This window comes from Pleurodeles waltl, chromosome 5 (genome assembly GCF_031143425.1).
Source record: "Pleurodeles waltl isolate 20211129_DDA chromosome 5, aPleWal1.hap1.20221129, whole genome shotgun sequence".
NCBI classification, from domain to species: domain Eukaryota; kingdom Metazoa; phylum Chordata; class Amphibia; order Caudata; family Salamandridae; genus Pleurodeles; species Pleurodeles waltl.
The window spans coordinates 1,285,481,164-1,285,625,342 of record NC_090444.1 but is presented as its reverse complement, the minus strand read 5'-3'; positions in this window follow the sequence as shown (position 1 = coordinate 1,285,625,342).

Sequence of the window (144,179 nt, the reverse complement as noted above, 5' to 3'; positions counted from 1 at the left end):
CCAGAATGAATGCCCTCCAGGAATGCATTACCGTGTTGCAACTCCCTTTCTACACCCTGGATGGCATTCACAATGGTAGACTGCCCAACAGTGAGTGACCTGAGGAGGTCAATGGCCTCCTCACTGAGGGCAGCAGGGGTGACTGGGTGAGCGGGCACGGGGCGAACGCTGAGGGGCTGCTGGGAGGGCGGTGCTGGTAGGGGAGGTGGCGGCTGTACCTGTAGAAGTGGGGCGCACAGATGGTGCCGCCACCACAAGGGAGCTCCCATCGGCAGACGAGTCTGTGTCGCTGGTTGGTGATCTGGTGGCCGACGTGAAGCTCCCGTCGCCCTCCGTCTTACTGGTGCATTCAGAGTCCGTGGTGTGGCCCTCCATGGCCATGTGGGATGCAGCTCCCTCGTGCTCCGGTGCCACTGTACCGCCGCCTGATGATGCTGATGCACAAAAGAACAGGGAAAGCACAAAAAGGAGGGGGGGAGACAGAAGAAAGACAGGTTGAGTGCATGGCATACCGCTACCGTTGGCGGACAATACAGACACAGCAGCCCCCTGCACTACGCCGTGCTCCTGGCCACTGCAGATGCAATTTCTGGGATCTGGCCTACATGCCTATGGTGGATATCTGCACACATGGATACCACAGGGGCATCTATACCTGTACTTGGCACTCTACTGCGATGGGGTAGAGTGCCACATGGCCTGCATTACGGAGGGGCCTAGTCTACATATTTCTGCCTGGCCTAGGTACACCCACAGGTCTCCTCCCCCACCCAGACCCCTACACTGCCCGCAAAGTCCTTAGAATGAGAGAGTACTCACCCCCTTGTGTCGGCTGTGATGCCCTCAAGCGCCCATCCAACTCAGGGTAGGCCACCGCCAGGATCCGGAACATAAGGGGGTCATGGTGCGACGGGCACCCCTCCCACGTTGGGAGGCCATCCCCAGCTGAGCTTCCACCGTCTTCTTGCTCCAGCGGCGAATGTCGTCCCATCTCTTCCAGCAGTGGGTGCCCCGTCTCTGGTGGACCCCCAGGGTCCGGACATCCTTGGCGATGGCACGCCAAATGTCCTTCTTCTGGTGGGCGCTGACCTAGATGACATGCACAAGGGAAGAAGCAAAGTCATTACCAACTGCCCCGTCGATGTGAGTGGCCCCCCTCCCTACCCTAGCCATGTGGCACATTCATTCACATGCATTCATGTTCCATGAACTCTGCCCCCTTCCCTCTTACAACCAGCCCTCTCCACCCAGGCCTAGCCCATACAACGTGCTACCTGTGTACTTACCTGTTGGCCTGGAGGACCGTAGAGTAGCGTGTACTGGGGGAGGACCCCGTCTACCAGTTTCTCCAACTCCTGAGCAGTGAAGGCAGGGGCCCTTTCCCCAGACGCAGCAGCCATCGTCGCTTCCAGACCGAGGTCACAGCAGCACTTGCAGTGTAGGTCCTCTCCTGTCGAAGATCAGGTATCTAGTGATTCAACAGATAGAAAATGGTGGTGACGTCCGCATCGGTGACATCCGCGGCGGTGCGTATCATCACCGCCAGCGCACTTGTTCATTGGCTCCTGTGACCCACAGGGTCCAATGTTAACCAATGCAGCATTGCGCCGCGGTCTACGACCGCCTACCGCAACAGTGTGCAATGGCAACGCAGTTACCCCACAATCCATTGTCCCAGTTTAGAGGTCAGGCAGCCGCCATTTCAGGGGCCCACATGGCTTCATTTACCTCTGCGTCACACATAGCTAGGCCTACACTCAACACACATACAGGAAGGGTTTTGTGTTTGGTGTCGTCTTCTGTGTAACTGTGGGTACATACCTTGAAGAAAATTGACTCGGTCGTCGCTGTTGTCCTTCCTAGGCGCCGTCAGCTGGGACATTTGAGAGGATGGTGGAATCCTCCGGTGTACCGACCGCTGGTGGACCTGTTGACAATAGAGGAGCGACATTTAATCGTCAACTACAGGTTTGACCGTGCCACAATCCAGGAACTATGTACCCAGTTGGAGCCAGACCTGATGTCACCAATCCGCCATCCCACTGGAATCCCCCCTGACGTGCAGGTGCTGTCACTGCTCCATTTCCTTGCAAGTGGCTCTTTTCAGACAACAGTGGCCATGGCATCAGGGATGTCCCAGCCTATGTTTTCCAACGTGCTGTCCAGAGTGTTGTCTGCCCTGCTGAAACACGTAAGGAGATACATCATTTTCCCTGAGGTGGAAGATTTGGCTACAGTGAAAGGTGACTTCTATGCCCTTGGACATATCCCAAACATCATAGGTGATATTGATGGGACCCATGTAGCTCTGGTTCCCCCCCCCACATGAGTGAACAGGTGTACAGGAACAGGAAGAGTTATCATTCTATGAATGTACAGATGGTATGTTTTGCAGACCAGTACATCTCCCAGGTTAATGCTATGTTCCCTGTCTCAGTGCATGACGCCTACATCCTGCGGAATAGCAGCATCCCTGATATGATGGGTCAACTCCAGAGGCACCGGGTGTGGCTATTAGGAGACTCTGGTTACCCCAACCTGTCCTGGCTATTGACCCCAGTGAGGAATCCCAGGACCAGGGCAGAGGAACTCTACAATGAGGCCCATGGGCGGACTAGGAGGGTGATCGAACGCACCTTCGGCCTCCTTAAGGCCAGGTTCAGGTGCCTCCACATGACAGGTGGTTCCCTATTCTACTCACCGAAGAAGGTGTGCCAGATCATCATCGCCTGCTAGATGCTTCACAATCTTGCTTTGCGACGCCAGGTTCCTTTTCTGCAGGAGGATGGTCCAGATGACGGTGTTGTGGCAGCTGTGGAGCCTGTGGAGCCTGTGGACAGTGATGAGGAGGAAGCTGAGGAAGAAGACATTGACAAGAGGGAGTCAGTCATACAGCAATATTTCCAGTGACACACAGGTGAGAACATTTTCTTTTTTACCCTTACATTCACTGTCACACGTCTTCCTCTATCCTGTGTGTATTTTAATGGGATTATTTGGTAACTGAGTTGTTCCCTTCCATTACGGTTTCACAGGTGTTGTTACCAACGTGTGTCATCTGCATGCATCCTTCAAGGATTTGTGATGTGTGACATAGGTATGTTGCCTTTACAACTAGAAACGCATTTTGACACTGTCATTGATAATACATTTTACCAAATCATAGACTGACTCCAGATTGTTTTGTGGTTCAAGGGAGTTTATTTAAGTGCTCAAAAATGGAGGGGGGTTGTAAAATGAGGATGGGTGATGGTGGAGGAATGTCCATGGCAGAGTCCAGTCTATTAGTCTCACAGGTGCACTGCCCATATGGGCATAGGAAGTGGAGCTGGGGCAGTTTAAGTATGGACAGGGTAACAAAGTGGGACAGTGGGGGGACAATCAGGGTGGTCTAATTTCCTGGCGGGGGTCTTGCCATTTTGCTCTGTCCTGTTCCTGGATCTCAGGGACCGCTTGCGTGGTGGTTGTCCGTCTGCAGGGGGTGGGGTGCTGGTGTGGTGGTCCTGTGGCGGGGTGTCCTGTCCACTAGTGCCGGCGGAGGTGGTGGGCAGTTCATCGTCCATGCTAGTGTCAGGGGCCCCTTGGAGTGCCATGGTGTCCCTCATGGTCTGCTGTATGTCCTTCAGCACCCCTACGATGGTGCCCAAGGTGGAGCTGATGGTCCTGAGCTCTTCCCTGAACCCCAAATACTGTTCCTCATGCAGGCGCTGGGTCTCCTGAAACTTGACCAGGACCGTCGCCATCGTCTCCTGGGAGTGGTGGTATGCTCCCATGATGGAGGATAGGGCCTCGTGGAGAGTGGGTTGCCTTGGCCTGTTCGCCCTCTGTCGGACAGCAGCCCTGCCAGTTCCCCTGTGTTCCTGTGCCTCCGTCCCCTGGACCGTGTGCCCACTACCACTGCCCCCAGGTCCCTGTTGTTGGGGTGGTGGGTTATCCTGGGTTCCCTGTAGTGGTGGACACACAGCTGATTGACATGTCCTGGGTACGGAAGTTTGGGCCCACTGGGTGGGTGCTGTACTGGTGTTACCAGAGGGTGGAAGGTCAGGGTTGGGCTGTGCCTGTGCAAGGGGAACCGACTGTCCCGAGGCCCACGATGGTCCGGGCTGGTCATCAGGCTCCAGTAGGGCAGAGCTGCTATCGTCACTGTGGGCCTCTTCTGTGGGTTGAGTGGTGATGTCTGGACCCTCCGGTGTGGTGACGGTCCTTTGTGATCCTGCAGGGGCATAAGAGCATGATTATTGCATGTGTGTGTGTGATGGTGTGCAATGGGTGGGTGTGCGTGTGCCCCAGTGCAAGCATTCCTGTGTGGGGGCTTGTGTGATGATGGTTGGGGGTTGTTATGGGTATGTGCAGTGGGCATGCTTTAGTGAGGGGTGACCATGCTTAGTTGTGTCATGCAGGGCTTGGTGTTGGGATGGGTGGTTTGTGTTGTTAGTACATTAGTGAGGAGTTGGAGTGATAGGGGAGGGGGTGAGGGTGGGGGTGTGTGATAGCATGCAGGTAGGGTGGGGGATATGATATTTAAGATTTGACTTACCAGTGTCCATTCCTCCACAGACTCCTCTGAGGCCCCCAGGATGCATGATGGTCAAGACTTGCTCCTCCCATGTTGTTAGTTGTGGGGGAGGAGGTGGGGGTCCGCCGCCAGTCCGCTGAACCGCAATGTTGTGCCTGGAGACGGTTGAACGCACCTTCCCCCGTAGGTCGTTCCACCTCTTCCTGATGTCCTCCCGATTTCTTGGGTGCTGTCCCACAGCGTTGACGCTGTTGACTATTCTTCGCCATAGCTCCATCTTCCTGGCTATGGAGGTGTGCTGCACCTGTGAGGCAAATAGCTGTGGCTCTACCCGTAGGATTTCCTCCACCATGACCCTGAGCTCCTCCTCGGAAAACCGGGGGTGTCTTTGGCGTGACATGGGGTGGTGTGGGTGATGTGTGTGGTGGTGTATGTGGTGATGAGTGTGGTGATGTGTAGTGGTGTGTGGTGTTTTGTGCGTGGATGTTGTGTGGGTGATGGTGTTGTGTGCCTCTGTGTGGTGGGATTGTCTAATCTGTGCAGTCTCTCTGGCCTTCGTGACTAATTTTTGGTTGTAGGGGTTTGTGGGTGATGTGGGTGTGTGTTTTATATTGTGTTGGGTGTGTGGGAGTGGTGTTTGTATGTGTATCAGGTGTGTGTATTTGGAATTGTCCAATGTGGCGGTGTTTTGGAGATGTGTGTGTATTTTAAGCGCGGCGGTGTGTACCGCCAATGGAATACCGCGGTTGAAAGACCGCCGCGTGGATTCGTGGGTCGTCATAGCATGGGCTTGTTTCTGTTGGCGTGGAGAAGGAGGTTTTGTTTTCGCCAGTTTATCACTGACCTTTGGTGTGGCGGACTTGTGTGGGTGTCTGAATTTCGGTGGATTCCGAGATGTGTGTCATAATAGCTGTGGTGGAATTCCGGGGCTGCGGCGGTGTATTGGCGGTCTTCTGCACGGCGGAAAGCGGCTTTTACTGCCAATGTTGTAATGACCACCTTAGACACCTAGGCATAGACGGACACATACACTGACACACCCAGGCACATACCAATGCAGATGCCGACATAGCCAGCAAAATAATCATGCATCCAATCATACACCCAGGAACACACTGACCCATACACTGATATACCCAGGCACACAGTGATGTATGCACTAACACACCCAGGCACTCACTGATACATACACTAACATGCCCAGGCACATGCTCATGCATTCACTAACACACTCAGGCAGAGACTGATGCATGTACTAACATACCCAGCCTTACACTAACACATACACCCACACACCCAGGCACACATAGATACATACACTGTCACACCCAGGTACACACTCATCTGTGCACTAACACACCCAGGCATACACTGATACATACACTGATATACCCAGGCACACATTGATACACACACTGACACAGCCATGCACACACTTACAGGGAGTGCAGAATTATTAGGCAAGTTGTATTTTTGAGGATTAATTTTATTATTGAACAACAACCATGTTCTCAATGAACCCAAAAAACTAATTAATATCAAAGCTGAATATTTTTGGAAGTAGTTTTTAGTTTGTTTTTAGTTTTAGCTATGTTAGGGGGATATCTGTGTGTGCAGGTGACTATTACTGTGCATAATTATTAGGCAACTTAACAAAAAAAAAATATATACCCATTTCAATTATTTATTATTACCAGTGAAACCAATATAACATCTCAACATTCACAAATATACATTTCTGACATTCAAAAACAAAACAAAAACAAATCAGTGACCAATATAGCCACCTTTCTTTGCAAGGACACTCAAAAGCCTGCCATCCATGGATTCTGTCAGTGTTTTGATCTGTTCACCATCAACATTGCGTGCAGCAGCAACCACAGCCTCCCAGACACTGTTCAGAGAGGTATACTGTTTTCCCTCCTTGTAAATCTCACATTTGATGATGGACCACAGGTTCTCAATGGGGTTCAGATCAGGTGAACAAGGAGGCCATGTCATTAGATTTCCTTCTTTTATACCCTTTCTTGCCAGCCACGCTGTGGAGTACTTGGACGCGTGTGATGGAGCATTGTCCTGCATGAAAATCATGTTTTTCTTGAAGGATGCAGACTTCTTCCTGTACCACTGCTTGAAGAAGGTGTCTTCCAGGAACTGGCAGTAGGACTGGGAGTTGAGCTTGACTCCATCCTCAACCCGAAAAGGCCCCACAAGCTCATCTTTGATGATACCAGCCCAAACCAGTACTCCACCTCCACCTTGCTGGCGTCTGAGTCGGACTGGAGCTCTCTGCCCTTTACCAATCCAGCCACGGGCCCATCCATCTGGCCCATCAAGACTCACTCTCATTTCATCAGTCCATAAAACCTTAGAAAAATCAGTCTTAAGATATTTATTGGCCCAGTCTTGACGTTTCAGCTTGTGTGTCTTGTTCAGTGGTGGTCGTCTTTCAGCCTTTCTTACCTTGGCCATGTCTCTGAGTATTGCACACCTTGTGCTTTTGGGCACTCCAGTGATGTTGCAGCTCTGAAATATGGCCAAACTGGTGGCAAGTGGCATCGTGGCAGCTGCACGCTTGACTTTTCTCAGTTCATGGGCAGTTATTTTGCGCCTTGGTTTTTCCACACGCTTCTTGCGACCCTGTTGACTATTTTGAATGAAACGCTTGATTGTTCGATGATCACGCTTCAGAAGCTTTGCAATTTTAAGAGTGCTGCATCCCTCTGCAAGATATCTCACTATTTTTGACTTTTCGGAGCCTGTCAAGTCCTTCTTTTGACCCATTTTGCCAAAGGAAAGGAAGTTGCCTAATAATTATGCACACCTGATATAGGGTGTTGATGTCATTAGACCACACCCCTTCTCATTACAGAGATGCACATCACCTAATATGCTTAATTGGTAGTAGGCTTTCGAGCCTATACAGCTTGGAGTAAGACAACATGCATAAAGAGGATGATGTGGTCAAAATACTCATTTGCCTAATAATTCTGCACTCCCTGTATATATGTTAGCACACCCAGACACATACACTAACACACCCAGGCGCACACTGATGTATGCATTAACACACCCAGGCACACATTGATACATACACTGACATACCCAGGCACATGCTCATGCATTCACTAACACACTCAGGCAGAGACCGATGCATGTACTAACATACTCAGCCTTACACTAACACATACACCCACACACCCAGGCACACATTGATACACACACTGTCACACCCAGGTATATACTCATCTGTGCACTAACACACCCAGGCATACACTGATACATACACTGACATACCCAGGCACACACTGATACACACACTGACACAGCCATGCACACACTGATATATGTTTGCACACCCAGACACATACACTAACGCACCCAGGCACATACTGATGTATGAATTAACACACCCAGGCACACATTGATGCATACACTGACATACCCAGGCACACACTAATGCATACACTAACACACCCAGGTGCACACTAATACATAGACTTACACACACAGGCACACACCGATGTATACACTAATACACTCAGACACACACTGTCACACCCAGGTATATACTCATCTGTGCACTAACACACCCAGGCATACACTGATACATACACTGACATACCCAGGCACACACTGATACACACACTGACACAGCCATGCACACACTGATATATGTTTGCACACCCAGACACATACACTAACGCACCCAGGCACATACTGATGTATGAATTAACACACCCAGGCACACATTGATGCATACACTGACATACCCAGGCACACACTAATGCATACACTAACACACCCAGGTGCACACTAATACATAGACTTACACACACAGGCACACACCAATGTATGCATTAAAACTCCCAGGCACACGTTGATACATAAACTTGCATACACACAGTAATGCATACACTAACACACCCATGCGCACACTGATACATAGACTGACACACTCAGGCACACACTGATGTATGCACTAATACACCCAGGCACACACTCATACATAAACTAACATACCAAGGCACACATAGATGTATGTACTAGCACACCCAGACACACACTGACACACTCACTAACATACCTAGGCACACGCTGATGTATGCACTAACACACCCGGGAAAACATTGATACATACACTAACATACCCAGGCACACACTGATGTATGTACTAGCACACCCAGACACACATTGACACATACACTAACGAACCCAGGCACACACTGATGTATGCATTAACATACCCATGCACACACTGATAGATACACTGACATACCCAGGCTGACACTAATGCATAAACTAACACACCCAGGCACACACTGATACATACACTGATGTACCCAGGCACACAATGATGTATGAAAAAGGGGGGGAAATTATAAGGATAGGCGTTAACAGAATAGCACCAAAACATTTCTTAACAATAGATAGTAAATACGGTGCTCCCGAACGGAGGGTCCTCCAAGCACCTCCAGTGTTTCTTCAATAGGAAAAACCAAACTGATTCAAAAAGCCAGGGAACTCGTATGAAATAAGATAAGAGTCTGTGCAGTTAGGTTCTTGGTCTTCAGAGAATCAATATATAATCCAAACAGAGTTAAAGTTCAGTGTCTTTATTCTTGTGCGAGGTTTTCATACATGTTCATCACATCAGAAAGATTCCATATGTGGTCATCACAACATCCAACAGCCTACACGTGTTTCGTCTCCGAGAAATTAATCTCATTGACTTCCTCAGGGCTGTAAGAAACATAATAATGAGCTTGGTCATAATCTGTAGTTATACATGATTATGGAAAATTAATACCTGGCACTAAAATCGTGGCCAAGTCCTTCACCAGTACCCCGTGAGTGTCTAAAATCATCAATTGACATTACCAAACGGAGCCACAGAGAGAAAACTGTGATTACAGTCTACCACAAGTGATACAATTGTTATAATTATAAATATCACCAAAAGTTTGATGTGCACGTGAAACGAAGTAGAAATTGAGAATTAGAAATAGGGATAAAGACTCCCACTAGACATGTGGCGATGAGAAACGGAAACTAAGGTTGAGAAATATACTCTTAATGACAGGGTGTCAGGAAAAAGGGACCAGAAATGCGTCATAACACCTAGGAAATTGGTGAGTGAGTGTGCTAAATTAAGCATTCGCAAGTGTGTCTGAATAAAGAAAAACGTACCAAATTATAAGTAAGGTGTTAACATGAATAAATGGCTTATCCTAATCAAGTAAAAACTCTTCAAGATAATGCACGATCTAAAAATAAAAGGATTGTAAGTCATTAGGAGGAAGATAATGAGTAAGCTGAATTTAAAAGGAACTAACAAAAGGACTATCACGTACCAATAGAGAAAGTGTAGTGAGAATCACGTGACAGGGACAAAACACTCTTATCCCCGAGTCTTCGTGAGGGAGTACTCATAAATCAGCAAGTATGGATCCAAAATCTTTTACGGTGCGATCTAGAACAGAAGATTGCTATGCTTAGGAAGTAGTGACAAGCATAAGCAATATGGCATAATTCTAAAAGTAAACGGTCACGTACCTATAAACAAAACAGTTCCTTTGGGTCATTTCTTGTGTTGGGGGCGCTCCGTCTCATCCAAAACCGATGTAACAAAGATTAAAATCTTATGTTGCTTCTAAGTTGAGCAACCCGACTCGGGCCCCTCAGAATAAAGTGCAAATACATAAGTTAACATTAATGTCACCTACCTAGAGGTATAAGGTATAGAAGAGACACAGAGTAAGGTCTCAGGAGTGTGTGTGAAACTCCTCGGCATGACGGGCAGTATGTTTGTTTGGTCCTTCTTTTATTCAATGATGAGAATCATTGACTGGTCCGAAATAGAAAAAGGACAGAGTGTTGAAAGAAAGACTTCCCTCTACACTAGCATTAGACACACCTTAGGACTACAGGCTGTACGTCATTTTCTTAATAACAGATCAGCTAGCCTATATAACCACACCATGATGCTGCTAAATATGATTGACATTATTTTGAACAATAACTTCTTCCTATTTAAAAAAGAATGGTTTTGTCAGAAACGTGGAGTTGCTATGGGATCCAGATTTTCACCAGCTTACGCCAACCTCTTCATGGGGTATTTTGAACATAACGTGATCTGGAGTTCGAAAGGGAACACATGGAACATGGACATATTATTTTGGGGTCGCTACATTGATGATTGTATTATGATCTGGATGGGGGACATACCCAAACTGAACAGTATTATAGAATACCTTAACTCTAATGACCTCAACATTGCTTTTACTTGGGAGCACAGTAATAAGAGTATTCCCTTTCTTGATGTTGAATTATTCATCCACAGTAGCAAGATCGAAAACCGTCTTTATAGAAAAAGCACGGCATGCAATGCAATACTACATGCAACAAGCTCACATCCCAGGCATCAGATTTACGCAATTCCGTTTGGTGAAATGGTCCGAGCTAGACGCAACTGTAGCTTGGACACTGATTTCTTTGAATGCTTCAATGATATGGAGCACAGATTTAAGCAACGGGGATACAAACCATGTATTCTTAGGCAAGCCCGTAATAGGATTTTAAACATTTCAAGAAGTGACACTCTCAAACAAAAATCTAGAACATTTAATAGTAACATTCGTTGTGTAGCTGACTATTCACAAGCCACCTCAATACTACGCAAATGTATGACAAGGCATTGGCCGATATTACGAGCGGATACAACTCTAAGAAGTTTTATTTCAGATACTCCACTTCTTACATTCCGTCGTGGCAGAACTCTTAAGAATACATTATGTCCTAGCTACCCTAGTAAACAACACCATGAAGATTGGCTCACTAGCCGCACCAAGGGATTCTATAAATGTGGGCAATGTGGAATGTGTAGATGGGCAAGAACGGGGATCTCGACCTTCCACAATCAGATTGGTGATTGATTTCCCATCACCTCTCACATTACATGTAACAGCAATTACATAATTTACATGATCATTTGCAAGTGCAGCAAATACTACGTAGGAAGCACTTTCAGATCCCTCAAAATAAGAATGAGCGAACACTATCGAGCAGTGAGACAAAATGACAGTCGGTATCCGGTGGCAAAACACATCAATCAATGCCCGGCCCAGGGCCTAACCAAAAGCTTTGAATTTTATGGGTTTGAGAATATATCCAAAGACCCACGAGGAGGGAATAGAGAATTACACCTTAGAAGACGTGAATGTACTTGGATCCTCAAATTAAGAGCAGTGGAGGAAGGTCTTAACACAAATTATGAAATGGAGTACTTCATAGGTGATTAATCTTACTATCATAATAACGTATAATTTGTACACTGTATGTCCAAGTATGAATTTAATCATTACTGTCAAACTCTCTCAACATAGTATACAACACTACTTATATGGAAGAATGAGCCCAGCTTAATTTTGGTGTTAAGGTGGTGAACTCTGTTCAAATGTGAAGTGTTACTATTATTACAGTATTTACATTATATATGAATTCCCACTTTTTTTTAATATCAATTGGTAAGTATTACCAATCTTTGATGTTCACGTAAAACAAATAATTAGGACGATGACTACTGAGAATTATTTGGCTGATTACACTTTGTTTTACTAGTTTGTATCATCTCTTATTCTCGGGACCCTTCGAACAAATGACTTCTAAGTTACATTATTCTCTTCATCGATTAAAAGAAGGACCAAATAAACATACTGCCCGTCATGCCGAAGAATTCTATACACACTCCTGAGACCTTACTCTGTGTCGTGTGACACCTCATTCGGTGTCTTTCTATCAATTTGTGTAAGTGCTTAAGGCTGTTCGCATTAAATAATGCATAGCATTTTCAAGATGGCGCCCACTTTTTCCTTTAACACTCTGTCCTTTTTCTGTTTCGGGCCAGCTGATGAGTCTCATCAACGATTAAAAGAAGGACCAAACAAACATACTGCCCGTCATGCCGAAGAATTTTATACACACTCCTGAGACCTTACTCTGTGTTGTGTAAGACCTGATTCGGTGTCTTTCTATCAATTTCTGTAAGCGCCTAAGATTATTCACATTAGATAATGCTTAGCAATTTCATTTACCCAGTTGGACACTGTCTTTTAGTTGTGTCTTTCACACTCCAAGATGGCGCCCACTTTTTCTTTCAACATTGTGTTTTTTTTCTATTTCGGACCAGTCGATGATTCTCATCATCGAATAAAAGAAGGACCAAGCAAACATACTGCCCGTCTTGCCGAGGAGTTTCACACACACTCCTGAGGCCTTACTCTGTGTCTCTTCTAACCTTATACCTCTAGGTAGGTGACATTAATGTTAACTTATGTATTTGCACTTTATTCTGAGGGGGCCGAGTCGGGTTGCTCAACTGAGAAGCAACATAGGATTTTAATCTTTGTTACATCGGTTTTGGATGAGACGGAGGGCTTACACGTCCCTTTTCTCCACATACACACCAGCTTAATTATTGGGGAGCAAGACATAGCGCCCCCAACACAAGAAATTACCCAAAAGAACTGTTTTGTTTATAGGTACGTGACCTTTTACTTTTAGAATTATGCCATATTGCTTATGCTTGTCACTACTTCCTAAGCGTAGCGATCTTTTCTTCTAGATCGCACTGTAAAAGATTTTGGATCCATACTTGCTGATTTATGAGTACTTCCTCACGAAGACTCGGTGATAAGAGTGTTTTGCCCCCGTCATGTGATTCTCACTACTCTTTCTCTATTGCCACGTGATAGTCCTTTTGTTAGTTCCTTTTAAATTCAGCTTACTCATTATCTTCCTCCTAATGACTTACAATCATTTTGTTTCAGATCGTACATTATCTTGAAGAGTTTTTACTTGATTAGGATAAGCCATTTATTCATGTTAACACCTTACTTATGATTTGTTACGTTTTTCTTTATTCAGACACACTTGCGAATGCTTAATTTAGCACACTCACTCACCAATTTCCTAGGTGTTATGACGCCTTTCTGTTCCCTTTTTCCTAATGACACCCTGTCATTAAGAGTATATTTCTCAACCTTAGTTTCCGTTTCTCATCGCCACATGTCTAGTGGGAGTCTTTATCCGTATTTCTAATTCTCAATTTCTACTTCGTTTCACATGCACATCAAACTTTTGGTGATATTTATAATTATAACAATTTTATCACTTGTGGTAGACTGTAATCACAGTTTTCTCTCTGTGGCTCCGTTTGGTAATGTCACTTAATGATTTTAGACACTCACACAGTACTGGTGAAGGACTTGGCCACGATTTTAGTGCCAGGTATTAATTTTCCATAATCATGTATAACTACAGATTATGACCCAGCTCCTTATTATGTTTCTTACAGCCCTGAGGAAGTCAATGAGATAAATTTCTCGGAGACGAAACACGTGTTGGCTGTTGGATGTTGTTATGATGACCACAAATGGAATCTTTCTGATGTGATGAACATGTATGAAAACCTCTCACAAGAATAAAGACACTGAAATTTAACTCTGTTTGGATTATATATTGATTCTCTGAAGACCAAGAACCTAACTGCACAGACTCTTATCTTATTTCATACGAGTGCCCTGGCTTTTTGAAACACAATGATGTATGCACTAATACACCCAGGCACACACTGATGTATTCACTAACACACTCAGGCATACACTGATACATACACTAACATACCCAGGCACACACTGAAGCATACACTAACATACCTAGGCAGAGACTAATACATGCACTAACATACCCAGCCATACACTAATACATACTCACACAACCACCCAAACACACACTAATACATGCACTTACAAACACAGTCACACACAAATACGTACCCTTTCATACTCGGGCAAACACTCATGGATTCTCTAACACACCCAGGCACACAATGATTCATACAATGACACTCTCAGGCACACACTGATGTCTGCACTAATACACACCGGAACACAACGTTACATACACTAACCTGCCTAGGCACACAGTATTGCATACACTAACACACCCAGGCAGAGACTAATGCATGCACTAACATGCCCAGCTACACACTGATACATGCACTCACAGACCCAGGCAAACACTAGTGCATGCACCAACAAACACAGAAACACATGGATGCATCCCATTTCATACCCTGGCACACAATAATACATACTCTAACACACCCAGGCACACACTGATACATACACGGACTTACTCAGGCATGCATTAATGCATACACTAACACACCCAGGCACACACTGATACATTAACTGACACACCCAGGCACACAGTTATGTATGCACTAATAAACCCAGGCACACATTGATACATACACTAATGTACTCAGGTATACACTGATGTATGCACTAACAAACCCAAGCACAGACTGATACATACAATAACATACCCAAGCACACACTAGAGCATACACTATCACACCCAGGAAGAGACTAATACATGCACTAACACACCCAGCCATACACTGACACTTACACTGACATACCCAGTCACACACTAATACATGAACTAAGAAACACATGCACAAATGGATACATACTCTTTCATACCCTGGCACACATTCATTCATACACTAACACACCCTAGCACACACTGATGTATAGGCTGACACACCCAGGCACACACTGATGTATGCACTAACACACCCAGGTATACACTGATACATACACTAACATACCCAGGCACAGACTGATACACACTAACATACCCAGGCACACACTATTGCATACACTAACACACCCAGGCAGACTGATAAGCACACTAACACACCCATGCACACACTAATGCATACAATGACACACCCAGTCAGGTTAATGCATGCACTAACATACCCAGCCATACACCGATACCTGCACTCACCATCCCAGGCACACACTAATAAAAGCACTGACAAGCACAGGAGCACATGTATACATACCTTTTAATATCCTGGCACACATTCATTTATACACAAACACATCCAGGCACACACTTATACATATACTGACACACCCAGTCACACACTGATGTATGCATTAACACACCCAGGCATAGACTGATACATACACTGAGACACCCGGGCACACACTTAGGCTTACACCAACACACTCAGGCATATACTATGACATGCAATGACATATCCAGACATACACTGATACATACACTAGGATACCCAGATAGACTGAACCACACACTAACACACCAAGAGATACATATGATCTTGCTTAAACATATGAAACTATACAGTCATACATCTAATAACATGCAAACAATCAGCTACAATAATAAGGAGACAGACGCAGCTGTTTGATAGATTAAATGGTGATTCTAATAAGAACCGTTTTTCTTTCAATTTTTTTTTCAACCAAGTAGAAACTACTATGAATGGAAAAGTTGCAAATGAACAAATTCCATGCAAAACTGTTTCATGGTGAAAAATTACAGAGTGTTGCATGTTGCAACACTAACAGCAAAATAAAAATTAACAACAGTGCTTTTTGACTCTCTCAAAAAACATCACATCTGAAATTTTGAATGAGACGAGTTGGTGACACTTCGCACAGTGAGTTATCATGCCTCCTAACTCAACACAGGTAGCTTCCTTGGTGATTTGGGCAAGAAGTTAAGCTGTTCCAGATGTTAAAACACTTGCACCATTCCCAGATGTTGCTTTCTCTCATCATCCTGATATATGCATGCTCATGAACTGTTTTAACATGCTTCTACATAGACAAAGTACCATTACTGTATTTTTTTGAGTGGCTTTTGACAGTTGCTTACCACACATTTTGCACTCCACAAACCATGCAGACACCTTCTTCTCTCCCATGGTATAGAAAACCACTGCCACGCATAACTCTCTTTCATCAATATACATGGCTCTTCCTGAACTACAGATTCTTCCTCTGGTTCCACAGAAGGAGGTGGAGGATTGCCTCCTGACATCTTTCCTCTGGAGCAAAAGACTTTCAGTCTTTTCCCAACAAGAAATAGGAGAGAAATAATTGCTTTGGGTGTGGTTTTATCAAAGAGTTGAGTGTGGTTAAACATTAACCAGTAGTAAGTAAGCTTTTATTTTTTACATTAAGCGAATTCGGGGATCTCACTGCAGATCCACAGATTCTGCAGAATTGTAAAACAACTGATTTCTGTATGACAAAAATAAAGAGGATAGTTAGTAGGTCTTCACATTTGATCACCCTTATGGTATATTTCAATGGACTCCTATATACTAAAAATACGTTTTTAAAAATTAACCAGATCCGTGAATTTGGATCTGCGGATCCCTCCTGTTCACATAATCAGAACAAAAACCATAGAGTATGTCCCTTCCACATTCTGCAGGACCACAGAGGATTCGCTGATATGCAAAAAAAAAAAAAAAACTAAATAATAGAGTGAATATAGTTTTACTTTTAAATTATCAATACTTTCTTACTGTTTTCTCCCAGTGTTAGACCTGGCATCATTGGTGTAGTCCCCCCTGTCTTTTTGCATCTGCTTCATGTGTTTTTGACTGTGTGCTGGACTCTGTTTATGCTGGTTTTGCTACTCTGGGAACATTACCACTGCTGACCAGTGGTAAAGTACAGGTGCTCTCTGTATAAACTGTATGTGTAATTGGCTTTTCCTTGATTGATTTACTATGATACATAAGTAGCCCTGTAAACATGGCTCAGACCTGCCACTGCCTGTGTGTGCAGTTTTAAACTGCCAATTCGACCTGGCAAGTGTACCTACTTGCCAGGCCCAAACCTTCCCCTTTGTACATGTAAGGCACCCCTAAGGTAGGCCCTAGGTAGCCCCATGGGCAAGGTGCAGTGTATCTTAAGGGCAGGACATGTACTGATGTGTTTTACATGTCCTGACAGTGAAATACTGCCAAATCCAGTTTTCACTCCTGCAAGGCCTATCTCTCTCATAGGTTAGAATGGGGCCTCCCTTTAAATATCTAAATATAAGGCGTCTACCTTGCACCTCATTGAGGCAAGGTAGTTTTCAGCAGGCAAAAAATGACTTTAACTCCAATATTTTGGCACTAGACGTATCTAGTGCCAAAATATGAATATGGAGTTAAGTTTGCGTTGGATTTGCGTAAAAGAATGACATAAATCTGGTGCAAACAGAGTATAAATATGGGCCTTAGTGTCAATTTACAGAATCTTTGCTCTCAATTTAGCTTCTTGAGCACCTTCCATAACCTCTATGGGAAAATCATGAGAAAACTGTTTTTTCTCAAATATTATTCCTGAAATTCCAGAAGAAGGTTTTTTCACATGGTAAACTCATCTTAGCAACAAATTATTTATATTTTTAACTAAAATCTGTTATCACCCTTTATATGTTTTCCTTTTTGTGACCCTTGAAACCTGCCATTCACTACAATGTTTTTCAATGGGGTGCTATCATGTATGTTGGTCCCAAGATGGTTGTTATCACATTCTGGATGAAGTACTGATAGCCAATCAGATCTCACCATGGCTCTGCCCAGATATACAAATTTGGATTTTGCTTAATATTTCAAAAATGACTGAACAAATTTACACCAAATAACAAAAAGTGTGCTTTCTGGAACAAGAGCTACCTTCCTGCCAAATTTGGAGTTATTCCGTTCAGTGGTTTGGTCTGCAGTCATCTCTAAAATCTCTATGGGAATGAACGTGAGAAACATGCCTTTTTTGGCACCCTTTTTTCTTGGCGCCTGCTTGACTGATCTTCCTGAAACTTTCCATGCACAACAAGACCGGACTTGACACTTTTTTCGAAAAAGTTTATGGAGATTTGTCAAATGACGCCAAAGAATTAGCCAAGTGAAACAAATGCTTATTTCATGGAAACCAGGTCCTAACTATAACTACCTACTTGCAACCAGCAGTTTTATATATGTATCAGCTCTTGGTATGGTTTCTCCTGTCTTTTTGGCTTCCGGCCTCCTGTTATGATTCTGTGTTATACATCATTTTTGCTGGATTTAGGACTCTGGGCACTTTACCACTGCTAACCAGTGTTAAAGTGCAAATGCTCTATGTCTGAATTGGGTTGGTTATTGGTTTGCTCCATGATTGGCATAGTTTATTTAATGGTAAGTCCCTAGTATAGTGCACTATGTGTGCCCAGGGCCTGTAAATCAAATGCTACTAGTGGTCCTGCAGCACTGATTGTACCAAACACATGAGTAGCCCGGTAAACCTGTCTCAGACCTGCCACTGCAGTGTCTGTGTGTGCAGTTTTAATCTGCCATGTCGTGTGGGTGCACTTGCCAGGCCCTAGCCTTCCCTTTTAGATTTTTGTACATTGCCCCTAAGGTAGGCCCAAGGTAGCCCCATGAGCAGGGTGCAGTGTAGTTAAAAGGTAGGACATATACTAGTGTGTTTTATATGTCCTGATAGTAAAATACCGCTACTTTCATTTTTCACCATTGCAAAGCCTATACCTCCCATAGGATAACATGGCCTTTAAGTGTAATTTTCCATTAGAAGCAGCTAGAGATATGGAGTTTGAGGTCTCTGAACTCATAACTTAAAAGTACATCTTTTGGTAAAGTTGTTTTTTAGACTGTATGTTTGAAAATGTCACATTTAGAAAGTGGTCATTTTCTTGCTTAACCATTCTGTGCCTCTGCCTGGTTGCTGAATACATGTCTGGGTCAGACTGACAGGTGGGCTGTTTGTGAATTCACTCTAGACAGTCACACAAAGGGGGCTAATGTGTGTCCTTCATATCCTGATGGGTCTTCTTGGGCTAGAGTGATGGAGGGAGCTGATACTTGCACCTGAATATGGCTGTGCCTGCCCTCACACAATACTGTCTCTAACACCCTGGAGTGTGTCTGGGGCCAGGACAGGGAGAGCCAGGGTCTTGTGCACTACTAAAACTTCCCTTTGATGTTTGCCTACTTCAAAGGCAGAAATGTGAATAACAATTGGACGGCTTACCCCACAACCTCAGAACACTTCTGGACTGAGGACATTCTGCCAAGGAGAAAAGCTGGATGCTTGAGGAGACCCCGCCACTCTGCCTGTTGCTTTGCTGTTCTGGCCTGCTGCTGCTACTTCTGCCCGGGGAGTTAAAGGACTGGACTTTGCTTTCTACATCCTGCTGTCAAAGGTTCTCCAAGGGCTTGAACTGAGGTTGCCCCCAGTTAGGAGTCTCATGGACATCAAAGACTTCATCTGATGCACCTGGGCTTTCTTGCTGAGAGCCCTGACTTGCCAAGTAGCGCCAACCCCAGTTCTTGTGCCCTTGGAAGTGAATTATGCTGAAAAACAAGACAAACCAGACACATTGACTCTGGACTACTCCAGAATCAGTGCCTCTGCTCGACTCTGCACTGCTCCCTGCACCAAAACCGTGGTCCACATTGGAGTGTGATGGCCTCGACAAACCTCACAGGCATGATGCAGCTGCAGTGCCTATGAAATCCAGCAACATTGTAAGTCCCAAGTGCCGTGTCACTGACATCCGTGTCACCAGACTCTGCTATGGCACCTGTGGCTCTTAATGTGACCGTGACCCTGAGAGGTCTCCCCCTCACGTCTTGGCCCGCCAGCTTCATCAACCCTGCTGGATTGGAAGGAACCGTCGCCTTGCCACCAACGCCGCATCAACTCCGCTGCAACCGTAAGGAACCGGTGCCTCACCTCCACTGCCTCGCAGTAAGGAACCAATGCCTCACCTCCCTGGTAGCAGTATTGAACAAATGCTGCACCGGCTCCAGCGACAGTTCACGTCCCTGACTCTGTGCATCATCTTTGTTTTCATCATTTTCATACTGCTGCGGCGCATTTGGGTTGGGATTGGGCAAAGATCAGGGCTATAGGGAGATGGAATTCTAGATGCTGCAAGCACTATGTGAGGCCGTAAAAGGGCTTGTTGGTTTGAAACTGTGTTGGCTATTCAAGTTTAGCACACGGTTGGGGTGTGGGTGTAAAATTTTGAGACCACTGTTACAGTTCTTTTTCTTTGCAGGGTGTGTGTCCAGCCCACGGAAGGACAAGATGGTCACATGGCTGTAGTCCATTCCTTTATCCACTGAACTGCTCTGCCTCCTAGTAGCTCCACTGTCAAGTAGAGCCCTTCGTTCCTCTGAACTCTGACCTGTCAGGAGTTCAAGGCCCTCCTCCACCCACAGGCTCCTGCCTGCGCCTCATCCTTGGTGTCTAGTGGGAGAGCTCTGCTCTTCTACTAGGCTGCCCTCTGCCTCTCTTCTCCTTTTTTCCTCTTTTGCCTCTGTTTCACTCTCTGTGTGCTTGTCCTTCCATGTTCTGTCCCTTTTGTGTTACTTTTGTCTATTGCTTTCTGTGTTTCACTCTCTCCTCCCCGTTCTTTCTCCTCTCACTCTGCTCTCTCTCTCTCACTCTCTTCCCTCTCTCTCTCTCCCACCGCTGCTGCCCCTGCATCCCCGCACCCTTCTCTCTCTTGCGCTGTATCCCCGCTGCTGCTGCCCCGCAGCTTGCCCCTTTTTTCGCACCGTTTTCCGCATCCTCGCCAACCTGTCCTCTCCTCCCCCCTCCCTACTTAATGGTGGCCACGCTGCTGGCACGCCAAAGGCACACCTAAAGCAAGCCCATTTGTGCCCGTCTGCACCTGGACCATGCCCAGCGCTAAAACCCCTAGTTCTCGCTCCCCCATCGCCGTGACGCACAACACTCCTACACGCCATCACCCTTCACGCACTCACCGCCGGCCTCTTATCCACCTGCCACCAGGCCACCCCGAGGCTTACCCATGGACCCTTCTCCTGCAGAGCTGCACCTTCACCAGTCTACATGCGAGTGACCTGCCAGGACAGGACGTAACCATCTCAGATATATCGTACTCAACACCCACTCAGTCCACAAACACACCATCGAACTCTGGAACCTACTTCCCTCAGCCTCCCTGGATGTCACCTTCCTGACTGAGACCTGGATGAACCGCTCCTCAGCGCCTGACATCTCCATAGTCATCCCAGACAGCTACAAGATCACCCGTAGGAACCACACCAACAGACCAGGAGGAGGCATCGCCATTGTACACAGGAATACTATCAGAATCACAACCAGCACTGAAAAAAATCTCAGCACCGCCAGACACCTACACTTTCAGATTCACACTGATCCAAACACCACCCTCAGAGGGTCCCTTGTCACAGAGCCCCTGGACCCGGACAGCAGTTCAGTGACTCCATCACCGACATCGTCAGCATGCGCTCCCTTGTATCCACAGAGTACCTACTCCTTGGGGACCTGAACTTCTACCTCGAGAACACCAATGATAACAACACCACCACCCTCCTTGCCAACCTCGCCAGCCTTGGACTCAAGCAGCTTGTCACGACACCCACCCACTCCGCAGGACACACACTCGAACCTATCTTCTACGCCAGCAAACATGTCTCCTTCAGCCACACCACCGAAATCCACTTGACCGACCACTGCTGCATCCACTTCACCTTTGAGAAACCCACAAAGCACCACCACCCGCAGCGGATTCCCCGTCGCAGCTGGAACGAGGTCACTGAAGACTAGCTGATTACCACCCTCTCCCAGAACCCACCAATCAACACCACCAACACCGACACAGCCGTCCGCAACCTCAGGCAATTGATCGACGACTGTGCCAACACTCTCGCCCTGATCAAGAAACCTTCAAACAGACACACCAACAGAAAGGCCATGTGGTTCACCGTCGAACTCCAAGAATCCAAGCAAACATGCTGAAGACTCAAGAAGAAGTGGCGCCAAGAAGAGACACTGGACAATCACACAGCCCTCAAGAACGCCATCCACAGACACCACCAACTCATCTGAACCTCCAAAAGAACCTCCTTCAAAGAACGCATCGATAACAATGCACGCAGCTATAAGGAGCTCTTCAACATGATGAAGGAACTTTCCAACTCTGTTCCAACGTCAACGACATCCCGCCATTGCACGACCTCTGCGACTCCCTAGCCACCTTCTTCTACCGCAAGATCGCAGACATCCATGACAGCTTAAATCTTAAATACCCAGACCCCCCATCAACCACCGACACCACAGACTCACCGTCCCCCAGCCACACCAACCTCCTGCTCTCCTGGACCCACGTCAACGACGACAACACCATCACAATCATGAACACCATTCGTCCCAGGCCCTTGCCACATCTTCAACAAAGCAAGCTCCGTCATCACACCCCAACTATGGAAGATAATCAACAGCTCCTTCGAGACCGCCACCTTCCCAGACAGCTGGTAACACGCTGAGATCAACGCCCTCCTCAAGAAACCCAAGGCGGACCCGAAGGACCTCAAGAACTTCCAGGCCATCTCCCTGCTCCACTTCTCAGCAAAAGTCATCGAAAAAGATTGTCAACAGACAACTGACCCACTTCCTGGAGGAGAACAACACTCTAGAATCCTACCAATCCAGATTCTGCAGCAACCACAGCACTGAAACCGCCCTCATCGTCGCCACCGACAACATCAGGACCCTACTTGACAACGGCGAAACCGCAGCCCTCATCTTCCTGGACCTCTCAGCCACCTTCGACACCTTCTGCCACCACACCCTACGCACATGCCTCAATGACGCAGGGATCCTGGACTTGATCACCTCCTTCCTCACCGGCACAGAACCCAGAGAGTTTGCCTCCCTCCATTCCGCTCTGAAGCCACCAAGATCATCTGCGGCGTACCCCAAGGATCATCCCTCAGCCCGACCCTCTTTAACGTTTACATGACACTGATCACAAACATCAGCCGATCACACGACCTCAACATCATCTCATACGCCAATGACACTCAGCTGATCCTCTCCCTCACCAAGGACGCCGTCACTGCCAAAACCAACCTCCACAATGGAATGAAGGCCATCACTGAATGGATGAAGAACAGCTGCCTGAAATTGAACTCTGACAAGACTGAGGTCCTCATCCTCGGCACCACCCCCTCTGCCTGGGATGACTGCTGGTGGCCTGTCACACTGGGAACCACACTGACACCCACCAACCATGCACGCAACCTGGGGTTCATTCTGGACTTATCGCTATCAATGACCCAGCAAGTCAACGCCGTCTGTTCCTCCTGCTTCAACACCCTCCGCATGCTTTGGAAGATCTACAGATGGATCCCCAACGGAACCAGAAGGATGGTCATTGAAGCCCTCATAAGCAGCAGTCTGGACAACAGCAACGCCCTCTATGCAGGTACCACGGCCAAGCTCCAGAAAAGACTGCAACGCATCTAGAACGCCTCTGCACACCTCATCCTGGACAACCACAGTCACATTACAGCCCACCTGAGTGACCTGCACTGGCTCCCCGTTAACAAGAGAATCACGTTCAAGCTCCTCACCCACACTCACAAAGCAAAATACCTTAACAGACGACTCACCTTCTACATCGCGACCCACCAACTTTGCTCTGCTGACCTTGCACTCGCCACCGTTCCATGCATCCATAGAAGGACTGGCGGTGGCAGATCGTTCTCCCACCTTGCCGCCAAGATGTAGAACACCCTTCCTATCCACCTGCGACAGACACTGGACCTGCTATCCTTCAGGAGACACCTCAAGACCTGGCTGTTCGAGCAGTTGCAGCCCCCCCCATCCCCAGGTGTAGCACCTTGAGACCCTCACAGGTGAGTAGTACGCTTTACAAATTCTATGATTGATTGATTGAATAACATTCACAAGGAAAAGCTCCTGGTTACACCAGTCTGTGCCACATGGACAGTTTCTCTTTAGTTCTGGACTTAAGACCATGACAGTTTTCTGACAGTAGGAAATGTGCCTTCTTCACCTAACCACTGTTGAATTGTCTACTATGTGTTGTCATTGTCTCTTCCATACCAATTGACAATTTTATACACTCCTCACTAATGCACTCTACTCCTAACCAAGTCTCATGACATGTCCCTCAACCCTGGACTCTCATTGTGCTACATATGGCCCTCATGGAGTCTGTGAAATGGATATTGTATAGAAATCACAATCACAATTGCAATTGCACTTGTATATAAAACACCTTGAGCACGTTAACATTTCTACGTTTACTGTGATCCATCTACTCCATCTACTCAGCTAAAAGATTACATTGTGTCAATACATGTCAATGTGTACAGAATATCAGTACATGAGTGCAAGACTGTCAGACACTAAGCCACACACTAGGATCCAAACAAGAGAAAGCTAATTTATAGGATTATAAGCTACAACCAACTTACTGTGCATACTAAATTATTTTGAACCCATATCCTTTGAAGTAGGCATACGGCATGTCTGGTTCTGAACCCAATCAATGGTAATTTATCCAGATGGCAGTACCAGGACAACTTGTTTGTGTTGAACAGGAAAAGCCAATTTTAACGTTGATCGTCACCTGTCAGTGTTGCAGGATACAGTTCCAAATTTGCCTGTTGTCAGATTTACCACACTTGCCAACAATGAAATTGCAGGACCCCACCAATGGCAGGTGAAGTGCCATATTTAGATAGTCACGATAAAGAATTAAAGCATACATACACATTGTGAATGGCTGGAACACTGGATGGAAAATGTATGCAGTAGTACACAGTATGAAGCAGCCATTCTGACAGCTCCTTGGTCATAGGGGATGCACATGGGAAACCTCCTAATGGCGCCGGCTGCAATGTGGTGATGTGGCAGGTGCAGCAGCACCTATTGCACATTCCACTGGCCATAATTCGGGCAGTGAAATGCGCGATTGGGCTGTTCATGGGGGCCCCTGCACTGCCCATGCCAGGAGCATGGGCAGTGCAGGGGCCCTCATGTGCCCCCAGGGCCCTGGGAGTTCCCCATTCCGCCAGGCTTTCCATGGTGGTGTAAACATCATATTCCCCAGAGCTTGCAGTCCTGCCCAGGCGGATTACAACCACCAGGACCGCCAGGCTGCAGGCTGGCAGCACCCTGGCAGTGTCTGTGGTTAGACCGCCGCGGCTCCCCCACGGTCATGATGTTGCGGTCGGACCACCACTTTGGCGACGGTCTGATGGTGTCATAATGAGGTCCATGGTGGTGTTAGGGGGCACTAGGGGCGCATGTGAGGTGGCACTGGAGTAGGTGCTGCCTCATTTCTCATGATTCTGCCATATGGTCTTTAATGGCAGATAATTTTCTATAAGTATGTGTGCAACACAATTCAGCAGACAGGTGTATGTGCACACTACAAGTATGTCAGGTATGTGTACATGATATATAGTTGGTTAAGGCACCACTTGGGTGGCATTTGATTTAGGTTCTGCCAGAGGCTTGCATACCATGATTTACGTGGGACTGTTCCTATGTGTGACTTTCTCAAAATGACCATGGCCTATGCCACTGACATACCTGGGCGCTTCTTTGGTGTAATGTGTGTGTGTGATATGTATTTAGGTGTCAAACTGTGGACACTTGTAGTGGTTTGTGAGCAGCTTCTGTATGCAAAGTGGACTTGGCTCCACCTGTCCACACGTGGTGTGCCAGTCAGGATGTGGCTATGTTATGTACATGTGGGTGTATGTTTGTGAAGTGTAATGTATGCAGTGTAGTATTGCATGTTGCATATGTGTTGTTGCCTATACATCTATGTGGCCCTGCCCATGTGCATTTAGTGTGGTTTTTGTCTTGTCTGTCCTAGATGGTTGGTACGTTGTGCATTTTGATTGGTATGGTGGCTTTCCTATGAGTAGACCATTGCCATATTTGCCATCCTGGAATAGCTTGTTGATGGCGCACTGGCGTCATATGTGTGCAGCAAGGGCGCTGCAGGGATATTTACCAAGGATGTTTGTGAATAGCCCATGGGGCTCCACGATGCCCTGCACATTGATAGAATGTGTGTGCTTCTGGTTCCTATACAGGTGTTCCATTGCTGCAGGTGGCACCAGTTGCAATTGGGTGCAATCCAATGCACCCAGCACATACAGAAACCCAGCAATTTGATAGAAACCTTGCTTAGTCTCCTGCTGCAGATGGTTTGTGTTTGGGATGCAAATGTGGTGGGGTGTGAGGTGTAGGATAGCGTCTAGGACCATAGGAAGAAGGACTGAGAAGAATGAATGGGAGATACCAGCCACTTGTTCACCCATTATCTGAAATGATCCAGACGCCAGAGTATGGAGGACAGTGAGGAGTTTGGTCATGGGCAGAATGTTAGTGGGAGTTTGCACCCTTGCTGTGATGTGTAGTGCAATATGGTGCAGCAGATATACAAGGGACTCCTGGTTCAACAAAAGTGGAATATAAATTGAATTAATGATGAAAACAGGAGGGATTCAATGCAATTGTATGGATGACTGTAAGAATATGATGTCTTTTGCAGACAGTGACCCTTTTAGGGGAACAAACTGTGCTATCTTAGCAGATATAGTAGAATCAAAATAAATCCTACACTTTCTGTTTGCAGCTATAAAAATAAAATCAAGGGATATCAAATGCAAAAATGCAGACACCATAAAGGGCTGTAACAGACAGGGAGGTACTTGATGAGGACGTTTTCCCTGAGCATACCTTCCACAACTGGCTTAGTAGACAAATTAATCTACAAAACATTCTACATTCTGAGCTATAGATGGCCACCAAAAATAATATTTTTAAAGTTTCGATGTTTTCCTCCTGATGTGATTCCTTACTAAAGGTGAAGTGTACCACCATAATACAGCCAGATTTTGTATATCTAATGTAGATAGGAGATGAACCTGCTTCTTGAACCCAGAACCACCAGAGTGACTCCAAGGGCTAGCTGACTGTTGTGCCCTGTTGTGAGCTACAGGGATATAACAAGCTGCAGAGACCTGTCCTGCATCAGCCCAACTTCCCAGTCTCAACAGACCCTGCCTGTGCCCTGCCACTGGCCACTAGTGAAGTGAGTCCTGATCCCCTAGATATCCCCCTCCAGCTCCTGGATTCTTGGCTGGCATCAAAATGTATTCCTCATGGCCGAACTGTGGGTTCCCTCAGAACCGACACAGCTTAACACATCTCAATGATTTCTTTACTGTGGCCGCTACTTTCTTTTTCTGACTGTGACAAAAACCCAACGTAGCCTGGTTATGGCCCTCGTGATGTCAATGCTGAACAGCCCACATGCACCTGGCCCATGTGGAAGTTGGAATTGCCTTCTTCGGACTCACTGAGGTGAGGAGCCTTTGAGTACATAGGATTGTCAGGGGAGCGTAGTGTGCACCCTGGTACCCACCTGGCCTTGGAGGTACCTGGGGAGCTCCCTCTATCTTTCACCCACACGAAGGAACCTGGTGTCACCTTCTCACTGCTCCTGATCATGGGATCCCTGTGGCTTCCCCTGTGAGCCTCACACTGTGTGGGGTGTCTTACAACTTTTCATCTTCAAAGGGGCAGAGCTCATTTGCCTATAGGCCAGAATCTTGGGAGTAGGGCCCCCTTGCCTTCTTTGTGCCTCTCCCCTTGGGAGCTGCAGGGCAGAACCACCAGAGGGCTTCTCCAGGACTCCTGAGGGGCCACGTATGGGGTTCCACATACTGGCGTCCCCCAGCCCACACCATTCCTGGGCCTTAAACCTTCAGTGTCAGCCAGCCTCATTTGTCCCCATGATGGCTAACCTGCCCACCTGTTGGAATTCTTACCAGATGTCCTGAGGGGATGTGTGTCTTTTTTGCCTACTGGTGGCATTGGTATGCATTACTAGTATGCTAAGATAAATATACAATAAAGAGCAATTACAAAAAAATATTGGAAAGCCTACAGAGATCTTGTATGCGAATTATTAGTTTTATCAATGGTTTTTAGCTATTCCGTACAGCAGAAGGGTTACTGTGCAGCATGGGTGAAAGGAAAAAAAAAGTGCATCAGTACTGGTCATTGGTAGCACTTTTATTTTTTTATTCCTGGCAGGAGGGATGGAGGGAGAGGGAATGCAGCATAGAGGGCAGAGGGTTTGGGGGGTGGGGCAAAAAACAAGGAATTGCAGGAGGGAAATCTCATTATGGGTAGGGTATGTTGGTAAACAAAGCAATGTTTCTGTTTCTGTTTCTCACTCTCTGTCTGCTCCCTCTCTCCTTGTCAATGATATTGTGCCTTCTGCCTATGTTAATTCAAAAATTGATTTAGTGTTGAAAGTTACTTATGCAAAAACGTAGGTGTGATATTGTTGCCATCTGTTGTTTAATAGCTATAGAACAAGAGGAACAGAATAGGTATGTAATTGGAAATTGTTTACAAATACTCTTCCAAAGTTTGTTAGTTTAAAGTGCCACATCGACAGCTAAGATATTTCTATTGTTCAAGTTTTTTTTCTGTTTTAATCACTTCTTTTGACTGGTAGTTTGCCATTCTGGCTTTTTAGGAATCCAGCATTATTGCATTTCTGAATATGCTGCGTGTTACAAGGATGTATTTGATGCAAGGTTATCCGAATATGTGGTCCAGGAACCCTGAGGAGGTGGAATTTTGCATGTGTGTTTGCTATTTGTTAATCTTTAAATACGCCCACTTACTTTTAAATGTGTATTCAATACTACAATGCATTATACAGACAAATAAACATAAGCTTATTTTGACTAATTCTTCTGTTTTTCTTGTTTATATATAATATTGTGTAACCTCCTGGGAAGTGTCTGTAATACTGACCTTTTTTCCAGAATGTTTGTCCTGAATTTTGACCTTTTGTCCTGAATTTTTACACTCACTGGATGTACAGAATTGGGGACAATGCCAGGTGGTCACCATACCTAAGGCATCTTGTAAGGCATCTACTTTCACCAAAATGGTGCTTGGTCATCGTCCTGTAAAATGGGAGCTGAAATACATTTTCCTTATATGGTTTGAAGAGCTTGGTCGGCCTTGAGGGGTATTGCAGAGGCCCCGGAATGCCAGGGGTGCCGGGAAGTCCTCAGGTTTACCCATGTTGGAGAAGGGCCCCTTATCATCTACTGATGTGAGTGGGGAGGGCCCCTTCAGTATATCTTGCAGGGGGGCCTCCTCACGATTTGTTACGCCACTGGTCAGCCTTTTGGGTCTACTTGAATTGGGCCCCTTATGTGAGTAATCAAGTGATTTGGGTCATAAATTCTGAGAAATGATCTATGAATCTTCTATAAATATTTGTGAACTTCAGAAACACTGGCCCTCCTGCCTGTCTTAGGAGTAGATTCGAATAAGTCAGCCGCCTCAATTTTCCTAGGACCCATTTCCATACCCTGGGGAGAAATAGTACACCCCAAAAACCTAACTCACGTGCTGTGAAACACACAGCTTTCAAGTTAAGTGTTTAAGTAATGTTCTTATAGACACTGCAAAACTGCATGCCATGCTGAACACAGCAGCAAACACATCAAAATACCTTCTTTAATTGTAATAAAATATTGAAATGGGTTTTTAACACTGTTTTTCATTAGTCACCCTCTTATACTCTTACCAGGTGGTACGCTCCTCACAGGTCAGGTTTTGCAAAAAAAGTGTCACATTTTGATTTGTTCCAATAGAGTGGAAAGAAGCAAGAATGAATACATATTTTCAATTGTGACCTTGGTTAAAGCACAAATGCTGACCTTTGAAGTCACTTCTGAGGTCCTGGGTTCAAGGCAAGCAGGTCTAGTTTTCCTTCCACTGTTCAGATAGCAGGATAGTCCTTCTGATCTTCCCAGTTCTGGGAGTATTTGGGGGAAGTTACTGGGGTTGTCCCATTTATGCCCAGTACCAGCCTCTGCATGGGGGAAATTCCTGACTCTCCCCTAACCAATGAGGTAAAATTTCCCAGAGGTAACTCTACCCACGTTTGCAGTACTTTCAGTGTGGTTTACTGTAAGGTTCCCACAGTACTCATCTTTCCCTAAGACCAATATGAGAGAACCTTTCTTTGCCTGGTCAGATCACTCAGAAGTGTGACTATGGAAATTGGCAAACATTTCCTTGTGATCATTTTAAAACAGTTCAGGGGAAGCTGCCCTCCCACTGTGTTTGTAGCTAAGCTCTCTGGGAAGACAAAGGGAGGCAGACCTAGGTGTGAGCTACATCTTCCAGTGAGAGTGCAGGCATCCTTTGAAAATCAGGAAGGGGCTGGGCACATCTCCAAGGCCACCCTGCTCAAGCTGGAAGCAATCCACATCTCACTACAGGGGAGCCATTCAACCGTCAGGTGACATTGAATATTGGCAGAAAGGCACATTTGGATCAGGCAAAAAATTACAACGTTCTAAAAGTATCATAAAATAGTAGTATAAAATCTGACTTGATTATTAAGTTGGATTTTATATTATTATTAAAATGAGTCCTTGAATCATTTTTCTAACAGCCCCAAGCCAAAATTAAGATTTGTAAATTGTTATAATGTCGCACAGTGTTTTCCTATGGATGAGCCGTTCCATTCACTACCAGGACATGTCCTACTTTTTAAATACCATGCACCCTGCCCAATGGGCATATAGGGCATACGTTAGGGGTGACTTAAAAGTACTAAAAAGGAACATTTAAGTGGGTCTAAAGGTTTATTATGCTGGGTAGAAATGGCAGTTAAAGACTGCACTTAAAGCCTTCAAGTGCAGGCCTGAAGACTGTTTACAGTGCTACTTTAGTGTGTGGCAGAATGAGTACTGCAGCCCACTTGTAGCATAACGTACAGGCACTAGTATCATTCAGTACCATATCCTAGGACTTATAAGTAAATTAAATGTGCCTATTGGAGGCATACCAATTTTACCATGTTAGAAGGATAGTATAAGCGCTTTCACACTGGTTAGCAGAAGTAAAGTCCTATGGCCAACAAAAACGGGTTCAGTTAAAGAAGACAAAAAACTGGGGGACTAGCACACAAAAAGTTTGCAATAACCAATGCTTGTTAAATGTCTCATTTATTATAACCAATGCTTGATGATTATGCACATTGAATTCCACCTGCTCTTCACAATGTGATCTGTATTGAACATACACAATCAGGAAGATAATTGCTCATTTCCTTAACAAGCAATCAACTTCCAAAAGGCACATGTGCACATTTTATTATTTAAGGATGCTTGTGAGTCTGAGGCTTTGCTTGGCTTCTTACCATATCGCTCTGCTTACCTGTTTCCCGTCAAGTTGAGTTCCTTGTCCTCCAGCATACCTCCAGTCGAGTTCCAGTGCAAGTCAAGTTCCTTGTTCTTTAGCCTATCTCCAGTCGAGTTCCAGTGTTACTCGTTCTCCAACCAGCTTCCAGTCGAGTTCCAGCATTTCAGGTTCTCCGTATAGCCTCCAGTCGAGTTTGGCGATTCTCACCCTCCGTTCTGCTTCCTGCAGAGTCCTGGCTCTCATCTTCCATCTTCTGCTGAGGAACCTATATTTCCTGTAAAAGAGAGTATAAGAGAGGTGAAAAAACCCAGTTTGGGTTCTTCTGAAATTTTCAAGGTAAAGAAAGGTGAATTGCTTAAATGAAACAAAACAGGGCTCTGTCTTTTAAATATTTTATGACAATAAGAACTAGCATGATTTATCATTTGGGTGGGAATCCAAGATACCATTAAACAGATATTGAGGAAAGATGTATTTCCTGTAACAAGCGCTCCCCTGAGAATTAGGAGATTGGAAATAGAGCAAGTTTTATTAGAACTAATATTGGCAAGAGGTTACGCCAGGACACAAGGAAGCCCTTTAGTCAAGTTGATTGTTTTTGAGTTTTGACATTACTTCAGGGACTCAGAAAGTATTGTAAAAAGAGGAAGAGACGTGTTGAGCCTTACAGAAATGCATGCACAATGTGTCAACAATCACTGACATTATGGAATGTACAATAGTTTCTGCAAGTTCAATGTATTAATGAAGTCGTTCCCTTGCAGCCCAGAATCCTAATAAACAAAAACCCAGTATTTTCAGAAATCAAAAGTCCTAACGCCCAACACAACACACAATCCACAGTCCAGCAGTCCAATCCTGCAGTCCATGAAGCAGAAGCTGGTATTTTCTCTTTTTCTCTTCCCAAAACCCCCTTCCCCTTGAGGACTGCGAGAGTGCAATGTACTCTTCATCACGGTCACGTTAGTCCTCACCAGGATTGAGGAATTGCCATTGCCCCATCAGAATGCCTGGAATTCAGGTGAGTGGCTCACTCAGAACACTAATACAGCGCAGATTCCGGAGACCTTTAAGGCCCATCGTTATACTTTTTTAGCGCTGCAGTTGCATAATTTTTTGACGCAAAAGCGGCGCAAGCTTACAAAATATAATTACACATTGTTAGTTTGCGCCGCTTTTGCATAAAAAAATTACGCAACTGCAGCACTAAAAAAGTATAAATATGGGTCTAAGTGCACATATTGGGCTGGACAGAACAAGACAACTATCCAACTTAACATGCGCACTTAAGACTTTAATGCGAGTAATGACTCTCACTGTCTTTCTGCCAAGGATTGGCCACATCCTCTGAGACACCAGACACTCGCAGCAGCACAATGGAAAGAGCGCTGCAATCGGGCATAGGGGTTTGGAGGTAGGGCAAGTCATTTTATTTAAACTATGTCCTTTAACCCCTCCCATGGCGTGGACGAGCTGGTCTCGTCCAGGCACACGGTTGCCATGTGCCCTGCACAAGACCAGCTCGTCCTGCACCCGGCCCACACCCCCAGTCGAAGATGGAAGGGGAATCGCTTCCCCTTCCACCCCCAACCCCCTCCTTGGCAATCTGATGATGTCAGCGCACTCACAGCTCACCAACATCATCAGAAGCTGCTGAGGACGCACTGAAAGCCATTTGCTTGCTCCCACCCACACCCCTAGTCGAGGATGGAAGGGGAATCCCCACTAGGCAACAGGGAATTTAATTTACCTTTATTTCAGGGAGTGACCCTTTGGGCAAGGGTCTCTCTCCTGGTGGGCAATTTCAAATCCTGTTTCGCCCCCCCCCCCTCCCCTCTGGAGGCAGATCGGCCGTTTTTTCAGCCGATCTGCGCCCAGGGGGGTCAAAAACCAGTAGACTACCAGGGATTATATTTTCGTCATGCTTTTGGGCAGCGACCCCTTAGGGCAATAATTTGGTATATGTTTCGGCCCCCCCTGGGGCTTAGACGGCCATGTTTTTTTGCCTATCTCGCCCCCGCGGGGGGTCGAAACCCACTAGGCCCCAGGGTTTGTGTGATGTGTGGATGTTTTGTGTGTTTGGAGGCACCCCTTGGGCAAGGGTCGCCCCCAAAAGGGGGTAAAATTAATATTGGCCATTTTTGCCCCCTTGGGGCAGAGGGGCCTATTGGTTTTAGGCCCATCTGCCCCCAAGGGGGCAGAAACCACCAATACGCCAGGGATTTTTTTTTTGTTCCCCTTTTTTTTTTGTGCTGGGGTGCCCCCTTTTGTCGCCTTTGGCAAGGGTCACCCACTAGAGGGGACACAGAGCTGTTGGCCATTTCTGCCCCCTTGGGGGCAGATTGGCCTATTTGTTTTAGGCCCATCTGTTCCCAAGGGGGGCAAAATCCACTTAGGCACCAGGGATCTTGTGTATGTGTGTGTGTTTTGTGTGGGGGGGCAGCCCCTTTGGCAAGCGTTGCTCTCCAAAGGGGGGCACATTACTGATGGCTATTTCTGCTCCCCTTGGGGGCAGATTGGGCTATTTGTTTAGTCCTATCTGCCCCCAAGGGGGCAGAAGCCACCAAGACGTGAGGGATTTTTATTTTTGTTCCCCTTAGTTTTTTGTACTGGGGAGCCCCCTTTCAACCCCTTTGGCAAGGGTTGCCCCCCCCCAAAAGGGTACAGAGTTGTTGGCCATTTCTGCCCCCCTTGGGGGCAGATCAGCCTATTTTTATTTAGGCCCATCTGCCCCCAAGGGGGGCAGAAGCCACTTAGGCACCAGGTACAATTTCTAAGTTCTTGGTAGCGGGGTGTTTGTCAACTAGCGAAGTATTTGCATTTGTGATTATAACAGTTTATTTCTTCTTTTTGTTCTAGTTCAAAGCTTTTGCTTCCTTTGCTGTGGATCCTTGCTGTTTTGGCAGTAGTTGTCCTGTGGTTTGCATAGTTGCATGTTTTAGGTAAGAAAAAGCAATATACTCCAATGGAGTATTGTTGGCATGCATGAATGACATGTTTGTAGGTGGTGTACTAAATGCAGGATTGTGTGTGAAATTGTCCTTAGATTTGAGCTCAATGATATTTGTGTTGTCATATGTCTAATTTTCTTTGTTCTTTTTTCTTTTTAGTGGGATATCATTGGTGATTGCTGTGTCTGTGCAGAGTAGTTGCTGGTGAGTAGCTTTTTCAGGCAAGTGAGTGGTATAATTTTTTAGAACAAAATTTATTGTGATAAAGCTACACTTTGTTTATTACTTATTTTAGTGCTGGTTGTTGTTGGCAATACATTTGTTGTTAGAAAGGATCATGGCTAGCCGCAGAGTGACCACTCAGCAGGTTGTTGGCATGCTTTTTGAGCCATCTTCAGACCATAATTATGAGACTGACTCTGCATCTGAGGCAGAGGAGGAAGAGAGAGATTCTGCCAGTGAATTTTCTGTCCGAGAGGATTCTTCTGATGAGTAAGCCACTCTCAGTGCAGGTGAAGGGCCTGTTTTAGAGGAGGACATTGATGTGCCAAGAGTGCAGCAGCCTGGGGATTAGAAGACCTGACACCTGGATTGCCCCAAACATGGAGCAGCCACAGTTACCTGCATTTACTGGTCTCCCGGGGTGTAGAGTCAATACGGAAAACTTTTTGCCTGTCAATTTCTTTCACTTGTTATGGACAATGTATTTTTGGAAGAGATTGTGGAGCAGACTAATTTGTATGCTGAGCAATATTGGAGGGACAACGCTGCCAGACTTAGGCTGCAGTCTAGAGCTACTCAGTGGTTTCCAACATATCTGGAAGAGATGAAAATGTTTTTAGGTTTGACTTTTTTGTTGGGGTTGATAAGAAAGCCGTCACTGGCTTCTTATTGGTCTACTAGTCCCTTGATGGCAACAGCCATCTTTCCTGCAACTATAACACGTAATCGCTATTTGCTTCTTCGTATGCTGCATTTTGTAGACAATGCTTTAGGCTTGCCACGAGATCTCAGGCAACGATAAGTGTGGACGAGTCTTTGGTCCTTTTCAAAGGGTGTTTAGTTTTTAGGCAGTACATTCCTAGTAAGAGGGCACGGTATGGAATTAAATTGTATATGCTGTCAGAAAGTAGTACAGGATACGTGTATAATGTCTGGGTCTAAACTGGTAGGGATTGCATTATTGAACCTCCTGGTTGTCCGCTCACTTTTGGAGTTAGCAAGAAAATTGTGTGGGAACTTGGTAGACGACTGTTTAAGGAAGGTCACCATTTGTACGTAGATTATTTCTACATTGGAGTGCAGTTGTTCAAGGAGTTGTTTAGAGTGTACACTGTTGCTTGTGGCACAATCCGTTCTAACCGGAAAGGCTATCCAAGGGAGCTTGTCTGTAAAAAACTTGAGAGGGGACAGTGCAATGCCTTGTGGAATAATGAACTGCTAGCTCTGAAATTTTCAGACAGGAGGGATGTGTACATGCTGTCTACCATCCATGATGAGAGTACTTCCCCTGTTACCGTTTGGGGTCAGGTTGCCGAAGTGCGCAAACCTGCATGCATTTTGGACTACAATAGGCACATGGGTGGCGTTGATAGAGTAGATCAGAGGTTGGAACCTTTCACTGCTCTTCGTAAGTCTTATGTGTGGTATAAAAAGCTGGCAATACATTTATTTCATTTGGTAACTTTTAATGCTTTTATTGTGTTCAAGGATTGTTCACCTAAGTCAAGGATGAAATTTGTTAAATCGCAGGAGTCAGTGATAGAGGCAAGAGTTCCTAGATTAGCAGTGGTGGGGGATGTGGCTAGATTGAAAGATCGCCACTTTCCAGATCACATTCCTCCCACTCCCAAAAAAGACTTGCCCACTAAGAAATGTCGAGTATGTGCCGATGAGGTATCCGGAGGGAGAGCCGGATGAACTGCCCCTATTGCCCTTCAAAGCCTGAGCTGTGTGTGGCCGGCTGTTTTAGAAGTTACCACACAAAGACATTTTCTTTGGAAATACCGTGAGTGTAAACTGCCTATTTTATATTTTCATATGTTCAGTTTCACGGTTTGCATTAGTGTCACGTATTTAGTTAGAGCTTTTGTGCTTGTAGTTTTGTACTTATTTTATAATTAGTTAGTGGTTTCTTTGTGGCGTTGTGCGTGGGGAGGCGCTTGGCTGGCGGTGTGCTTGGGGTGGCGCTTGGCTGACGGTGTGCTTGGGATGACGTTTGGCTGGCGGTGTAATTGGGGTGGTGCTTGGCTGACAGTGTGCTTGGGGTGGCGCTTGGCTGGCGGTGTGCTTGGGGTGGTGCTTGGCTGGCGGTGTGCGTGGGATGGTGCTTGGCTGGCTGTGTGCTTGGGGTGGCGCTTGGCTGGTGGTGTGCTTGGGGTGGCGCTTGGCTGGCGGTGTGCATTGGGTGGTGCTTGCCTAGTGGTGTGTGTGAGGTGGCGCTTGGCTGGTGGTGCCAGCCAAACGTCAGTCCACACACTCCCATCAGCTAGTGTGACTGCTGTATCAGGCATGTGGGTATATGTAAGTGATGGACCCTTAAGTGGCGCTGTCTGTCAATGTGAGTGTTGTAATGTGCTGGGCCCATGGCTGGCGGCGTGAATGGACTTGGGCATGTCTAGTATGAATGGTGTGTGAATGGACTGTAAAGCGGTTGGTGCCTTGCCGTGGCTTTACAGCTTTTTGGCCTTTCAGTTATTAACAGTGCATTTCACTTTTGTGAAATCTCTTGTTAATAAAATTTTATCTACTAAACCATAACTCACCCTTGTGCCAAATCCAACCAGTATTTGTGGTAAAAATGACAAAACCTTCTCCCCTGTAATCGTAAGGCGTCGCAGCACATTTGTGACACGGTAGGTGTCTCAGGTAGGACCCTGATAATGAAGCATGCCACCAACTTGGTTGGTGGGTGAAGAGTCTTTTTCACATAACCTAAGTGCGTTTCTTTTCACAATTTTAGTGTTTAGCACATCACAGACGTATGTGGACACATCAAAATGATATATTACAAAACTACTTGTGTTTGGGGGGCAAGTGCACCTATGTTTTTGGTCCTGGGTGCGGCCTTCATCTAGGGAAACCTACCAAACCCAGACATTTTTTAAAACTAGACACCCCAAGCAGTCCAGGGAGGGGTGGCTTACATGGATCCCCCCAAATTTTCTTACCCAGACTCCTCTGCAAACCTCAAAATGTGCTGAAAAAAGCACATTTTCCTGACTTTTCTTGGTAGGATCACTGCTCCAGCACAAAATTCCTACTCCCTAACGTTCCCCTCAGTCTCTCAAGTAAAATGACAGCTCACTTGTGTGGGTCCCCAAAGCAGAGTCAGCCTAAAGATTTATATAAGAAGAATCTGTGCTTATCAACTCGCTGTGCTATCCCCTCAATCTCTACAAGTATTTGGCCTTTTTCTATTGCAGGCACTAGGCCCACCCACACAAGTGAGGTATCATTTTTATCGGGAGACTTGGGGGAATGCTGGGTTGAAGGAAATGTGTGGCTTCTCTCAGATTCCAGAATTTTCTGTCACCGAAATGTGAGGAAAAAGTGTTTTTTTAGCCAAATTTTGAGGTTTGCAAAGGATTTTGGGTAACAGAACCTGGTGAGAGCCCCACATGTCAACCTATCTTAGATTCCCCTGTGTCTCTAGTTCTAAAAAATGAACAGATTTGGTAGGTTTCCCTAGGTGCCGGCTGAGCTAGAGGCCAAAATCCACAGGTAGGCACTTTGCAAAAACACCTTGGTTTTCGTGGAAAAATGTGATGTGTCCATGTTGTGTTTTGGGGCATTTCCTGTTGCAGGCACTAGGCCTACTCACACAAGTGAGGTATCATTTTTATCAGAAGAGTTGGGGGGATGCTGATTGGAAAGAAATTTGTGGCTCCTCTCAGATTCCAGAACTTTCTGTCACCGAAATGTGAGGGAAATGTGTTTTTTTAGCCAAATTTTGAGGTTTGCAAAGGATTCTGGGTAACAGAACCTGGTGAGAGCCCCAAAAGTCACCACATCTTGGATTCCCCATGGGCTCTAGTTTAAAATAATGCACAGGTTTGGTATGTTTCCCCTGGGTGCCGGCTGAGCTAGAGGCCAAAATCCACAGGTAGGCACTTTGCAAAAAACACCTCTGTTTTCTTTGGAAAAATGTGATGTGTCCACGTTGTGTTTTGGGGCATTTCCTGTTGCGGGCACTAGGCCTACCCACACAAGTGACATATCATTTCTATCGGGAGACTTGAGGGAACGCTGGATGAAAGTAAATTTGTGGCTCTTCTCAGATTCCAGAATTATCTGTCACCGAAATGTGAGGAAAAGGTGTTTTTTAGCCAAATTTTAAGGTTTGCAAAGGATTTTGGGTAACAGAACCTGGTGAGAGCCCCAAAAGTCACCACATCTTGGATTCCCCATGGGCTCTAGTTTAAAATAATGCACAGGTTTGGTATGTTTCCCCTGGGTGCCGGCTGAGGTAGAGGCCAAAATCCACAGGTAGGCACTTTGCAAAAAACACCTCTGTTTTCTTTGGAAAAATGTGATGTGTCCACGTTGTGTTTTGGGGCATTTCCTGTTGCGGGCACTAGGCCTACCCACACAAGTGACATATCATTTCTATCGGGAGACTTGAGGGAACGCTGGATGAAAGTAAATTTGTGGCTCTTCTCAGATTCCAGAATTATCTGTCACCGAAATGTGAGGAAAAGGTGTTTTTTAGCCAAATTTTAAGGTTTGCAAAGGATTTTGGGTAACAGAACCTGGTGAGAGCCCCACAAGTCACCCCATCTTGGATTTCCCTAGGTCTCTAGTTCTAAAAAATGCACAGGTTTTTTAGGTTTCCCTAGGTGCTGGCTGAGCTAGAGGCCAAAATCCACAGGTAGGCACTTTGCAAAAAACACCTCTGTTTTCTGTGGAAAAATGTGATGTGTCTACGTTGCGTTTTGGGGCATTTCCTGTTGCAGGCACTAGGCCTACCCACACAAGTGAAGTACAATTTTTATCGGGAGACTTGGGGAAATTCTGGGTGGAAGGAAATTTGTGGCTCCTCTGAGATTCCAGAACTTTCTGTCACCGAAATTTGAGGAAAAGGTGTTTTTTTAGCCGAATTTTAAGGTTTGCAAAGGATTTTGGGTAACAGAACCTGGTGAAAGCCCCACAAGTTACCCCATTTGGATTCCTTTAGGTCTCTAGTTTTCAAAATTGCACAGGTTTGGTGGGTTTCCCTAGGTGCCGGCTGAGCTAGAGGCCAAAATCCACAGGTTTTGTGGACTTTGCAAAAAACACCTCTGATTTCTGTGGAAAAATGTGATGTGTCCACGTTGTGTTTTGGGGCATTTCCTGTTGCAGGCACTAGGCCGACGCACACAAGTGAGGTATCATTTTTATCAGGAGACTTGGGGGAGCGCTGGGTGGAAGGAAATTTTTGGCTCCCCTCAGATTCCAGAACTTTCTGTCACCGAAATGTGAGGGAAAAGTGTTTTTTAGCCAAATGTTGAGGTTTGCAAAGGATTCTGGGTAGCAATACCCGGTGAGAGCCCCACAAGTCACCCCATCTTGGATTTCCCTAGGTCTCTAGTTTTAAAAAATGCACAGGTTTTTTAGGTTTCCCTAGGTGCCAACTGTGCTAGAGGCCAAACTCCACAGGTAGGCACTTTGCAAAAAACACCTCTGTTTTCTTTGGGAAAATGTGATGTGTCCACATTGTGTTTTGGGCATTTCCTGTCGCAGGCACTAGGCCTACCCACACAAGTGAGGTACCATTTTTATCGGGAGACTTGGGGGAACATAGAATAGCAAAACAAGTGTTATTGCCCCTTTTCTTTCTCTACATGTTTTCCTTTGAAACATAAGAAAGTGTGTAAAAAAAGACGTCTATTTGAGAAATACCCTGTAGTTCACGTGCTAGTTTGGGCACCCCGGAAATTCAGAGATGTGCAAATAACCACTGCTCCTCAACACCTTATCTTGCACCCATTTTGGAAATACAAAGGTTTTCTTGATGCCTATTTTTCACTCTTTATACTTCAGCAAATGAATTGCTGTATACCCGGCATAGAATGAAAACCCACTGCAAGGTGCAGCTCATTTATTGGCTCTGGGTACCTAGGGTTCTCGAGGAACCTACAAGCCCTATATATCCCCACAACCAGAAGTGTCCAGCAGATGTAACAGTATATTGCTTTAAAAAATCTGACATCGCAAGAAAAAGTTACAGAGTAAAATGTAGAGAAAAATGGCTGTTTGTTTCACCTCAATTTCAATACTTTTTTTATTTCAGTTGCTATTTTCTGTAGGAAGCCCTTGTAGGATCTACACAACTTACCCATTGCTGAATTCAGAATTTTGTCTTCTTTTCAGAAATGTTTAGGTTTCTGGGATCCAGCATTGGTTTCACAACCATTTCTGTCACTGACTGGAACCATTGAATACAGGAGTGCCTGAGTACTAGTATTCTACCTCCTCGCGGAACTCAGCAGAATTCCATGGAGTTTTTTAGTGACCAAGCAGAATTCTGCAGAGAGAAACTCCATGAGCTCCACCCAGTCCTAATTTTAAGTAAAACGTTAGCCATGTATTTTTAAGTTTAACAGGCCCTGGTAGTAAAAAAATGCATGAATTCATTTTTCAATACTTTGAGGCCTACTGTCACAAACACTGTGTTAGACTTGTCAGCCTTAGGGTGGTCTTCCTACAAACGTTTTGCCTTCCTCTTCCTACTTTTTGCTGGATTTTTGCTTGTTGGCCTTAACACTGTGTGAACTTTACCATTGCTAAACCATGGTAAAGTGCTTGTACTCTCTCCCTAAAACATGATTTGATTGGCATATGCCTGATTGGCATATTTCATTTACATCGCAGTCCATTGTAGCGTAGTATACCATATACCCAGGGCCTGTAAATTAAATCCTACCAGTGGGCCTGCAGCACTTATTGTGACACCCCTTAAGTAGCACCACAAAACCTGTCCCAGGCCTGTCAAGGCAGCCTGAAGGCAGTGGCCCATTGCCATGTCAACTTGCCATTTAAAACCCATTACCAAGCCTTAAACTTTCAATTTAATACACTTAAGTCACCCCCAAGATAGGCCCTAGGAAGCCCATAGGGAAGGGTGCTGTGTAATTAAAAGGACGGACATGTACTGTTTAGTTTTACATATCCTAGTAGTGAAAACCCCCTAAATTAATTTTCTCACTACTGAGAGGCCTATCCCTCTTATAGGGTAACATTGGGGATTCCTTATTAAAATTAATAAGTTGTAATTTCTAAATCAGAGGTGGTAGATGTGTCATGTTTGGTACTTATGAACTTGTAATAATAAACCCTCTTTAATAGTAAAGTTGGATTTATTACTACAAGAATGAAAATGCCACTTTGAAAAAGTTGATATTTTCCTGCCCTCAGCTCTCTGTGCCTGCAACCTGCCTTAGATCACTTGACTGGGTGTAACTGACAGTTGGGACTTTGTGAATTCACCTCAGACAGTGACACAATAGGGGGTATTAGCAGAGCCTGAATGGGTCATGAACTGACTTGATGGGGCAGAGCTAAGCACAGCCCCACTTGCATCTGAGTAGGCTGGGCTCTGCCACCACACAATAGGCTTAACCACCCTGTATTGTCACTGCAGCCAGCTAGTAACACGGCAGGGGAGGCCGAAAATTCCTGGGACTTCAGAGAACCCTTCTGAAAACTTCCCAAAATCTCTAGGAGCAGGGTCCCAAATTCTAAAAAGAGGGTTCTCAGATGGCTCCTTAGTCCACTACTGGATGTGTGGAAGGACTCTCAGAGGACTGCCTGCTGCAGTTACCTGCTATGAACTCTGCCAGACTGTTGCTGTACCTGGAAGGGCTGCTTTTATTCTTGCAGCCTGCTTGGGATCTTCAGAGACCAGCTCTGCTGCAGAGCCCTGCATCACCATCTTCATCCAGTACTCCAGAAGTGACTCCAAGGGCTAGTTCAGCTGGTCACCTGTTTTGTGCCACAGGGACATAACAGGCTCCCACCATCTTAAACCTGCACCTACACCCAGCTCGAGTTAGTCTGGCACCCCCAAGATGTCTCCCTCTACTCCTGGAACATTGGCTTTGGAGCTAAAGGTGCTGAGGTGGCCATTTTCTAAAACTGAGGAGTTGCTATATTGAACTTTAAACTTTAAAAATTCAGAACTCTGGTTCTACTGATTGGATTTTCTTGGTTTTGGTGTCAAATAATTTATTAAAATATTTTCTCTATTTCTCTTAATTGTTTTGGAATTTTTATGTGTTGTGTGGAAGTGTGTTTTCACCATGTTGCTGTTTGTGTAGTGCATAAATACTTAACACATTGCTTCTAAGTTCAGCCCAAGTGATTTTAGTGCCAAGCTACCCAGGGTTAAGCACAGGTTAAACTCTCGCATTTCCTCTCCCCTCATTGCTGTGCAGATGATTTAAGTGTGATCTGTGAGGTGTTGTTAAAGGAGTAGATTTCTGAGAGTATATGCTTATCGGACTCCCTAGTCAGAAGCCAATTTCCAAATGGAAGTAGTGGGTGGCTAGCATATGGTTGAATGGATGGCTAAGTGACCCTGTGGGAAAGGGCTACATGTTGCTAGCAGGCAGCTCCTAATAGGCCATACTGTTGTTGAAGTTGATTGAAAGACATAAGTTCAGATTCGTCGAACAAGTTGCCTATGCTTTTACAATTGGCCTGTTGCCACAATGTGTAGCTGTGTTCTAACCAGACGGGAGGGAATTTAGGTTCCCTCTGAATGGTGTGAGTAGTGAAATGTGAGTAGAAAGTCCCTTACTAATCTGTGCCTTTTCCCAGACTCCTGTAATGGCCCTAAGAATGGGGAAAATATACGTTTATGTTGATCTATGTTGTTTAGGTAGCCATGGTATCTTCCAAATATGTATACCTGCAGTGACCTGGTCTATGAAACACCAATGTTTTTCAGTAAGTTGTCTAGTCCACTCCACAAGATACCTCAGCTGTGCAGCCCGATAATAATGTGTAAAGTGAGCAATTCCAACACCACCCATCCTGGTGATAAATAGGTCTGCTTCCTGGTCATGCATGCCTTCTTTACCGCCCAGATATAGTCCTCAATGTAAAGCTGCACCTTATTCAACACTTGGGGGGAAGGAGGGAGAGGCAGAGTTTGCATGACGTAAAATTTTGGGTAATAATGTCATCTTGACAGCCGCAATGTGGCCAAGCCACGAAAGGGCCTTCCAAGATTGGGGGTCCAAACGCACGTTGGTCAGGAAGGTGCCATAATTAGACACTTATTTTTGAGTCATAGTGGGATAAATGCGGAGTCCCAAATATAGTACTACCTGCATGGTCCAAGAGATTGAGAAGCATTGCTGCAGAAGACCCTGATCTGTTTTCCGGATCGTTGGATTTAGGATTTGGGATTTTTGTAGGTTTACCTTAAATCCTGTGGCCCTCCCAAAGGCTTCAAGTTCTTCCATTAGTAGTGTTAATGAGGGTAAAGGATGCGTCAGGGCCACGGTGACATCATCCACATAGAGAGCCTCCCTCCCATAAATATACCTATAATTGTGCGGTTCTGATGGACATGCTTTTGGAGAAGTGAGGCACAATGGTTAGAGCGGCAGACCCTGATGCAGAGATCTGGTCCGGGACCAGGGTTCAATTCCCATCTCGGCGGGTCTTGGGCTCAATTCCCTTGGACCAGATAATTCTCGCTTCAGTGCCTAATCTAATTAATGGGTCCCACTCTGTAACTCTGGGCAATAGTTTGCTTAATCTCCACAACGGCCCTCACAGCGCTTGGATGCTTGGCTTCACCCTGGGGCTGTCCAGGAGTGGGCGCTTTGCAGGGAAAAGCCAGGAGGGGTTCCACAGTGGTATGCGTACAGCACCTTGAGACCATAACGGGTGAGTAGTGCGCTATACAAGTGCAAAGTTTACAGTTTGGCATGCTCTGTTGAAGGGCTCCATATACAAAGCGAAGAGCAACATGGAGATAGTAGACACCCCTGTCTGGTGCCCTGAGATACTGTAAAAGGAGAGGAAGTAAACCCATTCATCTGGACCACTACCCTGGAATCCTTATTAATACACTGTACCCATCGAAGGAACCATTCACCCAGTTCCACCCTCCGTAGCACTGCAAATAGGTGGGGCCAGTGCACTCTGACGAACGCCTTTTCAGCATCAACTGATAGTAGAAAGGACAGTATCCGGATGCGTTGGGTTTTATCCAACAGATGACATATGCACTTTGTGTTGTCGCTACAGTTGTGCTCGGGGATAAACCTTCCCTGGTCTGGCCCTGCATATAGAGAGCTAACTAGTTTACCAAGAAAGATGTTAAGATTTTAGCGTCTACATTTAATAATGCGATCGGCCAGGTAAGAAGAGCAGTGGAGTGGATCCTTACCACACTTGGGCAATACCGTAATAGTTGCGAGTCTCATAGACTATGCGGGATCGCTCTTGGTACTAAAGTAGTTGTATAGTCAGCTGAGAATTGGTGTCAATTAGCCGTCAAATAATTCATAGAATTCCAAGGTATAACCATCATGTCCCAGGGCTTTATCGGGTTGTAAGTGAGAAATTGAGGACAACACAACTTCTTTGTGGATTTCTTGGTCCAGGTGATTGGAATCCAATGGGGGCAGACAATCTAATGTAATATGTGCGAGATAAGATGCGGTGTCTGCCTCCGCTAAAGGTTCTGCCGCAGAAAGTTGAGCATAGAACTGTTCAAAGGAGTGGGCAATTTGGTCATCCTGTACCAAGCGTTCACCCTGAGTCCCCTCCAATTCCACTATCCTCTGGTGGACCACCTGAGTTTGCAAGTGATGCTTCAGTAGTCACCCAGCCTTATTGCTCCCTGTATAATATTTTTGCTTATTGCGTTCTAGAACGTATGCCGCTCTATCCATATCCAACGCTTGAAGTTGTTTGCGTGCCGTGATCAGCTGATGGCGGGCCTTGTGGGACCCTGTCCTTTAGTGATCCATTTCCAGGTCTTTCACCTGCCTCTCAAGTAGGGTTCTTTTATCTCGTCTTTCTTTCTTGAGTCGCACAGCTAGTGTGATTAAGTGTCTGTGTAGTACTGATTTTCAAGGCATCCCAGAGTACAACAATGGGTGTATCTGGGTTGTCATTGTGCTGTAGACACTCAGTGATGACCCCTGTTAGCTCTTTGACATGTGTTGCACTAGTGCGAAGTCTATGATTGAGGCGCCAGGTGTGGTGTTGAGGGACCAGGCCTGGAAGGTGTATGGTAGTGTTCAGAGGGGAATAGTCTGAGTGCTGCTGTCCCTATCACTACCTGAGAAATAGACATCAGAAGTCAGGGCACAGCCCAATAGAGATCTATTTGTGCATATCTTTGGTGTTCTGCACATCGCTGAGTCCATATTTCTTCAACTGCTCTAGACAGTGCAAAGAGAATGCACCAGTCTGTCCCACCCACTGCATAGATCTGTCTAGACTCATATTAGGTGCTAGATTGAAATCCCCTCCAATCAGTACATCTCTATCAGTGGTAGCCATCACCTGACCCAGGGCCTCCAAAATGAAAGCTTCTTGATGTTTATTGGGTGCATACAAGGTAGCGAGTGTAAAAGTGTATTGTTGTATTGAAATGCGAAGTAACAGAAGTCTAGCAGGAGTATCAGCTTGCATCTGGATCACTTTCCCAGGGAAATGAGAGCCCAACAGAATTGTTACTCCCCCTTTCTTCAGCTTGCCCGTTGAGAAATATTGTCTTTCAAACCACTTGGATCGCACCTGCTTCCAATCTGCTTGAAGGAGATGTGTCTCCTGTACCAGGCAGATGTCACATTTAGATTCGCGCAGCAATGATAAAAATGCTAACCGTTTTGTGGGTGCATTAAGCCCCCGCACATTATAACACATGATGTGCACCATATTGGTTCGGAAGCAGAGATTTAGTTATATGAAGAGAACCAGAATCTGTATTTGACCGACCAACCACTGTCCAGCAGACTAATAAAATGCACCCATTCTCTAGGTCAGGTAAAAGGATAGAAAGTGCAAAGTAGGACAAAGTATCAGATAACATCAAAGATTATACAACCAGTGTACTTTCTCCCAGCACCACCACAAACAATAAAAATTGGGGTCCATTTTGCGAAGCACTGGTAGAACGGTCATCTTTGCCTAAAATCAGGAGATTCCGCCATCAGCATGTATCATTCCTGATTGATGGAGACGGGAGTCATACAGCACATTCACTTCTGAGACATGGTATGTAGGATTGTAACTGTAGTGGGACTCAGTACGTCTATTGCCATATGATTAGTTTTGTCTGAGGCCCGGTCGTTGGGATGTACATCACCAAAAAGAGCTGCCCTCTCCTTCCGGCTCTCTGTTTTAGTAGGCCTAGCAGATATCGCCTTCTTCTTTCTCCCAGAATGCCTGGAGGTGGCTGACAGGCACACAGGGTCCCACTCCTGAACAGGTAAGGCATCCATGCCCTGATGGTCTGCAATGGGCAAAATAATTTGCACCTCCTCCAAGGTGCATATACTATGGGTCTCATTAGCCCAAAGGAAGGTCAGGCAAAAGGGGTGACCCCACCGACATTGCACCCCTTTTTTGCTTCAAAAACTTCTGTGGCCGGTCGCAATTGACAGCGATGTTGCAAGTTGATATGTGGGAGATCCTTATCGTCAAAGGATCCTCAAAGTCTATGTGAGTGTGATCAAGCACAGCCACCAATATTGTTTCTTTTTGATGATAATAGTGGAAGCAGGTCAAGATGTCATGGGGGTGGCAAGGGGACGTTTCAGGTCTCCCTGCACTGTGGGTTCTGTCCAGCACAAAATCTTGAGGAGTAAGTTCCGGTACGACATGGTGGAATACTCTACTAGCAGTGGCCTGCAGCAGAACCCCTTTGATTCCTATATTGGCTCTCCTGGGCCTGTTTTCACCTGGTAGTTTAGCTCTGCATTTTTATCTCACAGCTCCAATATTTCATGGCGGTGGGTGCCCAGCTGCTCATCATGTGCATCACTAGGTTTTTCAAGGCTAGAGACGCAGTCCACAGGTTCATTCCTCTCTCTCTTGTGAGGCCCTTGATATCTGCTGTAAGGTCCTGCTTTAGTGTCACAATGTCCATACGTAGAGTCCTAAAGAGTGTTTCAAGGAAGGCACATGTGACTGGCTCTGCTTCCTCTGCCCCCCATGAAACCGTTGTCTGCAAGTACGAGAGTTTGGGATGCGGTGTCTTCAGGTTGGCCCACCTTTTTTCCAGTTGGTTTGGTAAAGAGGTCTTTAATGGCCGCATCTTTTTTGTGGGTGCGTGTGCCTGCCATGATCCTCTCAGTTCCAGCACCTATATGCTTGGTGTCTTTTGCCGTAGAGCTACCCCGTAATGCCACCGTCAGCCACTGGGCCTTGTCCCGATTGGAAATGACCAGACACCGTCCCAGGCTCCAGCCCCCCACACGCAAACCTGCCGCCTCAACCCCAGCCGGGTCCAAAGACTTAATCTGTCAAATTAGGCACTCACCTCAGGTGCTGTCCATGTAGACATCGTGGGCCATATTTATACTTTTTGACGCAAAACTGCGCTAACGCAGTTTTGCGTCAAAAAAATTAGCGCCGGCTAACGCCATTCTGAAGCACCATGCGGGCGCCGTATTTAATCAATGACGTTAGCCGGCGTTAGCCGGCGGCGCTGCCTGGTGTGCGTGGAAAAAAACGACATACACCAGGCAGCGCCGGCGTAGGGGGATATGGAGCTTGGGCACCCAAAAATGGGGCAAGTCAGGCTGAGGCAAATTTTTCACCTCAACCCGATTTGCGCCATTTTTTTCGACTCCCAACCCCCATAGAAATGACTCCTGTCTTAGCAAAGACAGGAGTCATGCCCCCTTGCCCAATGGCCATGCCCAGGGGACTTCTGTCCCCTGGGCATGGTCATTGGGCATAGAGGCATGTAGGGGGGCACAAATCAGGCCCCCCTATGTCACAAAAAAAATTAAAAAAAATACTTACTGGAACTTACCTTAATGTCCCTGGGATGGGTCCCTCCAGCCTTGGGTGTCCTCCTGGGGTGGGCAAGGGTGACAGGGGGTGTCCCTGGGGGCATGGGAGGGCACCTCTGGGCTCCTTCCGAGCCCACAGGTCCCTTAACGCCTGCCTTGTCCAGGCGCTAAAAACGGCGCAAAAGCGGCCGTACGTCATTTTTTGTGACCCGCCCACTCCCGGGCGTGAATTTTGCCCGGGAGTGTAAATACGACGCACATGCCTCGGAGTCAATTTTTTAGACGGGAACGCCAACCTTGCATATCATTAACGCAAAGTAGGTGTCCACGCAAAAAAATGACACAAACTCCATGGACTTTGGCGCTAGACGCGTCTAACGCCAAAGTATAAATATGGAGTTAGTTTTGCGTCGGAATTGCGTAAAAAAAAACGACGCAATTCCGGCGCAAACAGAGTATAAATATGCCCCCAAATGCCCTCAGCTGTCCACTGCCGTGGGCTTCACTGAGGCGTTGAGGGAAGGCCGCAATCCTGCTTCTATATGCTGCTAGTCCTCTCAAAGGGTGCAAAATGTGTCTCAGACCACTGGGCTATCATCAGGCTCCCAGGCTGCCACTGATTCCACCTGTCCCTGGAGGCCCTCACTCGTGCTGTGTTCCGCCACTTATGCTATGTTTTGCCTGATTGATGCCTATCATCCGCTTTCCCTGTGGCTCAATAGACTGTGATGTTCTGCCACCACAGGGCTCCTGTAATCTCTGGTGTAGTTGGGGTTAGGGTGAGGGCCCTCCTCCCTGCAAACTCATGACCGTTGTGTTGGGGGCTCTCATGCGTGGCCCTCCATTTTTCCGTAAGGCTTCATCCTCGCTTAGCTCCTGGCAGCTGTCATCTTGAGGTCAGGCTGGTCACGGAGTGTGCTGTTGCAGCAATAATGGAGGCAGCGGAACTCTTTTTTTGGTGATAGGGTGGCCCCCTACAGTTCAGCAACGTTCTGTGAGCTGCATCTTTGATCACCAGCTCTGAAGTCCACAGACCTCCTGCAGTATTGTTAGGCTGACGGCAGAGCGCCAAAATCCTGTTACCGCCTGGTCGTCAATTGGACACATCTTCCGCCTTTCAGATTTAATAGTTGATGTGTCAGACATAGTGATTTAAGTATTTCTCGATTTTATGGGCAACCAATGTGTTGATCTCATAGCCTATTTCACAGATTCAGATTTCTGGTGGCCGCATTTTGAACTACTGCAGTATTTGTGTGACATCTTTTGGTGAACTGAAATAGAGGTAACTGCCATAATCCAAGTTGGATACCACCAAGGAATGTATCGTAATTCTTCTAGAGTACTGTGAGGTGAGATCTATGAGCTTGTGAATAGCTCTTAATAAGCCAAAGCAAGTTTTGAAAAAAGGCTGCTAGCTTGTTACATCAGGCCACAGTGGATGGCGGAAGAGTTCTACCTTGATCAACATTGACAATCTTAAACAGTTCCTTTGTGGAATTTGAGGCCTGACTACTTTTCTCTTGATAGTAAGAGTCCTGTGCTTTTAATTTCACTGTGATAGCGTCTGATAGCGGATTTATAATCATTTTTATTTATAGTGGCTCATAAGATTTTCTCCACCTACTCTCAAGTCTCTTACAATTTTTCCTCAGTGAGGCTAGGTGGCTATTAAACCATGGAGCAGTTTTAGGGTTTGCTCTACAGGTTATCTTAGATAGTGAAATGCAGCTTGTACTATCCAGTCTTCCCAATGTTTATAGACTTCACCTGAATTATCTTCTATTTTTTGTAGTGTGGCTTGTAAGACCGCCATCCAATTGTTGGGTGATGGTTTAGCTGATATGCGCTCTAATTTTGAGAAAGAATTGTTTGCTTCTATAGCCAGCATGTTCTCCAACATGAATAGGATAAAAAACTGATATGTCCATAGTAAAGGAGATGGCCCATTCATCTGAATCTTTGGGTCGTTGCTGAAGATTGGATCTAGGTCCATCTCCAGTCAGCCTGATACTGCAGCCGCTCCTGCTGCATTCTTCTCCGCTACAGCAAATCCTGTTCAGCAGTCCAGTGCCAAAGGAGTATCTGGTCTTCTGGAACTCTCATCGACTACAGCATCCTGCCATAAAACATAGGTCCATCCGTGTTTGGACAAATTAGGTGTGAGACATGTTGATCAGAATGGAAAGGATTTTCCAATTGGACATTTATTGCTTTTATTCAATAACAAAAATCCTGTCAATAAAATAGGTACACATGGGAGCATTAGTTAATTTGAATTTCCCACACCAATCTACATGCAGTTTGAACTCTCTTTAGACTCACCTCAAGAAGGCTAATGGTCAGTACATTCCTGGGCCGTAGACGATACAAAAAGATCACTGACAAATCGCCCTTCCCCCCTGAGGGTCTGGCTGGACATTGCAGCACCAGTCAAGTGAGGAGCATAGCCTCATGACGAAGCATGCTACCATTGGTGAGTGAACACTAGTGCTCCTTTTTGGGAGTTATCTCCAGTTGCCTGATAGGTATGGACCCATAGTGTGGGTGATAATAATCTCTTTACTTGAATGGAACAGCAGGTTTCTTTGGTTTGTAGTAACTAGTGTCAAGCTCTCCTCTCTCTTAGCTTCTTAAGGTTAAGGATCATGGAACAGATTCTGTAACTGATTTTTTCTTTGGTGTACTTCTTCACGTGAATCAGAAGAGTTGAGATATATGACACTGGTAGCCACTGGATGCTTCCTTCCAGACTCCTAGCCAACTAATGCAGTGGAGGGGAAGAGGAATAGGATACCTGGGCCGAGCAAAGAACGGTGAGAGCACCTACTATGTTACAGCTGATAAATCTTCCATTCACTAATATAGGTGGATGCAAAATAGATACAGATAACTTGTTGCCTATTGTTTACTTTTACCTTTTATTTTTAGATTAAGGGATCTATGATGGTGTGGTGCAATAATAATATTTTCATGTGGAACAGTATTTTGGAAAGCATGGTGTACGTCTGCAGCATCAATGTAGGCCATATCAGTAGACTCGGATATTTGTTTATGAAACTAAACAATTTTGGAATATCATTCTATTAACAGGAATAGCCTTCTGTGCTTGTATACTCAACATTCATCTATGGAAAATCATATGTTTCCATATATTATGGTCAGAGAATGCTTTAGGTTTCTGCAGAACGTGCTGCATTACAGTGACAGGTTTGCAGCATTATTAAGACACCACCCATTCTACGATGGGATTTACCTAGTAGCTTGAAATACAGTTGGAATTTAGCTATAGACTATTTAGAAGAAAACACTCAATACTTGCCCCTTTACTATGTTTTCTGTTTTAGACTTAGTGAGACAATTGTGTAGGATGTTGCTCACTCTATTTCATGAGGACTTTAACACATAACTGCTCGAATTTCCTATAGCAATATGTTAGTTCAGAGGATTCTCAAGGAGCAGCTCTAATGATTCCCCCAAGGAGCATGCTTGTAAGATGCCTCAGAAGGAGGAGTGAAGTGAATTGTGGTGCAATGAACTTCTGCAGACTACATTATATAACAGATGTGATGTCTGAGTTTTCTCTACAGTTCAAAATCAACGTTCATCATCTGTCTTTGTTTGCCAACTGTTTAAAATCACAAATGTAATTGTCATTACATGGAGACAGTTGATAAGACAACCCATATGCTCAAACCATTCAAAACGGCTTAGAAAATCTTAAATTGTTGCAAGGATGTGGCTGTCCATCATTGAGATTGGGTCAGTGATTGCCAGTAGTCACTTTGCAGTGCAGGATTAGCTTTAGCAGGACACAGTGATTTTTTTTTTGCTCCAGTGTAAGTGGAAACACATTTTAGTGCAAATCTATGAACTTTTGCTGATTCTCTTCAGTCTCTTAAGGATGGTAAAAGGACAGAAGGCAACTGTCAATCCTGCTGTGAATCATAACTTTCTAGTTAAGGTGTCTCCAACCTTTTCTGTAATAAGAGCTACTTATGTTCAACGGAAATTATACTGAGCTACTAATAGGTTTAGGGTGGTAATAGTGATCATGTCAGGCAAACGTATGTTAGTGGTGACCCCATGCAAGATTACCAGCAGTGATCACCTCAATGCATCAGACATGGTTGCCATTATTAATGCAGAAAAGGTTTCATCAATTTGGACTGCTTCTGCAAGATTAATAAATGACAGCCACACCTGGCACTGAGGTAATATTATTAGTTCTAACTCTCCCAATGCGCCATGATTTATCAGATTTAAATCTAGTGAATGATTTGGGAAATCCAACCATTTTCCTCCAAACATCAGATTATAAATTCTGAATATAAACACACACATGATGTACATTTTGGGATACAAATTATAATTCAACCAAATAAAAGGTTAGAATGTAATAGGTTTGGCTGCACATAGGAGACCTAGTTACAAGTAGATGGAGAGCTACTAGTAACTCAAGACACTCACTGAAGATATCTGGTCTAGCTCAAAGGCGGTTTGCTGTTCAATCTGGACAATGTTTTGCTGTTCTGTGAGAGCTACAAGAAACACACAAAACAACTGGAATTCAAAAATTCAATCGGCTCAATTAATTTGTGTATTTGTTTTTTTTTAGCCCAAATTTATACTGCAAGTGATTTGCATGAATTTCACAAGTTAGCTAATTTCTTCACCCAGGTTTAGCCCCCAGTGTAGCGAGAGTGAATATGACTAGGCTGAAAGATTGTGGTCTTCCACCTGCTAGGAGGAATGAGCTACACAGAATATGCAGAGTTTGTATTCTGTAACGATTGAGGCAGAAAAGTCATTAGTATGCTCCATGTTGTCCATCTGTACTCACTCTCGTGTCGCAGTTTGTATTGATCGAAGGACATTTTTTTACTGAATTTTAGTTTTAACAGATTTTTATAGAGTACCCGAAAGAGCAATTCAAAAGTCTTTATATGCCACATAACTCAGTTTCATAATATCCCTTCTCTTTAGAAAATATATTCAAATAGGTACAAAAAAAATTCATCCACATCAAGAAAACTATGGGAGGGAATTGAATAGGACACCAATGAAAGGGCATATTATCAAGTTCAGTAATGCCCCAGGGTAAATCTGCTATTTCACGCTGACCACTTAAAGGATTGGGGGAATACTGTACAATCAGGAGACCCCCATCTTCCGGGTCCAGATCACACTGGTCTTTTCTCCTCCTCGAAGTAGTCCCCTACAGACTAAACCTGTGTAAATAAATATATCAACTTTCCCCTCTTCTTCAACCCACAGTTAAGTTGGCTACCACAGAGAAGAAGAGCTGTTTACATGAAGAAGTTCTTTTTATGGTCTGCAATTCCTTCTGTCAGCTGTAGGTTTGTCAGTGGAGGTCTGGAAAAATCAAATTCCAGCTGTCTCAAAATAGATGGTCACACTGTATGCTTCTATATGGATAACCATTTCTGTTTTAGCATGGTGTCCAGCTCAACCACAATGGCACCACCACCTGACAGTTCTTGCCTAGGACCCTTCATAGGGAACCTAGTCGCTATGTAGACTGCAAACTCACCATTTGGTGAGTCTCGAAGCACCTCCATTTTGGGAAAATGTGATACCAGAGATACCATTTCCTCTCCTTCATGGAAGGCTGGAACACACAATATTCTGATCATGTAAGTTGTCAGTCTATTCTCCAGACTCTCAACCTTGGTTTCCATTTATGTCACTGCCACTACATTCTCTTTGAATATGGTGTTCTGCTGTGTTTGCTCTTGACATACCTGTCCCCAAGGTCCCAAGACTCCACCAAAACAGGTTTTCCCCTGCATTTACGGTTCACTATTCTCTTGTGAATACTGGCGACTGAGACACATGTTTTTTAGTGGGTATATAATGAGGGCTTCACCATGGATCAGTTGGGCCATCCCCAAATCCGTGTCCTCTCTTATGTTGCTTATGGTGTCACTTGACTCTCAGGACTTCTAACAAAAAGTCTTGGTTACCCCTTGTGTGTTCAGTCTTTTTCTCCTTTGGCAGCGTGCTATAGAACTATAAACCAAGGGGCATATTTACTTATCTTTCTCGCAACGAAGAGCTGCAAGCAAACTTGTGTAAAATGGAGAGAGCAGAAATGCTCCATATCTATTAAGATATGAGGCACCTCTGCTATCTCCTAGCCCTGGTGCACTGCGTGCTGTCTAGCACCAAAGCAGTGGACCTCGTGTTCTGCTGCAAGGGTGTCTTTATTATGGACAGGATCATTTTTGTGCAGGAAGGGATTCCTAGAGGCATTTTCCTCTTTCTGTGGATGATGCTGAAGGCATCATACATATAAAGAGCAAATAACAACAACAATAAAAAGATTTGCCTCCTTGTTCAGCCAACCTCTAGGAGGCATACCTATTTGATGTAGTCCCATGTGTACAAAGCTTTTTAAATCCGGCATTGCATCATATCCCTAGATGGATGCACATGAATGTCCATGCCCCACTGATGGAACTCCTACCAGAATGAACTGTAACATTTCACAGTGCAACCCACTGCTTTGAGTTACAATTCTTTACAGAGTCACACAAGTCAGAGTAAATAACCCCTTGTGTGGCTTTGTAAATCTTAATTTCCGTTGCGCTGCACAATGCAAGGACAACACCTAGGCTTAGTAAATCTGGGCCCAAGTTGGTACCTGCACCATTTGAAGTTCCAGGGCCTCCCTGTCAAGGCTGATTTCACCTCTCATTCTAGGAGAGGAGCAGCTTTCAAGATCCCAGGGGCCTGTGTCTCCTTAGTGCCACAGGGTATGCCATCTCTGGGTGGGCCCGCAAGCATTTACCATTGCAACCTCTATCACACACAGTGGGTCATTACGACCCTGGCGGTCATGGACCGCCAGGGCCGTGGACCGCGGATGCACCGCCAACAGGCTGGCGGTGCATCCAGGCCTATTCTGACCGCGGCGGTAAAGCCGCGGTCAGAAAAGGGAAACCGGCGGTTTCCCGCCGGTTTTCCCCTGGCCTGAGGAATCCTCCATGGCGGCGCTGCAGGCAGCGCCGCCATGGGGATTCCGACCCCCTTACCGCCAGCCTGGTTCTGGCGGTTTTGACCACCAGAACCTGGTTGGCGGTAAAGGGTGTCGAAAATCGCGACGGGTGCAACTTTCCACTCGGAGCCGGCATCCTCGTGGAAGGGGGTTTCCCGCTGGGCTGGCGGGCGGCCTTCTGGCGGTCGCCCGCCAGCCCAGCGGGAAACTCAGAATTACCGCGGCGGTCTTTTGACCGCGCAGCGGTATTCTGACGGCGGTACTTTGGCGGGCGGCAAATCGTAATGACCCCCACAGTCTCTTCCAATGCTGGTCTACCAAGGGTACTTTGGGTGCTTGGTTCTGGGAACAGGTGACATCCACTCTGTACATTTGCAGAGACAAGGGATCCCCTGTATGGCCACCTATTGTATCCTGCACATAGGTGCTGCAATCCTGCATGACTATTTCCCAGTGCCTTTTTGATTGCAATGTCTGAGGGGCAGCGCCTCATTCCCCTTACATTTTTGTGCATCAGCAAGGGCAATCCGACCAAAACGTAGTCACCAACCAGGTCAACACAAATTCCAACAATCGGTTATATCCGCCCCGAGCCACTGCAAACCTATCTACTTCTCAACCAGCCCCAGTAAGAGACCCAGGAAATTGTGTCCGTTGGCCACATATCTATCTCCACACCCTTAACTGAATTTTAAAGCTTGTACTGGAATTTGTATCCCTATCGCAAAGTAAATGCAAGGAAATTTGATATCCTGACTTGAAAATGTCACCTTATAGCCATTTACATCTGGCATGAAACTGAAAACTCCTACATAAAGCTTCCAAAACCTTTTAATTGTATTAACAGATTACTAGTTGTTAGAAAGTAGGGGGATCGTAGCAGATCTGTCAGCTAATTCCAAGCAAGACCTGGGATTGACCAACACAAGAAAATATGCAGAATTTGTCCTGGTATCATTTTCTGACACTGGAACTCAATGCAGCAACAGCTGCATGTTGTCTGCATTCCGTTGAGTGCAGCAACTTGCAGGCAGTGAGGAGGCGTTCTTATTTTCACTTCCAGATGAGTACAAACAAAACCTTGATTTGAAAGGCCACCAGCCCTTCTTTAGTTCCAGTATCATCGTGGCTGGGCACTATATGGAGCCTAACATCTAGATACTGCTGCAATGGTAGGAAACAGGGGCATGTATCTTACCAAATCACAAGTACTTTAGAGAATATGACTTGGAGGCAGGTTTTGGTTTTGTTCATCCCCCTATGTAAGAGATGCACGTGAACTCTTAGAATAAAGGATTTATCTCTGTGTGAGTAATTGCATTAATAGCGATTTCAATTATTTATTTAGTTCTTTTACAGCGCCAATTATCCCAGTGTAGAGAGCCAGATCACTTTACATCACAAACAGTGTTCCAATAAATCATACAACTGTAAATCAATTAACAGGAAATTTTACTTAAGACAAAGATGGTTATAAAGAGTAAAAATCACGTATCAGTCAACAACAGATTGAGAAAAAAATAAGGATAGAAACACATGACATAGTTTGCATGCAGCTCCTTGATGTTGGTATGTACATCTCTGTGCTATATTAGAAAATCTACAATTTATGAACTCGATGTAACCAAATGATCTCAGGGTCAAAAGCAGTAGTTCGCTGACATATCTACATAAATTGCAAATATATGGTCTATATATTACACATTACGCTTTGCAACAAATCCATTAACTCTCTTTGCTACTTTATGAGTAAAAACTGTGACTGGACGAACCAATGAACTCTCCCAGAACTGCATTAATCTCTAGAGTTATCTTACTGCTAGCTATTATAATGCCCTCAGACTTCTGGGCACACAAAGATATCTGCAGCAGGTGTCTTAATACTGTAAGATATTATAAAATACATCCTCTTCATGATCAATTAGGTCATTACGCTGGAACATATTTGCTGTCATAATTTTCCTGTTGTCAATTTCTTTGCCGCATTTTTGTTTGCCGATTGTTTAAAAAAAAAAAATGTATAAATTTGACTGACAAACTCACCACACCATGACCCCTAATTTATTGGTTCTTGCAACATTTTTTCCCAAACCAGCAATGCAGATTACTTTTATGTTTTCCCTTGTGTTGCACAGCACTTTTTATTTGCTATTTGTTGGTAATTTCCCTAAAAATAAAAGTTTGTCAACTCACATCTTTCCTAAGTTGTTCGAATACCCAGTTTCCTTTACAAGCCCTCAATATGTGGTGAAAAAAGGATCCACGTTGGGGCTCAAATTGTAAATTGTGCCCAAATTTAAACCATGGATCTGATGCAATTTCTGTCTGCATTGAAATGTGTGCAAGCATAATTTCCTTCAGGCATTACACCCTGCACCAACAGTATTTCTCTTGGCAATTTTGCACCCTTTTCTTTGCAGGGCTCTCAAATTGACGGTGTCAAGTCAGTGTAGAAAATACACAACTGAATCCTTTTTTCATCAATTTTTAGAAAGATTTTTTAGGTTATTGCAGATTAAATAATATGTCACTAAAAGCTTCAAACACACATAGTGCGACGTTTTAGGCATCTCTAATGCGCTAGTTTTACGTTTGAGTTCTAAACACGTTTTGAAAGGTGTCCCGGTTGTCTCTTAGTAACAGACATAACTACAAATAAATTAGGTTTCAGAGTGTGGTGACATCTTTAAGTTAATGGATTGTCAGTAGGTCATAAAATGCAGCAATGTCGTGAGAATCTGCATTCTATGTTGTCAGTTATCTCTGTGACCCTGCTGTAAGGACATACATTCATATCTCCATTAAAATACTCTAACAACACTAAGATTCCAAGGGAGTATTCACTTCAATATTTTGGAGCGGAGAAGAAGAGGTGCATGAGTGACACACAGGTGTACGTGGGGGGCAGAGGGTAACAAATGCAGCTCGAAATGGACGGAGATGGAAGGCAAGAGATTTCTACATAAACAGAGGTGAGAAGCAATGCTGAGCAGCTGTATGGATGAAAAAGGGTCGCACACAGACTCTAAATTTTAATTTAATTAACTTTGATGCAGTTGTAAAATTAACAGCTGCTGGAGCACAGCTGGTCGAGGCTCTGCAACTGTCTCTATATCTTCCGCATGCGGCTGTGAGCAGGTTCGAAACTCACCGAGTGCCAGAGTTTGCAGTTCACCCGCTGGAGACCATTCTGAGTTTGAAACCAAAAAGGAGAGATCAGGGGCTAGATGTATCATTCTTTACAATAGTGATTTCCAAATCGTGATTTTTGCGAATGGCAATTAATCGATATCTGAATGTATGAAACTCTAGGAGCTTCATACAGCGATTCTCAAGGGCTTGCAAATGGACCTACCTCATTAATATTCATGAGGTAATCGCAATTTGCGACCCATTGCGAATGGCTACAATCACAGGGACAGTGGCCTGCTGGGCTCAGCAGACCACCGTGTCTGTGATTGCTTTTAAATAAAGCAATTTTTTTTTTTTTTTTTTTTTTTTAATACAGCCCATTTTCCTTCAAGGAAAAGGGGATGCATTTGATAAAAAAAAATTAAAAGTTTTCTTTTCATTTTTTATGAGTAGGCAGTTGTCCGTGGGACCACTGTCTGCTCCTAAAAAATGTTTTCACATGCATTCACAAAGGGGAAGGGGTCCCTTGTGGACCCCTTCCCCTTTGCGAATGGGTTACCACCAATTTGAAATTGGTGGTAACTGCGGTTGTTTTGCAACCGCATTCATGGTCACAAAACAATCATACATACCTCTGCAATTTGCTATTGGGAAGGGGTGCCTTTGACACGCCACTTCCTAATACCAAATTGGTATGTAGTCGCAAATTGGACTTGTTACATACCAAAATGCATTTTTGCAATTGAAACGGCCCGTTGGGCCATTTGTGATCACAAAAATGTTTGGTACATCCAGCCCCAGATGACTTTGAGACGGGCGCTAACCTCGGACCACTGAGAACCTAAACAAAAAGAAGAGATCACACGATTTCTATATCAGCACTAATCTTAATGAATGTGGGAATCCTCGGCTCCCTTTTCAACTCCCTGTCTACTCTGCACCTGGAAAGGAAGTAGAGCAGTCAGGGCTCACAGTGCTTAAAAGGGGCAGGGCGGGGCCGGCACAACTGGGAGGGGAGGGGGGAAGCAGGGGTATATTAGATCATTTTTTGCAAAATTAAAAACTTACCTGATCCGCTAACCCGTGCTGCTCTCCTTTCTAGGGTTGCTGCAGGCTCTCAACCTGCCCTGCACCAATCCTGACGCTGTTTAAAGCAGCGTCCGGATTGGCTGGGAGTGCCCAGCCAGGGTGCTCCCAGGCAGACTGAGAGCCTGGGCAGGCTCTCTCGCTGGGCTGGAGACGGCGTACTGGGCATTGGCGGGCCCATGACGGCCTGCCAAACACACGTGGGCTCTAGGGGGAGAGCTGAGCACTCCCCCTTAGTTCACGTCACCCCCGTGACCCCGCCCCTTTCAGAACAAATGGATAATAAACATAGTTTATTATCCATTTGTTCTGAAAGATTTGCAGCTTCTGCTGCTGGCAGTGGGGCGACACTCCTCCACCCTTATGGAGGAGCTGCCCCTGATGTAGGGGATTTCCTGCTCCAGAGTAGAAATAGTACTCTAGGTGAAACTAGATAACCTACCTTTTCACCAGTATTGGCAACATTGTTGTCCATATTGGCTGTCAGGGATTTTCACGCTTCATAAAAGACAGTAGTGTGTAAATCTACAGTCACCGACTTACACATTTGGAAAGAGACCAAGCGACAACATTGTGCTGAAGCATAGTCAGCTATTTGCATGCTTAAAAAAAGAGTGACTTTGCACAAGTCATTATTCAGTGATTTGGACATCACACATTTTTGCCAATTGTTTCTGCTATTGGCACACGATTTCCACACTGGTGCAAACTTCTGCAATTTTTTATATTATAGCTTATCGCCATAAGAGGGAGTGATTGAGCTGTCCCTGTACTCTTGGCACAGATTTTGCCACATCCGAGGTCAGGGGTCATAAAAGCAATGCCAGTGATCGCAAGGGGCAAGCCAGGGGCTACAGCTGCAAACCAATATTAACCCTCAGATGACGTCCTTGAAAGATGGACACCATTATTCCAGGGCCAGTAACATGCCATGGATAGCTGCGATTAGGTCAAGAGTGCATACAAACGTTGCTCATCTAGTGGCCATAAAATTTAAGACAACTCACACAGGAAACAGCAATTACAACAAAACCCGAACCAGGGGATCAAGGTCATCAGATTGAAACGCGTTGGGTTGTTTCATGCCTCAAGAGCAATTCATTAAAAGCATTGCATTGCCTCAAGAGCAATTCCTCAAAGACAATGCATATCTTGAACCATATAGATTTTCACTGAAAAAACAACAAAAATGGTTACAGGGATGTTATAGTTAGGAAATATAATAAAAAAAAAAAATAGAAGTTCACTTAGAAAAACAAAGGTTACAGGGACGTAATAGTTAGGCTCACATTTTAAACGTACAAAACCATAGAAATTCACCTGTCATTGTTATATATTTTTTTGCTCGGCGGGGGTGGGGGAGGGAGGAAGAGGCTCTGGGACCCCAGCACCAGAGCTAAGGGGTCAGGTTGTCCCTACCATAGCCCCTTTTCTTTTTTTCAATCTTTTATCTGGGACTTTGCTGAAGCTGAATCCCAACATGGCTGCCAACACTTCCCTGTTGAAGTGTCGGCAGCCACTCATATCTCAGTACGAGACTGAGATGTTTTGCAAAGCCTTTGTATTCCTATATATACATATTTTCTTTTCCTTTAATTTTTCAAAAACTACTGAATACATTTGCACCAAACACCAAAAAGGGTGCTTTCTGGACCAGGAGCTACCTTTTTGATTGGTAGCAGGGCTTTCATGTACTAATAATGCCTATTAAATGCAAGACAGGACTGACTACATGTAGAAATTACTGCACCTAATGTTAGAGAATGTTTGTAACTGGTATACTTTCTAGAAGAGTGACCTAATTGTTTGATTGAAAAGGGTAACAAAAGTGTGATTGATCACCATGTTTTCGGTTTAGAAGCGCCATGTTTTCCAGAACAGTTCAAACTAACAAGACATAAAAGGAACATATGTTGTAACCTTGGCGGCTAAGGAACATGACCTTGCCAAAATCCATCTTGAAAGGAAGATGGGAAAAATAGCTTTAGATTCAGTAGCTTCTTTGTGCTAAAACAAAAGGGTATTGTTTACAAATTTGTAGAGCTGAGTGGGAGCTGACCTTGAGTGACCCCACTGGTTCCATAATACATCATTGGAGATAAAGGTATCTAGGGTACTAGTACATGGGTAGGGCTGGACAAATTAACCTGTTGCTGATGGGAGAGGCTGAAGGGCTGTTGTAAAAGTAACCAGTCTTGGATTCTTTCAAGGTGCCTTTATTTAGTAAGAGACAAGTTCTGCATAAAACGGCCCAACCACCAGCCAGGTAAATTACGATCTCTCCTCACCGATGTGGTGCCTATCTGCATCAGCCGTTAATCCACCTCACCCAAGCATTCTAGAACTTGTTAATTCTAGAATACAACACATCCTCCCCTTTACAACAACATTGAAACAACGTAATAAAGCGTATAAGATAACCTGTGAAAAAACAAAACTAAGGAAAAATAAAATAAACAACCATTGAAATAAAAAAACAATTACACATACTCTTCAAAATAGGCAGGGCTCTGTGTTTTCCTGGTAGACTTCCTCAGCAACATTTTATTTATTAACTCACTGTCTCTAGAATTGTCTCCAACTTTGGTCGAGGTTTCGTGATCATCTTGATATTCCTGTACCACTCCACCCTTATATAGAACAACTCTATTAAGATTCCATACCCGAATATCACAGGTTTTGACAGCATTGGTAAATATCTTAATGACTCTCAATGGCTTGGATAACTTACATCCAGCAATAGACATACCAGGCCGTTTTATCATTACCAAATCCCCGACTTTCACTTTGGTCACCTTGATTACGATCAAAACGGACTTTGCTTTTCTTCACCTTGGATAGTTCTCTCTCCTTTCGATAACCATTTTTATTAACACGAACCGCATTATCCAAAAATGTGTTTACCCAATCTGATTCTAGTATAGTGTTGGGACATCTCCCGCGAAACAAAACAAACGGAGATACTCCCGTGGTCGTGTGTGGTGTCAATCTATATATTCCAACTCTCTTAACTACTTCATCTTTCCAGTTCTTGTTGTCATTCTTGGCTAGTGCTATGGTTCCTTTCAAAGTCCGATTGAACCGCTCAACCATACCATTGGCTTCTGGATGGTATAAGGCACATTTTTTGTGCTTAATCCCACACAGCTGGAGAAAGTCTTCCATCTCTCTGGAAACAAGTTGAACGCCATTGTCTGTAAGAAGAGTTTCAGGTAAGCCCTCCCTTAAGAATAGATCTTTGAGAAAGCTTATCACACATAGAGTCTCAATAACTTTAGAGAAATGAATATCTGGCCAACGAGAAAACATGTCAATTACAACAATGATATACATTTGCTGACCACCCCCATGTATAGGACCAAGTATATCTAAGGCGATATCCTTCCACTGCTTTTTAGACCGATTTCTCAACACCATGGGTTGAACTTTTGGTTTCATACTCTGCAGCAGGTGTCTTAATACTGTAAGATATTATAAAATACATCCTCTTCATGATCAATTAGGTAATTTCGCTGGAACATATTTGCTGTCATAATTTTCCTGTTGTCAATTTCTTTGCCGCATTTTTGTTTGCCGATTGTTTAAAAAAAAAAATTTATAAATTTGACTGACAAACTCACCACACCATGACCCCCTAATTTATTTTTCCCAAACCAGCAATGCAGATTACTTTTATGTTTTCCCTTGTGTTGCACAGCACTTTTTATTTGCTATTTGTTGGTCATTTCCCTAAAAATAAAAGTTTGTCAACTCACATCTTTCCTAAGTTGTTCGAATACCCAGTTTCCTTTACAAGCCCTCAATATGTGGTGAAAAAAGGATCCACGTTTGGGCTCAAATTGTAAATTGTGCCCAAATTTAAATCATGGATCTGATGCAATTTCTGTCTGCATTGAAATGTGTGCAAGCATAATTTCCTTCAGGCATTACACCCTGCACCAACAGCATTTCTCTTGGCAATTTTGCACCCTTTTCTTTGCAGGGCTGTCAAATTGACGGTGTTGAACAAGTCAGTGTAGAAAATAGACAACTGAATCCTTTTTTCATCAATTTTTAGAAAGATTTTTTAGGTTATTGCAGATTAAATAATATGTCACTAAAAGCTTCAAACAAACATAGTGCGACGTTTTAGGCATCTCTAATGCGCTAGTTTTACGTTTGTGTTCTAAACACGTTTTGAAAGGTGTCCCGGTTGTCTCTTAGTAACAGACATAACTACAAATAAATTAGGTTTCAGAGTGTGGTGACATCTTTAAGTTAATGGATTGTCAGTAGGTCATAAAATGCAGCAATGTCGTGAGAATCTGCATTCTATGTTGTCAGTTATCTCTGTGACCCTGCTGTAAGGACATACATTCATATCTCCATTAAAATACTCTAACAACACTAAGATTCCAAGGGAGTATTCACTTCAATATTTTGGAGCGGAGAAGAAGAGGTGCATGAGTGACACACAGGTGTACGTGGGGGGCAGAGGGTAACAAATGCAGCTCGAAATGGACGGAGATGGAAGGCAAGAGATTTCTACATAAACAGAGGTGAGAAGCAATGCTGAGCAGCTGTATGGATGAAAAAGGGTCGCACACAGACCCTAAATTTTAATTTAATTAACTTTGATGCAGTTGTAAAATTAACAGCTGCTGGAGCACAGCAGGTCGAGGCTCTGCCACTGTCTCTATATCTTCCGCATGCGGCTGTGAGCAGGTTCGAAACTCACCGAGTGCCAGAGTTTGCAGTTCACCCGCTGGAGACCATTCTGAGTTTGAAACCAAAAAGAAGAGATCAGGGGCTAGATGTATCATTCTTTACAATAGTGATTTCCAAATCGTGATTTTTGCGAATGGCAATTAATCGATATCTGAATGTATGAAACTCTAGGAGCTTCATATAGCGATTCTCAAGGGCTTGCAAATGGACCTACCTCATTAATATTCATGAGGTAATCGCAATTTGCGACCCATTGCGAATGGCTACAATCACAGGGACAGTGGCCTGCTGGGCTCAGCAGACCACCATGTCTGTGATTGCTTTTAAATAAAGCAATTTTTTTTTGTTTGTTTTTTGAATGCAGCCCATTTTCCTTCAAGGAAAAGGGGATGCATTTGATAAAAAAAAATTAAAAGTTTTCTTTTCATTTTTTATGAGTAGGCAGTTGTCCGTGGGACCACTGTCTGCTCCTAAAAAATGTTTTCACATGCATTCACAAAGGGGAAGGGGTCCCTTGTGGACCCCTTCCCCTTTGCGAATGGGTTACCACCAATTTGAAATTGGTGGTAACTGCGGTTGTTTTGCAACCGCATTCATGGTCACAAAACAATCATACATACCTCTGCAATTCGCTATTGGGAAGGGGTGCCTTTGACACGCCACTTCCTAATACCAAATTGGTATGTAGTCGCAAATTGGACTTGTTACATAGCAAAATGCATTTTTGCAATTGAAACGGCCCGTTGGGCCATTTGTGATCACAAAAATGTTTGGTACATCCAGCCCCAGATGACTTTGAGACGGGCGCTAACCTCGGACCACTGAGAACCTAAACAAAAAGAAGAGATCACATGATTTCTATATTAATCTTAATGAATGTGGGAATCCTCGGCTCCCTTTTCAACTCCCTGTCTACTCTGCACCTGGAAAGGAAGTAGAGCAGTCAGGGCTCACAGTGCTTAAAAGGGGCAGGGCGGGGCCGGCACAACTGGGAGGGGAGGGGGGAAGCAGGGGTATATTAGATCATTTTTTGCAAAATTAAAAACTTACCTGATCCGCTAACCCGTGCCGCTCTCCTTTCTAGGGTTGCTGCAGGCTCTCAGCCTGCCCTGCACCAATCCTGACGCTGTTTAAAGCAGCGTCCGGATTGGCTGGGAGTGCCCAGCCAGGGTGCTCCCAGGCAGACTGAGAGCCTGGGCAGGCTCTCTCGCTGGGCTGGAGACGGCGTACTGGGCATTGGCGGGCCCATGACGGCCTGCCAAACACACGTGGGCTCTAGGGGGAGAGCTGAGCACTCCCCCTTAGTTCACGTCACCCCCGTGACCCCGCCCCTTTCAGAACAAATGGATAATAAACATAGTTTATTATCCATTTGTTCTGAAAGATTTGCAGCTTCTGCTGCTGGCAGTGGGGCGACACTCCTCCACACTTATGGAGGAGCTGCACCTGATGTAGGGGATTTCCTGCTCCAGAGTAGAAATAGTACTCTAGGTGAAACTAGGTAACCTACCTTTTCACCAGTATTGGCAACATTGTTGTCCATATTGGCTGTCAGGGATTTTCACGCTTCATAAAAGACAGTAGTGTGTAAATCTACAGTCACCGACTTACACATTTGGAAAGAGACCAAGCGACAACATTGTGCTGAAGCATAGTCAGCTATTTGCATGCTTAAAAAAAGAGTGACTTTGCACAAGTCATTATTCAGTGATTTGGACATCACACATTTTTGCCAATTGTTTCTGCTATTGGCACACGATTTCCACACTGGTGCAAACTTCTGCAATTTTTTATATTATAGCTTATCGCCATAAGAGAGAGTGATTGAGCTGTCCCTGTATTCTTGGCACAGATTTTGCCACATCCGAGGTCAGGGGTCATAAAAGCAATGCCAGTAATCGCAAGGGGCAAGCCAGGGGCTACAGCTGCAAACCGATATTAACCCTCAGATGACGTCCTTGAAAGATGGACACCATTATTCCAGGGCCAGTAACATGCCATGGATAGCTGCGATTAGGTCAAGAGTGCATACAAACGTTGCTCATCTAGTGGCCATGAAATTTAAGACAACTCACACAGGAAACAGCAATTACAACAAAACCCGAACCAGGGGATCAAGGTTGTCAGATTGAAACGCGTTGGGTTGTTTCATGCCTCAAGAGCAATTCATTAAAAGCATTGCATTGCCTCAAGAGCAATTCCTCAAAGACAATGCATATCTTGAACCATATAGATTTTCACTGAAAAAACAACAAAAAAGGTTACAGGGATGTTATAGTTAGGAAATATAATAAAAAAAAAAAAAAGAAGTTCACTTAGAAAAACAAAGGTTACAGGGACGTAATAGTTAGGCTCACATTTTAAACGTACAAAACCATAGAAATTCACCTGTCATTGTTATATATTTTTTTGCTCGGCGGGGCTGGGGGAGGGAGGAAGAGGCTCTGGGACCCCAGCACCAGAGCTAAGGGGTCAGGTTGTCCCTACCATAGCCCCTTTTCTTTTTTTCAATCTTTTATCTGGGACTTTGCTGAAGCTGAATCCCAACATGGCTGCCAACACTTCCCTGTTGAAGTGTCGGCAGCCACTCATATCTCAGTACGAGACTGAGATGTTTTGCAAAGCCTTTGTATTCCTATATATACATATTTTCTTTTCCTTTAATTTTTCAAAAACTACTGAATACATTTGCACCAAACACCAAAAAGGGTGCTTTCTGGACCAGGAGCTACCTTTTTGATTGGTAGCAGGGCTTTCATGTACTAATAATGCCTATTAAATGCAAGACAGGACTGACTACATGTAGAAATTACTGCACCTAATGTTAGAGAATGTTTGTAACTGGTATACTTTCTAGAAGAGTGACCTAATTGTTTGATTGAAAATGGTAACAAAAGTGTGATTGATCACCATGTTTTCGTTAGAAGCGCCATGTTTTCCAGAACAGTTCAAACTAACAAGACATAAAAGGAACATATGTTGTAACCTTGGCTGCTAAGGAACATGACCTTGCCAAAATCCATCTTGAAAGGAAGATGGGAAAAATAGCTTTAGATTCAGTAGCTTCTTTGTGCTAAAACAAAAGGGTATTGTTTACAAATTTGTAGAGCTGAGTGGGAGCTGACCTTGAGTGACCCCACTGGTTCCATAATACATCATTGGAGATAAAGGTATCTAGGGTACTAGTACATGGGTAGGGCTGGACAAATGAACCTGTTGCTGATGGGAGAGGCTGAAGGGCTGTTGTAAAAGTAACCAGTCTTGGATTCTTTCAAGGTGCGTTTATTTAGTAAGAGACAAGTTCTGCATAAAACGGCCCAACCACCAGCCAGGTAAATTGCGATCTCTCCTCACCGGTGTGGTGCCTCTCTGCATCAGCCGTTAATCCACCTCACCCAAGCATTCTAGAACTTGTTAATTCTAGAATACAACACATCCTCCCCTTTACAACAACATTGAAACAACGTAATAAAGCGTATAAGATAACCTGTGAAAAAACAAAACTAAGGAACAATAAAATAAACAACCATTGAAATAAAAAAACAATTACACATACTCTTCAAAATAGGCAGGGCTCTGTGTTTTCCTGGTAGACTTCCTCAGCAACATTTTATTTATTAACTCACTGTCTCTAGAATTGTCTCCAACTTTGGTCGAGGTTTCGTGATCATCTTGATATTCCTGTACCACTCCACTCTTATATAGAACAACTCTATTAAGATTCCATACCCGAATATCACAGGTTTTGACAGCATTGGTAAATATCTTAATGACTCTCAATGGCTTGGATAACTTACATCCAGCAATAGACATACCAGGCCGTTTTATCATTACCAAATCCCCGACTTTCACTTTGGTCACCTTGATTACGATCAAAACGGACTTTGCTTTTCTTCACCTTGGATAGTTCTCTCTCCTTTCGATAACCATTTTTATTAACACGAACCGCATTATCCAAAAATGTGTTTACCCAATCTGATTCTAGTATAGTGTTGGGACATCTCCCGCGAAACAAAACAAACGGAGATACTCCCGTGGTCGTGTGTGGTGTCAATCTACATATTCCAACTCTCTTAACTACTTCATCTTTCCAGTTCTTGTTGTCATTCTTGGCTAGTGCTATGGTTCCTTTCAAAGTCCGATTGAACCGCTCAACCATACCATTGGCTTCTGGATGGTATAAGGCACATTTTTTGTGCTTAATCCCACACAGTTGGAGAAAGTCTTCCATCTCTCTGGAAACAAGTTGAACGCCATTGTCTGTAAGAAGAGTTTCAGGTAAGCCCTCCCTTAAGAATAGATCTTTGAGAAAGCTTATCACACATAGAGTCTCAATAACTTTAGAGAAATGAATATCTGGCCAACGAGAAAACATGTCAATTACAACAATGATATACATTTGCTGACCACCCCCATGTACAGGACCAAGTATATCTAAGGCGATATCCTTCCACTGCTTTTTAGACCGATTTCTCAACACCCTGGGTTGAACTTTTGGTTTCATACTCTTCTCTCTCACTGAACACTGTACACACTCTCTCACCATCCGTTCAACTTGGATATCCATGCCAGGCCACCAATAACTAGACCTTAATCTCTCTTTCATCTTTGAAATCCCAGAGTGTCCCTCATGAGCTAAATCCAATAGCTCTTTTCTCAATTTAGTTGGGGGTACTAGTCTAGTCCCCCGTAGCAGTAACCCATCTCTGGTTGCTAACTGGTCTTTTATAAACCAATAATCCTTGCACATGTCTCCACCTTGCTGTTTGTGTTTCCAACCACTTATGATGAGATTTATTATTTTTTGTAGAGTAGAATCACCATCTAATTCATGGCACCATCTCTCTTCCGAAATCACTGCTTGAATAATCTTGCAAACAAAATCTATTCCTTCCTCACCAACTCCATCCTTAAGTGAATCTGAGGTGTCTTCAGAAACTAATCTGGATGAGGTGTCTGCTATAATATTATCAACACCAGGAATGTATTTCACTTCAAAGTTGAATTCTTGGAGATCAATCACCCACCTGGAATTTCTAGAGGAAATGGAATCCGCTTTCTTATTGAAAACTTCACACAAAGGTTTATGGTCTGTTATGACAATGAACGTGGATCCCCACAACAAATTTCAGAGTTTCTTGATGGCCCAAAGTACTGCAAGCGCTTCCCTCTCTATCACCGAATGCTTGTTTTCAGCACCTTTTAGATTCCTCAAGAAAAACATAATGGTATTCTGGGGCCTACATCTTCCCTGTTGTAACACTGCTCCCAACCCTTTTAAACTGGCATCAGTTGTGATAATGGAACTCTTGTTAAGATCAAAGTTTCTGAGACAAGGAGCCAAAGATAATTTCTGCTTGATCAAGTTAAATTCTTTTTCACACACTTCACTCCATACAAAATCAACTCCTTTTCTTAGAAGACCTCTCATATTATTGATGATTTCGGCAAAATTCTTAATAAATTTATGGTAATAGTCAACCATTCCTAAAAACCTCATGAACTCTTCTTTTGTGGAAGGGGATACCATTGCCTGAATCGTGTTAACAAGATCAGCTTTGGGGGCAACCCCTTCTAAACCTTTCAGGATCTTCTCTATAACCATCTGGAATACGGACGCCGCCGAGATTAGGCCAAATGGAAGTCTGGTATATCTAAAAGTGCCATAGGGTGTTATGAAGGCTTTGAGATCCATAGAAGCTTCATTGAGTTGGATTTGATGATAAGCTGAAGCCAGATCGATAGTGCTAAACACCTTAGCATCCCCTATCATCATTAACAATTGACCAATGTTTGGTAAGGAATACCTGTCTACAATCACACATTTGTTTAACTGTCTGGGGTCAACACATAACCTAATAGAACCATTGGATTTCCTAACTATAACTACCGGGGCCATCCAAGAAGTGCCTTCAACCTCCTCAATGATGCCTTGCGACTTTACTCTATTTAACTCGTTTAGCATCTCTTCTCTGACATTAACTGGAACATATCTAACTTTGCTGCAGAAAGGAATGGAATCTGGAGCAAGTTTAATGTCATGACGATAATCTTTTAAGCAACCCAACTCATTTCTGCAAACACTCGGAAATTCTTGAGACAAGGCCTGTTGTAAAATGGAATCAGAGTTCTGATGTGACACTGACTGAACAAGGTAGATGTCTCTCAAAATAATGGGATCAGCACTATTGGGATCCAACATGACTCCAAGGTCTTTCTGGTGCTACCAGCTAATGATACTGTCGCCCTTTTTAGAGACATAAATCTTGCCTGACGTAAAACGGCCTTTGTATTCAAATAGACCTATCAAGTAACCATGTAGTGGGATCACTTCACCCCCATAGGCACATGGTTTGATATCAGGTTTAAGAAGGGTGACCTTCCATTTCAGACAGCAAGAGAAAAAATCACTGGAGACAATGGTGATTTTGGCCCCAGAATCAAACAAAACGTGTGTCTGCATTCCTTCCACTAAAATAAAATCAAGGGGGGCACTATTCTTCCCTACTTGAAGGACAATTTGTCCACAATCAAAATCTTTAGAGTCTAGGTCTTCATCAACATCAATGTGAACCTCATAGACACTTGATTTGGCTTTATGTAACCTGCAGACAGAAGACAAATGTCCTTGCTTTTTACAAAATGAACATACTGACTTGAGAGCTGGACATTTCTTATCGTTAGCAAAGTGTCCCTGTTGATCACATCAAAAACACCTTTTATCTCTCACCGTAGAGGAAGATTCTTACACTTTCCTTTGTATATTGAAGTTTTTCTTACTATTTTCTGTTACCGTACAAACCACCCCAGAGGATTCTACACCAGGGGAAGCCTTCTTAATCACATCCACGCACTTTAAAGTGTGATCAATCCTTTTTGCAACTGTCAGGACATCATCCAAGGAGGGTTCATCCTTAAGCCACAGTTCTTCCCGTACCTTTTCAATGTTACAACACAACATGAACTGGTCCCTTATTCTCTCATCTGTGAGTGAGGCAAATTTACATGAGGAAGCGAGACGAAGAAATACAAAACAATCCCTTGAATTCTCACCACCGGAACAACTTTAGAGTACAGGACGTCTCGCCTCACCGCTGGATCAATAGGATATCAAGTTGCCGTCAGTAGAATACGGAGGTTGAATGTGTTGAGCCGGAGAACTGTTGAATCCCGTCCTCGCCGCCAGTGTTGTAAAAGTAACCAGTCTTGGATTCTTTCAAGGTTCCTTTATTTAGTAAGAGACAAGCTCTGCATAAAACGGCTGAACCACTAGCCAGGTATATTACGATTTCTCCTCACCGGCGCAGTGCCTCTCTGCATCAGCCGTTAATCCACCTCTCCCAAGCATTCTAGAACTTGTTAATTCTAGAATACAACAAGGGCACAATTCTGATGGGATGATAATATGAACTATAGAATCAAACTGTGTATGGCTTTGCATAATTTTGGCTTTGTAAATTAATATAGCCATACAAGGTAGATGGCTGACAATATCTAGTAATATCTGGATACTTTGGGTAGAGAACAGACTAACAGGTTAGGAATGTGTAATGAAATACGATTCATGTTTATGTAACATTCACTTTGATAGGCAAATTGTCTACTGGGTTATTTGTAATAGTTAAGATAAGTAAGTAGTAGTAATAACAAGTGATGGTTAAAGGATGGGACTCCATTTATCCTCACCTGCAGAGAAGAGATTCCTTGGCACATTTGTCTGACTCCTAACACCACTCATCTATTGAAAAATAACTCACTAGAGGAGAGAGAGACATCTAACATTCTTCTTTTTCTCTGAAAAAGCTGTAGTTCCTTTTGGGGCTAAGGAGGACTACCTGATGTGACCCCACTGATATCGGGATAAAAGTGACAATTTAAATTAAAAGCAATGTGGTCTGACTGTACAAATGTTCCCGAGAGGCCTCTGGGCACTGGTTGGGTCATGGCGTGGCATGGAATAATCATAACAATAGTCCAGTGGGACTCATTAACATCATTACCCTATGAAAAGGGGTAGTGGCGGTCAAGGTGCCACACCTCCGTAACGTTACAGTTTGTATTGGATATCAAAGTCAGAGATACGAGAAATTGGTGCCATGTTGGTCGAGTGCCCAACTACCCAATGGGCACTGAAAATTGTGTACCCAGATACACAATGATAATTGCTACAGATTGACCAGGCACTCAGAGGAGTACAGTCCAGTAAGATCAATGGGAGAATGTGTCCCTGGTAATGTAGATCCAGAAGCGGAGAAGAAAGCACTGATTCCAAGTTGGTGTTGATCAAAGTCTTTAATCCTTAAGACAGCGTTTGTCATAGGTGAGTTTTCATTTTTGCAGAAGAACAGCCAACACGTGTTTCGTCACAACAGTGACTTTGTCAAGGCTGGGCCAGTCCGGCCAAGGAAAGTACGACCGTAGTTGGTATGTAGGTAGGATGAAAGAGTGTACTGGATCAGGCAAGTAGAGTATATGTTCATCCAGTAGTCGAAGAAGAAGGCAAGGAAGCCCTGATAAGCCTCCAAACGAGTACCTTGTTGGCAGTGCTCGGTTCGTCTATTGTTCGAAAAGAACCCTATGTGGTAAATGAAAGGTGATTAAACAACAAATAATTACTGTCACTACAGTGACGACCATCCAGTGGTTGGCTCATGAATACCATAAGCCTCATTTTCTCTCATTTTAAGAAGTTGCATTTTTTATAACAATAGCACAGCTGCAATAAATGGCATGATATTAGTGCAGACGAAGTACAGTTCAGGAAAACGGAAAACATATACATACAAAATCACATAAAACACACTGTACAACACTCAGAGTTTGTATTCTAGTTTTAGACAGCAGTGATCCCGTTAACAGTTTTACAGGATATGCCAATAAGAGAAAATCATAATTCAACCAAGGGTGAATTGTCCGTGTTTGGACCTGGTAGTGGAATGAAGGGTGTCATCAGGACAGTGGTAATCTGTCAAATTTTCTGGAAACACTAGCAGGAATCCGTTCAGAAACAGTTTGTCAAAGGCATAATTGTGCTGATTACAGTAAATGCACTGGTATATCCTGAATAGATGACAGAAACACTGTTCTTCGCACTTCCAACAATAGATTACTACAATGTGTCCACATATTCACCAACTACCAACTCATGGTAATTACTTTCCATTGTGTCACTTGTGTACTCGGGTCAAGCTGGGCTTATTGGGTTTCTCCTTGTTTTTATAACACGGCATGTCACTGAAGCTCCCTATTATATATGTGTGATGTTAACACCACTGCTGTAGTAACTTACTTGTTTGCTATTTTATTAATCTTGCATTACTGTTCATGTTTTAAAACATACAGGTGCAAGAATTCTGCTCTACTGACTGGCCTAATTATTCTGCATCTGATTTTCATGGGCGTGGGAGCATTACACCAAATTTTACTGGCCGGGAATTCTGGCCACTACAATCGCTTGAGGCTTTCGTTGCAACAGTAGCCTGTCCTCAGAGCCTAGCCCCAATTGACCTTTTCCTTTGGCAAGGGGGGAGCATGAGATGTTCCAAATGCAAGAACTAATCATCCATTTCACTTCCTAACCTCTTTCTCCCTTGCTCCTCTCCTGCCCCATATAACACTCCTGCTCATAGCGAGTGATAAATGAGTGTGTTAAGCCCATTGAAATAAGTAATCCAGTGTGGGAAACGTCCTAATCAACGCATCCTGAATGATGCACACATTTTCAACGCAAGCATATGAACTACGCACATGCATGGTTAAGGCACAGAAAAAGCCATGCAGTGTTCGGGAGAGGACGCAGCGCGGTAAGTGGGGTTGGGGCCGGGATTGATGTGTGGAGGGGTTTGGGTATTTTTTTGAATGAATTAGGATGGAGTCGGGGTATGATTTTTTTTTTTAAGGGGTGGGGAGGGAAGTTTGGTTATTTTTTTATTTAGGGCTTAGTGTGTGGGAGTCAGGGTAGTTTATTTTTAAACGGGTGGGGACAGGTTTAGGTGAGGTAAGTGGGGTTGGGGCAGGGTTTGTGGTGGGTCAGGGGTGGGGTATTTTGTTTTTTTAAGGGGTGGGTGTGGGGGGTTTGGGTAATTATTACGTTGGGTGTGGGGTAGTTTATTTTTAAAGGGTTGGGGGAAGGTTTAGGTGAGATAAGTGGGGCTTGGGCAGGGTTTGGGAAGGGTGGGGAGTCGAGGGTGGGCTATTTTTTTTTTTTAAGGGGTGGGGTAGTTTATTTTTAAAGGGGTAGGGGAAAGTTTAAGGAAGGGTGGGAGGAGGGAGTAGAGAAGAGGAGGAAGGATTGGGAGAGTACAGGGTGAGGTAAGTGTGTTTGGGACAGGGTTGGTGGATAGTTTTTAGCTGTGGGGGTGGGTGAGTGGGGGCTCGGGATAATTTAGTTTTTGGGGTGGGGTGGGGGTCAGGATAGTTTTTTTTTAGGGCTTTGGGTGGGAGGGGATTGTGGTAGTTTACTTCGGGGGAAGGTTTTAGGGCTCAGGTTGGGTGGGAGTATTGGGGTAGTCGTGTTTTATGGGGCAGGGGTGGGGATCAGTGTAGGCATTTTTTTAGGGTTCAGGGTGGGCGGGGGGTCGGGGTACTTTAGTGTCTAACCAGGGGGTGGGGGTTACGATAGTATTTTTTTTAGGGCTCAGAATGGGTCTAGGTTCAAGGTACTTTACTTTCTAGGGGTGGGGGGCAGGATAGTTTATTTTTTTAGAGCTCAGGGTCAGTGGGGGTTGTTGGGCTAGTTTACTTTTATGGCGTAGGGGTGGGAGGTTCAGTTTAGTTTTTTTTAGTTTTAGGGTGGGTGGGGGTGTTAGGGTACTTTAGTTTATATGGGTGGGGTTGGGCGGTTGGGATCGTTTTTTATTAAGGCTCAGGGCGGGTGGGGGGGTTGGGTTAGTTTAGGTATTAGGCATGGGGGTAGTTTTGGGCCTCAGGGTGGGGGTTGGTATGATAGAACCACACATGCTGTTTTGCATGCCGTTTCCACACATGCCTTTACTAGGCATGCTTTTACAGCAAAAGTTTGTTGTAAAGGCATGAGTGGTAAAGGCATGCATGGAAACAATGCAATCATGGTTCCAACAGCGTTGTTAAGGCATGCGTGATTCGAGCATGCATGGTTCCATCATACAACCATACAGTGTAGAATGCTCCACAGTACGTCTTTGTCTGTGCAGTAATTTCCTATTATGGTGGGTTTCATTCATAACTGCATGGGATGGGTGAGGTGGTATGGGTACACGTGAGGTGTTACTACACAGTGATGGTAATTAATTGTGTCACATCTGCACCTACTGTAATGCAACTTGTAATCAGCCACAGTGGCTTCTCTGTGTGTAATGTTGACTTGATCAAAGGCCATGAGGCACCACTTCCAGTGATGTCATCATGCCCAAAGAGCATGTCATGTCACTTTTGATACCTGTTTGACTTTAATAAATTGATGTATTTGACTACCAGCAAAGATTGATGATGTAAAATGGGTTAAAAAGATGAACAGATCTACTTTGTTTCTTGTTGTTGGCAAATCTCTTTTGTGTTTTTTTAAAAACGAATGAGAATGGTATATACTTTCGATGCCTCAGGCTATCTTATAGAAAGCAGTAAATGAGAAAAACATGAATTCAATATTCTGTCAAATTATTTACCTTCCCCTCTTCTGCACTGGCCTGATGATTGATATTTGAAGAATGCACAAATATCTTGTGAACTTCATGGAAAATTACTAGACTTCTGACAATAAGATTTTGAAGGGTTTTGCTTGAGTACTAAAAGGATAGTCTTCCATAGAGTTGTGCGATTGTAAGAAATAGAGGTGGCTACCTATTTTAGGTAATAAACATAATCCTTGTCAGGGTGAACCACTAAAGTCACTAAATTACCCTGAGCCCACCTCCAACCCCCTCCCCCACAGTAGCTTTGGCACAGAGCAGGCATGCTTAAGTTAATGGCAATGTGGGAAGCTTTTATGCAGTACCAAAACAATAAAAAAGTCTAGTCAAAACTTAAGGAAAATCCCAAACCCATTTAGAATAATAGAGTACATTTTAGAACATGGAATGACACCAAAATGGTAAAAATCCAATAAAGGGGAACCAAAGATATGAATTTTTTAAAGTTGCAAATAAAAATAGTGCCAACAAGACTTAAGCACCAACTGCAGTACACTGGTTTTGGTAGACGAGGACCTAAGCAGAATTTGAGGCTGACCACAAGAAATACAGAAACCAGTTTCAAACCTGTTGAAGGTTTTACACTGGGAACTAGTCTAAAAAATATAAGCAGAAAATCCCCATCAGAGCAAGGCATCAGGCAGTAGCCAAAGAAGGATCCTTGAGGCCGGACAGCTTTTGGTTCAAATCTCAGGGAAACCACTGATGTTTGTTGAGAAAACTCTGAGAAATTAAGATTTTGCAACCCACAAATGTCCCTTACCGACCACATACTTTTGGTGCCTTCTCCTAGCCTTCTCACTCCAGCAGAGGCTAACCGCAGGGTCCAAGGCAGGCCCAGTGGAACTGGACAGCTGGGCAGTTGCCGGAAAGGCCTCTTGTAGCTTGTTGCACCTCTGTAGCTCGAACAGGCAATCAGCCTTATGACCCTTGGACTCCACCTCTTTATCCTGGGTACAAGAGATAGCAGAGATAGGAGGTACAGTCCTTCAAGGTTCTTCTTGGGCTGCAGGCAGGAAGTTCAGTCCTCTTCTGACCTTCTTCAGGTCCAGTAGTTTTGAGAGTAGGGTCCCGGGAATGCCACATTTATGCCTGGAACCAGCTTGTAGGTGGGGTTAACTCACTGATCCTGCCTAACTAATGGAGTACAAATTCCTGGGGTTTTACCCTACCCACTTTTGCATTGTGTCCTGTGTGCTCTACTGCAAACAATCCCATAGTGCTCCTATCTGCCAAATCTCCCCTGGTGAGAGCCTGACTCCCCGAGGTGTGACCAGTAAAATGAGCAGGCCCTCCTCTCTAGTGACTCTAACTAGTTCTGGGGCAGCTCCACTCCCACGAGGATTTGTGACTGCCTGACTGGAGGAACAAAAAAAGGAGCCTGTCTAGGTGTCATCTGACCTCTGCCTGTGAAGGGGGGAGGCCCCATTGAAGTGAATGAGTTCCTGGGCACAGCCCAAATTGTCAGCCTGGCAGAGGAACATAGGATCCCACCCCACTCCCAGGCCATTGTCTCTCCTCTGAAAGCAGTTTTAACACCTCATTCATGGCCTCAACACCCAAAGGCTGCAGTTAGAGACTAATGCAAATAAGCCTCCAGAGGCTTTAGGCAGGGAAAAAGTTACTTTCTAAGAAGTAGATGACAATTTATTAACAACCGTTTGCAATGAAATTTGTCTAAAATTTGTTTGACTTAGAGCTATTAACTTTGGTTATATCTCAGAACCACGGGAGCCTCAACCACCCGTGGCTCAACAACGAGGTCAGAACAACGACCTCGTTCTAACCACTAATTCCTTTACCACGAATGTGTTTACAACGATTTTACCGTTGTAAACGCATTCTTGGTAAAGGCATTAGCAATCAACATACACAACCCAGCATGCTTCCCCCCCTAGCCCCCAACCCCAAAAATTACCACAACCCCCCATCCCCACAACAACCCCAACCCCCACCCCCCAAATTACCAGAACCCCAACCCCCCCTAAAACCTAAACCACCCCAGCCCACCACCCCACCCCAAAAACTAAAAATACCCCAAGTCCCCATCCCCGCCCCTAAAACCTAAACACCCCAACCTCCCAACCCACCCCTTAAACCTAAACCCTGACCTCCCCCTAAACCCTGATCACCCCAGCCCCCACCCCACCTCAAAAACTAAAAATACCTGAGTCTCCACCCCACCCCTAAAATCTAAACACCCCAACCCACCCCTTTAACCTAAACCCTGCCTCCCTAAACCCCCCCGAAAAACAGCCCCAGCCCAACTTACCTCCTCCTTCACCGCGTCCACTCCGACTCCCTTCTTCTGTACCTTAACCACGCATGTACGTTGTTCAGACATGCATGGTTAAGGTACCAAAACCAGGAAGTCGTGGAAAACAAAAGCGTTGTTTTGCTTTTGTTTTTCACAACTTCGTGGTTCCGGACTCGTTCTTCAGGGTGTTTCCCATTAACTTTGTAAAGTCCCTTTCTTGCCACATAAATTGAAAATGAAAAGTAACACAGTTTTACATAAGCAAGCCGATTTAAAGCGCTGCGCCATGAGCGTGAAGGAGCACACAAAAGGAAAAAGAAGTTTGCTTGCAGTCAAATGTATCTGCAGTTATGTAACAGGGTCAATGTCATGTAAAGCGCTCAACTACTGCCCAGCAAAATAAAAAGTAGTCCAGAAGCCATGCAGAAAACAGGGAGCCTCGTATGTTTTCAGTAGTTTACCTGTGCTGTTGAGGAGGGCTAAACACTGGAAAAGGCATGACATATGCATGCCTTTCACAAATTAAATCAAGCAAATTTTAAAAGGCAAGCCCACGAACCAACGAAACTGATTGGTATGACATGTGTGTCGTTAAAAGCCCACAGAGAGATTACATCAGGGGCCAGAGCGGTTGCGCGCTCCACCCCAAAAAAGCAAAATGTACAGATTTGGTATTACTAAAATCTACTCTTTGGAAGCACTTTTTTACGTTTTTGTATCACCCTATCATATATTGTATGTGAGGAAAGTTTAAAAAATGACAAATAGTCTCAGTGCTTTCCGTCACAGACTGCGACCTCTTGGCACTAAACATACACAAGTCACCATTCTCCACTGCTCCGACCAGGATTCAATTCTATGTCTCTCTGGCAAGCGGCACAGACCTCAACAGTGCATTAACTAACAGAGGTTTCATAAAGTATAAAGTATGATAGTGCATTCCTCGCTGATTTACTAAACTTGCATTTATTTATTTATTTTAAATTTTCTTTATCATTTTCAATCTTAACATAGAAAAAACACATTGCAGTGCAGTACAATCCGCTGCATTGTGATCAACAGTCCATCATTAAAAGACATATACAATGATAGTGATAACTATAAGCTTTCGTTGGGCAGTGGGCCATACTAAACCTAAAAGAGACAAAGCGTAGCTAATAACATGGATGAAGTGGGTATCAGCATGAGCTTGCACCAGTCGAAGTCTGTGAGGCTAGTGAGGAAACGGTACTTGTATTTAAATAGTCCCTCAATGGTTGCCAGATATCCCTAGGTCTACATTAAACTGGCTGGACAGAGGCATAGAGATCGCTATTGGTGTCACAGTATGTGAGAATGGCCAACCAGGAGGCAGCAATAGGTTCATTCTTAGATCTCCAACGCAGCGCTATCTCCCGCCTTGCCAACAGGAGCAATATCGCAGTGATGCGTCTAATGGACTTTGGCAATTCACCAGGATATCCGAGCAGGGCTGTAAGTGGGTCAGGACTGGGAGGCCACCACACAATGACCGATAATCGATCAAGCACCTTGCACCAAAAGCGACTAATAGTGGAGCAAGTCCATGACATGTGTAAGAAATCTGCAGTCGGAGCTCGGCATTTGGGACAGACCGATGAGTGAGCTGGGTCGATACAGGGGTTATCACTGGGGATAAAGTAGGCTCTTCTAAGGAATTTCAAGTGAATATGTTTGTGACGCTGGTTGGACGAAACAAATCGACTTTGTGCACAGCATGCCTCCCAGACATTTTGGGGCAGGGGGCATCCCAGATCCCTCTCCCAGGATTCCCAGAGCCCAGCACCTGGAACCAGAGGGGCCTTAATACACATTAAACATAGCTTAGAGACCAATCGAGCCCCCAAGTCTGCAGAAGCCATCAGGGAAAGTAGAGTAAACTCGGCCAGCACTAGTGGATATGTGGGATAACGTGCACTCAGAGCACTCGACATAGTATGAAATGCTGCAATTCTGTGGCATCAGTGAAGCAGGAATCTGTAGTGCAGGAAAATATGTGTTTGCCCAGGAAGACGTCTCCAAAGGTATGAAGTTGAAAGGTCTGCAGCATGCGCTGAACCAGCGCCTCCTGTCTGATGGGTATGAAAGGATTATTGATCGGTTTCAGTGCAGGGGAAAATAGTGAATCACAGTGAAGTAGGCAAGCAAGTTTGTGCCCAGCCCAGCTGGTTGAAGCCAGGGTCTTGATATCTCTACAATGCAATGGAACACCATCGGGCAGCAGGGCACTCAGAGGCCTCCACGTTCATAAGGAAGAGTGAGGACTGACCAATGACTGTATGGGTGTCTACTTGCCTACACCAGTCGAGTAACCAGGCCACGGAGTGTTGCAAAGAATGAATGATTAAGCGAGACTGAGATGTTCATGAAAAGATAAAAGAATTGGGAAAGAACCACCATTTTAATGAGTGCTATCCGGCCCACCATGGAAAGCGACAGCTTCACCCACCTGTCCACTTGGGCAGTAAATCTCTCAATTGCAAGCCCATAGTTAAACTGTATCACCTGCTCCTTATCTCAGAATGCCAGCGCAAGGGGAACTCCATTACAGGTGGGCAAGTGATGTCAGTCAACAGGAAAAGCTCTGACTTGTTCCAGTTTATATGTAAGTAGGAAAATTCCTTAAAACAATTCACTCCATCCAGTATTGGAGTAAGATTAATGTCTGGATGGCGAATGAGGAATAATTTATTGTTGGCATATAGCAACACCAGGAGAGGCTCGCTAGTAAATTGCAGCTCTCTGTGTATGTGTCCTCGCCTCAAATGTCACACCAGGGGATCCATCACCAGAATGAAAACTAGTTGGGACAGTGGGCACCCCTGCCATGTACCACACGTGACAGGGAAAAAAAGGGGAAAGGACATCATTGAGCCTTATGGCCGCAGTGGGTTGCGAATATAGCAAGGAAATGAACTTAGTATAACTGCGGTGGAACCCAAGCTTGCCAAGTACAATGTGTAAGAAGCGCCATTCAAGGGAATCAAAAGCCTTTTCGGCATCCAACAGAGCAATCGCCGCCGGAATCTCTGGTGATATTTTATTTAGCACCAAGAAAACAGTGCAAAGGTTGATGTAGATGAAGGGGTGTGAAACAAAACCAGAATGAGAGAGGGAGAACTGATCTCATCCAGTAAGAGGAAGAGGCGGGTGGTGACCATGTTGGCCAGAATTTTGTTGCAAAGTTTAACAGAGAAAGTAGTCGGCATGATCCTTTCTGGACTTGGGTAAAAGTGTAATTACCACCTCTTGCATGGTTTCAGGAAGAATCCCGGATTCCATCACCTCAGCATAGACTGATAGGAGGCGCGGACTAAGTATATCTTTATATTTCTCATAAAATGCACCAGTAAACCCATCCAGCCCTGGATTGCGCATCCCCGCAAGCAAGTCAATAGCCTATACCACCTCCTCAACAGAAAAAGGCTCACTGAGAAATCTTTGCTGAGCAGTATTCAACCAGACCATATTGATTTCATCAAAATACTCCTGCAATGCTCGACCTAGCAGCGTGGGATACACTGTATACAGATTTCAATAGTATGGGTAGAGTTCCGCCCGGACCTCGGTGGTACTGACTGTCATGCTGCGATCTGGCCTTTTTATTTCTAATGTATGGGATGCTGGGTAGGATGGCCTGATCAGCCTGGCCAGCAACCTTCCCGGTCTGTGCCACTCACCATATCTACGGGCCTTAGCGTACCTGCCCATGTATTGCGTCTCCCCATCTGCCAGTGCATCAAACTCATCGAGCAGAAGCTTTCAACTGAGCAGTTGAGGGAGCATTTCAGCTGGCTCCGTCTCAAAGTCAATATCAGACAGCTGTGCCTCTACTTCTGCCAGCTCTTGGCGTATATCTCTTAGGATACTGGTGTGTGTGGATATGCAAACACCTCTGGTATATGCAACAAAGGCATCCGATAGCACTGCCCAGGTGCCCACAGAGCTCTTGAAAAATCAACTGTTGCCTTCCTTAATGCACGGAGCATCCTTTAGTGCCATATCCAGAAACTTCCAGAATTTCCTAGCATCGCTGACTTCGGGGACAGCAGATGTAATAAGTACTGGTGAGTGATCGGACAATGTACAGGGAAAATGTTTATCAGCTGTGACCAGTATGCAATAAATCGAGTGATCAGCCAATAGTCAATCCGTGACCAGGTGCAGTGAGGTGCGGAATGGAAGGTATAAGCCAGGTTGCCGCTGCCACACAATCGCCATGGATCGTGAAAAGCTAGAGTGCTGCAAATGTCCCCAAGCACCCGAAATGAGCAGGGTTTAGATGTTGGGCATAGGAAGTGGTGTCAAGTGTGGGGTCCATTGCTATGTTGAAATCTCCACCCATCAGGACATGTTCTACATCAAACCAATCTATGCGTGCGTGGAGATCTTGAAATAATTTTGGAGCATCTGTGTTGGGTGCATAAACATTTACAAGCAAAATCTCACGGTTATCTAAGGTGGTAGCCCCACTACCATCCCATATCTACCCTCACTATCCGACCACATTGACAGTGTCTTAAATGGTACAGTTTTATGAACCATGATACACCCCCAAGAGTAAGTGCAGTAACTAGCAAAATAGCAGTGTGGGCCCCACGTGGATGCAAAAGAGGGCACAGCGACATTGGGGAGATGGGTATTGCAGCACCAATTTGCCCTTGCAGGGGCAATTAAGGCCACAGATGTTCCAGGACATGAGTCGGTAGTCTAATGAATTTCTCGCCGCTGAGGTGTCAGCCCTCACATATGACCATGTACAAAGCGGTTAAGAGTAACATTACACTAGCCCCAACAAAAAACCATTACAACAAAGAACAGATATTGTGGTATAGAACCATGGGAGCATGACAACACAGCCATGGAGAACTCCTAGTTCAGTAGTAGGAATGTCAAAGTGGAATAGGAGTGGGCATTCTATTTATGATATCTGTGGAGAGGCTACAGAGCAGAAATGTGGCATTGGTCAGAAGAAACCTCTGGAGATTTATTGTTAAGGCAACAAGATAGGGACCGTGGATCAACCAACACAATCTAGTCGGGGAAACAGTTCCATGCTTGAGGCAGGCCCAGCATCTGGGTTGTAGTGGTCACCGGGAGATCCACGGGGGGATCCATCGAGCCCAAGGTGTTGCTTGCAAAAAGACATGGCATCCTTGGTGTTATCGAAATAGCGATGTTTATCATTCACTTCAACTCTCAACCTAGCTGGATATAGCCAGAATAGGTTGCCATATCGTACACCGACAGAGTGGAGCACCACAAATTTCCGCCTAGCTTCCAGCACTATGGACGTGAAGTCAGGAAAGATGGAGACCACCTCACCAGGCGCTTATTCAATGTCGCTGTGGAGTCCTCAAGAGCAGAGAAGCGACCCTCCGCACCCTCCAGACGCAATTGCTTTTTGTCCAACTTGCTTCCCATATTATCCAATCTGGAAGTGAGTAGATCAAACGGGGTGTCAATGGCGCAGAACCTAGACAGCAGCTCCAACAGAATATCCTCTGCTCTGATCACACGATCTTGTACCAGATCATCCCAGCTGCATCGCCATCCCCGCTTGGGTGGTAGACATGTCCACCTGCTGTTTTTGAAGGGGAGCTTATGCTGTTTATGGTCACCACGGCCCATGACCTCACTGGGCCTCACCACAGCCTCAGCAGACTGCCGGCAGTGGCTCTAAGCACCAGCAGGTCACTCACTCCAACGCCTGAGGGCGGTGGAAGCCAGGAGAGATAACTATCACTCAAACTGCCCAAGCTGCAGGCTACAGCCGGGCAGGCACCAATGCCCCCTCTCAAATGGAGTCCCTCTCAATAGTGAAATGTATCTTGTGCGCATAATGGGGACAGATCAGGCCCGAATCATGATTGTCCAGATGAGAAATGCAGCATCGGAACTGATTCTTGGGCTGGTCAAATCCACAGCATGCACGCAGCCACCTATGGCAGTTCAGTAGCACGGAAGGGGGCAATAGTGACCACCCCCGTCGCCACTATATACCCCCGCAAGAGCAACCAGGCCAAGGCCCAACAGCAGCGGAGCACACCACCGGTCCCCACCCCCACAGGCGCCACGACACCAGAAGCGACCATCTGATCAGGCTGTACCCTCCAGCAGCCACCAATGACAGGCCTGGGGGGTCTTACAGTGCTCTCCGGATCACAGTCTGGTCCTGGAGGAGAGAGAAAGCGACCAGCGATGATCACCTCAGGTGGCACCATGCTGCCTCTAGGCCCCGAGCCTCAGGCTCACCCAAGGCCCCTCTCGCCTCGGGACCTCTGATGTGCGTGGGTTACTGTGCTGCAGCATCAGCACACACCACACTCCCTTCCTCTTTTCCTCACCGCAATGTCATTGCTGTGGGATTTTGCACCTGGCGTCCGTGAATCTCTGCCTTATCGGGGAGACGCCGCAAGAGCTTCACCGCCGCACGGCCTTCTTGGTTGCGGTGTGGCCACGCCCCCTCCTTGCATTTATTTTTCCTTTAAGTTGTGTGTTATATTATATGGATTTACCTGAAGGTGAAAATCGAAAAAACATTACAGAATATTTTTTTTTTTTTGTAGCCAACCCTTTGACTTTGGCCCCACGCTCACTCACCCCGCCCCATTGCACACAGCATTACAGTTCCCATATTTTTTTAAAGCACTTAGGTGGTCATTACAACCCTGGTGGATGGTGTTAAAGCGGCGGTAAGACTGCCAACAGGCCGGCGGTAAAGAAATTGCAATTACGACCGTGGCGGAAACCGCCAACAAAGACAGCCACTTTAACACTCCGACCGCCACGGCGGTACTAACAAACAGCGCAGCGGTCACCGCCAACAGACAGGCGGGAGACAATGTACCGCCCACACTATTATGACAGGCCAATCCGCCACCTTTTCCGGGGCGGATTCACCGCGGATAAAAACACGGCGGAAAGAGGAATTTCAAAGGGAAAACACTCACCACTACACACTCCACGAGGAACGAGGACACCATGGAACCGGAACTCCAAATCCTATCTGCGATAGTCTTCCTGCTCCTCTACCAGGAGCGCGAACGCCGGTGGCGAAGATCATGGTGAGTACTGCACCTACGACACAGGGGAGGCAAAAAACAGGGATACACACACGCAACACCCCCACTCACTACAACACACACACTAATGCATATCAATACATCACAGTTACACCCCCCCTAACCCCCCCAGAAGAATGCAAAGACCAAAGAAAATGAGTGTAACCATCGGAATATATTAAAAACAAGTAGGCAGAAACATATATATATATACACCATGTACAAAATAAATACCAGGCATAGTAGTCCAGGTACTGCACAAAGAAAGTCCGTGGAACAGTCTCTCAAGTCTCTACAGTGGGTGGGTTACCCACTGTTCAATCCTGGGGAGTGCAAAGCCACAGTCTCTCAAGTCTCTACAGTGGGTGGTTTGCCCACTGTTCAATCCTGGGGAGTGCAAAGCCACAGTCTCTCAAGTGGATAACAGTCTCCACTGGTTCTGGGCATGGTGCCCAGAGTGCTTGATCCTGTGAAGGACAGAGGTAGTGGATGGATCTCTCCACTGGTTCTGGAGGGGGACTGGTGCCCAGAGTGCTTTATCCTGTTAAGGACAGAGGTAGTGGATGAAGATCTCCACTGGTTCTGGAGGGGTACTGGTGCCCAGAGTGATTTATGCTGTGAAGGACAGAGGTAGTGGATGGATCTCTCTACTGGTTCTGGAGGGGTACTGGTGCCCAGAGTGCTTTATCCTGTGAAGGACAGAGGTAGTGGATGGATCCTCTCCACTGGTTCTGGAGGGGGACTGGTGCCCAGAGTGCATCACTCACCCCGTGACGGACCCAGTTGCGTCAGTGCCCCGCCCGCTCATGGGCTAGCGGTGCTTGAGTTGGCGGTGCCCTGTTCAGCGGTGCTTGAGTTGGCGGTGCCCTGTTCAGCGGTGCTTGAGTTTGCGGTGTTCTGTTCAGCGGTGCTTGAGTTGGCGGTGCCCTATGCAGCGGTGCTTGAGTTGGCGGTGCCCTGTTCAGCGGGGCTTGAGTTGGTGGTGCCCTGTCCAGCGGTCCTTGAGTTGGCGGTGCGCTGTTCAGCGGTGCTTGAGTTGGCGGTGCCCTGTTCAGCAGGGCTTTTGCTGGCGATCCTTCATGGCCCAGCAGGGCTTTTGCTGGCGGTCCTTCTTTGCCCAGCGGGGCTTTTGCTGGCGGTCCTTCATGGCCCAGCGGGGCTTTTCCTGGCGGTCCTTCATGGCCCAGCGGGACTGGTGCTGGCGGTGGCCTCCTGGGCAGCTGGGCTGGGGCTGGCGGTGGCCTCCTGGGCAGCTGTGCTGGGGCTGGCGGTGGCCTCCTGGGCAGCTGGGCTGGGGCTGGCGGTGGCGTCCTGAGCAGCTGGGCTGGGGCTGGCGGTGGCCTCCTGGGCAGCTGGGATGGGGCTGGCGGTGGCCTCCTGGCCAGCGGGGATGATGGCGGTCTTCTCCACCATGCAGCTCTTCCCAGACTTGCCGGGTTTCTTGTGGCCCTTCCCCACCTTGGAAGGTATCACAGCTGACTCCACACTCCCACCGGGACCCCAGGGAGCAGCTATGGTGGCTGGAGTCTTCCCCCCTCCCGCTGGGCACTGGCCAACTTCTGATGCTTCACAGGTGGGGGACTGTCTGTGCTGTGGCTCCGTGCCACACTGGCTGTCCTGGTGGCCGGTGCACTCCACATACCGGTGACTACAGGCACCACTGGTGTCGGAGATGTTTTGGCTGAGGTGCTACTTTGGGACCTATGAGATGGACGGGGTGGGGGAGGTGTGGGAAAAAGGTCAAGGCTGGACAGGAAAAGTTTTTTGGACACACTGGGAAGGGTAGCTGGAGGGGTTTGGAAGTGGAGGAAGAGGTGGTGGTAGTAGGAGGTGTTCGTTTGGTGACTTTGGGTGAATGTGCATGCGCTGGAGGCTGTTGTGAGGTGGATGGCTGTTGGGTGGGTGTGTGCCTGCGTTTGTGTATCTTGGGAGGGGGCATCACAGACACACTGGGAGAGGACACAGGGGATGTGTGAATAGTAGTGGGGGTGGTGACTGCACGTGAGCAGGGTGTGCTGGTGGGTCTGCTGGTGGGGGACGTAGTGGCTGTAGACGTAGTGCATGCACGTGTGAGTGTAGACGAGACTGGGAGGGAGGAGGGAGACAACGACGAGGGGGACACAGTGGAGGCAGTGGATGTTGGTGTGTCTGCATGTGTGTGTTGCTTGCGTGAGTGCCTGTGGGATGTGTGGTGCTTATGTTTGCCAGAGCTTCCCTTGTGTGTTGGGGTGTGTGCAGGCTGGTCTGGTGGTGTGCTTGGGATAGGCAGAGGTACAGGGGATTGGGTCTGGGTGGAGGAAGTTGGAGGGGGGAGGCTAGAGACGGGGACAATGGCTGCCATCAATGCTGAGGCCAGAATTTGAAAAGCTCGGTGAAGGGTCCTCTGACCAGAATGAATGCGCTCCAGGAATGCATAAGTTTGTTGCAACTGCCTTTCTACACCCTGGATGGCATTCAAAATGGTGCACTGCCCAACAGTGAGGGACCTGAGGAGGTCAATGGCGTCCTCACTGAGGGCAGCAGGGGTGACTGGGGCAGTGCCTGAGGTGCCTGGGGCGAAGATGAATCCCACCCTCCTGAGTGAGCGGACACGGGGCGAAGGCTGAGGGGCTGCTGGGAGGGCGGTGATGGTCGGGGGGTGGCGGCTGTACCTGTAGGTGTGGGGGGTACAGATGTTGCCACCACCACAAGGGACCTCCCATCAGAGGACGAGTCCGTGTCGCTGGTGTCAGCTCCTGTCCCCGCCGTGGAGCTCCCCTCACCCTCCGTCCCACTGGTGAATTCCGAGTCCGTAGTCTCGCCCTCAAGGGCCATGTGGGATGCAGCTCCCTCGTGCTCCGGTGCCAGTGCTCCTCCGCCTGATGATGTTAATGCACACAAGAACAGGGAGACCACAAAAAGGGGGTGGAACGACAGAAGAAAGACATGTTGAGTGCATGGATTACCGCTACTGTTGGCGGACACGACAGACACAGAAGCCCCCTGCACTACGCTGCGCTCTTGGGCTCCACTGTTCAATTCCTGGGAAATGGCCTACAAGACTATGGACGACATCTGCACACATAGATGACACAGGGGCATGACTAGGTGTACTTGGCACTCTACAGAGGTGGGCTGGGGTGCCACATGGCCTGCCTTACGGAGGGGCCTTGCCTACGGAACTCGCCCTGGCCTAGGGAAACCCACAGCCCTCCTCCCCCACCCAGACAACTCCACTGCGCCCAAAGTCAGCAGAATGAGAGTGTACTCACCCCCTTGTGTCTGCTGTGATGCCCTCAAGCGCCCATCCAACTCCAGGTAGGCCACCGCCAGAATCCTGAACATCAGGGGGGTCATGGTGCGACAGGCACCCCTCCCACGTTGGGAGGCCATCCCCAGTTGAGCCTCCGCTGTCTTCTTGCTCCAGCAGCAAATGTCTTCCCATCTTTTCCGGCAGTGGGTGCTCCGTCTGTGGTAGACCCCCAGGGTCCGGACGTCCATGGCGATGGTGGGCGCTGACCTACATGAAATATACAGGGAAAGAAGAGAAGTCATTACCAACTGCACCGTCAAAGTGATTGGCCCCCATCCCTACCCTTGCCATGGGGCACATGCATTCACCGTCTTTCATGCATGAAACACTCTGCCCCGTTCCTTCTTACATTCAGCCCTCTCCACACAGGCATAGCCCATACAACATGCTCCCTGTGTACTTACCTGTTTGTCTGGAGGACCGTAGAGTAGCGTGTTCTGGGGGAGGACCCCATCCACGAGCTTCACCAACTCCTCCGATGTGAAGGCAGGGGCCCTTTCCCCAGACGCATGAGCCATTGTCTCTTCCAGACCGAGGTCACAGCAGCACTTGCAGTGTAGCTCCTCTCCTGTCGAAGATCAGGTATCGAGTGATTGAACAGATAGAAAATGGCAGTCACGTCCACGGCGGTGCGTACCGTCACCGCCGGCGTACATCGTCATTGGCTCCTGGGACCCATAGGGTCCAATGTTAACCAATGCAGCATTGCGCTGCGGTCTTTGACCGCCCACCGCGACGGTGTACAACGCCAGCGCAGTTACCTCTCATCCCATTGTCCCACTTTACAGGTCAGGCAGCTGCCATTTCAGGGGCCCACATGGCTTAATTTTCAACTGCGTCACACATACCTAGGCATAGACTCAACACACATAGAGGCTACCTTTTGTGTATGATTGGTGTTCTGGGTAAACTGTGGGTACGTACCTCTGAGTTGTTTGACTCTGTGCTCGCTGTTGTCCTTCATAGGCACCATCCGCTGGGACATGTGAGGAGATGGCGGCATCCTCCGGTGTACCGACCGTTGGTGGACCTGTCGACAATGAAGGAGCGACATTTGATAATCACCTACAGGCTTGATCGTGCCACAATCCAGGAACTGTGTGCCCAGATGGAGCCATACCTGATGTCAGCAATCCGCCATCCCACAGGAATCCCCCCACAAGTGCAGGTGCTGTCAGTGCTCCATTTCCTTGCAAGTGGGTAATTTCAAACAACTGTGGCCATGGCATCAGGGATGTCCCAGCCTATGTGTTCCAACGTATTGTCCAGAGTGTTGTCTGCCCTTCTGAAACACATGCAGAGCTACATCGTTTTCCCTCAGGTGGAGGATTTGCCTATAGTGAAAGGTGATTTCTATGCCCTGGGGCATATCCCCATCATCATAGGTGCCATTGATTGGACCTATGTGGCTTTGGTCCCCCCCCCACAGGAGTGAACAGGTGTACAGAAACAGGAAGAGTTATCATTCTATGAATGTACAGATGGTATGTTTGGCAGACCAGTACATCTCCCATGTGAATGCCATGTTCCCTGGCTCCTTGTATGACGCCTACATCCTGCGGAATAGCAGCATCCCTTATGTGATGGGTCATCTCCAGAGGCACCGTGTGTGGCTATTAGGTGAGCACCTGGAAGCTAGTCAGTGGGAATGGTTGTCTGGGTCTGGGGTTATCCCTCCAGGTTAGTGTGTGTCTAACAGTTGCCCCTCACCATTTGCAGGGGACTCTGGTTACCCCAACCTGTCATGGCTACTGACCACAGTGAGGAATCCCAGGACAAGGGCAGAGGAACGCTACAATGAGGCCCATGGGCGAACTAGGAGGGTGATCGAGCGGACCTTCGGCCTCCTGAAGGCCAGGTTCAGGTGCCTCCATATGACAGGTGGCTCCCTATTCTACTCACCAAAGAAGGTGTGCCAGATCATCGTGGCCTGCTGTATGCTTCACAACTTGGCTTTGCGACGCCAGGTGCCTTTTCTGCAGGAGGATGGTCCAGATGGCGGTGTTGTTGCAACTGTGGAGCCTGTGGACAGTGATGAGGAGGAAGCAGAGGAAGAAGACATGCAGAACAGGGACTCAGTGATCCTGCAATATTTCCAGTGAGACACAGGTAGGAATACAAACCTGCCTACTACATGTACTTTGACACTACTACCTCTCTCCTGTCTGTCGTTTTCACCCAGTGTATGGTCACTGAGTTTCACTCTCCCTTACGATTTCACAGATGTGGGTCCCTCTGTGTGACATCTGCTAAGATTCCTCATGGACTAGAGCTGTGTGACATAGGTATGTTGACATTACTATTTAAAAAACATTTTGTCACTGTAACTGCTAATACACTATTTCGAAATCACAGACAGACTGCAGATTGTTTTGTGTTTTATGTGTATTTATTTAAGTGCTCAATATTGGAGGGGGGTGGTGAAATGGTGAGGAGTGATGGCGGGGGAATGCCCATGGCAGAGTCCAAGCTGTTAGTCTCATAGGTGCATTGCCCATATGGGCATAGGAAGTGGAGCTGGGGCAGTTTAATTATGGACAGGGTGACAAAGTGGGACAGTAGGATGACAATCAGGGTGGTCTCATTTCTTGGCGGGGGTCTTGGCACCATGCTCTGTCTTTGTCCTGGATCTCAAGGACCGTTTGCGGGGTGGTTCTCCCTCTGCATGGGGTGGGGTGCTGGTGTGGTGGTCCTGTGGCGGGGCGTCCTGTCCACTAGCGCCGGCGGAGGTGGTGGGCAGTTCATCGTCCATGCTAGTGTCAGGGGCCCCTTGTAGTGCCACAGTGTCCCTCCTTGTGTTGAGTACTTCCTTCAGCACCCCTACGATGGTGCCCAGCGTGGAGCTGATGGTTCTGAGTTCCTCCCTGAAGCCCATATACTGTTCCTCCTGCATGCGCTGGGTCTCCTGAAACTTGGCCAGTACCGTTGCCATTGTCTCCTGGGAGTGGTGGTAGGCTCCCATGATGGAGGAGAGGGCCTCGTGGAGAGTGGGTTCCCTTGGCCTGTCCACCCCCTGTCGCACAGCAGCCCTCCCAGTTCCCCTGTGTTCCTGGGCCTCCGTCCCCTGGACCGTGTGCCCACTGCCACTGCCCCCAGGTCCCTGTTGTTGTTGGGGTGATGGGTTAGCCTGGGTTCCCTGTAGTAGTGTACACACAGCTGATTGACGTGTCCTGGGGACGGAGGTATGGGCCCGCTGGGTGGGTGCTGTGCTGGTGTTTCCAGAGCGGGGAAGGTCTGTGGTGGCCTGTGCCTGTGTGAGGGGAACCGACTGTCCAGAGGTCCCCGATGATCCGGGCTGGTCATCTAGATCCAGTTGGACAGAGCTGCTGTCATCACTGTGGGCCTCTTCTGTTGGTGGTGTGGACATGTGTGGACCCTCCTGTTCGGTGACGTTGGGTAGGGGTCCTGCAGGGGTATAAAAGGATGTTTATTAAATCTGTGTGTGCAATGGTGTGCAATGGGTGGGTGACCGTGAACCCCAGTGCTAGCATTCCTGTGTGGTAGCTTGTGTGATGATGGTTTAGGGGGGTGTATGGGTATGTGCAGTGGGCATGCTTTGGTGATGGGTGTCCATGCTTTGTTGTTGCATGCAGGGCTTGGTGTTGGGATGTGTGGTTTGTGATGGTGGGACATATGTGAGGAGTTGGGGTGCTGGGGGTGAGGATGAGGGTGGGGGTATGTGATAGCATGCAGGTAGGGTGGGGGATGTAATAGTAAAGCTTTGTCTTACCAGAGTCCATTCCTCCACCTACTCCTGTGAGGCCCTCAGGATGCAGAATCGCCAAGACCTGCTCCTCCCATGTTGTTAGTTGTGGGGGAGGAGGTGGGGGTCCGCCGCCAGTCCGCTGAGCCGCCAGGTGGTGTCTTGAGACCACGGAACGCACCTTCCCCCGTAGGTGTTCCACCTCTTCCTGATGTCCTCCCGATTTCTTGGGTGTTGTCCCACTGCGTTGACCCTGTCCACTTTTCTTCGCCATAGCTCCATGTTCCTAGCTATGGAGGTGTGCTGCACTTGTGATCCGAATAGCTGTGGCTCTACCCGGACGATTTCCTCCACCATGACCCTGAGCTCCTCCTCCGAGAACCTGGGGTGTCTTTGCCGTGCCATGGGGTGGTGTAGGTGATGTGTGGGCTGGAGTGTGTGGTGATAAGTGTGGTGATATGTAGTGGTGTGTTGTGTGAGGTGAGTGGAAGTTGTGTGGGTGATGGTCTTGTGTGCCTGTGGATGCTGTTGTTTTTGCTGGTGCTGTCTCTCTCTGGTCTTCTTTCTGAATTTTTGGTCGTAGGGGTTTGTGGGTGATGTGGGTGTGTGTTTTATATTGTATTGGGTGTGTGGGAGTGGTGTGTGTATCAGGTGTGTGTATTTTGAATTGTCCAATGTGGCTGTGTTTTGTAAGAGTGTGTGTATTTTGAGCGCAGTGGTGTGTACCGCCAATGGAATACCGCGGTTGAAAGACCGCCACGTGGATTCGTGTGTCATGATAGTGTGGGCGTATTTCTGTTGGCGTGACGGTGTCGGTTTTGTTTTCACCAGTTTATCACTGACCTGTGGTGTGGCGGACTTGTGTGGGTGTCTGACTTTTGGCGGATTCCGAGATGTGGGTCATAATAGCTGTGGCAGAATTCCGCAGCGGTGTGTTGGCGGTCTTCTGCAGGGCGGTAAGTGCCTTTTACCGCCAATGTTGTAATGACCGCCTTAGTCTGCTGCTGCAATGTAATAGTAATTTGGACCTATATATTTATTCTTACATATTTCTAAGGAGGTAAGTATATATTCAAATATCATTGGCAATCCCACACATGAAGCATTTTATGTGCTGTGTTCACAAGGTCGATCTTTGTCTTTATAGTGCGACCCACCTGTAATCCAACTCCATCGGCACCCAGATTTTGTGTATGTTCATGCGATGGACAACTGCCAAGGTTGTCTTTTCTATGTGTGAAGTCTTTTGTATTTTTGTGCTGCTGGTATATAATATACAAAACTAAATCTTTTTATTGCCGCTTGCACATGACACACCTTGAGGATAGCACAGGTGCATTTCTCCTTTGAGGTGTATAGCGGGAGCCTGCCAACAGAAACGGGAAGGCTCAATGGCAAACCACAACTTTCCTCACAAGTTTGTGACTTTATATCAAAATGAGATAATAGAGGTGCTTGTTGTTGCCATATCCTTCTGTGAGGCCAGGTGTGCATTTTAAGAACTCTGCATCTGCCCAAATTTGCAAAACCAAGAATCTCAATTTTGTGAATTACATCCTCAGTGGGCTGGTGTTTCTGAAGTCAAACAGTTTATAAACAGTTGAACTACATTATTTAACCACAGTTACTGCCAGCAGGAATCGTTGGAACTGGGATCTGGTAAGCCCCTTGAGTCCCTAAAAGGTTTACTTTATCAAGTAAGCTTCCAGGGTAAAACTAGGCTTTTGCAATATATTCTTACTAGTGTTCAAGCCATCGGTACAGTCTTGCTAGTCTTCTATCTCAGTTTGGCCAACACACAGCTTCCCATATACCATAAGTAGTGATCGATTTTTGGTTCTGTGGTGTATGCTGTATTACAGTGGTAACTCTGCAGCATTGCCAGGGAAACATCCAGACTATGACAGACTGCTCGAAATTTGAAAGTGTGTGTCTTCAGTTTCGAAACGCATGGGTGCACAAAACATCTCTTTATGCTGTCCTGTCCTGTGGATGACTGATGTTGTATACTTATGGTCCCCAAACTAGGTTTAGATATTATGTGCAAAATAACACTTGATATTAGAGTTGATATACACAACTGTGGGCAGGTTTGCTATGCTCACGGATTTAGCCTGCATAATATGCCTTCAACAATGGAAAGACATAGGGCCATATTTATACTTTTACACGCAAATCTATGTTACCGCAGTTTTGCATGTAAAAGTATAGCAACGGCAAGCGCCATTCCTGGACGCCGGCCGGGAGCCATATTTATGGGATGGTGCTAGCTGTGCTAATGCCTTGTCAAGGACGCTAACCGAGTGGGGAAGGTGTAGGGGAAACCGGAGTTTGTGCGCCAAATTATGGTGCTACTCAAAAATGCCTCTAAGCAGTGTAACAACATTTCCTGGTGCACAACCCCCATGGACATGACTCCTGTCTTAGTAAAGACAGGAGCCATGCCCACCACCCCAATTGCCATGCCCAGGGGATGAATGTCCCCTGGGCATGGCCATTGGGGCCAGCGCCATGCAGAGGGCCCCAAGTCAGGGCCCGAGTGAAAAAAAAAAAATATATATATATATATATATATATATATATATATATATTTATCAGGACTAATAATGCTTAGCGCCATTATTTAAGGCCCCATCCCCGTGCTAGATTTTAGCACGGGGAAATAAATATGGCGCTAAGGCTATATCATTGTTATCTGCATGGGAACGCCTACCTTGCATCTCGTTGATGCAAGGTAGGTTTCCATGTCCAGAAAATGATGTAAACTCAGTATAAATATGGAGTTAGGTTTTCGTTGAATTAGCTGAATTGTTTTTACTGTAATTCAGCACAAACCGAGTACAAATATGGGCCATAGTTCACTTGAGGGGAGGCCATACAGTGCTTAATTTGAGCCATTGGGTGCCACAGCACTTATTTTTTGGGACAACAGTTAGTCTTCCACATCAAACATTTACCGATAACAAGAGAGGGAAAAACACAAAAAGTGGAAAGACATTGAAGAGAAAGATAGAAAAAGTCTCAAAGGGAGAAAGCAAGAACCTGCAAGAATGAAATAATGGGAAGGGCGTTTCTGACAGTGGGTTAAGGAGGCATGAGGTGAATATAAGACTACAGAGCTTTGGTAGCCTGTGTGCTGACATTTAATTACACTAGATGGGGGCTTCTGAACAGAATCTGGGTGCCAAAATGTATCCTTTTACAAATTAAGCACTGCAGCCACATAAAGAAAGAGCACCCTCACCATCAAACAGTACTACCCTACAACCAGCAGTAGACCATAGGAACAAATCGGAGACTGATAAATATAAAACCAACTTTAATCTAATTCATTGTGCATCAGCACCCCAGGGAGAGCCAAGAATAAATAACCCTCTCTTTTACCATATTTTTCAGCTATCAGAAGTATGTATCACTTGATCTTAATGCAACATCATAGACTGGCACTTTTGTAAAAGCTAGTGGGAAGAGCATGTTGTCTTGCTTCTGCATCTTTCTCTTTCACCACAATGTGTTGCATATGCTTACGCGGATGCACACTTTTGAAAATGTGTGAATGTAGAGCACTACTCATTTATGAACCCTCCCCTTACCTGATGACAATTTATGTAAAAGAGTTAAGAGAGAGTGAGGCAGAGAGAGTACAGAAGCAAGGTTGAGCACATACTTTGTTGTGCAAAAACTGGTGAACATTGGGTTCCATAACATGGTTTCAAGATGCCCAACACAAAAAATCTGAGGAGACAAAATAAATGAACAGCCCTCTAAGATTGTGGACAGTAGCTGAGGACACAGGCCTGTAATTCTTCTAGAACATTCTGAAGTTGTGGCCTCTGGGAGAAATCATTCCACAAGTAGATTGCGTTCCATCTTTCACCAGCGATTCCAGCTTATGGTCCTTCTCAGGCAGTGCAGCTGAAGCAGCATCTGGAAAACTTTAAATTCATCCATTAGAAGCGTTTTTCCATTTTAACAAAACTAAACTTTTATGGCCCACAGTTTGCTCTCCGCAGTCATGAATCTAGGCCATTTCAGAATTTATAAGCTTCTGAACTAATTAAGATATCAAATTCTTACCAAGGACAGCCTGTCACTCTTTACTGCAGTCTGTCAGTAGTTGGGTTCCTGCGTCTTAAACTCAGACAGCCCCAGAGGTGGTTGTTTTTCCCAGAAAAGGCTAATATTTTCAACAGCACTCATTATCATGAATTGATATTGCCTCATCATTAAATTGAGCCAAAAATGTACTGCCAATAAATGAACAGACTGCGTATTCTTTGGATGCAAATGTTAAACAAGCCAATTTAAAACACCACACCATGAGCGTTTAGGAGCACACAAAAGAAAACAGAAGTTCACTCGCAGTCAATAATATCGGCAGTTAAGCAATTATCTATGTAACAGGGTCAATGTTATGCAAAGTGCTCAACTACTGCCCAGTAAGATCATCCTGCGTAGGAAATAAAAAGAAAAAAGTAGTCAAGAAAGAAAGCGGAAAACATGGAGCCTCGTATGTTTTCAGTAATTTATCGGTGCTCTCTAGGAGGGCTAAACACCGGAAAAAGCATGACGTAAGCATGCCTTTCACAAATGAAATCAAATGAATTTTAAAAGGCAAGCCTGTGAACCAGTGAAACTGATGGATATGACATGGGCGTGGTTAAAAGCCCCCAGAGTGATTACAACAGGGGCCAGGGCACTTGCGCGCTCGACCCTAAATATCTGACTTCACGATTGAATTGGGCAATAGACATTATAAAGAGTCCTAGAATTATTTTTCTACTGTTCTCTACCCAAAGCTGGCATTATTAAATGTAATAGTGCACCACACTGTTTTTCCATGGAACAACCAGACTTGTTTCAGTGAAACTAGCTTTTAGGTGCTAATCTTTATAAGGGCATGTTTACAATTAACTTTCTACATGTCCTACCTTTAAATACCATGCACCCTGCCTTATGGGCTGTAAGGCCTGCATAGGAGTGGCTTATTAGTAAGTCAAAAGTTAAACAATACTTTATTTTTATTAATCATAAAAGTGAGCAAATAAAACATACAATAAAATACATTTCACATTAAGGGCCTGGTTACAACTTTGGAGGAGGGTGTTAAACCGTCCCAAATGTGACGGATATACCACCCACCATATTACGAGTCCATTATATCCTATGGAACTTGTAATACAGTGGGTGGTATATCCGTCACATTTGGGACGGTTTAACACCCTCCTCCAAAATTGTAATCAGGCCCTAAGAGTGTATACTAGTTTGACAATGGACAGCACATTTTTAAATGGATTCCAAAGCAGTGCAAATGGACGGGGCTTGCAATGTCTGCAAAAATACAAGTGCTGGTCTACACAAGCTAAAGTTATGGTTTTTCAATATGGGTGGTAAAAAACACCTAGGGGCATATTTATACTCCGTTTGCGCCGAATTTGCGTCGTTTTTTTCGACGCAAATTCGACGCAAAACTAACTCCATATTTATACTTTGGCGTTAGACGCGTCTAGCGCCAAAGTTCATGGAGTCAGCGTCATTTTTTTGCGTGAACACCTTCCTTGCGTTAATGATATGCAAGGTAGGCGTTCCCATTTAAAAAATGACTCCGATGCTATTGCGTCGGATTTATACTCCCGGGCAAAAATGACGCCCGGGAGTGGGCGGGACTAAAAAACCCGCATTTGCGCCGGATTTTAGCGCCTGGGTCAGGGCAGGCGTTAAGGGACCTGTGGGCTCAGAATGAGCCCAGAGGTGCCCTCCCCTGCCCCCAGGGACACCCCCTGCCACCCTTGCCCACCCCAGGAGGACACCCAAGGATGGAGGGACCCACCCCAGGGAAGAAAAGGTAAGTTGTGGCAAGTAATTTTTTTTTTTTTTGTTTTGGCATAGGGGGGCCTGATTTGTGCCCCCCTACATGCCACTATGCCCAATGACCATGCCCAGGGGACAGGAGTCCCCTGGGCATGGCCATTGGGCAAGGGGGCATGACTCCTGTCTTTGCTAAGACAGGAGTCATGTTAATGGCGTCTGGGCGCCAAAAAAAAATGGCGCAAATCGGGTTAAGACGGTTTTATTGCCTCAGCCTGACTTGCCCCATTTTTGGACGCCCGAACGCCATTTTTCCCTACGCCGGCGCTGCCTGGTGTACGTGTTTTTTTTTCACGCACACCAGGCAGCGCCGATCGGCTAACGCCGGCTAACGCCATTCAATAAATACGGCGCCCGCATGGCGCTTCAGAATGGCGTTAGCCGGCGCTAATTTTTTTGGCGCAAAACTGCGTTAGCGCAGTTTTGCGTCAAAAAGTATAAATATGGCCCCTAGTATCCATAACATAATATTTGCATAAAAAGATAAAATGAAGTAATGATTGGGGAGGAGCATCATCACATGGACACACAGGGAAAAAGGCCTCACACTGCCCTATGAGAAAGCAAAGCAAAATGCGAATGGTACCTAGTCCAAATCTAAACAAAGCACATTCGCAGTGGTTAACTGTGTACTGCATAGAGGGCTCAATACTCACCTTAATTTGTAACACAATGAATTGCCTGTTTGTCGGCTTCTCAAGCTCTGTTGCATCCCTCTTCAGATGTTTGTCTTTTAAAAAGGCACGATTTAGCCAACTCTTAGTAGACTTCTACGTGCTAGTAGGGTTGGAGAACTGGGAGGGTCTACCCAAGGATGTGAAGCATGCTTTGATATAGGACAACCATGGTTCATTCCCTGGTCAAATTTAAGGCAGCCCACCATTACTTGCTGGTTAAATTATGCATTATGGTTGTTTGTAACAGCCAACCATAAATACAGGGTGGGGTGCATTCAATGTAGTCCTCAATGTATGTGAGGCCCATTTTCTCTAAGCATGCAAAGTGTGGGCAGCCAGGAGGCTGCAACAAAAGGTTTCAGCAGAAGCAATTCTCTTTAATTTGCAGACCTGGGGCAGGTGCATATCCCCCTACCCCAGTGCTGTAGGTTGCAACTGGAACACTTTGCATGCACTACATTTTGAAAACAGGAGCTGTGGGTTTACCCCAACCTTGGGAGCTAAGTTCAAAAGGGCATCCACAGACTGCTTAAGACACCTTGTGGCTATATTTGTAGACCAATATGCCTTACGGTCAAATCAAATCTCAAGGATGGAAAGCTGAATACTGCTGATAGCATTGTGGAATTAATGCGAATGGGTCTCATATTGCAGCTCTTAACACCACACTCCATCACATGAGACCTGAAATAAGGAATGCCCTCATCTTTGGACTTCATAAAAGATGAAAAGGACAATGTTGGGCTTGAAAGACTGGGTGTACAGGCTAGAAGAACGGCATTGTAAGCATAGAGTAAGATAGGTGCCAGCTGCTTGTCAATGCGTTGGAGGTTCTGCCCTCTAACAAGTAGTCATTCAAATTGTTACTGTAAAGAATGAATGAACCCCTGCCATATCTCTCTATGGAGACTAAAATATTCAGTACACTCCATGTTCTGACTATATCTAAGTCTGGCAGATAGGTAAGGTGGAAAAATGTAAAATGTTTACTAGGGTGGCATCAAGGCATAGGCCAAGCAACATGGACCATATCTTAGACCTGCTCATGCAATCAAATGTGCAAGTCAGGTCCATAAAACCCACCTAAGATAAGTGTAAGTTCAGGCACTGCTTTACTGTACACAAGGACTCCCTGAATCCATGCTGGCAAAAGCTCTGGATGCTATTTGTGTTTATCCAGGTTCTGATCCAGTTATAAACCACACTTGCTAAGATTTTAGTGGAACAGTCAATAAGCAAAGTCGCTTGGTAGTAGCATGGATCCGTGCAGTCCCCATTTAAAAAAAATTGGTACAGTTAAAGAGTGAGTCGAAGATTGAGGACTTTTGCAAGCACTGGAGCCTTGAGGCCATAGTGGCACTTTAATAGGTCAATAGGAGCAGCATCAGGACCTGGAACTTTATTGGTGGGCTGATCCTTAAGAGCGATGATAACTTCTGCTAATTCGAATGTATGGTTGCCAATGGAAACATCTCTTACAAGATAGGCTGCCGTAGCATCAGTGCTTTTGTGGTAACAGTAAACTTTAGAAAAATGGGTAATCATCTGAGATATGTGAACTAAGGGGGGGGGGAATTGTTGACATTATCATTCCTTCCTGAAACAAGTGAGTGTAAGCCAGAAGCATTTGGCTGCTTAGTTTTACAAACTGGCAGTAAAGCAATGAGGTTAGAGACCCTAATCTTAAACCCTAAAACCTACACTGCCCTCTCCTAAAAACTACCATAACACCCACCCCAAACCCTAAAACCTACCCCAACCTGTCCTAAAAATGACCCCACCCTGTCCAAAAGACTACCCTTCTCCCCACCCTGAACCTTAAAACCTACCCCACTCTGCCATAAAAACTACCCTGACCTGCCGCCCTGAACCCTAAAACTTACCAGCCCTATAAACTACCCCGACCCCATGAACCCTAAACCTACCCTACTCTGTCCTAAAAACGACTCTGACCCACACCCTATACCCTAAAACCTACCCTATCCTAAAAACTACCCCACCCTGTCCTCAAAACAACCCCGACCCCACAAACCCTTAAACCTACTCTATCCTAAAAACTACCCCACCCTGTCCTAAAAACTGCCCTGACCCCACCACCCCGCCCTAATCCCTAAAGCCGCCCCTGCCCTGTCTTAATAACTACCATGACCCCTGCCCCAAACCCTAAAACCTACCTTACCCTGTCCTAAAAATGGCCCCACTCTTTCTTAAAAACGACCCCAAGCCTCCACCCCTACCCAGAACCCTAAAACCTACCCTGTCCTAAAAACTGCCTCGACCCTCGCCCTGAACCTTGAAACCCACCCTGTCCTAAACACTAGCCTGCCCTATCCTAAAAACTACCCCAACTTCCACCCCCACCATGAACTCTAAAACCTACCCTGCCCTGTCCTAAAAACTACCCCAACCCTAAACCATAAAACCAACCCTGTCCTAAAATCTACCTACCCCAACCCCGCCCCTGCCCTGAACTATAAAAATACCCTGTCCTAAAAACTACCCCACCCTGTCATAAAAACTAACATGAACCTCCTCCTCTCCCTGTATCTTAAAACCTACCCCAATCAGTCCTAAAAACTACCAGACCCCCGCCCTGAACCCTAAAACCTACCCCGATCTGTCCTAAAAACTACCCGACCCTCGCCCTAAAACCTACCCCGACCTGTCCTAAACAATAACCTGACCCCGTCCTAAACCTTAAATTCTACCCTGTCCAAAAACTACCTGACCTCTGCCCTAAACCCTAAAACCTACCCTGTCCTAAAAACGACCTCACCCTGTCTTAAAAACTACCCCGTCCCAACCCTAAACCCTAAAGCCTACCCCACTCTGTCCTAAAAACTACCCTGTCCTATCTTAAATACTACCTGACCCCCAGCCCTGAACCCTAAAACCTACCCCACCCTGTCCTAAAAACTACCCCAACCCCCACCTCATACTAAACCCTAAAACATACCCTGCCCTTTCCTAAAAACTACCACAGCCCCCACCCAAACTCTAAAACCCACCCCACCCTGTCCTAAAAATGACCCCACCCTGTCCTAAAAACTACCCAGACTCCCCACCCTGAACCCTAAAAACGACCCCACCCTGTTGTAAAAACTACCCCAACCCCCAGCTCTGAACCCTAAAACCTACTCTGTCCTAAAAACTAGCCCATCCTGTCCTAAAAACTACCCCAACCCCCGCCATGAACACTAAACCTACCCTACCCTGTCATAAAAACTACCCTGACCCCCACCCAGCCCTAAAACCTAAAACCTACCCTGTCCTAAAAAATACCCCACCATGTCATAAAAACTACCTATCCTGACCCCTCGCCCCTTGCTCTGAACCCTAAAACCTACGCTGCCCTGTGCTAAAAATTACCCTGACCCCAACCTAAATCCTAAAACCTACTCTGTCCTAAAAACTACCAAACACTGTCCTAAAAACTACTTTGACCCCATCCCCACCCTAAACCTAATGCCTACCCTGCCCTGTCCTAAAAACAACCCTGATCCCGACTCTAAACCCTAAAACCTACCCCACCCTGTCCTAAAAACTACCACGCCCCACCCTAAACCCTAAAACCTACTCTGTCCTAAAAACTACCCCCTCCTAAAAACTACTCGACCCCCAAACAATAAAACCAACCCTGTCCTAAAAAATACCCCAACCCCACCACCCCTTCCCTGAACCCTAAAACCTTCCCCGTCCTGTCTTAAAAACTACCATGACCCCTGCCCCAAACCCTAAAACCTACCTCAATCTGTCCCAAAAACTGCCCCACAATTTCCTAAAAAACTACCCCAATCCCCCGCCCCTGTGCAGAATCCTAAAACCTACCCTACCATGTCCTAAAAACTACCCACCCTAAGCCTTAAAATCCACCCTGTCCTAAAAACTACCCACATTGCAATAAACACTGCCCTGAACCTCCTCCCTGCCCTGAACCCTAAATCCTGCCCCGACCTGTCCTAAAAACTACATCCTAAACCCTAGAAACTACTGTATCCTAAAAATTACCCTGACCTCTGCCTTAAAATCTAAAACTTACCCTGTCCTTAAAACTACCTCACCCTGTCCTAAAAACTACCCAACCCCCACCCCAACCCTACACCCTAAAGCCTACCTTGCCTTGTCCTAAACACTATCCTCCTCCTTGCCCTAAACCCTAAAACCTACCCTGTCCTAAAAACTACCATTATCCCCCATCCCCTCCCTGAACCCTAAAACCTACCCCACCCTGTCCTATAAACTAACGCGACCCCCGACTCCGCCCTGGACTCTGAAACTTTACCCTGCACTGTTCTTAAAGATACCCCCACCTGCCCTAGCCCACTTACCCGAATGCCGCATTCCTCTCCCGGCTGTTCCTGCTGTGTGCCTGAACCACGGATATGCATGGTGCCTTAACCACGCATTGGCGTGGTTCAGGCACAAGCGTGGTTCATGCTAGCTTGGTAACGCTACACGTTGCTCCGGCTGTGTAGAAAAGGCCATTTCCCTTTGAAAAACTATTCAATATAGTGTTATTGGACATATATACTCTTTTGGTAGGTCTGTTGTTGCCTGACAGTTGTGTGACTATGTAATGCTGAATTTGTGGATATATTATTATTTAGTGTTGTAGACTGAGGGGAGTGTCTGTGTCTATGATGATAGGTGTATTGGGTTGATAGCGTGTATGTTAGTGTATGTTTGACTTTATGAATGTGAGTGTGTTCAGGGCTGTTGCTCTTGTTTGATTGTCAGGTGTTTTTGTGTGCTTGTATTGTATAGTGAGTGTGTTGCCATATGACAATAAGGATAGGGATATATGAGATAGGTATGCGAATGCCTGGTGGAAGGCATACTCCATTATGATTTATATTTCATTGCTATACTACCTGTGTGGTAGATGATGGCAGTTATGATGTGGTGTAATAGTGGATGTGTGGCTGTGTGACGGTAGGTTAGTTTGCTCATGGGGAATCCTGTAGGGCAGTATATAATAGTAGGCATGTGATTGCATAATGTTGTGTCTGTGTGTATATTTGGAGTCTCCTCTTGAAAGTGGCAAATGTGGGATATTCTCCAAAAAGTGATGTGCTGTCTATCAAACTCTCAAACAAGAGTTACGGAAAGCACCATGTCCTTGATGGCAGTCTTTGTGTACTCCACTGGAGGAAACCTTTGAGTGATGGTGCATTCACTATTGGTTCATTAGTTAATGCACATCAGAAGTCCACCTTCTTAGTGTGAACATTCTGAAGTACATTTTTGCTGTTCGAGAATGCCATGGAAAGGATTCTGACAGGAAAATGACCCATTATCTTCTTGTAGAATATGTCCAGCATGTCAGAACCATTTGCTTTTTGTTTTTCAATAACAAAAACTATTGCCGAGCAAGCACATTCAACCAGGTGCCTACTTGGCAAAGCTTCAGTGCCTTCAGCAGAGCTGTGGTGGTGGCTCCACTGAAGGCACAGAGATCTTTTCCTGTTCCTTTAAAGCCCACATCAGGAAATACTACTATAAATGACTTTTTGAAACAGGCTGTTAGTACAATTGAAAAATAGATTGAAACTGTAAAATGTTGTTTATCAATTGCCCCTATCACAGGATCTGAGCCCTTACAGACCCTATCAGGGTCATCTACAGTCAACAGCAATATTGATCAAATGCAACAAGCCATCTCTTCTGGGAGTTTAGATCGTGTTATAGGTCAACCAGTGGTCACAGAAGTAGGATGGGTTGGGAGGGTTGGAGGGGCTGGATCTGTTGATCTTGTGGGGAATATGAGGAATCCGGGTACCCTGGAGGGGGCACAAATGATTACAGGGGCAAAACCCTTAACTAAGAATGGTGGGAAAAGAAAGAGGGTAGAGATAATGCACAAGTCAAAAAGTCAGTGCCATGGCCACCCTGAGTCAATGTGTAATACACGTGCTGGTCCGACCCCTGGCCTCAGTGGGAAGCCCATAGAATCGATGCATAATATGGTTGATGAAAAATGTAATGACTAATTACTCATGTCACAAATATGTTGAAACAAATCTTGACCCACGAAGAGAAGTTGGAAGGAGTCTTGACGGACTTGAAAAACACCCTATTGCCAGATAATAACAAACAGGGCAGATTGGGGGCTCTATTTCCCATTGCTGTGGGCTCTACTAGCTCACACTTTGTCCAGCTGACTAAGGGTGGAAGAGGGAGCCAAGGTACCACTGTGGATACTGCAGGCCCTTTGAGTGTTCATCCTGGACCTACTAAAGTGGTGCGGTTTTGGCACCTACCCAGCTGGTTAATGACAGAATGGATAGAATTGATAAGTCAAATATGAATTCGGTTACAGAATGCCTGCGATATTAAACCCATTTCAGGAAGAGTGCCACATGGTATGTCAGCATACCAACACTGAACATAGAGTGAGATCAAATATAAACGCAAATAGTAATACGATTATTGACTTACCACCTGTATGTTGCCCTTAGGTGGCTATTATGACCAATCCACAAATCACTTAAGAAATAAGGTCCTGCATTAGTTGCAATCTAAGTCTGTTTTCCCTTAAGCGATAGCTAACTTAATAATTATGAGGAGAATAATTAATTGGATTGGACCAACCAGAAAGACTTTTAAGGAGGATTGTGTCATTATAAATGCCAAATATCCTAGGGAGGCAGAGGAAATTTTAGGTATATCTCCAGCGCCTAGTCCCAACCCTAGGAGTATAACTGTTCTTTCCTTAGGTTATTTTTATGATACCTGCATCCATTGCATAGGACACTAGTACCTGTTCCATCTATAAACCCCCTGTCCACGAATGCCAATTTGTCATCTCCAATGAATTGCATGATATTGATTGACAGAATGGGATTGGGATGCTGTGTGGCAGGGCTGAAGGAGGTGATCCTCTACATGATTCTTATTGTTCAAACGGGGGGCGATTGCTAGATGTGATGTTATTTCTAGTGATACTAGTGTAGAGTTATTGGATACAGATACTGTGGGAATACTTTTTTAATAATTATGTACCCTCTCTGTTAGTATCAGGGGAACAAAAAGGGGGTGTATTTTTTACATTCTGGAATATTTTTGGTTTTAAAAACAAATTAGATGCTCCTGAGTGGGTCCAAATCACCAAACAATTGCATATTATATGCTTACAGAAAACATGAGATGTAAATCCTCCTTACATTGAGGGTTTCTTGACCATCTTCCCCCTCTGGCAGATCATATGTCCATAGGTTGACGAAGGGTGGGTTCCAAATCTTTATTTCTAATCTGTTATAAGTAACTGTCAATAGAACCTCTTGCACGTCACCCTATTTTCAAATTGTGTGGATGTCTTATTTGGGAGGACCAAATTTGGTCCTAATTAATTAATATACTAACATCTTTGACAACACAAAAGACATGGTTGCTGCCCCTCTACAGGCATATTTAGGTATATTTTTAAAGGGATATCCCACAAACAGCTGTATTATATAGGCTGGAGACCTTCATATACAGAATTGTACCTCTGATGCTAAACTAGTATGTAAAATAATTGATCATGAAGGTGAAGGAGTCCCTCATTTTCTACATAATGGATATGAGGATTATTAAATGTTCTTATTTACAAATACAATTTATAATTTTTAGAGACCGCAGTTGGAGTTAGAAAATCGTGTTAATTGGTAGAGGAGCCAGTACAAGAATTGATCATTTTAAGGAATGCTGTCATAGGCTATATGATAGTCGAGACTGCTATAAGCAACCATAACCCAACAGTTGCTACAAAACTAATTTAAATCAGAAGAGCAGAAGATCAGACATAAGGTTGATAGCATAGTTGTTATTAGATTGAATGGTGTCAGAGTTAAATGGTTGGGAGTAAACCCAGCATCAATATTACAGAAGCTGTTAAGGACAAATGTAGTGGAATTTGTGTATTGCTTAGGTGAAAATGTTGACAACATTGAATTGATATGTATGTTTGAAATTATAACTGGGTCGATTAACATGCTTCTGACCAGGGAGCCTAAGTCCTGTCCTGGTAGAAAGTACTGATGGTTTGATCATTTGTGCGCACAAACTGCTAAAAAAGTGTGTGTAGCAGCGCATAATAACCCACAGAACTATCTTGAAATCACACAACTTAGGAAGGATTACCAAATGGCCCTAAATAGTAGGAAGAAGGTGCATAGAGAAGAAGCGTGGGAGAATTTGGCCCATGCTATGGTGACCAATGATGCCACTTTGGGGGTCATTCTGACCCTGGCGGTCGGCGGTGAAGCGGCGGTAAGACCACCAACAGGCTGGCGGTCTTTTTTCATGTATTCTGACCATGGCGGTTACCGCCATGGTCAGCCGCCGCTTCACCGTTCCGACCGCCATGGCGGTAACAACCGCCGGGCTGGAGACCTCGGTCTCCAGCCCGGCGGTCGTCACATACCGCTGGCGGTATTCCAACCCGCCTGACCCCGGCTTACCGCCATGGATTTCATGCGGTTGGGGACCGCCATTCAATCCATGGCGGTAAGCACTATCAGTGCCAGGGAATCCCTTCCCTGGCACTGATAGGGGTCTCCCCCACCCCCAACCCCCACCCCGACTCCCTCCCCTACCACCCCCACCACCCCTGCCACCCCCAAAAGGTTGCAGGACCCCCGTCCCCCACCACGATCCCCAACATATACACACACATACACACATACAGGCACGCATTCATGCACATACACACACCACCCCGCATTCATGCACACATTCATCATGCACATACACACACCCCCCGCATTCATGCACGCATTCATCATGTACATACACACACCCCCCCGCATTCAAGCACGCATTCATCATGCACATACACACACCCCCCCGCATTCATGCACACATTCACACGCCCCCTCAATATACACACACGCACACCCCCATTCACGCACACAACTCACAACAACTCCCCACCCCCCTTCCCTAGCGGACGATCACCTAACCTGTTCCTGGTGCTCCTCCGGGAGGGAACGGGCAGCTCCGCTGACACCGCGACGCCAACAGAACACCACCACAGCGAATCACAGGTCGTGATTCGCTGGGCGGTGTTCTGTTGGCGTGGCGGTGGAGCTACCTCCACTTCCCCGCCTGCCGCCAGTATGGCTGTTGGCGGCTCTTCGTCCGGAAACGGGCGGAGCGCTGCCACCAGTCAGAATGGCCCATGCGAAGACCGCCAGCACTGGCGGTCTTCCGTACGGCGGTCCCTCGGCGGTCTATTGAAAAGACCGCTGAGGTCGGAATGACCCCCTTTGTTTTGGAATGTGACGAATGCCCCTTTTTTGAAAGACGATGCAGCCCCAATACTCACCTCATTTGTTTCACCTAATGCATGGGTTGAGCATTATTCCAATATTTTTGGGTCTTCAGTGGGTGAAATAAAAGAGTCTAACAGCCTCAAAGAGAGGAAACCCCTAGATATAACTCTTAAGGAAGTCCTCGGTGCTATAGACAGCAGTGCAGAGAGCAAAGCCCCCTGCCCAGATGGCATCCCAGTTGATGCCTTCAAGGCGCTTGGATAACTTTGGAGTCCTATCTTGACACTAGTACTTGATGCAACCAAGGAACACATGACCCCTGCTGGCAAGGCTGATTCAACTATAGTTCCCATTTTTAAGAAGTGTTATCGTCTGATTTTGTTATTAGACTCCTCGGCCAAATCGATGGGTAGTGTCCTTCTACAAAGATTGGAGCAATGGGCCGCCAATAATTTTATATTGACGGAGGTCCAGTATGGGTTTAGGAAATGGTTGGGAACTGTAGAGCAGTGTGTCAATTTGACAAAGAGCAGCCCCTTGCAGGTAAAGGAGAATACCTTTCTTTGGTGGTTGTTGAGAATTCCAACCTTGGTTTCAACATATGTTACCTATAAGGAGGTTAGGCTTAACCACTTAGAATGCTTACTGTTTTTATAAACAATTCTGCTCTGACGATTTATTTGGGCTAAGCCCGAAACGAGTTTTACAGAATCTGTTATGAAGGACTGTCTTGCCCTTGATTATTCTTTTAACATACCATGGCTTTCCTATATGAATAATAATTCAAAAAATCTTTGCAGTCCTCTCACATGGGATTCACCTGAAGGTGTATTAAAATTGAAAAAAGTGAGCTGAAAGCTCTTCTGCTGAACCTTAGATGTAAAAAATGAGTATTTGTGGAAGGGGGGAAAGCGACGATTTGCTCATATATGACTTTCTCATACAGTGAAGGTTTCCAACTTTCCATCCTTACCTGACCATGGTTACAGCGCCTTCAGCATCGATTTGTTTCAACAAGCTTGTGTTTCGGAATTGTGCATTGCTTAGTGGCTTTTCGTGCTATGGAACAAAGACCTGAAGAAATTACCCCCCTGCCCATTTGATGGGATCTCCAAGCAAAGCACTAAGCATTTGGGGCCAGATGTAGGTACAAAAAAATTAGCGACTCGCAATTTGCGAGCATGTGCGACTCGCAATTTGCGTGTCGCTAACTGGAATGCAGGTACAATTTGCGGGGACAAATTGCGACTCACACCCGGAGTCGCACCGCAGATAGCGAGTCCGCTGTCTGCGAGGTCGCTTTTTGCAACCGCGCAAAAAACGGACTCGCAATTTGCGAGTGGGTGTCGCAAATTGCGATTTTCATGAAAATTGATTGCAGGTGCTGCAGAACACTCCAGAAACCACTCCAGAGCACTCTGGAAACACTTCCTGGCACATGATGATGACATCACAGCCAGGAAGTTTACAAATACACCTGGGAGGAGGGAGGACCACACCCTTTTTAACTGCTGCACAGCTAACAGAGCAACAGCAACCATGGCTGACACTCCCAGAAAGAGGAAACTGAAATTTGCTGAGAAGGAGCTGGAGGTGCTCACAGAGGAATGCTGTCAGCACCATGATGAGCTATTTGGGAAGGCAGCCCTCAATGTGCCAGACTCTGCCAAAAAAAGAATTTGGCTGGAAATTCAGGAGAAGGTGAACTCCCTGGGGGTCAGCCACAGGAGTGTCGATGAGATAAAGAAGAGGTGGTATGACCTCCGCTCCCGGACCAAAGAGAGGGTGGCAGGAAGGCTCCGGGAGATGAGAGGCACAGGAGGGGGACATCTTCCATACCACCACCCACACCCCTGGAGGAAAGGGTGGAGGAGACCCTGGAGCCGGAGTCTGTAACAGGATTCAGAGAACTGGACACCTCTGAGCCCAGAACAACAACCGGTGAGTACCATGTGATATGCCTGTACCCCCATCAATGCCATACCCCCACCCACCATGTACACAGGGGCATGCACAACCAAGATAGCTCCATTTCAGAGTTGCAGATACTAGCATGATGCATTATGGGCAATGTAGTCAAGTAGGCAGTTAATAGGCAAATATTTATTAGGAAGCGTGCAACAGATAGTAGACACTGACAGTGTTTTCCCCATGTCCCACAGGTCTCCCACAAGACCCCACCACCAGCCACAGCAGCCAGGTGCCACTGGTCAGCCAGTCCCATGAGGAGACAACAGGAACAGCCACCACTCCCACCTGCACCACCAACACCATCCCCTCTATGACAACACCCGCTGCAACAGTGGTTTCGGAGCCTGCACCAGCAACAACCAGGAGTGCCACAGCACATATCACAGTGCATCCACTGCTGCGCAGGCGACGCAGGATGAGAAGAGCAGGGCTGCAGGCAGAGTCAGGGCGTCCGTCCACCACACTGACAGAGGCACAACTGCTACGTGGTCAGCGCCTGCAGAATCAAACGTTAGAGCGGATTAGTGGGGTTCTGCACCGCTTCGTAAGGAACAATGAAAACAGCATGCAGCAGCTTTATGCACAACTGGACGTAATAGGCAACAACACTGGTGACCTAGCCCTGTCCATGCGTGAACTGGTGGCTGGACTGCTTACACAGAGCGAGGGTGCGCGGCACAGGGACCGCCAGCTGCTCCAAAGGCTGGACAGGATGGCCTCCTCTATTTGCAGACTGGCAGTGAACACTACTGGGCTGTCAAGGAGAACAGTCGGCCTCCAGGTGGAAATGGGCCACTTTGCGGGTGATGTGGCAAGCGGCCTGGGCCGGATCACCCATGTGATAGACCTCATGGAGGCACAGCAGGTGTCCAGGGGTACAGGGGACACCCCACAAGACAGCGAGGAGGGCTCCACTGTCAGCAGTGTCTCTGCTGGTGACACCAGGGTGCTCCGGAGTGGGAGTACGAGGCAGAGCACTGCTGAGCAACCTGGTACCAGCCAGGCTGGCAGAGGCCGCCGTAGGCAATAAACTAAACACTGTCCCTGATGTTGGGGCACATGATGGCAATGTGCCCCATGCCAGGTGGGCTTCTTGAAGTCCCTGAACAGTTTTTCATTGCAAATAGTTCAGTTTCTGCACATATTAAATCATTCTTTTGTTCCACTTAACAAATGGAGTGTTTGTTCAATTGGTGAGTATGGTAGAAGTTGGCACGTACCTTCCAAAGTATTGTGTTGCGATGTGTTCCCGTCTCAGTCTGCCTTGATTTGCGATGCTCCTATCCCCATGATGGCGATGTGGTTGCTCTTGCTCTTCATCCTCAGAATCCGGGTCTGCAGGGGTGAGAGGTAGCCCACGTCGGGTGGCAATGTTGTGCAGGATAGCGCATGCGACAACTATTTTGAATGCCGTTATGGGGTATACTGGAGGGCACCTCCACTTCGGTGGAGGCATCTGAACCGTGCTTTCAGCAATCCAAAGGTTCGTTCGATCAGGTTCCTGGTCCTCTTATGTGCACTGTTGTATCGCCTCTCACATTCATTGCTGGGTGTTAAGTACGGAGTCATTATCCATGGCCATAGTGCATATGCACTGTCACCTGTTGGGCACAAAAAGTACACTGTTAGAAAGTCCTGGTTGGTGTGCACATTGATCTGTGTGCATGTCTACAAGGTGTATGCAGCTCTACCTAGGAGGTATCCGTCTCCAAACTCCCCACGTTCCAGGCGTTGGTGTATCCCACTGTGCCTAAAAATGTAGGAGTCATGAGTACTGCCTGGAAATTTAGCTACAATGTCAGTGATGACATAATGGGCGTCACAAACAACCTGAATATTGAGTGAGTGGGTACACTTTCTATTGCGGAACAGATATTCCAGGTTTGCAGGAGGGCATATTTGAATATGTGTCCCATCTACACACCCTATGACATGGGGAAAGTTGGCAATCCGGTAAAAGTCCAGCTTGGTGCTGTTGATTTCTGCCTCATTCCTGGGTAGGTATATGTATTGGGACATGTGTGTGAGTAAGGCATCTAGGAATGCCCTGAGGAACCTTGATAGTGCACTTTGGGATACCCCACCTGCCACAGCAATGACCCCCTGATAGCTCCCCGAGGCCAAGAGGTGCAGTGAGCATAGCACTTGCACATGCGTAGGGATGGCGCAGCCACGCAAAGTCTGGCGTTCTAGCTGTGGTTTGAGTAATTCAATTAAATCTAGTATAGCTGCGCTGCTAAGTCTGTATTTATCATAGCTTTCTTCCTCAGTTTGCTGGAAAAGAGTCTGCCTTGTTCTATAAATCTTCTCCTGTCTCTGGCTCCTCCTCCTCCTCAGCTGGGCTGCGTGGGCTCTCCTCCTCACTGCTATCAGGTATATCTCCGCCATCTTGAGTAACCCAGATGCCTTCTGGGTCTCCTTTTATACTTTGGTAATGATTACCACCTGCTCTGAGTTAGTGGTAATTGGGACATGCAAACTGGGCTTTTTGCATCAAGTCGCAATTTGCGAGTTGCTATTGCATATGGTTTGCGACTCGCAAATTGTGACTTCCTATTTGCGGGTCGCAAAATGGGGTCGCAAATTTTGATAGTCGGAAACGGGTCGCATCGCTTTTTGCGAGTCGGAAATGGGATTTTTGCATCCCATTTCCGATTTTGCGGAGTTGCAAATAGCGATTCCGGCCATTTGCGACTCGCAAACGTTTGCTACATCTGGCCCTTTATTCTTTTTTGTGGTGTTTATGATGCGATAAGACGATTTTATCTGAAACCTTTTTTTATAAAGAAAAAATTAGAGATCATAAAACTGTCCTTAAATATTTATGCACCATGACAGATTTATCCCTCTGTTTTACTGTTGCTTCGTTAATATAGGATGCAGTGAGCATTAGATCATCATTCTATAAGACGGTACAACGTAATTGTATTTGATATAATATTTGTGTATTTCATTTTTCCATAGAGGAATTATCTGCTGTTTGTAAAATTACTTTTATACTGGTATTTAATTGTTATATTTATTGATGAATGTATATATTGTTCTTTTGTAGTCAGATTATTTGTACCTTATAAAGAAGAACTGACTGACTGACCACTTATGTTCTTGTAGAAAATTTCTAGCATGTCAGAACGATTTGATTTTTGTTCTTCAATAACAAAAACCATTGCCAAGTAAGCAGATTTAAAATGGTGCCCATTTGGCAAAGCTTCAGTGCCTTCATTAGAGCTGCGGTGGTGGCTCCGCTGAAGGCACTGAGATCCCTATCTGCCTGGCAGGGATCTCCAAGTATGGGGGCAGTTGTTATGATATAATTAATTTTATATGAACACTTAAGTTGAAAACCTTGGAATTGTTCGTTACACAATATAGATGGTATCTTCCTCCACTGCTGCTTCCCGCATTCACCTTCCCATCTTAGAATGCTCCAGATGTTTTTGTCGGTTGCAATGTTCGACGTGGGAACCTGATAAGGTGACTTTGGAGGTGACAGTTTTGATACAATTAATTGACTCTCAACTGGAAACGGCATTTGTCATTTTTCTAACAGCAGTCTCCTGCTAGAAAAGCAGAGGACATTTCTTCGCCCACCTGGTAGGCTGGCGAGCAGCAGCCAATCTCTGAAAAATCCTGTAAATTGGTTGTATTAGTATATTATGGGAAGTTTGTTTGTGTATCACAGTTATGGTTACATGCTTGGAATTATAGTATACAATGGTTGTATGATGAGTCATAGCAAATTAGGTAGGCAGGGCGGGAAGGACTTAATTTTGGGTCCCCTGGATTTAACCCTGTTATTTTCCCCCTGGAATTAACATTGTAAGAAGCATGATAATTCTAAGACCTGTATAAAAAGTTTTACAAATTTTAGGGGAATAACTTGCGGAAATCAGTTTTACTGTATCGATTTCTGCATCTTTTACTCCCATCATTCACACAGAGATTTTGACTGCTTTCAGCAGCTAAAACCGTTATGTGAAGTACTTCAACTCTTATTCTGTTAGCTGGGTAACTCATTTTAACAGGATTGTTGGAAATGCAAGCCAGTTGTAATCAAGCCCAAGTGCACTGTAATCAACTTCATGACTGTGTACCTAATGGGGTGTTACTGCAAAGTAACAGTAATCACTTGTGTGGAGTTTTCACCTTGCCAGTCCCGTGTAGTTCATAATTGGAGCCTCAGTGGCTTTATTTCCTTTCATGTTGTCCTTGATATCATAGGTGATATCACTAGTGATATCATTAGTGATGTCATCAGTGACATAATCAATAATATTAATAATTATGCTATTTGAGCTGACATCAGTGATGTCATGGGAGGTCATGAATAGAGCATGGATATACAAGCTATGATTCTTTTGGGGAATTTCATGGGCTTTGTGTTATGTCCAGGTTCGGCGCGCGGTGCTGCGTGCCGAACCCAAACTACCTCGAGGAGCGGGCGGTCGCGGGGGCCAGCACGAGCGTTTCTGGACGACGGTTGGAAGGAGGTGAAGCTGCCCAGCAGACACGACTGCGGCGCTCTTCGTGGAGATTTATTTTTCAATAAAAGTAAATATAATACGCTTACCTCGGCGTCCCCAGCATTGACTACAACAGTTCATTTGTGGCGACGAGCTGGTTTCTTCCTACGCGTTTGATGTGAGGAGATTGAGACTATATTCCTTTGCCCTGTCTTCGTGGAGAGCGTCCTCAACATCATTTTTCTGAAGAAAACAGGCATATACTGGGCTTTTCCTTCTGGAGGTTTGTGAATCAGCAGTTGTGTTGGGGATATAGAACGTGTATTTACTTGTACTGGAAATGGCCATTCCAGGCGCCATCTTGGAAGTATTTCTTGCATGAATCTTTACTGAAATATATCACCAGTAGAGTTTTATTGTTACGTTGTTCACAGCACATTGACTTTGATCGTCACGTCTGGTCTTAAGTAATGCAGTAAGTCAATCCTCCACCACCATTCTTGGAAACTCCTGGTGCTCCTCCTATTCCATGGAGACAGTGGTTTGATGGCTTTGAAACCTATCTGGGCGCCATAGGAGCCTCTCGTTTTCGCCTTGAAAGAAAGAAATGTTTGCTTTTACATTCATTGGGGTATGAAGGGAGAGAAATTTTCAAACATTTACCTGATCTACCGCAAATTGATGAAGAAGAACTAGATGAATATTTGATGACTACCAAAAAGTTGTCCACAAGATTTGATGTTTTACCTAGTCTAGTAGTTTTGCGGCACAAATTCTTCAAGCGTCAGCAATTTCAAAGCAAGGATGTTGATGCATATGTCAGTGCTCTAAGACAACTTGCTTCCAAGTGTGAATTTCGGGATTTTCAAGACCAACTCATAAGGGACCAGTTCATTGGTCATTGTTTGAACAAACATATTCAGCAAAAATTACTTACCTTGGGAAATCCAACGTTGGATGAAGCTATCAAAGTAGCCAAGAGCGTGGAGCTTGCCCAGATCTCTTTGATGGAACTTTCTTCTACCTCTACTGTGAAGGACTTGGATCCTCTTCATGTCAGTGTTGTTACAAAAAGGGGCGCGGCAAAGAATGCTGAGATGAAGAAAAGTGACAATCCTTTTTTTTAGGTCTTTGAATATTTGTTTTAGATGTGGAAACATGCCTCATTTCAAAGATGGCAAGCCTTGTCCGGCAAAGAACATTATGTGTAGAAAATGTGGTAAAGTTGGTCACTTTGCTAGAGTCTGTCAATCCACTAGTAATAAGCAAGCTAATGTAACGTGCATAGTGAAGGATGAGGAAGAAAATAGAGAAGAATCTTTTGTAAAAGCCTTCCAAGACATGATTGTTGTGGTCACAGATAAAGTATTAGGGGTCAAGGAACATAACCAATGCATAGATCCCATAGTGGATATTTGGGTTGGGGATAAAATGCTTCGTTTGTTGGTGGATTCTGGTGCACACATTACTATGAGTCCATCAGATCTGTTCCATAATAATTGGGGTGACAGAAAGTTATTCCCTCCCGATAGGTCACCGGTCCCTTATGAAGGCAGGAATATTGAGTTAGAAGGTTACATAGAAGACAGTTTAGTGTTCAAGGGTCGGAGGATTTTTGGTCAAATCTATGTGGCATACAAGGGTTTGAACATTTTGGGGTGGTACCATCAGTGTTTGTTTGGTATGGTGCTGAAACCTGGAACTAAAGAACAAGTTTTGGTGGTGGAGAGCGCAGATTCCAAGACACCGTTTGAAGATGAGTTTCCTGGTATTTTTGCCCAGGGTTTGGGGAAGATTACAGGTTTCAAGCATAAAATAAAGGTTAAGGATAGGGCCATTCCTGTTAGACATAAAGTTAGGTCAGGACCGTTTAGTTTAAGAGAAGATCTTAAATCTGAATTGAACAAGCTTCAACAGAATGGGGTAATTGAGCCAATTGAGTCCAGTTTGTGGCTTTCTCCTTTGGTTGTTGCCCGTAAACGTAATGGAGACCTGTGTTTATGTGTGGACCTCAGGAGTCTCAATAAGGAAATATGGCTAGACTCGTATCCTTTACCCAAGATCAGTGACCTAATTGAAGGGCTCAGGGGCTCAGTATGGTTTTCAAAGATTGATCTGGCGTCTGCATATCACCAGGTTGAATTGGATGAGGATTCGCGTCATTACACCGCTTTCAATTCACCCTTTGGCACTTTCCAGTTTTGCAGGATGCCATTCGGGTTGGCTTCTGCTGCGTCAGCGTTCCAACGCATCATGCACAAACTTTTGGGGGAAATTCATGGTATTCTAATCTTTCAGGATGATGTGTTGATTCACACAATGGGTTTAGAAGATCACAATGAGAAAATTAGATCAGTGTTTAAGATTTTTCAGTCCTTTGGCGTCTGTGTAAAGAAGGAAAAATGTGAGTTTTATAAAAAAAAAAAAAGAATTTTTGGGCCATTGTGTGTCTGCGGAAGGTATTACACCTCGTCCTGTGTTAGTAAAGGCGATTGTAGATTCTCCTAACCCTAAAGATAAAGATGAGTTACGATCTTTTGTTGGCATGTGTGAATACTACTGAAAGTTCATTTCCAACTATGCTAGCAAAATGAAAGTTTTGTCCAATATGCTCGAAAGCAAAGTTCCGTTTAAATGGGACAGTGAATGTCAAACCATTTGCGAAAGGGTGAAGCAAGAGTTAGTGGACGCCAGACCACTGAGTCCTTATGACCCCAGCCAATTGTGCACCATTACGGTTGATGCTAGTAGGTATGGGTTGGGGGCTGTGTTGTCGCAAGGTCTGGGAAAAGAGGAGAAAGTTATTAGTTATGCTTCTAGAGTCTTACGTGATCCTGAACTGAATTATTCGGTGATTGAAAAAGAGTTGCTAGCATGCTATTGGGCTAGGGAGAAATTTAGGAGTTATGTGTGGGGCAGAAAATATGTAATTCAAACAGATCATAAACCATTGGTTGACATTTTAAATGGTGATAAAATTAACTATACGACCCCTCGTATCGCACGCCTCACCACAAAATTGTTGCAGTATGACTTTCAGGTCAAATATATTCCAGGGAAAGATAATTTCACAGCAGATTTTCTATCTCGTCTACCTATAAATGAAGAAAATAATCTTGATTTGGAGGGTGATGTGGAAGATTGTTTTATAGCTGCATTTGATGCTGATGAGTCCAAGGTGTGCACGGAGACTGTGTGGAGGGAGGCTGAAAGCAGTGATGAGGTGTTGTCCATTGTTAAGCAGCATACAGTCAATGGCTGGCCTAAAGAAAGAAATGTGAATCCTGAAGTTCAGCCATATGTCAAGGTGGGCGATGAATTGTCAATTGAAAATGGGATCATTTTGAGGAATTATAAATGTGTTCCCCCATTTGAGATTCGTACAAGGTTGGTGGATCATGCTCATGAGGGTCATCTTGGTGCCACTATGACTAAGAGACGTATTAGAGCACACTATTGGTGGCCTTCTATGGACAAGGATGTAGAAAGAGTGGTTGGTGGGTGTGTAGTGTGTAATGGTGCAGAAAAAGGATTGAAGATTGTAAAACCTCCATTACAACCCATATCGTTACCAGAGAAGGCTTGGGTCAAAGTTGGGGTCGATATAGTTGGACCTTTCAATTTTCTCCCCAGCCAGATGTGTTATGCTTTTGTTCTAATGGATTATTTCAGTAAGTGGCCAGAAGTGCATTTTTTGCAAAGCCTACTGCTGGTAGTGCGATTCAGTTTCTCAAAGAGATTTTTTGAAGGGAAGGTTTTCCGGAAACCTTGATTTCGGATAATGGTGTACAGGTTGTGGGTAATGACATGGAAACGTTTCTGAGAGAGTCTGGTGTGAAACATTTGGAAAGTTCCCTATACCATCCTCAAACAAATGGTTTAGTAGAGAGAATGAATAGGGTGGTTGTGGAGTGTATCAAGTGGGCTAAAGCAAGTAAGCTGGATGTGGAAGAAGCAGTGAATTCTATGTTGTGGTTCTATCGTACCACTCCACATTCTGTGACAAATATTTCTCCTTTTGAACTGCTCAAAGGAAGACGTAGCACCTCAAGACTGTTTCCAGCATGGTTAGCCAAAGTTGTCTCTGGTAAAATTCCTGATTCTGTGAACAAGGACTGGGTGTTGGGTGAAGTAAAAAAAAAAATCAAGAAAAGGTAAAAGCTAGGTATGACCTGAAGAATTCTACGAAAAAACTCTCATTTCAACCTGGAGATCTGGTGCGCGTCAAGTTACAGACATTTGTGAGGAAAGGGGAAGCCTGCTATGGTTCTCCTGTGAGGGTGAAGAAAGTATGTGGTAATGCCATCATGGTTGAGGGTGGTCAATGGTGGAATATGGGGAAGGTTGTTAAGGTTAAGGATGTCGGTCACCGTGGAGTGGAAGGAAGTGGCTCCTCTGGGTCAGAGGGCATTCATCAAGAATGCAAGGTGTTAGATAACCATTTGTTAGAACCCGACACCTTGAGGAGATCTGTCCGTGAGAAATGGGTACCGATCAAACTCAGGGAATATCATAGTATTTAGCAAGAATGTTTTAATTTTTTGTAATCTCATGGACACACTGATGTGATTGTTAAATGTTATGTAATGCATAGGTTATCCAATGCTCTCATGTTTTTTGTTCTTATCTATGTAAGTTGTTTTTTGTTTAAAAAAAAAAAGGAGATAATATGTTATGTCCAGGTTCGGCGCGCGGTGCTGCGTGCCGAACCCGAACTGCCTCGAGAAGCGGGCGGTCGCGGGGGCCGGCACGAGCGTTTCTGGACGACGGTTGGAAGGAGGTGAAGCTGCCCAGCAGACGCGACTGCGGCGCTCTTCGTGGTGATTTATTTTTCAATAAAAGTAAATATAATACGCTTACCTCAGCGTCCCCAGCATTGACTACAACACTTTGTAAGTTATGTTTTGTAACCGTAACTTCACTTTAGTTATCTTTTTGTCACTGTATTTGTGAGGCATTTTAGACACGTTTTAATATATTACAACCAAACCTAATCCTAACTTCACGTTTACTGTGTTTTTCACTAATTTTGTGAATTTATGATGATATTCTGCATACTTCTTTGTTGTGCCCAAAGCAAATGCAGGAGCAACTCCTTGCACATATGTACAACCCTTGCTGAATGCAGTTTTTGCCTGTGCAAAGCTGTGGCAGCTGCAGGACATATAGCATCTTGATTTTTATTGCTTAACACTCTACTCTCACTACAAACTATCACAACCCACAGCAGCCTTGATCAAAGGAAGTTGTGCGATCAAATGATTGCCCAATCTGTGGTGAACAGTCTATGCGCCAAACCTATCATATGCAGCCAATCTTTTGTGGACACCCAAGTCCCTCTGCCAGACGAATGGCGGATGCCCTCAGGACGTCATTTGGACCAGAGAGTAAGGAGATGCTCCTTCAGTCCACTTATGTGGCATTTTATTTTTGTCAGAATGTGGAAATAAGACTATCACTCAACCATCAGTTAGCGCATGCTCAACCCACAACCTCCAGGATGTGGAGTTTGTGTTTGAAACCCAACACTGTGACCCATGCTCAACCCACAGCAGACAGTGAATCATGCTGCACATGGCCTTTGGACAAAACCTACAGTCAAAACACTCTGGCTGACCAAACCTTACTGCATACATGGGGGATTGGGGATTGGCTCTATGCCACAGCTTACTACACCAAACTTTCCACAGATGACCAGCTCCCAGAGTGCACAGCCTTTGATCATGTGCAATAGGAGTTAACCACAGGACTTAGTCATGTGTCAAAACTATGTTAAAGGCAATGAATAGTAGGATGTCAGAAACTGGGTTATTAGTTTGGGAGGGGTGTAGCCCCGCCAACTTAACAGCTACAAGCTAGTTGTGTGGTAACGCAGTTCTGAAATAATCTAAGGTCAACCCATGGTGTCAAACAGCATCCCCAGTGAAGCACCGGTTAAATACAAGTAGATATAACAATGTTAACGTAACTCAACGCAGTAATATTCTCAAAGCCATTTAGGAAAATTGAGAACATTTTAAAGAGTAAAAAAGGTCCAGTATGTGGAGCCTTGAGAATAGCAGTCGCCCACTTATAGCGCTATGTGTATGAAGGAGAGATAGCATTACCCAATGTGTGAAAATACTATTAGGCAGCGCACCAAGGCATAATTAATGAATGGGCATTCACACCACACAAGCACCCTGTGTTTCGATTGGATATGGAGATGCTGGGAACAAAATGTTACTTAGGGGGTCATTCCGACCCCGGCGGGCGGCGGGAGCCGCCCGCCTGGAGGGAGCCGCCAAATGGCCACTCCGCGGTCGAAAGAACGCGGAGGCCATTCTGGCTTTCCCGCTGGGCTGGCGGGCGACCGCCAGAAGGCCGCCCGCCAGCCCAGCGGGAAACCCCTCCCCACGAGTAAGCCGGCTCCGAATGGAGCCGGCGGAGTGGGTATGTGCGATGGGTGCAGTGGCACCCGTCGCGTATTTCAGTGTCTGCAAAGCAGACACTGAAATACAAAGTGGGGCCCTCTTACGGGGGCCCCTGCAGTGCCCATGCCATTGGCATGGGCACTGCAGGGGCCCCACGACACCCCTCACCGCCATCCTGTTCCTGCCGGTCGGAGCCGCCAGGAGCAGGATGGCGGTGAGGGGGTCGGAATCCCCCATGGCGGCGCAGCAAGCTGCGCCGCCATGGGGGATTCCCAGGGCAGCAGAAAACCGGCGGGAGACCGCCGGTTTTCCTTGTCTGACCGCGGCCAAACCGCCGCGGTCAGAATGCCCTGCGGGGCACCGTCAGCCTGTTGGCGGTGCTCCCGCATCCCCGGCCCCGGCGGTCCTTGACCGCCGGGGTCGGAATGACCCCCTTAATGTCTTTTATGGAGGGAAACTGAGGAAGGATGCTTCCCCAAACACGAGATTGACAGTGGACTTATAGCATCTGCTGCATGGAGTAATGGCTGGAGGGATAGATTGACACCATGAACCCTCCTTTGGTGGGTAATAGACTGCCAGGAGTAAAGGCACTGGATGGCTTTAGACAGAGGGACCTCATAGGAATCAGTACTCTTGCAGACGCGTGGGATGCTAATGGCATGGCTTCATTCACTCACTTCCAGAGTATCGTATGCACCCCTAGCAACAGTATAGTTATCTCCAATTAACCCACGCATTGAAAACACACATAATAGTGGGAAACAAAACAATGGAGTCATCTCCCCTGGAATATAGGCTACTGGATGCCCCTCTCTTAAATAAAATGATATCACAAACATATTAGGCACTCATAAGAAACACACACCGGGACCTTGACACACTGAGGCAAATAGATGTGGGTGAGATAGAGGAAGAAGATTGGGCAGAAGTGCTACAATTCCCTAAACGAGTAGCAATCAAAGCAGATATAAACAGATACATTTAAAAATACTGTACCGGTTTTAATATGCCAGAAAACATATATGTACTATAAGGAAGATTACTGATTCCTCTTGTTCACATCAATGTGAGCAGGAGGAAACTCTATACCATACCCTGTGAAAGTGTCCAAAATTGACTGGTTTCTGGGAAATGGTACATCAGCTTCTAGAAGTGATCACCGGTGTTCAATTGGAGAGACTATCCCAGAAGGCACTACTGGGAATATGGATAGAAACAGACGCCAATTCATATCTACAAATACTGATAAACCTGGGGTTCTTATTAACAAAAAGAGAAATAGCACACAGATGGGGAGTGGCTGAGACTCCTAGAACAGCGGGATGGGAACGAAAAATGGACATGAGCTGTACACACAAAAGGGAGATATGTAAAGGCAGAGGACGTCTCAAAATATTTGATAAAGTATGGAAAGGATGAAATGCGTTGGTGATAATTGAAGTATGGCAACTAGGGAGGAGTGGGGAAGGGGCGATTGGTTATACAATGTTTTGTGTGCTTACGTTTAAAATCAATAACTTACTATACCAAAAAAAGGCTCCAATATCATTAGGATAATGGAAACCAAGAATATAAATATATGAATATTTAGGCCCTCATTACGATCCTGGCGGTCGGTGATAAAGTGGCAGTAATACTGCCAATAGGCTGGGGGTAACTACTGCCAAATTATGACCATGGCGGTGATATCTCCAAAAGACAGCCAATATACCACACTGAACGCCAGAGCAGAAACAACAGGCACTTCATCGGTAGCCGCCTATAGCCAGGTGGAAGACAAAGTTCCGCCCACCATATTATGACATGCCAAACCGCCACCTTTTTCGGGGCGGTACCAACGCCATAAACATTTTGGTGGAAACAGAGCTCAGAAGAGAAAGGACTCACCATTGGAGACACAGGGAAGAACCACGCCGCCATGGAACCCGAACTGAAAGTTTTTCCAATGATCTTCTACGTTATGCTCCACCATGAGCACCAATGCCGGCAAAGATGACGACGGTGAGTACAGCCACCTAGCACACAAGGGAGGGGAGGAGAAAACGGACAGTGACGCACACACGCACAACACACACCCCATACACACACACCATACACGCAACCAGCTGCACAAGAAAACAATTTATCCCCGTAGATCGGCTGAATAATGCAAAGACAACAGGAATTGACTAAAGTGATTGTAATAAGATCAACATCAAAAATAATAAGTTGATGTGGAAATGCAACAGATATGTACAAATGTATAAAAATGTGACACTGCCCCATCCACAGATCACAGGGACCACATGGCCATGGGGCAAAGTCCAAGGCCCCACTCGATCCCTGCACCAATACGGAGAGAACACTGTAGGGGCGTTGGTTGGCAAATAGGCAGGCACCTCGGGGGGGCCACCTCAGCCGGATGCGGAAACTAGACCACTGGTTCTGGAGGCGGCAATATGCCCTATGCTTGGTCCTGGGGAGTGCAAGGCCAAGTATCTCTGGTGGGTGACTTGCCCACTGGTTCTGGAGGGGGCAACATGCCCTGTGCTTGGTCCTGGTGAGTGCAAGGCCACAGTCTCTCAGGTGGGTGACTTGCTCACTGGTTCTGGAGGGGGCAACATGCCCTGTGCTTGGTCCTGGGGAGTGAATGGCCTCAGTCTCTCAAGTGGGTGACGTGCCCACTGGTTCTGGAGGGGGAAACATGCCCTGTGCTTGGTCCTGGGTAGTGCAAGGCCGCAGTCTCTCAGGTGGGTGACTTGCCCACTGGTTCTGGTGGAGATAGGCCGCACAGCAGCTCATGGAGGCTGGATCATATGACATCCGCTTGTTCTGACGGCTGCACTGTGGTGGTTGTAGTGGGAGGCCCATGGTCAGCCTCTGCACCCTCCGATGGCTGCACTGTGGTGGTGGTATTAGTGGGAGGCTCCTGCTCAGCCCCTACATCCTCCAATAGTTGCACTGTGGTGGTGGTTGTGGGAGGCTGCTGCTAAGCCCCTGCACCCTCAGATAGCTGCACTGTGGTGGTGGTTGTGGGAGGCTGCTGGTCAGCCCCTGCACTCACTGATGGCTGCACAACCATGGCTGGTGGTGGGGGCTCTTTGACAGCTGCCGGTGCAGGCTCCTTCCCCTTTTTGCTTGCTGGTGAAGGCTCCTTCTCCTTTTTGCTTGCTGGTGCAGGCTCCTTCCTCTTTTTGCTGGCTGGTGCAGGCTCCTTCCCCTTTTTGCTGGCTGGTGCAGGCTCCTTCCCCTTCTTGCTGGCTATTGCAGGCTCCTTCCACTTCTTGCTGGCTGGTGCATGCTCCTTCCCCTTCAGTAATTGTGCCCTGCAATCCTTTCCACCAAAAGTAGGTGCTGATGAAACTGGGCCCGTTGACTGTTTGGTTGAGGTGCTTGGCTGGGTACTTGATACCCTGGCCATAGGTGCAGGATGGGGGAAGGGGTAGGGAAGAGGTTTAAGGGTGAAAAGAAAAGCTTTTTAGGGACATTGGGGCGGGAAGAGGGAGAAGTAATGGGAGTGGAGGATGAGGGAGTGGTTGTTGGAGGTGTTTGATGGAATTGGTGCAAGTGCATGGGTTGTATGCTGTTGTGAGGTGAATGGCTGTTAGGTGTCTGAGTGCTTACATTTGTGTACTTTAGGAGGGGGGCAGATATGGTGGGAAAGGACACAGAGGATGTGTGCATGGATGTTGTTGAGATGTCGGCCACTGAGGTGTGTGTTCTGCTTGGTGTGATGATGATGCCGGCAGTGGATGATGATGTAGTGCATGCAGGCGTGAGTGTGGACGTAACTGGGTGGGAGGTGGAGGAGGAGGGGGAGACAGTGGAATTAGTGGATGTTGTTGTGTCTGTCACTGAATGGTGTTTGTGTGAGTGCCTGTGGGATGAAGTGTGGTGCTTGTGTTTGCTGGTAACACTCTTGGGTGTTGTCTTGTGCGCATGCCCAAGGTGCCCTCAGCATCGGTGGACTCTGCCTCCAGGGCCCTGTGAGATACAGCTCCCTCGGTCGCCGGTGCCTCTGCTCCTCTGATAGATGATGCTAGTGCACATAAGGACAGGATGACAAAACAAAAAAGGAGGGGAGAGAGACAAAGGATACACTGGGTCAATGACTGCACCAGCATCACCGTTGGCGTACACAGCACCCTCACACACAGGGAACAAGCCTATGCACTACGCATTACACTACCAGTTATATTGCTAGCCACCAAGGCATGAGGAGGAGCACACACTGCCAACTGCAGCATGCCTGGGACCCATGCAGCCCTGACAAGTAATGGATGCTAACAAGCTAAGCAGGCAGTATTTTCCCTTCAGACCCTTAGCCATGAGAGGACCTATGCTGCTATGTCTGGCCTGGCCTAGGGCTACCCACTGACATAGATACCACCCCACCAGCCGTTTCCACTGTGATGGCCACTGTACTCACCCCCTTGTGGCTGCCGTGATGCCCTGAAGCGCCCATCCCGTTCTGGATAGGCCACCGCCAGTATGCAGGCCATCAGGGGGGCCAGGTTCGACGGGCACCCCTTCTTCATTGGGAGGCCATCCCCAGCTGGGCCTCCACGGTTTTCCGTGCCCAGCGTCTCAGGTCCTCCCACTGTTTGCGACAGTGGGTGCTCCACCTGCCATAGATCCCCATAGCCTGCACCTCCTCCGTGATGGCATGCCATATACCCTTCTTTTGACGGGTGCTGACCTGCAGAGGCAATACAGACAGGAGAACACCATTAGACAAACAGTCCAGCCTGTAGCATGTAAGACCCACCATACCTGTTTCCATCACTATTGGCACACACATAGCCCAGCACTCATTGTGTCCCCAGCCTTCACACACACCTCCATACATTCATGCCACATGCATCGTGCCCACAGTGTACTCACCCGTCGGTCTGGAGGCCCATACAGCAGTCCATACTGGGGTAGGACCCAATCCACCAGGCTCTCCAATTCCTCTGAAGTGAAGGCTGTGGCCCTTTCCCTGGGCCATGGTAGGTTCCAGACACAGGTCACAGCAGCACATGCAGTGTAGGTCCTCTCCTGTGGAAGGTCAGGAAACGTGTGAGGAATTGGATAGAAAATGGCAGTCACGTCTGTGACGGTGCATACCGTCACCACCAGCATAGATCACCATTGGCTACTGTATCCAATAGGGCCCAATGTTAACCAATGAGGAATTGCAAGGCAGTACACAACCGTCTCCCGCCATGTCGCACAACGTCAGCGGCATTACCTCACTTCCACCTGTCCATACACACAGGACAGGCGGACGCCATTTTGGGGTGGTGGGGGCAGGCCTATGGAATAATGCTGTGTCACAAGATAAATAGGCACATACTTGACAATTCACCTTGCCCCATAACATGTTTACAGATTGCAGACTACTGTTGTGGCTCCACTGTTCGGTTTGTGACAGCCTCCTCACTCTTGTGTCCTTTAGATTCCTACTGCTGCGGATAATTAGGAGATGGAGACATACCCCCATGTACAGACCCCTTGTGAACTTGGCTGCACTGGAGGACAGGCACATAATACTCACCTGTAGAGTAGATAGGGCCACAATCACAGAGCTGTGTGCCCAAATGGAGCCTGACCTGATATCTGATATCCGTCACCCCACTGGGATTCCCCCTCTTGTGCAAGTGCTATCAGTTCTCCATTTCCTAGCAACTGGTTCTTTCCAAGTGACAGTGGGCTTGGCAGCAGGGATGTCACAGCCAGTGTTCTCAATAATTCTGACAAGAGTGTTGTCTGACCTGATAAAACACATGCGCAACTACTTTGCATACCCCCAGGCTGAGGATTTAGCCACTGTGAAGGATGAGTTTTATGCAATAGGGACATATCCCCAATATAACTGGGGCGATTGATGGAACACATATTGCATTTGTCCCCCCCCAGCAGAATGAACAGGTGTTCAGGAATCGTAAGAGTTTCCACTCTATGAATGTGCAGATGGTGTGCTTGGCAGACCAATATATCTCCCACGTCAATGCTAAGTAACCTGGGTCGGTGCATGATGCCTTTGTCCTAAGGAATAGCAGCATCCTAAATGTGATGTCCCAACTACAGAGGCACAGGGTGTGGATAATAGGTGAGCCCTGGTTTCCACTCAGTATATGTAGGTATATGCCTACGGTGTTGGCCATATAGGATAGTGTGTGGCTAAATGTTGTCTCTCAATACTTGCAGGTGACTCAGGTTACCCAAACCTATCATGGCTGCTGACTCCTGTGAGGAATACCAGAACAAGGACAGACGAACGTTATAATGAGGCACATGGACAAACCAGAAGAATAATTTGAAAGGACCTTTGGCCTCCTGAAGGCCAGGTTCCAGAGACTCCATCTAACAGGTGGATCCCCGTGCTACTCACCCAAGAAGGCATGCTGAATGTTGCACAACCTGGCCCTCAGATGCAATGTCCCATTTTGTAGGAGGAGCAGACTGGAGATGTCCCTGTGGCAGCAGTGGACCCTGAGGACAGTGAGGATGAGGCGGCATAGTATAAGGATGTGGACAACAGAACATCTTTTATTCGTCAGTACTTCCAATGACACACAGGTGAGACAGTGTAACTTCACTTTTCAATGACTTTGGTTGTATTCTTTGTGGCATTGGAATGCTGGTATTTTCCACTTCTATGCCCACTTACTGTTCCCTCTGGCTATTCGTTTTGCAGATGTTGGTGATATGACAAATACTCCTGGTGTGATCACAACAGCCAGCTACAGGTAATTGATTCTATGCTCATTCTATGTACAGTTCATTTGCAATGGTTGTACCTGTTTCAATCAATACGTATGTGAAATACATGACATACTCGAAATCGATTTTTATCAAAGAGTGTTTAATATAGTGCTAATATATAGAAGGGAAAGTGCAATGGGATGGGGTGATGATGGAGGAAAGTCCAGGGTATTGTTCCAGTCTGTTTGTAGCTCAGGTGTATTGTCCATGGGGACATAGGAAGGGGAGCAATGGCAGTTCAAGGTGGACAGGGTGACCGAGTGAGACACAAGGGGGACAATCAGGAGAGTCTCATTTCCTGGTGGTGGTCTTGGCAAGTGTCTCTGGCTTCTGTCTGGCTTGCAGGGAATGTTTGCGGGGTGGTTCACCTTCTGCAGGGGGAGGGGTGCTGGTGGTCTGTGTGTTCTGTGGTGGGGCCTCCTGGCCACTAGTGGCAGCGGGAGTGGAAGGCTGGCTAGTGGCAGGGGCCCACTGGTGTGACACTGCCTCCCTCATAATGTTGGCCATGTCTGCCTGCACCCCTGCTATGGAGATCAGGGTGTTGTTGATGACCTGCAAGTCCTCCCTGATCCCCTGGTACTGTCCCTCCTGCAGTCTCCTGTTCTTCTGCACATTGTCTAGGATCTGGCCCATTGTGTCCTGGGAATGTTGATAGGACCCCAGAATCTCGGAGAGTGCCTCCTGGAGAGTGGGTTCCCTGGTCCTGTCCTCCCCCTGGCACACAGCAGCCCTCCTAGTGTCCCTGTTGGACTGTGCCTCTGTCCCCTGAACGGTGTGCCCACTGCCACTGCCCCCAGGTCCCTGATTGTCTTGGGGGTGAGGTGTGGACTGATGGGGGAGGCTCTGTGGTGGTCTGTGACTGGGCTTGGGTAAACGGCTGTCCAGTGGTCCCTGATGGGCCAGTTAGATCGTCCAGATACTAAAGACCAGAATTACTGTCATCACTGTGGGCCTCTTCAGTTAGGGGACTGGATAGTGCTGGCACCTCCTCTACGGTGACATTGGCTGGCGTACCTGTGGGGATGTAAATGATGTGTTATGGTTAATGTATACGATATATTGTACATCCCTGGCTTCCCCTCTGTGGTTGGTGTTGCCTTGCCAGCTTTTACTTGTGTATGTTGGTGTATGGTGGGATTGTTAGTTCTCTATGCTGTGCATGCTTTAGTGATGAGTGTCCATGCAGGGCCGTGAGGGGTGTCCATGCATTGGTACTGCATGTCAATTTCTTCAAAAGGAAGCAGAGCTCGAAGAAAACTGTAGAAGAGCACATCTCAGCAATGCAGCATTTAGCCTCTATGTGCAATTTTTGAGATTTTTGTTAGATGTGTCCCTTAGAAGCTAATTAGTCTATATTTGTTTCTTACTAAAATTTCAAGAGAAACGTCTTTGAATGCATTTAATTTAGGTGTAGATCAATCTTGAAGGCTTTAACACGGGAAGCAGCATTTGAACACACATTTTTACAGACAGCCTCCATAGTCACATGTATTTAGCTTAATTCGCTGACAAATGAATTTCCTTTTCTTCTTTTTTTTTGTTCTGACCTGTGCCATGGTCATAATTGTTTAATTTTAATGACGGAATGCATTTTAAGACAACACAATTTATAGGAGGTGTATTATGATTCAGCTTTCTCACTCATTTATTTTTCATAGAACATAAAAATGTAATTAAATGTTAGTTTAATCTCTGTAGAATGATTCTTTATGAAAATGTTTGTTAGTAAAAGCATATGAGGAATGAAATTACTTCACCTAGCATTGTAATGTGCTCACACTGAACTGTTTTGCCCGATAGAATTAACCATAGGGAAATTGAACTGAATTGGTAGTCATGTTATGATTTGTAGTGCATTTGTATCTAACGTCCAGGGTACTCTAGTTTGCTTAGTTGATGGAAGGTATTCTGTTCCTATAAAGACCTTGCCATTGTTTGGATGAGAAGATGAGTTGCTGCAACAAATGTCACATTTTATTGTAGGAGAAACCATAACTGTTTTTGTTCCTAGAGTAGAAAAGAAGAAGGTTGTAGGCAGACTCTGAGATCCTGCTTAGACCCTTTTCCAGACCCTCTTCATAACCTTTCCTGACAAATCTCAATTTTTCTACTGAGAAATTATTTATTTCCCATGCCTGGGAACCCCTCATGAATGGCACAGTGAAATCTACAACATTTCACTGCACCATACTGTGCTTTCAAAGCATCGGGCAGGCGTTATAGTGCCTCTGTGCTGTTTTCAATGGGCCCCCCTCAGCATTGCTGGACTAGCGTCAACATTTTTGATACTAGTCCAGCAATCCTAAGGTTTTGTGGCATTGCTGGACTAGCGTCAACATTTGTTATGCTAGTCCAGCAATCCTAAGGTTTAGTTCCACAACTGTATCAGAATTTGTGACGTAGTTGTGGACAGTGTGCTCCATGGAGCACTGTAATATAAATACAGTGCTCCCATGGTGTCATAAGGAGGGCGCAGGGCAGCACAAGAAAACTGGTGCATCAATCACAATGTGCCAGTTTCTACTAAATGATGCTCTAAGGTCCTTATTTAGAGTTTGGTGATCAAAGTAGGGGGTCTCTTGTCAGAGGTATAAATTATATTCTGGGTCACTTGCAATAAGATTGATGCGATATTCACCACGTCCCCCAGACTCTATACAGGGGCACTAAGTCATCACTCCAGGGAACTGGTCAGAGTGCGACATTTCGTCTATGGCTGGTACAATTTATGTATTAAAGTACCTCTGCCAAATGCATACGGAATCGGGTTATGTCCGGAATCTTATGCAGTGCAAAGTTATTGTGCAGGCACACTTTGCTTAACACTGCCTATGCAAGTGATTTGTTGTCAAATGTAAGATGGCACACTTTTTTATTTTGTAGTTTTTCAGTTTAGTAAAGGTATATTTAGTATCAGTCATAGAATTAATCTATGATTTATAATACTTATTTATTAAGCAAATACCTGACCCTCAGCATAAAGGTGACTAACGATTTATCTCTCCGTGTGTCATAGGCTCATGAATTGGAAAGCATAACACAAATATTGTTATTGATTTATTAGGTACATTTTTCAGTGAAGTATTACCAGAATCCTATACACATAGAGCAGGTGGCCATGGAATCACATTTACATTATATTCTCTAGCATTCCACTTTATGTCACATTTGCTGATTTATAGTGCAATTAAATTTGAACATAACTTTTGAAGTAATGCATTGCCACCAGCTAACCCTATACCTAAAATTAAGATGTCATTAACGCCATACATTTCAGTATTCGTTGTAATTGCGTTATTTAATCCATGGAAACGAACACTTAGTTCAGGCAGACTTCCTCTTGTTTCATGTCTGCACATTTCAGTGGCACGTGGGTTGTTGAGCTGTCAAATATCTGTGTGTGCAGCGTCTATGTGATTTGATTATAGCACTAGGTAGGAATCAACAGTAACCCGCTCGCCAGGGCTGTTCTTTGTGTCTTTTATTATGGCGTGATTGCTTATCATCTTCAAACTGCTGCCCCGTATTTCTTTCCATGCTGATTTATTGATTGTCCCTGATTAGATTCGAAGAGATGGAAAGGGGAGATGTGTTCAGCTATTCAAGTGAACACTTGGCAGATCTTTTTCCTGTTAACACACTGTTGCTATGTACATCAGTCAATCAAACGCTCAGTGTGAAGAATTTAAAACAGCCTGGAGATTGAATAGGATGATTTCTCATTTCCAAGCCACTGCCATGGATCCCACATATCGCAAGCCACATAGATGTGATATGAGATTTCAGGGTGTAAATCAAGCTCAGCTATATTTTCCTGAAAAATTCGGAATGCAATTACATTCAGTGAGTTAACACCTTTTGAAAAAAAGTTAAAATGAAATGTTTAAAACTAGAGCGTTTTATATATTTGATTATTTAGCACACGAGCAGCAAACTCACGCAAAGTTTTTTTAGTAGCTATTGTTTGTGTCTGCTTTTATCATTTAATGTTTTGTTGGCAAATCACTACCAATATATTTGTTTTAATCACTATTGTAAATGTGGCGCAGCGACATTTAAAGAACACGCAAAGACTGGTATATGTGCTGCCACACTCGGAACTGCGTCACCACAGTTCCGTCCTTTATTTATAGCTTGGTGCTCCGTGCCCCTCCCGGACACGCTGAGCACGTTACTGAAACACGGAGAGCCCGAGTGGCTCTCCGTTTACTCTTTACATCCCTCCCATGTTTTACTCCACATGGACATAGATAAACAAACTGAACTTAAACAAAAGGTGAAAACATTTTCAATACGGAACAACCCTCAATAACAAATTGAATGAATAAGCACAAATAGTCAATAACTGAGAACACTACAAATTCGTTCCTTAGCACCCTGAACCTTCAAGTCACTCGCAAAGTCCAAATTAGACAGCTGGAGATCATTGCACCCTGTTCAACAAACAAAATCTCTCAGCTGACTATTCGGTACAGGGTTAGGGCGCAAGTCATATCTCGCACTTCTAGCGCTACCACTCCTGTGTTCAAAAGCACAACCAGGTCTAGTTTGCTCGATCCTTGTTGGCTCGGTAACATCCTTCCTTTCCTCCGCCGGCAGTGGTAAATCATCAGAAAAGTCCTCTATCTCTCCTTCATCATTGGTCAACTCTCTCAGACCAGCCCTCTTAAAATGTGATACGTTTCGTGTTACTCTCTTCCTCCCTCTTGCTGCAGTTATCATGGACCCTTTTATGCCAATTATTTCCCATACATCTGGCTCAAACGGCGTTCGGAACTTTCCTCCTCCTCGCCGATGTTTCACGACCACTCGATCCCCTTCTTGGAACCCTCGATATTTTGCTCGTCGTCGGATACTTGCTCGTTGGTTGGTAGCTTCTCGCCGGTTCTGAGTGGCTTTTACGTCCAATGCAGGGGGTCTCCACTTAGGACCAGAGGGAATACAATCACGTGGAGACACTTTGAACATCAAAGAGGAGGGAGCACAGCCAGTGGTGCTATGAGGTGTTTGACGATACGCACTCAAAAACTGATACAGACATTGTTCACTGTTTTCATTTTGCTCTACTCCAATCCTTAGAGCTCTGTTCAAGGTGCGCATGAACCTTTCCACGTCCCCATTGGCCTGAGGCCAGTAAGGCATTATTTTACGATGACGAATTGCCAGACAGTCAAGGTATGACCTAAACTCTTGCCCTTGGAAAGGAGGACCATTATCAGTTCGGATTTCGTCAGGCAAACCAAACAAAGCAAACGTCTTTTGTAGAACGGGCCGTACATTTTCAAACGCCGTTGACGCTATAACTTCCACCACTGGGAACTTGGTATATGAATCAATCAAAACAGCAGTCAGTCTGCCATCTGGGAAACTCCCAAAGTCCATGCTCACTTTAGCCCAGGGTTTCAGAGTGGCCGGTTCAGTTTCTACTGGGCAGCTCGAAGGATCCAATGACGTGATAATGCAAGAATGACATCTCCCTACCATTTCATCAACCTGAGTATCCATACCCGGGAACCAAACCTTCGCTCGTAGTCTTGCTTTGGTTTTAGCAGCCCCTTGGTGCCCTTGATGAGCCAACTCGATCACCTTCGACCAGAGACATTGGGGAAGCACGATCCTCCTTCCTCTTAGAACCAACCCATCATTGTCAGTAGACAACTCATCACGCACTTTCCAAATACTCTGCATAGCGACTCTTTGATCAGGGCAGGACATGTGGGTCTTCTCTAGAAAATATTTCCATCTTTTGTGACTCAACGCTTCTTTGACGTGACTCAACATTACATCTTCCTGGGTAGCGTTCACAATGTCAGTTACGAGAAGTGCATTAGGGCATGCCGACTGCACAACCATGCTAACAAAGAGTTCAGTGTTTTCTTCATCTTGTTCTTGATGACCATCACACAGCTTTAGAGGAGGGTGTCGAGACAGATAATCTGCAGGATTATTCGCACCAGGCCGATACACAACCGTGAACCTATAAGGTTGAAGTAGAACAGCCCATCGTTCAATTCTCGGAGGCGCCAAACGTGTACTACCCGCAAACAAAGGGACTAACGGCTTGTGGTCAGTCACTACTTGAAACTCGTGCCCATACAAATATAGGTGGAAATGGCGGCACGCCCAACGAATGGCTAGAGCTTCACGCTCGATTTGCGCATACCGGGTTTCAACCGTTGACAGTGCTCTACTAGCGTAGGCAACAGGGACCCACTCTTGATGCCTCTGTTCTTGTAAGAGCACGGCTCCAAGCCCAACGGGGCTCGCATCCACCACCACTTCAGTTTTCCTACGGGGGTTGAAATAAGCCATAGTCACTTTATCCAGCAATGCATTTTTAATATCCACAAACGCTTGTTGTGCATCCGGAGTCCAGTCCCACCGATGTTGCCCTTTTGTTAGTCGTCGAAGAGGTTCAGACATGGTGGCAAGTTGTGGTATAAACCTTCCGCAATACGTGGCCATCCCTAGAAAACTGCGAACTTCCGTTGGATTTTGCGGAACAGGGGCTTGACGGATCGCTTCCGCTTTCCGTGGGTCTACTTGCAGACCATCTTTTGAAAAGACATATCCGAAAAACTCTACTGAGTTTTGATAGAAAGCACATTTCTTCTTATGAAGTGTTAGCCCAGCTTCCATCAGTCGATTCAACGTTGACCTTAAATGACGATGATGCTCCTCTCTCGTCTTGGAGTATATCAAGATATCATCACTCAAGTTAATTACCCCTGGCAATCCGGACAACGTTTCTCGAATCGCATTCTGAAATACTTCAGCAGCTGACGACACTCCAAAACTCAGTCTCTTGTACCGTCTTAGCCCCACATGTGTCGAGAAAGTGGTAATGTTCCTACTTTCAGGGTCCAGCTCCAGCTGATGATACCCCGCATTGAGATCCAACTTGGAGAACCACTGGGCTCCATTCAGATCCGCAATAATGTCATCCATGGTGGGAGTTATGTGCCTCTCTCTTTTGATAGCCTTGTTCGGCAGGCGCATGTCAACACATAGACGAATCGCTCCTGGCTGTTTCGGTTTCGGTGCGATTACCAACGGCGATACCCAGGGCGTAGGCCCATCCACCTTTTCAATGACTCCTTGTTCTTCCAACGACCGCAACTCTTCTTCAACAACCGGCCGCAGATGAAAAGGCACCCGACGGTGTCGTAGAGCCACAGGGATCACATTGTGGTCTACGTGCAACTTGATGCGTTTTCCTTTCAAACGTCCTAAACCCTCAAACAACTGCGAGAATTCATGGAGGAGGCGTTCTACTTGAGTGTCATATATTTGACGCGCAAAGAATACCAGCTCTAACTCTTCAGCCGTGTGACACCCTAGCAAAGTGCCACGATCCCCGGCTACGACATAGAACTTGGCCTCTGCTGATCTGTCTCCACTGCTTACGGCCACTTCCACAATTCCTTTGAGGGGAAGGGGCTCTCTTCCCCCATAATTATATATTTTAGTAGCTGTTGACGTAAGTGGCGGGGCAGGTACCAACTTTTTGAAGAGGGTTTCATCCATGACATTGACAGACGCTCCAGTGTCAATGAGTACAGAAACCCGCGTGCCATTGACGTAGACATCACTCATGGGCGGCGGCCTCTTTTTCCCTGGTTTTCCTCCCGTGAAAGATATTACAAAAATGTCCTCATCTTTATCTTCCTCAAATACCGGACCACTCGCTGTCGCCTGATCCCTTCCTTCCTCCGCACCTTTGGATACAGCTCTGACATTCGTTTCTCTTCCTTTTTGTTCACCTGGCTTGTTTCTCCTGGACCTGCACATTTTCGCAAAATGGTTCGGCTTACCACAGCGGTTACACGATTGCCCTTTTGCGGGGCACCCAGCATTCGATCGATGTTCATAACCACAGCTTCCGCAGGCCCTCTCGCTAGGTTTAGCGGGGTTCAGCTTACGAGGCGTTGCCGGGCGTGTCTGGACGGCATCCACTTGTTCCTCCTTGACTTGAACCACACGAGTCGACGACGCTGCAGCCATTGACTGACCTCTCACTGCCGCCATAGCATCTGCTCGTACCGCTGACAGTTCATGCGACCTCGCCAGAATCAGAATGTCGTCAAGGGACATTCCTTGTTGCCGAAGAATGAGTTTTCTCAACGCATTCGACCGACATCCTTGAATGATCTGTGCTCGAATCTCTTCTTGTTGGTTGAGACCCGTGCACGAGCTCACCAGTTTTCTCAACCGGGCATAAAACATATCCATTGATTCTACCTCTGTCTGTTGCGCCTGTCTGAGCTTAAAACGTTCGTAATCAGAGTTAAGTTGAGGATCAAAATGCCTATTTAAAGCAGTCACCGCTGCGTCAAAATCAGATTTATCCCCTGTATCAGGGAGGGAATCAAAAAGCTCCTGTAACTCATCTCCACCCATCAAAAGCATCACAGACCTGCGCACTGCTCCATCCGTCTCTCGGGTGGCACAAAAATAGTTTTCTAAGCGATTTATCCATAGACGCCACCTTGGCGCAGCTGTGGCTAAGTCAATCAGCTGTGTAAACGGTGGTAAAGAGGTAAGTGAGGAATGAATACTGTTGTTTAGTTGTGCTGGAAGTTGAGGATTTCCTGGTGGTTGAGGAGGATTGGCATTATTAGCATTGTCTTGTGGTGGGGCACTCATGTTTGCACTGTCTCACTCCGGTGTCTTGCACAGGCTAAGATATCTTTTATCTTTTTTTTTTTTCTGAGGGTCTGCCTGCCAGTTTGACTTACTATTTCCTTTTCTTCTTTTTTTTTATTTTTTATTTGGAGGTCTTCTCCTTTTATTATAATTTTTCCTTAGTTCCTTTTTTTTTTTTTATTTATATGAGATTCCCAGCCTCGGGGAGCACATGTGTCCGGCTTGAGATCGGGAAAAACTGTTTGGTTTTCTTCTTTTTTTTATTTTTTTTATTTACTCCGGGGAGAACACGTCCATTCCACAAGCTCCCCAGCCTCGGGGAACGCGCTCCTCAAACGAAGCCGTCACGCCTCCGGAGACGCTCAAAAACAGAGCGCTCGGCTGAAATTGACGAACCTCGTCAATTTCAGCTGCTCTCCCGGCAGCACGGACACGCCCTAGGGCCGGGCACTCGATGGAGCGATTCGCTCCCGACGACAATCCTCTTCTGGGGGCGGGGCGGGCAGGGCTCACCTTCCTGGGTTTCCCCGATCGGGAAACCACACGGCACCACCCGCCGCTAGCGCGAGGCACACCACGAGGCCCCGGACTTCAATCCTCACCAGGTTGACGCCGCACCGCGTGAATTTCTTTCTCCAGCGGCAGCCTGCACCACTCATTCGGTACGTGTGTTTTCTTTCTTATACACCGTTATACACTCTGCACCTACTGCGCGATGACTCGCATCCCGCTCGTCGCCATTGTAAATGTGGCGCAGCGACATTTAAAGAACACGCAAAGACTGGTATATGTGCTGCCACACTCGGAACTGCGTCACCACAGTTCCGTCCTTTATTTATAGCTTGGTGCTCCGTGCCCCTCCCGGACACGCTGAGTACGTTACTGAAACACGGAGAGCCCGAGTGGCTCTCCGTTTACTCTTTACAACTATCACCTCTATTATAAAGTCCTCTGACTAAGCACAGTTTATTTCCTTGTCCTTGTAATACAGTTACCCGTGGGTCCCGTTAAATCTGTGATCCGGGCAATACCGGAGATTAAAAGGTTTTGGGAAATAACCTGGGAAATCAGGGGCAGATTTATGGAAAGTGGTGCTACACAGAGGGCAGCGCCACTTTCCCAGCACCCCTTAGCACCCCCCTACCGCTACCATGTTTGCATCGTATTTAAAATACAGAGCACCGTGGCGCAGGGTAGGGGTCAATGGCGTCATTTCTCATGACGATATTGATATACTCTGCAGGAGTAGTGCCAAAATATTGGCGCTACTTCTGCAGAGTACATAGGGCCCCATTCTGAAGAATGGAAGCCCCCTTTTCTTGCCTGCTCTTTGAACAGGCATTAAAAGTGCCATAAAAAATGGCACAAGAAAATCTCATAGATTTCCTTACAACATTTTTCCGGCTCCCCTAACGGGAGAACGCCCCCTTTACATACATTATACCTGGCACAGGCATAATGTAGAGCAATGGGTTACAGAGTGGCGCAATACATGCATTGTGTCACTCCGCAAATACGGCGCAGGGATTTCGGCCTTGTTGGGCAACATTAACATAGAAAAGAATGACGTTAATGTGGCGCAAGGTGGAGCTAGGGCATTATAAATATGCCCTCAGTGTTTCCGCACTAAGGGGCATATTTATAATGCCTGCGCCAGACATAATGTATGCAAAGGGGGTGTTCTCCCATTAGGGAAGCTGAAAAAATGGCGTAAGGAAATCTATGAGATTTCTTTGCGCCATTTTTTTATGACACTTTTAACGCCTGCTCAAGAGCAGGCGTTAAAAGAGGGCTTCCATTCTTTAGAATGGGGCCCTATGTACTCTGCACGAGTAGCACCGATATTTTGGTGCTACTCCTGCAGAGTACATCAATAGCATCATGGGAAATTACGCTATTGCCCCCTACCCTGTGCCTTGGTGTACCTTATTTTAAAGACGGTGCACACACGGTGGCGTCATGGGGGTGCTAAGGGGCGCAGGGAAAGTGGAGCTGCACTCAGTGCAGCGCCACTTCCCATAACTCTGCCCCTTATTACTTCACTGCTTTTTCCTGGCCCTAGTTATTTCCATCGAAATTGATGAAGTACTTATAATCAAGACTTTAGGAGTTTAAAATTGAGAGCTTATCATTGCACCTTGGGCTAATGTAGCCATGGTGCAACTTTAGTGCACTGTTATCCACCTCTGGGTAGCACTGACACTTATGTGGCTGATTGGTGCTAACTTGCACAGTTACGGGCATACTTTCTAGAGAGTATGGTAAGTACATGTTCAAATGTAACAATTCTCCTAGTGAAACAATTTTAATGCCTCTATCTTGATTACGGGTCTTGCAATCCTCCAGTTTGGATTTTATTTATTGACTTATTTATTTATTTTAACAGTTAGTATAGCGGTGCATCTTCTTTGTGAATACATCTGAATGCTGTGCAAAAGCAAACTATCTGGATGAGGTATTTATATGGAAATGAGAGTCCAATATCTGAGAAAAAAGTTCCTTTCAAAAATTCTTCTATCACTTCTCCAAATGCTTGAATTCAGTTGTAGGCAGTTTGAAACAGTTTGGTAGATTACAATGTAATAAACAAAATTACATAAAAAGAAGAAAAATCCAATAAGAGGATCTGGAAATATGAAAGCAGCATCAAGTGCCCATGACAAGCCCATAGAAGCGGTAGACCAGAAACTAGGTGCAATTTCAGGTTGATCTCGATAGAGAGGATGGATAAACAAAACATCTTTGTCTCAGTCGAAGATTTTATTTTCGGAGTTAGTCATTTTTATGAAGAATGAAATCCTCCTGCGGGACATGACTGAACCTGTAGTTCAAAAAGTTGCAAGGAAATTGGTCACCCTTGCTGTGATGTCCCCCAAGACCCCCAGGACTTGAGGGCCATCACTTTGCAGCCAGGATTCACTACAGAGAGGCCACCAGCAAGGTCTAGTCGAGATCCAGTTGATACTGGTCAACTAGTCACTAAAGGAAAAATGCCTCTTGCAGCTTCTTGTGTTACTGTAGCCTAGTCCCCTGGAATCCAATTATTTGTTCTTGTCACAAGAGGAAGCACTCCAAGTCCCTCGAGTTCCTCTCAGGTCACAGACAGAAGGTCCATTGCTCTTCTGATTTAGAGCTGGTCCAGAAAGTGTTCTGAGAAGGTTTTCTGAGGTTTCACATGCATAGTTGGCAATAGCCATTGAATGGGGAAGACTCCTAGATGCTTCCTAACTAATGGGGAATATGTTCCCTGCGGCAACCCTCCCCTTTTTTGCAGCACATCCTGTTTGCCTTACTGCAAACTATCCCACATTGCACTTCAATCCTTATATCAAGATGGGAGAACCATTCCTTCCTTGTACAGACCTCTTATGTCTACCTAGAGATGCGGCCAGGGAAATAAGGAGTCCCATCTCCTGTAACCACTTCAAAACAGTTCTGGCAGTATCTTCTCTTCCACTTGGTTCAGACCCACCCTGGATAGTAATATCAAACTATTTCTGAGGAGTGTAAGATAGATAAGGATTCAACACCATGTATTTCCTGTGATTAACACGACACAAGACTGTTTGTTGATTGAAGGGTCTTATTCTGATTTACTTGGAGATGTGTCAAAAAATGAGCCAGTTATATTGATCAGTGAGACAAAAGGTCCAACATGTGTTTCCCGACAATGAGGTTGCTTCATAAGGGTCAATACTCTGTCTAGGAGTAATATGAGATTTGTACAATGAACCAGATGTCTTAGTAAGAAAGTGACCAAAGACCAGTATCAAAAAGATTCAAATAAACTAAAGGAATAAAACAAAATTTCAGAATAACATTCTATACCAATATTTATGCTGTAAAAAAGTTTTTTTTTTCAAAAATCTTTTGAATGATTTACTATAATAACATTTGGTTAAGTGGTTCATGGTAAGATCGTGACATAGACTTGAAATTCCAAAATTCACCACAGTGTAAAAGGAAAAAATACCGAAATATAAATATTACAAATGGATGGCTTTCTTATCCACACCTTGTGAAGCACACAAGTGAAATTGGAAAATATCCAGTTAAAATATTCAGCCTGGACAGTGTGAACCTTAGGGACAAAAGCTTTCCCTTCTTTAGGTCTCTTACACCAAACAATGAATAGGGAGGCTTCACCTCTGTCCCTTTCAATGTAATGAAGTCCACCCCAACTGTCCATCCTGGGCTGATAGGGATCAAATGCCCCACCTGTAGTCCATTCTGTTGTGCTTTGAGAGAAGTTTTTACACATCATTACGGGCAAGCACTTGCTGGGCAGCTCGGCACAGGCTAATACAATTTAGGCCCATATTTATACTTTTTTAGCACAGAATTTGCGTCATTTTTTAACACAAAAGCAGCACAAACTTAAAAAATATAATTGTATTTTGTAAGTTTGTGCTGCTTTTGTGTCAAATGATGCAAATGCGGCGCTAAAAAAGTATAAATACGGGCCTTAGGGCCAGATGTAGGAAACTCCCAAATTGTGACTTGCAATTTGCGAGTCCCTGCGACTTGCAAATTGCAAGTCGCAATTTGGGATGAAGAAAGGTGTCTCAGACACCTTCTGCGAGTCGCTATGGGGTGGCTAAGACCCACCTCATTAATATTAATGAGGTGGGTCGCAATTTGCGACCCCATAGCGACTCAGGGCACTCACGGGGATGGAGGCCTGCTGGGAACAGCAGACCTCCATGTCCGTGACTGCTTTTAAATAAAGCTTTTTTTTTTTTTTTCAAATTGCAACCCGTTTTCCTTAAAGGAAAACGAGCTGCACTTTGAAAAATAAACCTAAACCTTTTGTTTCGGTATTTTTCAGGGCAGGTAGTGGTTCATTGGACCACTGCCTGCTCTGAATTTTTTTTTTTGGGTCCAGTCACAAAGGGGAAGGGGTCCCATGGGGACCCCTTCCCGTTTGCGAGTGGGTTACCATCCACTTCAAATGGATAGTAACTGCGAGTCCAAGCGGTCGCAAATGGAATTGCATACCACTGCGACTCGCAAATAGGAAGGGAACACCCCTTCCTATTTGCGACTCGGAAATGCATTTTGCGAGTCGGTTCCGACTCGCAAAATGCATTTCTACATAGCAACGACGCATTTGCGACAGTCGCAAAGTCGTTGCTACATCTGGCCCTTAGTGTATAAGAGCTTCAAACCGGGAATGGGTAACTCTCCGAAAGTTACTTTTCCTAAATATGTATCATAAATTAAACTTACCAATGAGCATACGAAAAAATAGTTTATAAGTGGCTGTTTTAATCCCTTTGCTGCCAAGCCTTTGTCCTCTCAGGTGTCAGGCCTTTTTTTGGCTTTTTGGGGCAGTTCGCACTTAGGCTCTCATAAATTTTAGTCCACATAAACTACCCATGCCAAATTTGCGTCCTCTTTTCCAACATCCTAGGGATTCTAAAGGTACCCAGAGTTTGTGGGTTCCATTGGGGAGACCAAGAAATTAGCCAAAATACAGCAAAAATGTCATTTGATTAAAAGAAATGGGAAAAAGGGCTGCAGAAGAAAGCTTGCGTTTATTTTCCCTGAAAATGGCATCACAAATTGTTTGAGGGCTAAAATCACCATCTACCCAGCTGTCAGGAACAGGCAGACTTGAATCAGAAAATCACATTTTTCAACACACTTTTGGCATTTTATTGGGACGTACTCCATTTTTACAATTTTTTGTGCTTTCAGCCTCTTTCCAGTTAGTGCCAGAAATGGGTGTGAAACCAATGCTGGATCCCGGACAGCTAAACATTTCTGAAAAGTAGACACAATTCTAAATTCAGCAAGGGGTCATTTGTGTAAATCCTTTAAGGTTTACCTACAGAACGTAACAGTTAAAATAAAAAAAAATGAAATTCAGGTGAAAAAAGAGCCATTTTTGTTCACGTTTTCCTCTATAACTTTTTCCAGCTATGGCAGTTTTTTAAAGCAATTTGTTGTTATGTCTGCTGGACTCTTCTGGCTGCAGGCATATATAGGGCTTGTAGGTTCATCAAGAACCGTAGGTACCCAGAGCCAATAAAGGAGCTGCACCCTGCAATGGGTTTTCATTGTATACCGGGTATTCAGCAATTCATTTGCTGAAATATAAAGAGTGAAAAATAGGTATCAAGGGAACCTTTATATTTCCAAAATTGGCACAGGATAAGGTGTTGAGAAGCCATGGCTCTTTGCACATATCTGAATTCCTGGGTCCCCATACTAGCATGTGAATGACAGGGCATTTTTCAAATAGTCGTGTTTTTTACACACTCTCTTACATTTGGAAGGAAAAAATGTAGAGAAAGACAAGGGGCAATAACACTTGTTCTTCTATTATTCTATTCTGTGTTCCCCTAAGTCTCCCAGTATAAATGGTACCTCCCTTGCCTGGGTAGGCCTAATGCTCGCGACAGGAAATGCAACATCGACACATCACCTTTTTATATTGAAATCTGAAATGTTTTTGGGAAAGTGCCTAGCTGTGGATTTTGGCCTCTAGCTCAGCCGGCACCTAGGGAAACCTACCAAACCTATACATTCTTTAAAACTAGACACCTAGGGGAATTCAGAATAGGATGACATGTGGGGTTCTCACCAGGTTCTGTTACTCAGAATCATTTGCAAACCTCAATATTTGACAAGAAAAAACACTTTTTCCTCACATTTCGGTGACAGAAAGTTCTGGAATCTGAGAGGAGACACACATTTCCTTCTACCCAGCATTCCCTCAAGTCTCCCATACAAACGGTACCTCACTTGTGTGGGTAGGCCTACTGCCAGCAACAGTAAATTCCCCAAAACTCAACATGGACACATCACATTTTCCAAAGAAAACTGACCTGTTTTTTGCAAAGTGCCTAGCAGTGGATTTTGGCCTTTAGCTCCGCCAGCACCTAGGGAAACCTACCAAACCTGTGAATTTTTTAAAACTAGACACCAAGGGAAATCCAAGATGGGGTGACTTGTGGGTCTCTCACCAGGTTCTGTTACCCAGAATCCTTTGTAAACTTAAGAATATGGCAAAAAAAGCACTTTTCCCTCACATTTCAGTGACAGAAAGTTCTGGAATATGAGAGCCAGCACTCCCCCAAGTTTCCTGATAAAATTAGTACCTCACTTGTGTGGGTAGGCCTAGTGTCCGCAGCTGGAAATGCCCCAAAACACAAATTGGACACATTAAATTTTCCCAAAGAAAACTGACCTGAGGGAGTCCAGGGAGGTGTGACTCGTGTAGATGCCCCAGTGTTTCCTTACCCAGAATCCTCAGCAAAACTCAAATTTAGCTTTAAAAAAAAAAAGTTCCCACATTTCTGTGTAGTATCACCGCACTGGCACAATTTCCTACCACCCAATGTTCGCCTCAGTCTCCTGATAAAAATGATACCTCACTTGTGTAGGTGGGCCAAGTGCCTGTGACAGGGAAGAGCCAAAAACATGTCGAAATTAAGGGGGAACCAAAGCGGATCCAAAAGGGCAGTTTGACAAGGCTGACAAGTGGGGCTGGGTGGTATGAATTTTGTGGATTCCTGTAGATTCCGGAAGGTTCCATCACAAATATATGGGGAAAATGTGTGATTTCAAGCAAAGTTGGAGGTTTGCAGGGCATTTTGGGTAGGAAAGTGGTGTGGGGGCATGTGAAGCACACCACCCTGGCTCACCCAGATGTCTAGTTTCCGATGTGTCTAGGTCTCATAGATTTTTCTTCATGGCAGCGTCCCAAAGTCCAAAAGGTACAGTCCTCACCATTCCAAGTGGGACGATTTTGAAAGTTACACAAACTCTCATGGCCCAAATGTAAAACCAAAACCCAAAATA